A 144,179-nucleotide genomic window follows, 5' to 3' on the forward strand; every position below is an offset into this window, starting at 1 on the left:
ACACACACACACACAGGTTCTGCATGTTCTGAAAAGGGTTGATGGACAAAGTGCATTAGGCTTTGGACCAGAGCTATATAGAAATAATATAATTTAAATATAAAAAAGGCATCTGCCACTTGAATTAAGGTGACTTGACTTCAATTGACATCAAAATGGGCCTGTCAGCTCAAACCCACAATGCAATATCTTCTTTGTTTTCAAGAGTGTTGCGCACAAACCTCAGTAGAATTACAAAGTTATATACTAAAAAAACAACCAATTCCATTTTCACCCTTCTATTATAGGCTATGTAACATCAGCGCCACTATTCCAAAAGGTACAATTTTTAAAAACTATTTTCAGCAATGGGATAACAATTTGTTTAGTGGGTAGATATCGTTTAGCTAGGCATTTTGAAGGTAGCTTAAAGTAAAAAAAAAAGTGTGCACGCCCCTGCAATAAATCATCAATTAAAACATCCAGATGTTTTTACTGGCACTAATTCAATCTGACTGCCATGCAATTAAATGTGCCCCTGGCACTGGAAAACAACATTAATTTAGTTTTTGTAACATATCAGCAAAAGTTTCAAATAGCTAGCGCCCCTCCTGTCCCCTCCGGTCCCACACAATTACGTCTGTCCCTCAAATGAACAGTTTGGATCTGATTCTGGTCACCCTAGAAGGGCATCGAGGGCTTGAAAAAACAGCCAGGCCACTAGGAGGCAGGCCACCGGGAATAGTCCCGGACGGTCCTCCCGACGGCCAAACCGGGCCTGCTTGATAATAGAGCCTTAAAGGACAACTTTCGTTTTTTTTTCAACCAAGGTTCATGTTTTACCATCGCTGGTCACTGGTTTAAACAACATTAGGAGAAAAGTCCAAATAAGCACCGAAGGCGGGGTTGGCGAAAGGGCCTTTCTGTGTGGAGTTTGCATGTTCTCCCCGTGTCCCCTAGGGTAGGTAGGTACCCTCACAAAAAACATGCAGTAATCCTGGTCTCTAAACTGCCTCCCCCTGGCCAGCCGGGGCGCCTGATGGAGGGGAAAGGAACTGGTTGGAATAACGTGTTCCTTCCACGTGCTACGTCCAACCAGGGAAACTCCCCCCTGTCAGGTGTAAAGGAGCAACTTGGACAGTGGACACTCAAGCATGAAGGAAGCATGAGTTAAGTCCGTTGCTCTCCCCAGGTTGGCGGAGGGTGTGTAGAGCCCAGGATCACATTAGATGATTGACACAGGGGTGAAAAATGGGTTACAAAATCGTGGGATAAAAAATATATTTAAAAAAACAAATAAGCACTTTAGAAACAAGAAAAGCAAACCACAACTACCAATATTTACAAGCAACTTTACAGAAAAAGAAGCCCAGAGTCGCTTATAATAAACAGACATGGCAACACTGCTGAGCAGGGCAGAGATCGCTCTTGGTCAAATAAATCAAACATTGCTCTTTGCATTGAAGAGGTGGTCAGACCCAGGTGTAATCGGTATGCGCAGAGTGTTTTTAGGTCAAGGGGCTTAATAGCAAATTCCGCAAAGCGAATATAATTAACATATGGATACTCCCCCAATGCTAAAATATGCAGGAACGTGGTATGCCATTATGTGTGTGTTCAGCAAAAATCTATAATAGCCTATAGCCTACCGACCGCATGGGTTTCGGACGTTCAAAATCCCAGCCACAGTGTGGCTTTCCCACAGTAGGCTACCTTCACATTCAATAGATCCTATGATCTTCTGTTGCAAGATGTAATTTATTGGGGTCTAGTAGGACTATAGTAAATAATAAAAATAAATCGCTATATTATATTATATTATGTAAAAAAAAAAAAGATACATAATTAGCACCATGCTCAAATGCCCCCTGTCAAAAACAGCTAAAAAACAACTAACCAAAACAAGCCCGGAGTGGAACTCCAAATCAGGCCAGGAGTTATACGCCCTGGCAGGCCACACCGTGTGCGTGCCGAAATTTTGGGGGCCCTTGGGCTTGGGGGACATTTTGGGGGCCTTTACAGCAATTTCACAATGTACTAAATAAGTGTTGGAACAACCTTAAAGAGCATGCGTGTTTCTGTTCATGGAGTTAAGCTGTGGAACAGCTTGTCTGAGCCCATAAAGCAAAGCAACAACCTAAAACAATTTAAAAAGAGGCTCAAACAGGAATTATTGCATAGATATTGTAATGATCAACTCTATTCTACGTATTGGACCCTCGTCTGGTTCTGGTGTGTGACGACCCGGTTGGCATTTCCATGGTTCGGCGGCGGACAGACAGGCCGGCCCGGGAGAAGATTAACATGACACGAGACTTGGTCACATCAAAACGTTCACAAGGTTTATTACACTTACAGCAGCATATATAGCTTGGATACTTCATGTCCTAATGACGTCACAGACTAGACATCACAATCACTGCCTGCCAGCAGCGGCCTTCAGCGTGCTCTAACACAGCTCCACAGTATGTTACCATTCAGGCAGGCAGTACACCATACATATGAGTACATTGCACGTACAAGTACCAAGTATCAGTAGACAGCATGTTGTATATCACAACAGATATAACCTGGAATGAGTGGGGAGCTGAGCTATTTTTATGCCATGTAGTGTTGGACTAAAGTATAACACTGTAGCTGTGTCTGTTTTTGTCTTTTTGTCCCTCTTTGTTTTGTTGTTTCTCGTTGTTTTGTTTTTCTCGTTGTCTGTTTGTTTTTTTTTGTTTGCTTAATTTTCTACTCTTCTTTAAATGGCATCTGTTTGTTTTGTTTATAAGTTGATTGTTATGCATTTTTGTTGTTTGTTATGTTTCCGGTGATAAGATGGCCACCAACGTAATCAAAAAAGTCAATCAAAGAACAAGATTCCTCTACAGGATCTCCTCACTGGTCGACAAAAACACCTTGAAGACCTTAACAGGAGCCCTTGTACAAGGTTTCTTTGACTATGCATCCACCTCCTGGTACCACAGCACCTCAAAGGCCCTTAAAACAAGGCTCCAGACCTCCCAAAACAAACTGGTCAGGCTCCTACTTGGCCTCACCCCCCGAACCCACCTCACCCCTGCCCACTTTGACAGGCTGGGATGGCTTAGGGTCGACGACAGAGTACAGCATCTTGCAATGGGTCTGGTCCACAAGATTAGATACACCACCAAGATACCCATGTACCTGTCTAAATACTTCCTTAATGTAAACGAAGTCCACACCCACAACACCAGAGGGAGTGCAACAAACCATGTACAACCCAGATTCGGCACAAACAAGGGACTAAATTCTTTTCGCTCCTATGCGACCAAAATGTGGAACGCCCTACCAACAGTCATTAAGACATGTGAATCCCTTGGCTCCTTCAAAACTGCTCTCAAAGGGCACCTACGGATGGCTGCAATTCGAAACTGGCCTCTGTAAAAGCTGAATTTGTATCTGGATTGTACTATGTTTTTGTATGGACGTGGTGTTGGGTGCCTGCACATATGCACACATGGCATCAACGCATGGTGTTGTGTGCAGGCGCCCTACACTCTGTCTTTGTACTATGGATTGTACTATGTTTTTGTATGGACGTGGTGTTGGGTGCCTGCACATATGCACACATGGCATCAACGCATGGTGTTGTGTGCAGGCGCCCTACACTCTGTCTTTCGTTTTCTTTTCTTTTATCCCCCTGTTCCCCTCACTGTATATATACTTTTTTTCCCTTTTCGCTTCCTATATGATGAATTCCTGTTCTGTTCTTTAACTACATAGAAGTGTCTATTTGTTTGTCTCTAAATGTTTTGATGAATTGAACAATGTGGACCCTGTTGTAAACAAGTGTAAGGCTTAATTGGGTCGTCCACTCACAGTTAACAGTCTTTGTATTGAGTTTGTGCTTGAAATGTACTGTAATTCTGCAAACTGTTAATAAAGATTTCAATCAATCAATCAATCAATGCATATCTTCAACAGTATTTTGGAATACATTGAGATAAGGATAGGCACTAATAAGCTTTAAGCTTCTGCCTATGCCTTTTCGATCATGTTTTTTGTGTAATGCCTATCTGAAAGATCGAAATAAACTATTCATTCATTCATACTACAAAAGAAAACAGTCAGACAAAGGTGGGGGTTATGAAATCAGGGATCTGTGAGAGTGAGGATGTTCTGAACGCATACACTCAACCAACCATGAACACACATACGGGCTAAGTAATCACCAAAGCAATTGTTATTCCATTATAGATTGACACTCACACAACAACACTGTATTAAACACAACAACCATGACGATTGACAACGATCAAGTCCTCCATTCCAGTACTTTTCTGTTCTCTAATCTCTACCGTCACCATGTGTCCCGTTGTTCTCTAATCTCTACCGTCACCATGTGTCCCGTTGTCCTATATTGTATTTTACGCGATTAAACAACATAATTGTATTATTTTGTCAGCAAATCAATTAGATGTCACAGCAACTTCAACCTGTGTGATCTTATCTCAGTAACAATAGATATCGAAAAAGTAAACTTAATTTAGACAGATAACAGACAGACTATCCTACATGAAGAGGGGGTCTCAAACTTTTTCAGGCTGCCCTGCAACCCACCTGTGGAGGTATTTTTGGCCAGACCCACCAAATATTTTGTGCTATAAAATTAGCAATACATTCTGAGTCACCACCAGGCCTGGAATTTCATCCTTTTTGGGGCAAGGCCACTTAATGGCCTTTAGTGTGGTCAACTTTTTGAGGGCACAAGGCCGAGTGCCATGTTAAAACAATGATTTTAAGTCCCCGGTCATAATTATTTTAGCTTAAAGGTTAAGGCTTTTTTTTCAAGGCGAACATTGGTTCTGAACAGTGCTTCTTAAATAAATATTCACAGCTTTAAATAACAAAATATACGTAGCTAGTAGCTATAGCTACTGTTCGCCTAGGACCCTGTCACGCCTAGGCTAATTCATTTAATGTGGGGGTTCTTGAAATGTAAATGGCAGAGAATCACTGGATTAAACTGTGAGTTAATTCACAGAAACTACAATGACAGTAACTTTTGAATAAGGGCTTGGTTTAGAAAAGCCTATAGTTTGTGCTAAACTAATATATTGAATAACGTGGCATTGAGAGGTTATTGACAGATGAGATAATTTCTCCATTGTGGTGTGGGGCTGCAGGACTGAGGACTCAACGTGCAGCTTCAGATCAGTTTTTTTTGTTCTTACCTGGAGTGTGTGCTGTGCAGGGGAACAATTGTTTAATTATATCCATGGTATTTTTCTGTCGCTATCCATAATGCGACGCCAAAAGTACATTTATGTTTGTTGGCGGTAGAATGGGGTATAGAACATCTCTCCTCCTCCTCGTATATGGACTATGAACAGCCACGCTGTTTCGCGTTTAGACAAAAATAAATCAGCTAAACCATGTCCGACCAGCGACCAACGTTAATGCATGTGACGTAGGACCGCCACACTGTCGCAACGGTAGAAAACATTATTTTGTTTTGGGTGATATGTAGCCCTGAAACATGACTGCCATGATGATTATCAGAGTCATGAATCATGGCTAGGTGATATGTTGCAGTTTGGCCGGATAGCTTAGTAGCTACACTAGTAGTAGTAGGCACTAGGCAGCGTGTGGGCTAAATGCTCTCTGTTTACTCTGTCTGTGTGTGTGTGTGTGTGTGTGTGTGTGCGTGTGTGTGTGTGTGTGTGCGTGCGTGTGCGTGTGCGTGCGCGTGCGTGTGTCATGCGCTGCACTGTGCTGCAGCAACACTGCCTGAATTGAAATTGACTGTGGCTGGCCTGGCCTGATCTTTAGGAGAGATTTATTTTTTGCTGCGCAGCGCTGGTTGTGGCTGGCTGGCCTGTCCTGATGCAATTAAAAAAAATACAAAATACAAAGAAATATATATGCTATTGTGGAAGTGAGAGTCTTTTATAGGCTACTACAGTGTCTTACCCGAAGGAGACCACTGAATTGAGGCCAGGGTTGGACTGGATGTGAGAAGTCCTTAAAAATGTTGAAACCTTTCTGCTTGATGTGTATGTGGTATTATGTGACCGGTGTCAAAAACAGGATTCTCCTTTCTTATTTTTTTTGCATTAATACCCTGTATTATATATCCGTTCAGTGACTTATTCTTATTCTCTGTTGGCAGAGCTGCCATTACAGCACAGAAGGAATCTAGACAGCCTATGGGAGCATATAGTCAGATATAAGTCGAATAAATAAGACACATGTATAGGCAGCATCACATCATCCTCGTCAGCTTCATGTTGACACACAACAGATCTGACGAGGGGCGTTTATTTAGCCAATTTATTTTGTATTAATTGTGGAAGGGAGAAACTGGCCTTTGCCTTATGTGATTTCAGATCCATGATGTATTGAAGTGGACGTATTGTTCTGATTCAACGTATTGATGCTGGATTGCATGGAGGCTCTCTCTCTCTAGTCACAAACTGAACTATCTGACCCAACGCACTTTGCACACTTTTCTACTGACCACTTTTAAGGATTTATTATTTGTTTGTAATAGCTGATCGAACGACCATGCATTGTCTTGTGGTTTCCATCCACTCTCTCTCTCTCTCTCTGTGTCTGCGTGCTTGTGTCTGGTTGCAAAAGGGGTGAATTGTCCCTTTAAGACCATACTAGTTCACAAAGCAAGTTTCTTACTGGCATACTGGCTTTCAAGGCCTCTCAACATTGCCGAGTAGGGACATATTTAACACTTTAACAATAAAAGCTAGCTTTTTTAAACTATAATTTCATTTGGCTCATTACTTTGACTGCAGCGCCATCTGCTGATATCAAAAGGTAACAGCTTCAGTCATCTCACTGACAACTGACAGACTTGCTTAAGCCATCAGCTGTATGTGCCAAAGTCACCACCACCACCGTGGTGAGAAATAAAATGCCCCCACCTCACCTGGACTCTTTCAGTTTGCAAATCCCAACATTCAAGGTTAAATAACATGTTGCCAAAAAAGAAGTAGGCTACGGTATGTAGCCAATGATTTGGAATTTGTTTTGCTGTGCTCAGAGATGACGAGAATAACCACAGTGTGTATAATAAGTGTCCACAGATAATAAACATAACTTGAATAGGTCTACACAAGTATCCACATTACAATATCCCATGCTACTATGCCCTTAAGTGACAGATTGAAGTTCATGTGCTGCCTTAAAGGACCACTTCACCACTTTTCAACCTATCTTCATATAACAGGTCCTCACTAATAATCATGATAAAATGGTATGGTTTCTTTCTACTCAGTCTGTGTCTCATAGGAGGGCTGTGGGCAGTTTAGAAACAGTCTTCCAGTGACATCATCATTAGGCAGATTTGTTTTTAAACAATATTCTTTTTACAATAATGTTTATAATGTTAATAATAATGTTCCTTTAGAAGGAGACCAATGAATCAATAGAGGGTTGGCTGGATGGGAGAGTCCTTTAGAAGGAGACCACTGAATAGAGGGTTGGCTGGATGGGAGAGTCCTTTAGAAGGAGACCACTGAATAGAGGGTTGGCTGGATGGGAGAGTCCTTTAGAAGGAGACCACTGAATAGAGGGTTGGCTGGATGGGAGAGTCCTTTAGAAGGAGACCACTGAATAGAGGGTTGGCTGGATGGGAGAGTCCTTTAGAAGGAGACCACTGAATAGAGGGTTGGCTGGATGGGAGAGTCCTTTAGGAAGGAGACCACTGAATAGAGGGTTGGCTGGATGGGAGAGTCCTTTAGAAGGAGACCACTGAATAGAGGGTTGGCTGGATGGGAGAGTCCTTTAGGAAGGAGACCACTGAATAGAGGGTTGGCTGGATGGGAGAGTCATTTAGAAGGAGACCACTGAATAGAGAATTGGCTGGATGGGAGAGTCATTTAGAAGGAGACCACTGAATAGAGGGTTGGCTGGATGGGAGAGTCCTTTAGGAAGGAGACCACTGAATAGAGGGTTGGCTGGATGGGAGAGTCCTTTAGAAGGAGACCACTGAAGAGAGGGTTGGCTGGATGGGAGAGTCCTTTAGGAAGGAGACCACTGAATAGAGGGTTGGCTGGATGGGAGAGTCCTTTAGGAAGGAGACCACTGAATAGAGGGTTGGCTGGATGGGAGAGTCCTTTAGAAGGAGACCACTGAATAGAGGGTTGGCTGGATGGGAGAGTCCTTTAGAAGGAGACCACTGAAGAGAGGGTTGGCTGGATGGGAGAGTCCTTTAGGAAGGAGACCACTGAATAGAGGGTTGGCTGGATGGGAGAGTCCTTTAGAAGGAGACCACTGAATAGAGGGTTGGCTGGATGGGAGAGTCCTTTAGGAAGGAGACCACTGAATAGAGGGTTGGCTGGATGGGAGAGTCCTTTAGAAGGAGACCACTGAATAGAGGGTTGGCTGGATGGGAGAGTCCTTTAGGAAGGAGACCACTGAATAGAGGGTTGGCTGGATGGGAGAGTCCTTTAGAAGGAGACCACTGAATAGAGGGTTGGCTGGATGGGAGAGTCCTTTAGAAGGAGACCACTGAATAGAGGGTTGGCTGGATGGGAGAGTCCTTTAGGAAGGAGACCACTGAATAGAGGGTTGGCTGGATGGGAGAGTCCTTTAGAAGGAGACCACTGAATAGAGGGTTGGCTGGATGGGAGAGTCCTTTAGGAAGGAGACCACTGAATAGAGGGTTGGCTGGATGGGAGAGTCCTTTAGAAGGAGACCACTGAATAGAGGGTTGGCTGGATGGGAGAGTCCTTTAGGAAGGAGACCACTGAATAGAGGGTTGGCTGGATGGGAGAGTCCTTTAGAAGGAGACCACTGAATAGAGGGTTGGCTGGATGGGAGAGTCCTTTAGAAGGAGACCACTGAATAGAGGGTTGGCTGGATGGGAGAGTCCTTTAGGAAGGAGACCACTGAATAGAGGGTTGGCTGGATGGGAGAGTCCTTTAGAAGGAGACCACTGAATAGAGGGTTGGCTGGATGGGAGAGTCCTTTAGAAGGAGACCACTGAATAGAGGGTTGGCTGGATGGGAGAGTCCTTTAGAAGGAGACCACTGAATAGAGGGTTGGCTGGATGGGAGAGTCCTTTAGAAGGAGACCACTGAATAGAGGGTTGGCTGGATGGGAGTGTCCTTTAGAAGGAGACCACTGAATAGAGGGTTGGCTGGATGGGAGAGTCCTTTAGAAGGAGACCACTGAATAGAGGGTTGGCTGGATGGGAGAGTCCTTTAGGAAGGAGACCACTGAATAGAGGGTTGGCTGGATGGGAGAGTCCTTTAGAAGGAGACCACTGAATAGAGGGTTGGCTGGATGGGAGAGTCCTTTAGAAGGAGACCACTGAATAGAGGGTTGGCTGGATGGGAGAGTCCTTTAGGAAGGAGACCACTGAATAGAGGGTTGGCTGGATGGGAGAGTCCTTTAGAAGGAGACCACTGAATAGAGGGTTGGCTGGATGGGAGAGTCCTTTAGGAAGGAGACCACTGAATAGAGGGTTGGCTGGATGGGAGAGTCCTTTAGAAGGAGACCACTGAATAGAGGGTTGGCTGGATGGGAGAGTCCTTTAGGAAGGAGACCACTGAATAGAGGGTTGGCTGGATGGGAGAGTCCTTTAGAAGGAGACTACTGAATAGAGGGTTGGCTGGATGGGAGAGTCCTTTAGAAGGAGACCACTGAATAGAGGGTTGGCTGGATGGGAGAGTCCTTTAGAAGGAGACCACTGAATAGAGGGTTGGCTGGATGGGAGAGTCCTTTAGGAAGGAGACCACTGAATAGAGGGTTGGCTGGATGGGAGAGTCCTTTAGAAGGAGACCACTGAATAGAGGGTTGGCTGGATGGGAGAGTCCTTTAGGAAGGAGACCACTGAATAGAGGGTTGGCTGGATGGGAGAGTCCTTTAGAAGGAGACCACTGAATAGAGGGTTGGCTGGATGGGAGAGTCCTTTAGAAGGAGACCACTGAATAGAGGGTTGGCTGGATGGGAGAGTCATTTAGAAGGAGACCACTGAATAGAGGGTTGGCTGGATGGGAGAGTCATTTAGAAGGAGACCACTGAATAGAGGGTTGGCTGGATGGGAGAGTCCTTTAGAAGGAGACCACTGAATAGAGGGTTGGCTGGATGGGAGAGTCATTTAGAAGGAGACCACTGAATAGAGGGTTGGCTGGATGGGAGAGTCATTTAGAAGGAGACCACTGAATAGAGGGTTGGCTGGATGGGAGAGTCCTTTAGGAAGGAGACCACTGAATAGAGGGTTGGCTGGATGGGAGAGTCCTTTAGGAAGGAGACCACTGAATAGAGGGTTGGCTGGATGGGAGAGTCCTTTAGGAAGGAGACCACTGAATAGAGGGTTGGCTGGATGGGAGAGTCCTTTAGGAAGGAGACCACTGAAGAGGGTTGGCTGGATGGGAGCTGAAAGGAAATATTGAAACCTTTCTGCTTGATGTGGATGTGGTATAATCTGACGATGCAATCTCCTCTGCCCTCCATTTAGGTTCTGACGGCGTTGCAAACTCAGATCAACCATGGAATAATGTTGCGTGGTTTGTCTCATGCATGCTTCTAAATTCAACTCAATGCAGAACAAACTTCTCATTCAGAACAAGCATAAGATCCTGTTTAACAGTAGCCAAGAAAGCTTTGGTACATTTTTATGAAGAAAAAAACCGAAATCAAAACCAAAAAAGCATGGCATTGAAGGTCAAACAATTTGTGACCATTGCTGCATCAACTATAATAATAATAAAAAAAGAATATGGGTGCTTAGTGCAGAAAGGTTGGTTCCTATATGAGCTGCGTTCTAACAGTAACATTATTAATTTCTATAATGTCCAGAGTTTAATCATTACTATAAATGCATGTATCGTATTAGAATTGGGAGGGATGATTAATAGATTAGATATAGATATTTCGACAGAGTCCAAATGTATTCAGACTCTTTTTGACTGTGAACGGGTTCTTTTAATCATCATTGGATCTGTTGATGTATTGTTCAAAGTAGTCATCAGCGAAGCGCAGCATCTGGTTGACGGCGCTGAGGAGCAGGATGTCACTGTTCTGGTCCACCTCTATGTGATGGCTGTAGTTCTTCACAGGAACCACACAGTTCAGAGGAAGGCCCAGACGCTGGCTGGCCTCCTGGAGCTGCAGCAACACAGCACAACAGATGAACGTTAGCTTGGCTCAGTGGTTCCCAAACCGAGCGCCCCTACATTTATTTTGGGGGAGGGACACACTCAAGCTCAGTGAGGTAGTGTTGGTTTCCTATGGTTTGTCTTTGGTAGAACTCACCTTGGTCCTGATGTAGAGGCTGCGATAAACATTGGTCAGGTCATCTGCCACAGCGTAATCGGCTTCATCCACTTTAGTCAACAGGACCAACTGAGGGATCCCTGGAGAACAGCACCACAACAAACATGTTTAACAGCTGTAAAACATACCCAGACCCCAGGCTGTGCAATTGTGATACTTTTGTTTTGTAAACCAAGGACTTAAATGTTCCACTATTAGATAGTTGATTGCTATTCATGTCTCGTCTCCAAATCATATTGTGTCAATAAGGTAGAAATTGTGCCAATAATGGACATTAATGCTATTTCTATAAGAAATCGCGTCGACAACTCGCATGAAAATATTTCATCACATGTGATGACACTACGCTAACAGTATGTGATAAAATGTAACTGACATGATGTAATGTTGTTCTGTTGATCCTTGACTGACTTCCCTACACCACTTACGCCATGGTTTCTTGCTGAAAACAGCCGATCTACAAGCACACAATGTGTTGCTATTTTCAGGGCGTGCAGTGCTGCATAATGTGGGCCTTACAGTGATGCTGCGTTTGACCAACTGACCGGCTAGGTTGACCTTGCTTCGAATGGCGGTCAGTTTGTCCTCCAGCTGGGGGGTCATGATGGAGATCTTGCTGGCGTTGATGACGTAGACCACGCAGTGGATCCTGTTCTCCAGACCTGGACTCTTCTTGTAGTCCGGGTCCTCTGGTTGTAACGGAACTGCAGTGTTGAACTGTGAAGAGTATAGGGGAAACAAAAACACATTCATTTCACTCATGACTGACTGAATAATGTTGATTTAATGCAACACAAGTCAATGATGATTGAAATAAGATGATCCTCTTCAACAAAGCAATAACCACAATTTGTATTTTACTAAAACTCTATAAAAGGGTTTTCAGTTAGAAATGTGAGAAGATTCACCCGATATTTGTCTTTAATGTGACCTCTCAAAATGCTGTTTATGTCGTCCACACAAATCCCATCCCCCGTGGTCTCCTCCAATCCCATGGTGTCACACAAGATGATTGGCAGAGGTTTGCCCTCCCTTCCAGCTTTAACTTCGTAGGTGCGATACTGTGGGATGTACAATGGTCAAAGTTATCAGCTGTTTTTCACTCCAAGTTACAAAAAGCACACAAGCTTCAAAAGCAAAACACAATTGACCCTGCCAGGCAGATGACCAACCAGCCTCCACATACTTCACTACTAAAGGAACATATCTCAACATATATATAAACAGGACATTTAGAGGAATTCACTGAGGAACCAAAGGAACCAAAACACAAAGGAAAACAGTGACCTTCACCGTTGCATCAACAAACTTCCTCCCTCCCCACACTGATCCCAGTGGGACTACCATTTAATTATGCTTGTTAAATTGTATTGCCTGGCATTTATCTGTGCCCTCTTTGTCAACCAAGAACATTAGTTCACACTTGTTATGGTTGTGGGTCAGAGTTACGTAACAGTGGGCAGAGGGTCACCTGGCTGGTGAGGTTCATGCCAGAGCTGCCAGCCACGGCCTGGTTGGTGACACGTCCTTTGAAGACGGACTTGATGGAGTTGACAAGGCTGGACTTCCCCTCTCCAGTTGGTCCAATGAGCAGAACCCTGATCTGGGACAGAGAACCGACTCCGGTGGGCTTGTAGTTCTGTACTTCGTTCAGCAGCCATTCCCTATTCCTGTGGAGACCAGAGTCCAACAGATTCAACTTTTCAGCATGTTTCAGATACAGTATAATGTATGAGTAGTACAGTATGTGTAGTACTGTATAAACAAAGTCTGGTTAAACGTGTAGCGATCGGCTATCGCACACACACGCACCCACTCGCACCTATTCATGTCTGCCCAGTACACTCAAAGAGTATGAAGTCCCTGGAACTACATATTTTAAGATGGGGGTCGGCGGCCAAATGCAGATATTTCTGGGGGTCTTTGACACGAAATAGTTATAGCACCACTAAATAGAAGATTTAGAATAAATTTGTAGAATCGTCCACAGGTCGAAATGGGTTCAGGACCTACTCAAAAACTAGGATGCATCTCAAGGCCGTATAAATTTATCGAACCAATGAAAATAAATAATAACATTGGATCCAGTGGAACACAGGTATTTTTACATTTCTAGAAGAGTAACGCTTTTTCCACCCGACAGCTACAATAGTTCAGTATTGTGTTGTGTGGTATATGGTATACCTGTAAATAAACTAATCCAGGTCCATACTTACTCAGGAGTCCAGTCCACGTGCCTCCATGGCTTCTCAAGGAGTTTACTGGAGCCTGGCTTCTCAAGGAGTTCACTTTCTGCTGAAACATCTAGAAACATCTCCACGGTCAGACTCAGAGCAACATTAAAGACAGTACAAACAACTGAAACATCTTGTAGGCTATGTTTGTCTTTGTATTAATTGAACTCACCTCCTATTTTATAAACTTCACATTCAACCAGCTGCAGGTCGTTGCCATGCATTTCTGCAGCATTGAAATTGTAATAATCTTGACTAGGACTGTTGTACACTACAGCTCGGCCATTAACACAAAAACCTAAATTGTCTCCAAAATAAGGACCATGGCTGGCGTGCATGAACACAGCATAAGCGGGATTGGTGACCGGATATTTGAGAACATTTGCCCTTTTAAAGGTGAAAAGAAAAGCCTGGTCATCGTTTCCAAATTGACCACTTTGATTGAAAGATATACTGGTGTATCCCCCAAAGACGAAGCTAGAGTCATTGTAGCCCACGGACAGAGTGGGCCCCTGGTCGTCACATCTCTGGTGGAACGCTTCTGCAGTGTAACCATGGACTGAAGCCTGGTAGAGGAGCTTCATGGTCACGTTTCCTAGCTGGGAGCACAGCGCACTCTGCTGGGCCTTGGTCAGCCTGGGATCCATGGTGGAAGAATGGTCAAGTAGGTCTGGATTCTCTGATTGAACACAAAACGATAGCCATTGCAGTTAAATAACACTTATTTTTGAACAACACCAATACAAAGGCTGAGAAAGGGATTTGTTTTGCACAAGCCGTCTTTGTATTGGCGAGTAAAGGTAAAACATTCTTTACATTTTCACTACAGAGGAGGGGCTGGTCTGTGTTTCATGCGAGGCAGGAGAGAGAACGGTCCCATATAGCCTTAATGCAACGGCAGTAAAGTGCATTAGGCTTTGGACCAGAGCTATATAAAAATAATATAATTTAAATATAAAAAAGGCATCTATCTGCCACTTAAATTAAGGTGACTTGACTTCAATTGACATCAAAATGGGCCTGTCAGCTCAAACCCACAATGCAATATCTTCTTTGTTTTCAAGAGTGTTGCGCACAAACCTCAGTATAGAATTACAAAGTTATATACTAAAAAAAACCTTCTATTATAGGCTATGTAACATCAGCGCCACTATTCCAAAAGGTACAATTTTTTTAAACTATTTTCAGCAATGGGATAACAATTTGTTTAGTGGGTAGATATCGTTTAGCTGGGCATTTTGAAGGTAGCTTAAAGTAAAAAAGTGTGTGCGCCCCTGCTATTAAACCATCAATTAAAACATCCAAATGTTTTTACTGACACTAATTCAATCTGACTGCCATGCAATTAAATGTGCCCCTGGCACTGGAAAAACAACATCAATTTAGTTTTTGTAACATATCAGCAAAAGTTTCAAATAGCTAGCGCCCCTCCTGTCCCCCCCCGGGCCCACACAATTACGTCTGTCCGTCAAATGAACAGTTTGGATCTGATTCTGGTCACCCCAAAAGGGCATCGAGGGCTTACCTGTTGTTGTTCTGTAGCTGCTGTCTATGAAGTCTAGTAGCTCTGCAGTGAAGGGTGACAGGTTTGAACTGCATGGCCAAAATGGTGTCTCTTTATAGGCGGAGGTTGAAACAGAACCTGTAATTCTCAGTTGCGATTCTGGTTGGTTTACATTACTGGTCAGGTCAGTGGTCACTGACTGGTCCGGCTGCATTCAGGTGTTAAAATACCAACATAAGTGAATAAGTGAACCAAAGCCATGGAAGACATTTTTTTTTAAATGTCGATGTCAGGCCTAAATGGGTTAATATAGATTAGAGTATATGATGATCCTTCCACAGGAGCTTTTTGATGTTTACTTATTTATCACATGTTATTTTCACCTATAGGTGAATTGGACGACACATTTTAAGAAATTGTTATCACCATGAAACTTCCCCAGTTTTCTGAAATTGTACATTTAAATATGCAAATTAGGCATTAAGGAAAACATGCCAGTTTTAAATGCATAACTTTCCAGAATCAAAATGTTTGATAAATAGCCAGAGGCAACCTTCTTATTTAATGTTGTTTACATGTTAGACCCCACTGTCCCACACAAGTGATACTTCTGCCCCTCAAATGAACACTTTGGATCTAGTCACCCACCCACACACACACACACACACACACACACACACACACACACACACACACACACACACACACACACACACACACACACACACACACACACACACACACACACACACACACACACACACACACACACACACACACACACACACACACACACACACACACACACACACACACACACACACACACACACACACACACACACACACACACACACACACACACACACACACACACACACACACACACACACACACACACACACTCTGCATGTTCTGAAAAGGGTTGATGGACATAAGCTACAGTATGGAATCTCTATGGATTGAAGACAGAATATAGTGTATTCAGATTGGAATACAGACGTATTCTGAATGAATAATAAATAATGCAGGATATTTGAATGATTGCAAATGAAAGGAAAATAATAACATCATACAATGTTTGACTCTATTTTTTTTTTAAAAATTCACTATTGTGGTGTGGTATGTGTGTCTAATAGATCTAGAGAGAACACAAAGTAAGTTTCTGACTGGCATATTGGCTTTCAAGAAGAAGACAGGCTACACCTGTCAACATTGCTGAGAAGCATATAGGGAGACACTGACTGATATTTATTTTCTCATTACTTTGACTCTAGCGCCATCTCCTGATATCAAAAGATAATAGCTACAGCTTCAGTCATCTCACTGACAACTGAGTCTTCTTGTGCCCACATGCTTCAGTTCAGCCATCACCAACACAACACACCTGTGCCAAACAATCCTACCAGTCCACCAAGATTGAATATGAATATTAACAACAGTAACCACACAGTGGGTAATACTGCATATAAGAAGTGTCCATACACAGATCAATAAACATAACTTGATAATAGAGCTACGTAAAAGAGTGTGCTCATTACAATATAGCACTTACAGCCCTTAAGTGACAGATTAAAGTGCATACTGTGCATTAAAGGACAACTTTAGTTTTTATTTTTTTACAATCGCTGGTCACTGGTTTAAACAACATTAGGAGAAAAGCCCAAATAAGCACAAGAAAAGCAACCACAACTACCAATATTTACAAGCAACTTTACAGAAAAAGAAGCCCAAAGTCGCTTATAATAAATAGACTTGGCAACACTGCTGAGCAGGGCAGAGATCGCTCTTGTGTCAAATCAAACGTTGCTCTTTGCATTTAAGAGGTGGTCAGACCCAGGAGTAATCGGTATGCGTAGAGTGTTTTTAGGTCATGTCATGCAAATTACTGGCTTCCTGTCAAGTTCCGTATCAATTATAAACTCCTCCTTCTCACCTAGCAATGTCAAAAAGCCCTGGCTCCACAGTACCTCTCAGGCCTCCTCCATAAACCTCCTGTGACACGGAACCTGCGTTCCACAAACATGGACCTCCTCTCTGTCCCCAAGACAGTCAAGCGAACATTCGGGGACAGAGCGTTCAGTGTGGCAGCCCTCACCCTGTGGAACTCTCTCCCAATAGAGATTGGCCATGCTCCAACACTGGACTCTTTTAAGGCTGCCCTGAAAATACACTTATTCTCTCAGGCTTATGGCATATAGTTTTTGATTGTTGATGGTACATTTTGTAAAGCGTCCTTGGGTTCATGAAAGTGCAATTACAGAACATGTTTCAACTGACTAAATAAAATCACATGTGCCTTTGGTAAAGCACTTGGTTTGTTAGCTGCCATTTGCATAGCTTGAAACCAGGGTAACTGGACGCGACTGCAAAACATTGACAAGTCACCCGTCACTGGGTCATGTAGTGCACTGTTACGTTCTTAGTTTATACATGATTCATGATAACTACTTTTTATATTTGTGATGTATGCCAAGCTTTTGTTTTTGCTTAAATGTAAGTCGCTCTGGATCAAATGCCTAAATTGTAAATTGCACCTTCTCTAGTCGAAAATACAAAAAAGAATGTAATCTTATTTATGAACTGCATGTGCAGGGACTATATGCAGTACCTTCAACACTTGAAACCCCCAACATAGAAGATAACAGCAGATAACAGTTGATACTGGTTTTGGAATGCAGAATCACTCTGATCAGCAAAAGAATGAAACAAAATCAATGCATTGTACGTTGCACACAAACTGGAGGTAGTTAAAACAAGAAAAATCAAGAAGTCTTGAAAAGTGCTGGCTGGAGTCTCGATTGCTGCCGTCCAAGGCTTGAGACATTCATGCATTCCAAAAACCAGTTTCAACTGTGCTGATGGATGCTTTAAGAGCTTTTCAAAGTCTTCAAAATTCTTGAAGTGCCCTGGAAGACGGAGGGTCAGTTTGCATGTTTTGCATTTTTTTTGCAAACTGAAAGTATTCAAAGACATGACATGACAATCTAGTTGTCACAGATATTACATTTTAAATTAAGACAGTTCGATTAATCTCAGGATGAACAAATTAAGGGAGTATAGGGCAGGGTGGGGCGGCAGTGGCTCAGGGGTAGAGTGGCCAGATCAGGGGGGCAAGTCAGACAGATATTTTGTGAAGCCACTAAAGGAAATCGGGACATCCTGAAAGTTCATATAATGGCTGTCATTGGGCCCAAAAAACCCCCATATCCCCATAGAGGTCCATGTATTTGGGCCCAACTTCACCTAGACTGTATTACCTTAATAAACATGGTCATGAATACTTTCTGCTTCCAGTCACTATAAAAGTCTCATTTCTCATGTCATAATATTCTTTTTGGAAAATTATGGTCCCATTTATTAAAATAATGACCATAAAGTCACGTATGTTCTGAGGGGCGTGGCTACCGTTACAACAGTCTATGAACGGGAGCCACCCCCGTTCGAGTCAAAATAAAAACCAACTAAGAAGAAGGGGGGAAGTCCCGCCTCGTTGTCTGGGCCAGCCAATGGCCAGCTGGGCCAAAACGGATCTAGAAAGATGACGATTTACAATACAAGGACTGACTTTTTACAGTCTATGGGCCAGATGGGAACCGCAAGGTTGCCAGTTCGAACCCGGGCTCCCCAGAGTTAGTGTGAAGTGTCCTTTGAGCAAGACACTGAAACCCAAATTGCTCCTGATGTGCAGGTTGGTGCCTTGCATGGTTTCCCATCATCGGTGTTTGAAATGCACTATGTATGCATGTGAAGCGCCTTGGATAAAAGTACTAGATGAATACACCATTTTATCCCCCAGTACAAGTTCACAGTTAAAAGTATTTAGAATAGAGCACCAAAGTCTGACGTCACTTTCAGTAGAGGGCGCCAATACACAGGTTCATGTATTTTTTTAATTTGCATTGTAATCCCCATAGGGCGATTTTTAGGTCGCTTCATATAAGAACTGTGTTTGAAAACCACCCCGGCCTTTCTGTCAGGGGGAGTGGCTGTGCGCCGTTAATGATGTCCATTCATATTTGATACGGCCAGTTTCTGGAGAAAATGGAATTAATGTGGCCGCAAAAGCCTTGAAACTACATATGAAGGCAATGTCGCTGCTAATATACGTCACGCTGTCAACACATTGCGTTCCTGAGATTCCTCGTTGACGTAAACTCAGCTGGTGGTGACTCGACTCGTACTGACCACGAAACATTAAATATCAATAAAATAAAAATAAACATAATTAACATTCAGTTTATGTTGTGCGACGGGCAGATGCAGCCACCCCACCTACCCGGAAATGTAGTCTCTGGGTTGTTTGACTCGTTTCTAACGCTTATTTTGTTACTCTTTGGGTATATTTGTACATTTCCACCTCCAGTCGATGCTTCATATCCATACGAGTGAAAAGGCCTGGGTGATCGGTTTATTTTTCAAACACAGTTCTTATATGAGGCACGATTATAATGCAAATAAAAAGTACACAAACCTGTGGATTGACTCTACACTGACAGTGACGTCAGGACTTCGGTGCTCTATGGAGGCTGCTCAGTGCTACATCATGGTTTTCTACATGAGCTCAACGGCATGTACACAGTAGATGGAATAGTTTAGCTAAATAAAAGTGAGAGAACTATTATTTCAAACTACTGAGATACATGCTCAAGTTGTATGTGCCCATTCAGATCTGTCTCATCCACGGTATACCACCAGACTAATGGGTGCGTTTTCCCATGGTAACCAGCCAAACACCGGCCTCGCCGACGCAGAAGACAGCTAGGTCCGCCCAGGCGGTCGGTCTACTACCCCTACGCGGTCCTGCGCCAGCTGCGCCTAATTTGGCCGCCGCCTGCATTAGTAATCAGCGACAGCCGCGACCGCCGCGCCCTATTTAAAGGACACTTGAACTTAGCTGTGACACTGGCTGGTTGACCCAAGACGCTGACGGGCAGCGTGTCTTGCGTATTGGCTGGATGGCTTGTAGGAGTGGGGCTGAAAGCACACGCATGTGCCCCCCCCCCCCCCATAACCGGTGACGAGTGGAAACGCCTCGCACTTACCTGGAAACCCACGTGGCTGGGTTCGAGACGAGGAGGAGACGGCGGGAACCTCGTATCTCCAGGCAGTCCACCAGCATCTTAAGGTCGTAAGGAAAAACGTTCTCTTATTATCACACGTTTCGTTTAAAGAAGAGGCACGCACTCCCAGATGCTTGAGAAGCGAAGGATGAAAAGACTGTGAATGAAGAAACTCACCTTGTGAACGTCCCTCTTATTTGATGTTAATCGAAGAAAGGATGTTTAAGTTCTGTTCCACCTTAAACCTGTGAAGGAAGACAGGATCCTCCGTTTGTGTGAACCCCCGAATGACTTCAAGTTGACTAGAACCTGGAAAGAGAGAAGAAGAAAGTTAGACAGTGCTACAGTTGGTAGATAGCCCAGACGGGAGACTGAGGCCCCAACTAGACACTGACCTATGAACTCACGCCAACGTTCTCCTCTCGTACTCTGCAGTGGGAAACCTTCCTGAAGACACCAGACTACGTTCTCCTCTGGTCCTCTGCAGTGGGAAACCTTCCTGAAGACATCAGACTAACGGTCTCCTCTCGTCCTCTGCAGTGGGAAACCTTCCTGAAGACACCAGACTACGTTCTCCTCTTGTCCTCTGCAGTGGGAAACCTTCCTGAAGACACCAGACTACGTTCTCCTCTTGTCCTCTGCAGTGGGAAACCTTCCTGAAGACACCAGACTACGTTCTCCTCTCGTCCTCTGCAGTGGGAAACCTTCCTGAAGACACCAGACTACGTTCTCCTCTTGTCCTCTGCAGTGGGAAACCTTCCTGAAGACACCAGACTACGTTCTCCTCTCGTCCTCTGCAGTGGGAAACCTTCCTGAAGACACCAGACTACGTGAAAGAAAGTTGATGCATGAATAACTCTGATGTAAAGTGGCATTTATTATCCTTTGTGTGACATAAAACGAGGGGCGCCACCGTGTGTCAAATCCTTGATCCTGCATCTGACTCTTGACTCACATCAGACCTACCACGAGATAGAGATATATATAGTATATATATACACACACACACACACACACACACACACACACACACACACACACACACACACACACACACCTCAGACCTCAGTGTTCATCCCCCCTGTATTACCGTATTTATTATTCATTCAGAATACGTCTGTATTCCATTCTGAATACACTATATCCTGTCTTCAATCCATAGAGATTCCATACTGTAGCCTATGTCCATCAACCCTTTTCAGAACATGCAGAACCTGTGTGTGTGTGTGTGTGTGTGTGTGTGTGTGTGTGTGTGTGTGTGTGTGCGTGCGTGTGGGCATTAACGATATGAGATTTTTCCGACTTGTCAGACAGTAAAGTCGAAGTTGATGCATAGGTTTATTACGGTGGGCAGGGGGTGACTTTAACAGGGGCGGGTGGAGTGGAGGTGCGTGCGCTCAAATACAGAGCATGTCAAACAAAGCACTGCGCACACAGTGAAAGGCCTCTCCGATATGGCACAGTGTATATGCATAATGCATCATCTCTATAATGGCAAAGCGCTGATTATCAAAACATAAAACTGTAATAGTAAATACTAAACAGTGCAGGCACACACGCAAGTGTGCGTCGCACACTGGTACACAAGACCAGAAAAGAGAACACAACAGGAGAGGGGGCATAATTGGCACACAGCGCAGCAGCAGCCCGAGAACACAATACAAAATATAACATTATAACATACAACATTATTAACACTATAGTGGCAGTCAGCAGCCCGACCTTCAGAACTGTCAAAACACAATAGGCCTATAGAATAGAAGACATGGGTCTATATTAGCCCCGCAAGCAGAACCCGAATGTAGTAAAGTTTCTGATACTTTGTTTACTTTACCCCATTGGGTCCTGCTTCACGCTGGGCTGTCGCCAGTTACGCACAAACAAATACAATGTAAACACGCCATGAGACGGACTTCTGCGCGCTTTTACCATGTTTATTCATGTATTGACTTACGAATGTGCGAACTATAAGTACCTTACATACCATACCGACACATCTCCTGTGTCGCGGAAGCCGTTAAGTATTTTTAATCCATGATTGATTAAAAATGTCGCTTCTTCCTACCTTGTTTATTGACACCTCATTGTACCGCCTATCTGGCTAGCTAGTGGTGCTACAGCTATGACGGAGCAGATCAGAGGCAGGGACATAGCCCGCAAAGCCAACCGCACATCGAGAGGCGGTACAATAAACGGTAAATAAACAAGAAGAAATCAAAGCGACATTTTTAATCAAACATGGATTAAAAATACTTAACGGCTTCCGCGACACAGGAGATTTTATCAGAGGTATGTAAGGTACTTATAGTTCGCACATCCGTAAACAAACACAATAAAAAGCGTCGTAATACCGCGCCGATCGACTAAACGTATCGTTTGTGTATATCCGCGTTCCAACAATCGCATTGAAAAATCTTAGCATGACCAGGAACCCTACGTATAAAGTGCCCATCAAATTTCATAAAAGCTTTATGTAGGGTTCCGAGAGGGGCTAGGTCTATATATACATTAACATTACAGATACCCATGTACCCGTCTAAATACTTCCTTAATGTAAACGAAGTCCACACCCACAACACCAGAGGGAGTGCAACAAACCATGTACAACCCAGATTCGGCTCAAACAAGGGACTAAATTATTTTCGCTCCTATCTATGCCACCAAAATGTGGAACGCCCTACCAACAGTCATTAAGACATGTGAATCCCTTGACTCCTTCAAAACCGCTCTCAAAGGGCACCTATGGATGGCTGCAATTCGAAACTGGCCTCTGTAAAATCTGAATCCCCCCCCCCCACCCCTTTTCCCCTCACTGTATATGTATCTTTTCCCTTTTTGCTTCCTGATGAATTCCTGTTCTGTTCTTTAGCTACATAGAAGTGTCTATATTTGTATGTCTCTAAATGTTTTGATGAATTGAACAATGTGGATTGTGGACCCTGTTGTAAACAAGTGTAATGCTTAATTGGGTCGTACACTCACAGTTAACAGTCTCTGTATTGAGTTTGTGCTTGAAATGTACTGTAATTCTACAAACTGTTAATAAATATTTCAATCAATCAATCAATCAATACAGCATCAGTTTGGCACATAATCAGATCAGAATACAATCTGCATTACCTTCCAAGTTCCACGTTCAAGACGTGAACCTCCTCCTCCTCCTCCTCCTCCTCCAACAACTCGATAACGTTCTCATGTTAGTTTGTTACTAGTTTTCTGAGCCATGCAAATAAACAACAACCCGCACTGACCGGAGACGGAGAAATTCATGTAGCCTTCCGCCGGCGCCGCTCCCACGCGTAAAGCTAAACCAGAAGCAGGAGTGAGGACAGTCATTGCGTCTGCACGGATATGTAGCCTCGGAAACCCAGACGTTTTATTTCCAGCACGGAGGTTGGGGGTATTATATCGTTTGGGGATAAAGTGTGCGGGCTTAGCCTTCTACCTGTTACTTCTCTGAGTCTGACAGCACAGTTCAAATTCAGCCAGTCACACCGCTGAGAGCCACAGGCACATACACAGCTGCAGACAGTTAGGTTTTTAATTAAGGGCGAGTGCGCTCCGGTGCGTATATGCAAAGGGATGACACTAATCAATTATAGCCTACAGTTAGAATTGTGTACGCACGCACACAAAAAAATATGATAGCCTATGGGCTTACTTTAATCTGAATCGACTTGTGTTATAATAAATAATAATAAAACTTTATTTGTATAGCACCTTTCAAATGCAGCTCAAAGTGCTTTACAGAGCAATGGAGAAAAAAAAAGAAAAGCAAGGCAACGACATTTAAAAAAAAAACAAGCAGTAATGCAATACAGTGAGGACATGAATAACAAAAAACAAAAGATCAATTAAATGTAGGAATGGGTCTTGAGCTGTGCTTTCAAAATGTCTACAGAGGCTGCCTGCCTGGTACAGTGGGAGCTTGTTCCATGCTATAGCATGGCTATAGTATAGCCTATAGGCAGTATAGGGCATCGATTTTTTTAGTGAATGCCCCGCCTAGTTTGTTTGTGTGTGTGTGTGTGTGTGTGTGTGTGTGTGTGTGTGTGTGTGTGTGTGTGTGTGTGTGTGTGTTAGGGTGACTAGATCCTAAAGGCCCTTATTTATCAATGCGGTGTTGGGTGTTTGGGTGTACACCACACCGCACCGTGTAGACCGCATTGATAAATAAGGGCCAAAGTGTTCATTTGAATGTTGAACACTTTGGCATGTTTTCCTATATAATGCCTAATTTGCATATTTAAATGTGCAATTTCAGAAAACTGGGGAAGTTTCATGGTGATAACACTTTCTTAAAATGTGTCGTCCAATTCACCTATAGGTGAAAATAACATGTGATAAGTAAACATCAAAAACTCCTGTGGAAGGGTCATACGGAAGGGTCAGCACTGGACCAGGGCTATAGTGTTGCTGCAGGAGTGTGAATGAACCGTGTGGTCACTGGAACAAAGCCACTGTATTAGCATTTGAATACCTGTTCTGGCCCAAGCACCCCCACCCCCCGTAAAGGTGTGTGACTACGTGACAAAATGACCAGGGGGATCTTCAGCCTCAGTGGGTGCTGTTTGGCTTATTATTTTGCCAGTGGGTGCCTAAGCTCTGAGGCACTCCCGGAGTTGACGCCGTTGGGTCATACGGTACTTTACTTTAACAGTTTAATATTAACCCATTTAGGCCTGACGTCGAAATTAAAAAAAATGTCTTCTATCGCTTTGCCTATACTCATTTGGTAATCATTGTGGCGAAATCTTCTGCGGGAACTTCGATTTGGTCATCATCATAGGCATAGCCCACATTTGGAGTTCTGGCTCATGGTCACTTCCGACTTATGTTGCTATTTTAACACCTGAATGCAGCCTGAGTGACCAGTAATGTAAACCAACCAGAATCTCTGCTGAGAATACAGGTTCTGTTTGAAGCTCCGCCTATAAAGAGACACCATTTGGCCATGCAGTTCAAACCTGTCACCCTTCACTGCAGACTTCATAGACAGCAGCTACAGAACGACAACAGGTAAGCCCTCGATGCCCTTCTAGGGTGACCAGAATCAGATCCAAACTGTTCATTTGAGGGACAGACGTAATTGTGTGGGACCGGGGGGGACAGGAGGGGCGCTAGCTATTTGAAACTTTTGTTGATATGTTACAAAAACTAAATTGATGTTGTTTTCCAGTGCCAGGGGCACATTTCATTGCATGGCAGTCAGATTGAATTAGTGTCAGTAAAAAAATGTGGATGTTTTAATTGATGCCAAGCAGGGGAGCTCACACTTTTTTTTACTTTAGAGCTACCTTCAAAATGCCCAGCTAAACGATATCTACCCACTAAACAAATTGTTATCCCATTGCTGAAAATAGTTTAAAAAAAATGACCTTTGGAATAGTGGCGCTGATGTTACATAGCCTATAATAGAAGGGTGAAAATGGAATTGGTTGTTTTTTTAGTATATAACTTTGTAATGCTATACTGAGGTTTGTGCGCAACACTCTTGAAAACAAAGAAGATATTGCATTGTGGGTTTGAGCTGACAGGCCCATTTTGATGTCAATTGAAGTCAAGTCACTTTAATTCAAGTGGCAGATGCCTTTTTTATATTTAAATTATATTATTTCTATATAGCTCTGGTCCAAAGCCTAATGCACTTTACTGCCGTTGCATTAAGGCTATAATGGGACCGTTCTCTCTCCTGCCTCGCATGACACGCAGACCAGCCCCTCCTCTGTAGTGAAAATGTAAAGAATGTTTTACCTTTACTCACCAATACAAAGACGGTTTGTGCAAAACAAATCCCTTTCTGGCCAAAATCTAAGTGCATTTTATACGTGGGGTGGGGGGCTCAGAGTGCGTCCACTAAGTAAAGTAGGCTTTCTAATTACACAAACAGCCTTAATTGTATTGGTGTTGTTCAAAAATAAGTGTTATTTAGGTACTGCAATGTTTTGTGTTCAATCAGAGAATCCAGACCATGGACCATTCTTCAACCATGAATCCCAGGATCTCAGGGCGCCGCAGCACTTTTTTTTCTGGTAGGCCTACTTTATTTACAGTTTGCTAATAAACACAGTGGTGCGCTTTCAGTTCACAACGAACACATTTAATTGTTTCAGCATCTTGTTTCAACATTTCAGCATGAAACAGTAAATAATTACATTGTTTCAGTCATAAGCGGCGGGTGGACTTTACCTTTAGCTAGGCTATAGAACTGCGAGGGACGACGAGTCCACGACGCAGTATTTATTTAATTATTTCCCCCAGATGGTCTCTAACAATGTCATGATTTGGCCAACGTACGTATTACCAATCTCGTACTCCATTGGTCACGAAAACAAGATCCTTGACCCCAATTACAGCCACTGCATCGTACCTTTTAATTAACCCAGTCTGACCTGAGATCAGATTCATACGAGGTTTCCACTGGACACACACTGGTCTGATAAACCCATTCTGACCTGAGATCAGATTCATACGATGTTTCCACTGGACACACACTGGTCTGATAAACCCATTCTGACCTGAGATCAGATTCTAAAAATGATTTTTCAAAAGCTAAAGCATAACATGATGCTAACACCAATATGGGTTCCCGTTCAGAATGGGTTAAAGTAAAAGTAGTCTGAGGAAAAGGAACAGTTATGTTCCCTGGACATTGTTTGGGGATATTTTGGCTGAGATGGCCGGCTGCCCCATCCCCTCCCTCCCTCCCTCCAGGCTCATGGCTCTTCACAGACGGGCCGACGGACCGGTACACACACAGACACACAGCAGCCTCTCCGCTGTCCATGTCAGTGTGTAGTGTTGCTGCAGGAGTGTGAATTAACGTGCAGTCACTGGAACAAAGTCAACGTATTATAGCATCGGAACACCTGTTCTCTGAACATCGTAAAGGTGTGTGCCTATACCTGACAAAATGACCAGGGGGAGGGGAGCTTCAGCCGTCAGTCAGTGGGTAAAGTATAGCCGTGCCGAGCCATGAGGCTCATAGGGCAGGATCTCCTGTTTCTGTAGCGTGAGGCAGCTTGATGTACAAGTACACCCCCTGGACATGACTCTAGTATGGGGGGACTTGAGGGATTGAGGGACTTACCCCCAATCCAACCCTTGATGCTGAGTGTCAAGCAGGGAGGCACTGGGTCCCATTTTTAGAGTCTTTGGTATGACCCGGCCGGGGATTGAACGCCGACCTCCCAGTCTCAGGGCGGACACTTTAACCACAAGGCCACTGAGCTGGTATGTCAGTCAGTGGGTGCTATTTGGCTTGCTATTGTGTCAGTGGGTGCTCAAGCCCTCAAGCACTCCCGAAGTTGACGCCGTTGCCCAGCAGATGGAGCTGTGCTCCTAGCTATAGGAAACGTGACCATGAAGCTCCTCTACCAGGCTTCAGTCCATGGTTACAGTGCAGAAGCGTTCCACCAGAGATGTGACGACCAGGGGCCCACTCTGTCTGTGGGCTACAATGACTCTGGCCACGTCTTTGGGGGATACACCAGTATATCTTTTAATCAAAGTGGTCAATGGGGGAACGATGCCATGGCTTTTCTTTTCACCTTTAACAGGGCAAATGTTCCCAAATATCAGGTCACCAATCCCGCTTATGCTGCGTTAATGCACGGCAGCCATGGTCCTTATTTTGGAGACAATTTAGGTTTTTGTGTTAATGGCCGAGCTGTAGTGTACAACAGTCCTAGTCAAGATTATTACAATTTCAATGCTTCAGAAATGCATGGCAACGATGCATGGCAGCCTACAAGATGTTTCAGTTGTTTGTACTGTCTTTAATGTTGCTCTGAGTCTGACCGTGGAGATGTTTCTAGATGTTTCAGCAGAAAGTGAACTCCTTGAGAAGCCAGGCTCCAGTAAACTCCTTGAGAAGCCAGGCTCCAGTAAACTCCTTGAGAAGCCATGGAGGCACGTGGACTGGACTCCTGAGTAAGTATGGATCTGGATTAGTTTATTTACAGGTATACCAGGCATATACCACACAACACAATACTGAACTATTGTAGCTGTCAGGTGGAAAACTTGAATGCCCAAAAGCGTTACTCTTCTAGAAATGTAAAAACAATTATGTAAAATATGTAGTTCCAGGGACCCCCCCCCCCCCCCCCCCAGCATCAAAGATTTGAGATAAAATGTTCGCTCTGAAAGAATATATATTCAAAGCTTTGCACTACATTTTCACAATTTTTCAAAAATAGATCATAGATCTGCTATTTTTCAATAGCTAAAGTATAACAAAATGCTTAGAACACTAAAAGGGGTTCCCGCCCAAAATGGGTTAATCACTTCCACAACAGAAATGTTTCTATTGTGTTTGTTTATGGTTACATTTGTGTAAACTGAAAGAATGATGAAAGATCTATTGAAACCAGACATTTACAGAATTTCTCCACCTACTGTAGTTCTCAAAGTAGAACGACAAAATGTTAACAGTCGTACCGAGTGTCGGGGGCCTGTCGCTGAGCTGACGTTACTCTGTGAGTGTACTAGGCAGACATGAATAGTTGTTACTCTGTGAGTGTACTGGGCAGACATGAATAGTTGTTACTCTGTGAGTGTACTGGGCAGACATGAATAGTTGTTACTCTGTGAGTGTACTGGGCAGACATGAATAGTTGTTACTCTGTGAGTGTACTAGGCAGACATGAATAGTTGTTACTCTGTGAGTGTACTAGGCAGACATGAATAGTTGTTACTCTGTGAGTGTACTGGGCAGACATGAATAGTTGTTACTCTGTGAGTGTACTGGGCAGACATGAATAGTTGTTACTCTGTGAGTGTACTGGGCAGACATGAATAGTTGTTACTCTGTGAGTGTACTGGGCAGACATGAATAGTTGTTACTCTGTGAGTGTACTGGGCAGACATGAATAGTTGTTACTCTGTGAGTGTACTGGGCGGACATGAATAGTTGTTACTCTGTGAGTGTACTAGGCAGACATGAATAGTTGTTACTCTGTGAGTGTACTGGGCAGACATGAATAGTTGTTACTCTGTGAGTGTACTGGGCAGACATGAATAGTTGTTACTCTGTGAGTGTACTAGGCAGACATGAATAGTTGTTACTCTGTGAGTGTACTAGGCAGACATGAATAGTTGTTACTCTGTGAGTGTACTGGGCAGACATGAATAGGTGCGAGTGGGTGCGAGTGTGTGCGATAGCCGATCGCTACACGTTTAACCAGACTTTGTTTATACAGTACTACACATACTGTACTATTCATACATTATACTGTATCTGAAACATGCTGAAAAGTTGAATCTGTTGGACTCTGGTCTCCACAGGAATAGGGAATGGCTGCTGAACGAAATACAGAACTACGAGCCCACCGGAGTCGGTTCTCTGTCCCAGGTCAGGGTTCTGCTCATTGGACCAATTGCAGCAGGGAAGTCCAGCCTTGTCAACTCCATCAAGTCCGTCTTCAAAGGACGTGTCACCAACCAGGCCATGACTGGCAGCTCTGGCGTCAGCCTCACCACCCAGGTGACCCTCTGCCCACTGTTACGTAACTCTGACCCACAACCATAACAAGTGTGAACTAATGTTCTTGGTTGACAAAGAGGGCACAGATGAATGCCAGGCAATACAACTTAAATGGTAGTCCCACTGGGATCAGTGTGGGGAGGGAGGAAGTTTGTTGATGCAGTCAACGGTGAAGGTCACTGTTTTCCTTTGTGTTTTGGTTCCTCAGTGAATTCCTCTAAATGTCCTGTTTATATATATGTTGAGATATGTTGAGTTCCTTTAGTAGTGAAGTATGTGGAGGCTGGTTGGTCATCTGCCTGGCAGGGTCAATTGTGTTTTGCTTTTGAAGCTTGTGTGCTTTTTGGAGTGAAAAACAGCTGATAACTTTGACCATTGTACATCCCACAGTATCGCACCTACCAAGTTAATGTTGGAAAGGAGGGCAAACCTCTGCCAATCATCGTGTGTGACACCATGGGATTGGAGGAGACCACGGGGGAGGGGCTTCATGTGGATGACATAAGCAGCATTTTGAGAGGTCACATTAAAGACAGATATCAGGTGAATCTTCTCACATTTCTAACTGAAAACCCTTTTATAGAGTTTTAGTAAAATACTAATTGTGGTTCTTGCTTTGTTGAAGAGGATCATCTTATTTCAATCATCATTGACTTGTGTTGCATTAAATCAACATTATTCAGTCAGTCATACTCATGAGTGAAATTAATGTGGTTTTGTTTCCCCTATACTCTTCACAGTTCAACGCTGCAGTTGCGTTACAACCAGAGGACCCGGACTACAAGAAGAGTCCAGGTCTGGAGAACAGGATCCACTGCGTGGTCTACGCCATCGACGCCAACAAGATCTCCATCATGCCCTCCAAGCTGGAGGACAAACTGACCGCCGTTCGAAGCAAGGTCAACCTAGCCGGTCAGTTGGTCAAACGCAGCATCACTGTAAGGCCCACATTATGCAGCACTGCACGCCCCGAAAATAGAAACACATTGTGAGCTTGTAGATCGGCTATTGTAGGCACTCCATATGTAGTATAATTCAGGCATATCAATGTCAAGATCTCTCCCAGTGAAGCTTGCTTCCAAAATTAATAGTAAAGTTTAACTGTAAGGCGCTGTGGCTCGAAGAAAGTCTCAATGCCACGTGTTGTGTGCTTGTAGATCGGCTGTTTTCAGCAAGAAACCATGGCGTGAGTGGTGTAGGGAAGTCAGTCAAGGATCAACAGAACAACATTTATACATCATGTCAATTACATTTTATCACATACCGTTTTACAGCTGTTGAACATGTTTCTTGTGGTGCTGTTCTCCAGGGATCCCTCAGTTGGTCCTGTTGACTAAAGTGGATGAAGCCTGTTCCGCTGTGGCAGATGACGTGACCAATGTTTATCGCAGCCTCTACATCAGGACCAAGGTGAGTTCTACCAAAGACAAACGATAGGAAACCAACACTACCTCACTGAGCTTGAGTGTGTGTGTCCGTTCATCTGTTGTGCTGTGTTGCTGCAGCTCCAGGAGGCCGGCCAGCGTCTGGGCCTTCCTCTGAACTGTGTGGTTCCTGTGAAGAACTACAGCCATCACCTAGAGGTGGACCAGAACAGTGACATCCTGCTCCTCAGTGCCGTCAACCAGATGCTGCGCTCAGCTGATGACTACTTTGAACAATACATCAACAGATCCAATGATGATTAAAAGAACCCGTTCACAGTCAAAAAGAGTCTGAATACATTTGGACTCTCTGTCGAAATATCTATCTATCTAATATATTATTCATCCCTCCCAATTCTAATACGATACAGGCATTTATAGAAATGATTAAACTCTGGACATTATAGAAATGGATAATTACTGTTAGAACGCAGCTCAAAGGAACCAACCTTTCTGCACTAAGCACCAATATTATTGTTTTATTATTATAGTTGATGCAGCAATGGTCACAAATCGCTTGACCTTCAATGCCATGTTTTACAAAGTGAAAAGTTAACATCATGAACATAGTGAACATTTTAATCTATGCTTACCATGTACATAGTTGTATGTATACCGGTATGCTTTTTTGGTTTTGGTTTTGATTTCTTTTTTTTTTCCTTCATAAAAATGTACCAAAGCTTTCTTGGCTACTGTTAAACAGGATCTCATGCTTGTTCTGAATGAGAAGTTTGTTCTGCATTGAGTTGAATTAAGAAGCATGTATGAGACAAACCACACAACATTATTCCATGGTTGATCTGAGTTTGCAACGCCGTCAGAACCTAAATGGAGGGCAGAGGAGATTGCATCGTCACATTATACCAAAGACACAAGCAGAAATGTTTCAACATTTTAAAGGACTCTCCCATCCAGCCAACCCTCTATTCAGTGGTGTCCTTCTAAAGGACTCTCCCATCCAGCCAACCCTCTATTCAGTGGTCTCCTTCTAAACAAGGACTCTCCCATCCAGCCAACCCTCTATTCAGTGGTCTCCTTCTAAAGCACTCTCCCATCCAGCCAACCCTCTATTCAGTGGTCTCCTTCCTAAAGGACTCTCCCATCCAGCCAACCCTCTATTCAGTGGTCTCCTTCTAAAGGACTCTCCCATCCAGCCAACCCTCTATTCAGTGGTCTCCTTCCTAAAGGACTCTCCCATCCAGCCAACCCTCTATTCAGTGGTCTCCTTCTAAAGGACTCTCCCATCCAGCCAACCCTCTATTCAGTGGTCTCCTTCCTAAAGGACTCTCCCATCCAGCCAACCCTCTATTCAGTGGTCTCCTTCCTAAAGGACTCTCCCATCCAGCCAACCCTCTATTCAGTAGTCTCCTTCTAAAGGACTCTCCCATCCAGCCAACCCTCTATTCAGTGGTCTCCTTCGGGTATAAGACTCTGCAGTAGCATATTAAGACACTCACTTCCACAATAGGTTTTAGGCTACCTGGAGGAATCTGCATCCTAAATGCATCACCAATATGTATACAGTAAATTCAAATTGTAAACTACTTAAGGCAGCACATGAACTTAAATCTGTCACTTAAGGGAATAGCAATATGGGATATTGTAATGTGGACCCGATTTTGTAGACCTATTCAAGTTATGTTTATTATCTGTGGACACTTATTATACACACTGTGGTTATTCTTGTTATCTCTGAGCACAGCAAAACAAATTCCAAATCATTGGAAATTACCGTAGCCTACTTCGTTTTTGGCAACATGTTATTTAACCTTGAATGTTGGTGGACCGGTTGGTAGGATTTGCAAACTGAAAGAGTCCAGGTGAGGTGGATTTCTCACCACGGTGGTGGTGGTGACTTTGGCACATACAGCTGATGTGACAGCTGTCAGTTGTCAGTGAGATGACTGAAGCTGTCATGGGAAGCTATTACCTTTTGATATCAGCAGATGGCACTACAGTCAAAGTAATGAGCCAAATTAAATTATAGTTTAAAAGCTAGCTTTTATAGAGCACCAAAGTCCTGACGTCACTGTCTGTATAGAGGGCGTCAGTCCCCAGGTTCATGTGTTTTTTTAGTTGCATTGAAATCGCCATAGGTGGATTTTATTTTGCTTCATATAAGAACTGCGTTTGAAAAATAAACCGATCATCCCGGCCTTTACACACATATGGATATGAAGGTATCGACTGAAGGTGGAAATGTACAAATATACCCAAAGAGTAACAAAATAAGCGTTAGAAACGAGTCAAATAACCCAGAGACTACATTTCCGGGTAGGCGGGTGGCTGCATATATGCCTGTCCCACAACATAAACTGAATGTTAATTACGTATTTTATTGATATTTAATGTTTCGTGGATAGTACGAGTTGAGTCACCACCAGCTGAGCTTATGTCAACGAGGAACCTCAGGAACGCAATGTGTTGACTGCTGGGCGTGACGTATATTAGCAGCGACATTGCCTTCATATGTAGTTTCAAGGCTTTTGCGGCCACATTAATTCCATTTTCTCCAGAAACTGGCTGTATCAAATATGAATGAACATCATTAACGACACACAGCCACTCCCCTGACAGAAAGGCAGGATGATCGGTTTATTTTTCAAACGCAGTTCCTATATGAAGCGATCTAAAAATCCACCTATGGCTATTTCAATGCAACTAAAAAAATACATGAACCTGGGGACTGACGCCCTCTACTGAAAGTGACGTCAGACTTCGGTGCTCTATTGTTAAAGTGTTAAATATGTCCCAACTCGGCAATGTTGAAAGGCCTTGAAAGCCAGTATGCCAGTAAGAAACGTGCTTTGCTTTTTTAAATGTAAACTTGTGTCAACGTTGTGAAATCTCTCTCTCTCTCTCTCGGCTGCCACTAATTAAAGCAGGGGTGCGTTGTTACTGTACAATACTTTAAAACAGTTGGCATAGGCCGCTTCGCGGATACGGCCATCTTGAAAATAACGCGGTGCATTTTCCTTTTCTTCTTTTCGTTGTTATATAGGATGTGACGGGCTAATTTAAGAAAACAGGCCGAGAACAATCAGAGCTCCGTCCAAACGGGGGAATTGAAGTGATAATGATGAACAATAATAAAGATAATAATTATAATAGGATGAAGAAATAACACTAATACCATATGTCATATTAAACCATGTTTATTAAAACGTTTTTTTAGAATAACACAGATTTCTCCAGCACCTTCCTCTTTCCACTGCTGATCATGTCCAGCGCATGTAAGAATTAACTAGCAATATCGGCAAGTTAGCTGACGCGCGACGGGGTGTTTTAAAAATAATAATGTGTTTATGTTTGACACACGCTGCATGGACGCGTCACCATGGCAACCAATGTCGCCGGAGGCGGTTTGCTTAACGATTTTGACTGCGACGGCGTCAGAGCTGCCGTACTTCCGCATGGCATCGCCGTCCTGAAACAGTCGTTGCTTAAAGTCCCTATCATTGGAGGGGACTGCGTCCACCTCTTCAGCTTTATCCAATGGAAAACAGGCCAGATGTCTTTCTTTTTTTTCCACAGGAACTGTGAAAATAGAGGAAAGAAGTGAAGTATGCATCACGAGGACTGATCTATCAGAATGATAGAGCACGAGTCAGAGCTCCCAGACAATGACCATATAACCCAAACCCAGTGCCTTTATACCAAGGAATAGTACCAACGTACCAAAACCACTATATTGGTAAGAAAAGGAACATTCAATCTATGATTAGAATAAGATCGAAACCAAGGGATCATTAGAAAATAATAAAGAGAAGGCACTGGATAATCTCAACTATAAAAGCAATTTATACGAGTTTAATAGTTAAAGTCTAAATAACTTTTCACTTTGTAAAACGTGGCATTGAAGGTCAAACGATTTGTGACCATTGCTGCATCAATAAAATAAAAAAATTTGGTGCTTAGTGCAGAAAGGTTGGTTCCTTTGAGCTGCGTTCTAGCAGTAATTATATCCATTTCTATAATGTCCAGAGTTTAATTATTTCTATAAATGCATGTATCGTATTAGAATTGGGGGGGATGAATAATAGCTATTAGATAGATAGATATTTCGACAGAGAGTCCAAATGTATTCAGACTCTTTTTGACTGTGAACGGGTTCTTTTAATCTGAATCTTCAAGATCGCTGAATTTGTCGTCGACTTCATCAAAGTAGTCATCAGCTAAGCGCAGCATCTGGTTGACGGCGCTGAGGAGCAGGATGTCACAGCTCTGGTCCACCTCTATCTCCTGGCTGTAGTTCTTCACAGGAACCACACAGGACAGAGGAAGGCCCAGACGCTGGCTGGCCTCCTGGAGCTGCAGCAACACAGCGCAACAGATGGACGTTAGCTTAAAGGAGAATTCCATGCTACAAGGCTTTCTTACCTTTCTTTGTAGTCGTTACGTCCCCACCAAAGAGGTCCAGGTGCTATTTTGTGCAAAAGCTCCTTATTGGCTATTTCCCCTACCATAAGCCCTCAGTGAATTGCATTGAATTGAATGGGGTGTTGTGCTAATTTGCTTATTTCCATCGAAATAAGTAGTAAAGTGTGCCGCTTGGGATATTATTTACATTATGAAGAGACGATATATACAAAAAATGTGTTTATGAGCGATGGAAATAAGCGAATTAGCACAACACCCCATAGCCCCATTCAATTCAATGCAATTCACTGAGGGCTTATGGTAGGGGAAATAGCCAATAAGGAGCTTTTGCACAAAATAGCACCTGGACCTCTTTGGTGGGGACGTAACGACTACAAAGACAGGTAAGAAAGCCTTTTAGTATGGAATTCTCCTTTAACTCAATGGTTCCCAAACAGAGTGTCCCTACATTATTTTGGGGGACACATAACACTCAAGCTCAGTGAGGTAGTGTTGGTTTCCTATCGTTTGTCTTTGGTAGAACTCACCTTGGTCCTGATGTAGAGGCTGTGATAAACATTGGTCAGGTCATCTGCCACAGCGGAACAGGCTTCGTCCACTTTAGTCAACAGGACCAACTGAGGGATCCCTGGAGAACAGCACCACAACAAACATGTTCAACAGCTGTAAAACATACCCAGACCCCAGGCTGTGCAATTGTGATACTTTTGTTTTGTAAACCAAGGACTATATTAGTACAGTATGTGATAGAACATTGACATGATGTGATGTACACTGCAGTATGTGATACAATGTAATTGATGTGATGTGATGATGTTCTGTTGTTCCTTCACTACTGTATGTGTGACAGCATGTGCTTATGATGTCCCTCCACCACTGGTTTATACTTCATTGTACACCAGTATCTCTTGCTGAAAATAGCCGATCTACAAGCACACAACACATGGCATTGAGACTAATTTCTTCAAGTCACAACGCCTTACCATTTATTTTGGAAGGAAGCTTCACTGGGGGAGATCTTTACATTGATAAGCCTGAATTATACTACATATATGGAGTGCCTAAAATAGCCGATCTACAAGCTCACAATGTGTTGCGGTTGAAACGCATAATAAGCTTATTTTGGCTATTTTCAGGGCGTGCAGTGCTGCATAATGTGGGCCTTACAGTGATGCTGCGTTTGACCAACTGACCGGCTAGGTTGACCTTGCTTCGAACGGCGGTCAGTTTGTCCTCCAGCTTGGAGGGCATGATGGAGATCTTGTTGGCGTCGATGATGTAGGCCACGCAGTGGATCCTGTCCTGAAGACCTGGACTCTTCTTGTAGGCCTGGGCCTCTGGTTGCAACGGAACTGCAGCGTTGAACTGTGAAGAGTATAGGGGAAAGAAAACACATTAATTTCACTCATGACTGACTGAATGATGTTGATTTACTGCAGCTATCTCTCTAATGCCCTATTTAAATTAAAATCATTATGGGCATATACCTAACAATGGATGCCAAAAAAAATGGGCAAATTCTCATTTCTGTGTTTTTATATCAAAAGTCCATAAACATATATTTTTAATCACTTCCTGAAAACAAAAATGTGCTGCGTGATGACGTGTAGACATACACATCGATAAAAGCCCAAAATTAATTCCCATGCTTCCTGATTCTTCCTCCGAACCCACCTCACCCCTGCCCACTTTGACAGGCTGGGATGGCTTAGGGTCGACGACAGAGTACAGCATCTTGCAATGGGTCTGGTCCACAAGATTTGATACACCACCAAGATATGTACCTGTCTAAATACTTCCTTAATGTAAACGAAGTCCACACAGACAAAACCAGAGGGAGTGCAACAAATCATGTACATAGCCTGGAGGGATGTGACGCTCTGATTGGTTCAGAAACTTCAGAGCCAACGTACGTTTCAGGCTAAAACGTCAAAATAAAATGTCCATCATTTCCGTTTCCCTATACACCTTTAGTGAATGATGACTGAAATAAGATGATCCTCTTCAACAAAGTAAAGTAATAACCGCAATTAGTATTTAGCTAAAACTTGGAAATGTGAGAAGATTCACCTGATATCTGTCTGTAATGTGACCTCTCAAAATGCTGCTTATGTCGTCCACATTAAGCCCCGCCCCCGTGGTCTCCTCCAATCCCATGGTGTCACACAAGATGATTGGCAGAGGTTTGCCCTCCTTTCCAGCTTTAACGTGGTAGGTGCGAAACTGTGGGATGTACAATGGTCAAAGTTATCACGTTAAGCAGTTGACCAACCAGCCTCCACATACTTTACTCACTACTAAAGGAACTCAACATATCAAACATGACATTTAGAAGAATTGAAAGCTGAGGAACCAAAACAGAAAACACAAAAGGAAAACAGTGACCTTCACCGTTGACTGCATCAACCAACGCCATCACGACATTGATGGGAAATCCCAGTGGGACTACCAGTTCATATGCTTGGGCTGTTCTGTTCACGACTTCTCAGTAACGCTAATAAAAAAGAAGTTAATTAAGTCCTTGGCAGACATGCTATTTTCCTATCTTATCTGTGTGAATATGGGATGAACACATTTTATTGCCTGGCATTCATCTGTGCCCTCGTCAACCAAACCCACAACTACGGTTGTGGGTCAGAGTTACGTAACAGTGGGCAGAGGGTCACCTGGGTGGTGAGGCTGGTGCCAGAGCTGCCAGCCATGGCCTGGTTGGTGACGTGTCCTTTGAAGATGGACTTGATGGAGTTGAAAAAGCTGGACTTCCCTGCTCCCACTGGTCCAATGAGCAGAACTCTGATCTGGGACACAGAACTGATGATGGGCTTGTAGGTCTGTATTTGGACCAGCAGCTTTCTCCTATTCCTGTGGAGACCAGTGTTCAACAGGTTAAACATTTAATCATGTTTCAGATGCAATGTGTGCTGATTTCTTAACTGTTGGGGGCCTCGGCTGCTATTTTTAATGTGGTTGCGCACACACACACACACACACACACACACACACACACACACACACACACACACACACACACACACACACACACACACACACACACACACACACACACACACACACACACACACACACACACACACACACACACACACACACACACACACACACACACACACACTTAACAAAATGTGGTGTTGTTCTTGCAATGCTGTCAAGACCTTTTCTTTCTACTTTGGCGTCATGTATATGAACAATCAAAAAAGTTGGAAATATGTGGCGTCATCATAGGCTAATGGTACGACTATCTATGAAATGAAAACATGGCACTTCATACCCAGTAAAGTATTATATGAATAAACTACAGTATTACAGTAGGCCTATATGGTATGGTTCCATTTATATCAACAGAGACTAATCCAGAGTGACTTACTCAGAAGTCCAGTCTATGTTCCTCCAAGGCTTCTCCAGGGCTTTACATTCTGTTTAGAACAACCAGACAGTTAGACAGTAACCAAAACACAGAAACATCATTTCTTTACATGTTTGTATTGAACTCACCTTCGACTTGGTAAACTTCACATTCAACCAGCTGCAGGTCGTTGCCATGCATTTCTGCGGCGGTGAAAGGATTGTAATAATATCCAGGTTTGGAAATTATTACAGCTGTGTTATTGTTAGCAAGAACAAGATCTCCAAAATAAGGACCATATCTGCTGTGCATGTACACAGCACAAGTAGGATTAGTGACTTGATATTTCTTAACATTTCCCCCGTTAAAGGTGAAAAGAAAAGCCTTGGCATCGTTCCCCCATTGACCACTTTGATTAAAAGATACACTGGTGTATCCCCCAAAGACGTGGCCAGAGTTATTGTAGCCCACGGACAGAGTGGGCCCCTGGTTGTCACATCTCTGGTGGAATGCTGCTGCAGTGTAACCATGGACTGAAGCCTTGTAGAGGAGATTCAGGGTCACGTTTCCTAGCTGGGAGCACAGCGCACTCTGCTGGGCCTTGGTCAGCCTGGGATCCATGGTGGGAGAATGGTCCAGTAGGTTTGGATTCTCTGATTGAACACAAACAGATAGCCAATGCAGTTAAATAACACTTATTTTATCAACAACTTTATGATATCAGGAGTCAAAGTAATGAGCAAATTAGTTTGTTGTCGTTTGTTAAAAAGCCAGCTTTTATTGCTGTTAAGGTGCTACTCAGCAACATTGACAGGTGTAGCTTCTTGAAAGCCAATATGCCAGTCAGAAAGACCATGCGCACAGCTCACTGTTCCCTGGTGAAATGCTGACGAAACTGTGTTTCGTTTTACTGGGAAATGCGAGAATGCTGGCCCTACTGAGTTTCGTTTCACTTTCAACTTCCACCACTGGAGGGCAGTAAAAACCTGTTACAATACACTTCACCTTTTAAGTAACTTAATTAAATGACAGAATTATTAAACATTTACCAATCTGCCATTCCAAAGGCAGCACAAAGGTACTTTGTGTTACAACAATGTGCCAGAAGTGTACCTCCCAGCCCTGGCAGAGTAGTTCTGGAGTAGTTGATGTATATATGGAATACAATTCACATTAAATATAGCTTAAATAACTGTTCTAGGTTGTCTCTCAGTTGAGCATGTCATGACGTAGCAGGCTATAGGAATCTTAGAATAGCCAGTGGCCACTAACTAGTGACCCATAAACAAATGGTTGGGGGTTGTTTGTTTGCTGATAAGCAGCTGTTGTCAGGACATGTACCTAGTACTGTCTTCCTGTTGACCACTACCTTATTTGGACATGCATGGACCACTTCAGACTTCAGGGGGGTGGGGAACCTGAGTCCACCTTTACAGCTGTTGTATTTCATGTCTTTGTCTTGAGCTGTATAAAGAGCCTACTGTTAATGTCTATCTGTGAGTTAGGCCCAGTCAAGCCGTGAGGCTGGCTGGGAACATGCATGGAGCTTTTGCTCCATGGCTGTGAATGCTGTGTATTCTAGTCTCGACAATAAAATGGACTTGAGAACTTTCATTCTGCGTGCATCGTCGTCAATCTCTCTCCTAAGTTGTTGGTACGAAACATACTTCATAGTTCCAACGGATTGTGTGCCCCTGGTTTTTCCCTAGTGGGACTGATTGAGGGTAGCTACTGGAACGTAAGTCGGGACTTGATCACTCCCGGCTGGGTCGCCTGAGTGAGGGGTATGATGTTGAGAGACCCGAAACCCCGTTGACCTCAGGATACATCACTGAGGATACGTCCCAGGTGCATCCATGCGATGTTTTTTTTAGTTATATAATAATAATAAAATAATAATAATAATAATCCCTTTTACTCCAAAGTGATATGCTATATAAACCATCAATTAAAACATCCAGATGTTTGTACTGCCATTAATTAAATCCGACTGCCTGTCAATTAAATGTGTCCACATCAATTTAGTTTTTGTAACATATCAGCAAAAGTTTCAATTAGCCTAAAGCAACCTTCATTCTACATACAAAAAGCAAAGTAGATATTGTTATTGAGCAAGATGATTAAACTGCTTCTTTTCAGAATGTTTGGCTATTTTTGTTTCAGCTCTTCTCAATCTCATTGCACATCTTTGATCAATCTGGTCATTACATTTGGACATACCGACATATTGTAAGTTTTATATAGGCCTATATACACAGATAAGAACATGACTTATATTGCATTATGATTAGGCCTATTATGGGGCACAGCACCTTAAGAAACCTCCCCACCGCTCCCATTTTCAAGTTTCGTTTACAGTTCATTCTAAAAAAACGAAACTTAATGAGAAAACAATTAACAATCTTCGTCAAATATTATAGTACTATATACTACACCGTCGCATAATAACTCTCACCGTCTCTCAGTCACACAATTAATATAAAAAAAAAATCATAACAAAGGATATATGTAAATAGCGGCCTGGCTAATAAGCCAGACGCGAATCAGCCGTTGGCAAAAACAAAAAACAAGACAGTGTGATATTAGCCAGGCTATATAAAGGGTACCCAAGGCCTCCCTGCTCGGGTTTCAGCATCAAGTGCTGGATTGGGAGATGCTTCACACTACATAATGGTGCATAAGGCTTCTTACAAGTTCAGTTTAGTTTAAGTTGCACATAGACATTCCTGCAAGTATTTCACAGCAATACGAACGGAAGTGCATTTCACAAATTCATTCTGAAAATGAAATGCAAAAAATTCCAAAATGATGAATCCTAAAATCATTTATTTATGCCGTCAAATAAAATGAAAATACTAGCTTCAATGTATCACTGACACTCTAGCACCTGTCCAGCCCACTATATATTGCAGTTTTTACAATCGGTTATTGATATGTAAAGAAGACATTTACATTATTTACTTTTTACCAGCACACCGTTTAGAGAGCTCTGTCACTGTCTATCAGACCGAACATGTCGTTATAAAAACAACATAATCTAGCCATGCATTAAAGATGAAAAAACAATGTTAACATGTTAAAAAACGGGATATGACAAGAAAGTCTAAAACAGTTACCATACCAATAAATGTGAGATACTGCAGTAGTAAATGTTTGTGTCACAGAGGGCCAAACATTAAGTCAGGTAATGTCGGTTAAAAAAAATAAAAAATAAAGTGCAGGGAAATAATTCCAGTTGTTATACAAAGTTCCAGTTGAGGTGAAAAACAAAAAAACTATTTTAAAGAGTCCAGGGTGGTTCAGAAAGCAAAAAAAAAAGAGAAAACCTGTGTAAACCGTGTGTGTCGCAGAGCGGAAACAGCACATCTAAAACACACGACACGTCGCAGGCTAGTCAGGGGTAAGAGGGAGGCTGCACTGGAGTAACTCGAGAGAGAGGTTTATTTGCCTTAATCTTTTATTAAAGGTACAAAGTACAAAATAAATGACGGGTCCTGTATTTGCACGGTAATAAAAAGAAAAGGCAATAAACCTATATATCCAGAGTTGTTCCACTCAGAGGCCCCTTTTCCCACCAGGTTGCTTCCAAAATGGGAACCGGTTCAGTTCTTTTTGGTTCTTAGTCTCCATGAGCCAGAGCTCAAGAATTGGAACGTTAATTATGAATTGACTGTAGCAGAACCATACCTATATATTAGATTGTTGTCACCATGAAACTTCCCCGATTGAGTACTTATACACGAAGACAATGATTTATTGTATTACACATTTTACATTTTTATATATGCAAATGAGGCATTATGTAGGAAAATATGCGAACATCGAAAATATGAAAAGGCTACTACTGTGGAAGGGTTATCATGTATTAATTTACTTGTATTAATCCTATAAACAATTTAATATAGGTCTAGTTTCCCCCCCCCCCCCCCCATTTTGGAGCTCATTTGGAACCAAAAAAAGAACCGGTTCCGCCTTCTTAAGCGCTACACACACCGTCTGCAAACGCCGCGCGTCAAAACAGCCACCTACGTTATTTTCAATGAACCTATCGCACACCGGCGGCGTCCGACGCGCGTTCACGCCTCGCCTGACGCTCCGATACGTCACTGTTCTATTTTCCAGCCGCGTCTCTGCGCACCGGGTGTGTGTGTTGGGCTTTAGCTGTGCTAGCTTCGGCCTGCTCCTGTGACACCGTCACGCCATCCGGCCCCGTGCTGACGACATCGCCCTTTCTTCTAACTCGCAAGGAAACACGTTGCGTTGCAATGAGTTGTGAGCTTGTGGAGCGCGCTGCGATTGCGTCGTTATGTGTAGGGTTGGAATCTTTTTTTCTTTTTAGGATTAGCGGTCCGATTCCTTAACACGTCGAACTGTTCTCGTGGTCTGAGGACCGCACCCGCCCCCCTGGAAGTATTGAAAAGCGACGCGCGCAACTGGGACCACCCAGTGCAGTGACAACCACGCCGGGCACCAGGTGCACGGGCCGGCGCCGAGTAATTGTCAGGGAATGAGTTAACGGTTAACGGTCAAATTTGTACACTCTCAAGAGTTGTTATGGTGGTTTGAATGAGCCCATATAAATTAAAACCACTAGTATTGCAATTGTATCGCGCGACAGACATGAAGATCCACATAAACAGCTCTGACTTTAGTGTGATAAAAAAAACGGGTTTCTGGAAACGGTTCCGAAATGTGATTGAACCGATTCCTGGTTCCTCAATGTTGGATCCAGTTCAGTTCCTCCGGGTTTCGGGAATCCAAGACTATATAGCTGTGTGAGCTTGGGCTAAAATGTGGCGCACGACACTCGGGTACAACTAAAAATGTAACGCAGGTGGTTCCTTGTGGGGGTTCTAAATGGACCCGTCCTAGCCTAAGGGATTTAGACTCTTGTAGACGTATTTATCGACTCTGACGTCATCACAAGTCTAAGCGACCTTGCCCCCATGGGTAGCTGTCTGGAAAGCTGTGCCTCAGAGTAACTCTTAACTTGTACAAATGCGCAACAGAACCCTAGCGGTGGTCAGGGTTCTGTTGCGCATTTACACTGGAGGGAAATCCAAGATGCATGGATGCCAGATTCCGAGATAAAGTGGATTAAAATACTTAAAAAAAGAGAGAAAACTACGGGTTGTAATTGCTTAGCGTACGCTTAGTGTGCGGCAGCAGGGAAAGCATCTTAGATTTTAGCAAGTTAAGTAAAGTTTTGTACAAGTTAAGAGTTACTCTGAGGCACAGCTTTAAAGACAGCAAACCAAGGTCTCTTAGACCAGGGGTTCTCAACCCGTGGGTCGCGACCCCACGGGGGGGGGGGTCGCCAAATTATTTTGGGGGGACCGCAAAAAAATAAAAATAAATCTGAAAATGGAAATAAAGAGTTTACAGTGCAAACACCTTCCTTAATGATTATATCTGGTTTCAGTATTTATTTATGGTGTATTGTCTCTATTATTAAGGTTATTGTAGCAGTCAATATATATTGGGAGGGGGGGCGTGACGGGGGTCCCGTGACATTTGCCAAAGCATTTCCGGGGGTCCCCGGGCCAAAAACGTTGAGAACCACCTGTCTCAGAGACTCTCGTAGAGAGTGATGACGTCAGAATCGATAAATACGTATAGACTACGAGAGTCTAAATCTTAGGCTGTATCTCTGTATCTCTCAGAGATACAGACGTGGAAGGGACAGGACATCCCTTCCTTCCACATCTGTATCTCTGAGAGATACAGATGTGGAAGGAAGGGATGTCCTATCCCTTCCACATCTGTATCTCTGAGAGATGTGCAAATGGAAGCGAATGGACCTGTACTGTACTTGTACATTTCTCAGAGTTAAAGGAGTAGTTCACCCAAAAAAAAGGGGCTTCCCTGGGCCAATAATGTGATGACCGGTGGAGACTCCTATACCGGGGCGGCAGTGGATCAGGGGTAGAGTTGCCGGGTTTGGGACCCGGAAGGTTCCCGGTTCGGAACCCGCGGCTCCCCCAGAGTTAATAGTGTCGAAGTGTCCTTGAGCAAGACTCTATGCACGATCTATGTAAAGGTGTATACATGTGTGTGTGTGTGTGTGTGTGTGTGTGTGTGTGTGTGTGTGTGTGTGTGAATGGGTGAATGTAATGCACAATCTATGTAAAGGTGTGTGAATGGGTGAATGTAATGCACAATCTATATGTAAAGGTGTGTGAATGTAATGCACAATCTATGTAAAGGTGTATACATGTGTGTGTGTGTGTGTGTGTGTGTGTGTGTGTGTGTGAATGGGTGAATGTAATGCACAATCTATGTAAAGATGTGTGAATGTAATGCACAATATATGTAAAGGTGTGTGAATGGGTGAATGTAATGCACAATCTATATGTAAAGGTGTGTGAATGTGTGAATGTAATGCACAATCTATGTAAAGGTGTGTGAATGGGTGAATGTAATGCACAATCTATGTAAAGGTGTGTGAATGGGTGAATGTAATGCACAATCTATGTAAAGGTGTGTGAATGGGTGAATGTAATGCACAATCTATGTAAAGGTGTGTGAATGGGTGAATGTAATGCACAATCTATATGTAAAGGTGTGTGAATGTGTGAATGTAATGCACAATCTATGTAAAGGTGTGTGAATGGGTGAATGTAATGCACAATCTATATGTAAAGATGTGTGAATGTAATGCACAATCTATGTAAAGGTGTGTGAATGGGTGAATGTAATGCACAATCTATATGTAAAGGTGTGTGAATGTGTGAATGTAATGCACAATCTATGTAAAGGTGTGTGAATGGGTGAATGTAATGCACAATCTATATGTAAAGGTGTGTGAATGTGTGAATGTAATGCTCAATCTCTGTAAAGCGCCTTGGATAAAGGCTCTCTATAAATGCACCGTTTACCGTTTTTTGACAGCCGAGGTGACCCAACACCCGATTGTCAAATTATCGGTTCAGGAATGCGACCAAAACCAAAAACAGTCCCAATGAACCCAAGGCTTCACGGGATGTGTAATTGATAGAAAATAAAAAAATAAATTGCGTGAACTACTGCTTTTAAAATGAAAACCTTTCCGGTCCACAGGTGCGTGTCTAGTGTCCACAGTCGGGCGCCTGTGTCCGCGGCGGCGCGCACGTGACACGTCAGGACCTGAAGACGTGCACGGCGCGCACCACGTACTGCCGGCAGATGGGGCACTCGTTCATGCGCTTGCCGCAGCGGCTGCAGGTGACCATGTGACCGCACTCCAGCAGCACGCAGTCGATGGGCGAGTCCATGCAGATCCGACACAGGTTCTCCTCCAGACGCTTGGCCGTGGCGGAGTCTGGAAGCAGAAGAGCACGCGCGCACGCACGCGCGCACACACGCACGCGCACACACACACACAGAAAAAAACTTTAACTCCACGTGGTCCATTCGCAGTCAGGCTGGAAATGACATGTACGCTGTACGACTAAAACGTTGGGTTTATATTCAAATGCAACAACTTCTTTAAAACAGCATTGCTTGAATGCAATAAAATCAAACGCGTACCTTCAGTGCTTGGTGTTGTGGTCGACACTGGAAAGAAAGACAGAGAAATAATGAATCATCCAAATAGATAAAGAAATCATTCAATAGAAATGGTTGCAACTAAGGATTTCAAGCTGATGCCAGAAATATCTGTAGGTTTTGTGCCAGAACAAAATGACCAGTCAACTTTATACAGTAGGTCTCACATTTAACTTTGCGTTACTGTGCAGTGTGTGTGTGTGTGTGTGTGTGTGTGTGTGTGTGTGTGTGTGTGTGTGTGTGTGAGAGTGTAATGCACACTCTATGTAAAGGTGCGTGAATGGGTTTTTGCCAGCAAATTTCTATTTTAGTTTTAGTAATAGTCTCTTGAATGGTTTTCACTTAGTTTTAGTCACATTTTAGTCTCCTGGAATGTGTTATGTTACTAAATCTCATGAGATTTTAGTCGACTAAATCTACAGGTCGTTTGTGACCAGATTTGACATTGAGCACATTCCAGCTTTTCACCAGAGGAGAAACACTTTCTTTTCCTTTCTTCAAAATGAATTAATAGCACAGGCAGACTCTTCACATACTAGAGCATGTCTGGAATAAGTGTCAAAGCTGAAATTGACATTTAAATATGAAATAAATGCTTAAACATGTAGCTATAGGTGTAATGTTAGAGACCACAGAAGTGAACCTTTTCAAGCCTGTTTTCTCAACCCGCTGTTTTCTGCAAGACATTACTCTAGAAGCCATATCTCCAAAACTGGTGGGTCAAACTGAACAACCAATATGTCAATTTGAAGCTATGATTCCCTGCTTTGATATGAAATGAAAAAACAAAAATTCAAAAAAATCCAATGGCAGTCTCCCAGTCAAATTTGGTCACATTTAGTCGACTAAAATGTATTTTGGCGGGCATTACGCCGGCATCAAGGCAGTCGTAATGACTCATACTGGATCTCTTGTCCACTAGTCCCTTCCTAACATTTTAGTCTATAGTTTATATTGTTGACGAAATTGTCAATACATTCAGTCTTAGTTTTAGTCATCATAGCTTAGTTTTCACTTAGTTTCCATTTAGCTTTCGTCAGTGGAAAAAGGTAGTCGACGAACATTCTTCGTCTTAGATCTAGTCGACGAAAACAACACTAGCCGACAGTCACGTTCCTCTCTTGCTTCTGAAGAAGGCGGTCGCATCTTTTTCTCTCTCCCTCCCTCTCTCTACCTATTCCCTGCCTCCCCCCCCCCCCCCCCCCACCACCCCTATCTTTCTTATTTTTCTTTTTTTCTATGATGTAAAGAGAAGTTTGTGGCGGCGCGACCCGTGTTGCTGCGGCACTCAGCACACATGTTTTCTGCTGTTAGAGTTGTAAAGAATGACAAATAAAGTATATCTATCGATCTACCTTGTCCTTGTGTCTGGAGGTCTTTCTGGTCGTTGTAGAGGTGGGTGACTCTCTCCATCAGCTCCCACTTCTCACAGCAGCCCTTGAAGTTGACAAAGTTCTGGGCCAGGATCTCCTTGAGCTGGCGGACGGTCAGCCCCTCGATGTCCTCCACGCGGCTCAGGTCCGACAGGGAGGCCCTCCGGCCGGGCAGCAGGCTCTCGCCGTCGGAAGACTGCCCCCCAGAGGACGGACGGGAGGACAACCATTTATTTGATTTATTTGCACAATGAAAACGGTACAAACGTTAACATTATTAAAAAAAGACACTGAAATAAGTGCAGTATACAGTAGGGATGCATGGACCTGGGACCATTATGACAATCACAACATGTCACATTTGGCCAGGGGAGCATTTTACACATTTGCTCCAAGCCATTGTTCTTACATCAAATAACCCATTTAGATTCTAAAATAAATGGTGTAAAAAATCCTGACAGTTTTCTGAAAAGCCTATTTGTCTATGTCAGTAGTGGTGCTCAACCCTTTGCATGTCAAGGACCCCCAGAATTATCTGTATTCGGCCACGGACCCCCCATCTGAAAATATGTTGTTCCAGGCCCCCCGCCCCCAGAAGCACAGATTCGCTCTGAAAGAATATACTGTATATTCAAAGATTTGCGGCACATTATTTTATCTACAAGCTTGTAGATCTGCTATTTTTCAATAGCTAAAGCATAAGGGGTTCCCGTCCTGAATGGGTTCAAACCCGCTGTCATCCCTCATCCACCTAGAAATGTTGAATTCACAACGAGAGGCTCATTGAATACATGAAGAAATGAATGACCAAACAACCTGCCAACCAATTATATGTCCCTTTTCTTTGACTGTCCAACAGCCCTCCTCTCAGAGACACAGACCATAAGTAAACAAACATTTCATCGTTATTATATAATGACCATTAGTGAGCTGGACCACTTACAGGTTGAAAATGGGTCAAGAAACTCCCCCTGATGCGATTAAATGACCACTCGCAGAGAGTTGGACCGACCCATTTTCTACAAATAGAAGCCATGTTTTAAAACAGGCCAGGCGTTTAACAAAAAACAAACCTTCTCGTCGTCGTCCTCCTCGTCTTCCTCATCGTCGTCATCATCATCATCCTCCTCCTCCTCCTCCTCCTCTTCGCCCTCTTCCTCGTCTTCCTCAGAGACGTTCAGAGAGGCGTGCTGGGCGGCGGGCTCCTCACCCGCTTCATAGAGCTGTCAGAACCAAGGAGACATACACACACACTTCATAGAGCTGTCAGAACCAAGGAGACACACACACACACACTTCATAGAGCTGTCAGAACTAAGGAGACATACACACACACTTCATAGAGCTGTCAGAAGAACCAAGGAGACATACACACACACTTCATAGAGCTCTCAGAACCAAGGAGACATACACACACACTTCATAGAGCTCTCAGAACCAAGGAGACATACACACACACTTCATAGAGCTCTCAGAACCAAGGAGACATACACACACACTTCATAGAGCTGTCAGAACCAAGGAGACATACACACACACTTCATAGAGCTGTCAGAACCAAGGAGACATGCATGCACACTCCCTCAAGGACCCCTTTGGGGGTCCTTGAGGGAACCTATAACTGCTGTAAATATACACCTACCGGCTGATCGGCGTGTTCCGAGTCGGGGGAGTCGGAGGAGGAGGGGGGGCTGCCGGGGGGGCCCTCAGGGGCCGCCGCCACCACCAGGGGCAGGAGGAACTCCTCCGGGGGGGAGGAGGGGGTGGGGGGGCCGTTGCTATGACGACGACAACGACGGGGTTGGGGGGCGGTCTCCGTGCTGCTGCCACGCCCCCCACCGCCGCCGCCGCCGCTGCTGCTGCTGCTGCCGCTGGGGAGGTGCTGATCCAGGACCAGCTCCACCAGCTCCTCCTTCTCACGACACATCTGGGTGGGAACCTCGTGCAGGTGGAGGTAGTCCCGCAGCTCACGCACCTTGTTGTGCGCGCGCGTCCGTGCGTGTGTGTGAGTGTGTGTGTGTGTGAGTGTGTGTGTGTGTGTGTGTGTGTGTGTGTTGTGAGGTGGTTGGTGGGGGGGGGGGGTGAAAGGGAAAAGTAAAACGTTAATAATAATAACGCTCATGAATATAGTTACAATAAGATGTGTTTTCAAAACACACAACCCAAGACGATCCAGGTTCTCGCACTATAGATACGTGTATGTGCAAATATTTCGGCTATGCAGCCTTCATCAGAGCATGATGCGATGCTCTGATGAAGGCTGCATAGCCGAAACGCGTTAGCGTTCCTTTTTGGTGTGTGCCAATAAAAACAAATGGAAATGTGAGTACCTTGTCCCCCGCTTGTTTCATTTTTGGATGTGCTACCTTTTTGGAAAAAAAATTAATTCCTATTTTTTGATGTATACTTGATTTGGGTTTGGCACTCCACTGAAAGCCGCAACCTCTTTTTCTCATTTAGACACTTTATACTGTATACATGTATACTGCTGTGTACGTACAATATACTGGCCATTTCTTACCTTACTACTTGTCTGTGTTTTTATTTATTTATGTTGTTATTGTTGCTGCATGCATGCTGCTTCCAGGAATTGAAACACTTGAAATGACGCTGTCTGTACAAATTGGCATTAGTCTCACTGTCAGCCGTGTAAACACATGCACACTAACTAACTATAATGAATGCTCAAAGCGCTTTACAATGGTCCATAATCCATTCATTCATACATTGGGAGGTGAAGCGGCGAACAGTCGACGCCAGCGTCCTCACTTCCCACATTCACACACCAATGGTGGCGAGCTCACACCGACCGACTCATTGGAGGCGATGCAGGGTTCAGCGTCTTGCCCGAGGACACTTCGACATGGAGGAGCCGGGATTCAAACCGCCGATCATTGGACAACCTGCTCTACCTCCTGAGCCACAGCCGAACCGACAATAGAGGTATACCAATGAAGGGACAGCAGGTTGAAAGGGGATAAGAAAAGGCTCTACTAACCAATAGCCATGCTGTCCTATAGGCATATTATTTTTTGAGGGGCGCAAGCCCCTCAAGAAATGGCTTGCACAGCTTTTCGAAGATGACCTCATATGGCAGCCAAGTTTATGGGATTTGTAATGTTTGTTTAGAAACCCAGAAACCCGTCCATCAGTGACATCATTTATGGGGAATCCAAGCTAATAGAAACTGCAGGCTTTTATAGTCCTGGAAAGTTGCAATGCGAAAATGGAAGCCACCGTTCTCACGATAATACAAATTATCAAATTATTATAAATGCTAAAATGCCTAACGATGATGTCACTGGTGGACAGGTTTCTGAACTGCCCACACAGCCCTCCTGAGACTGAGTATAGGGGAAAAAATGGTGCCATTTTATCATGATTATTAGTGAGGACCTATTATATGAAGATAGGTTGAAAAGTGCTCCTTTAAGCCCTGCATCCATGTGATAATGAATGATGATCATATTCATATCACATTATTATTATTATTCTTCTGCCTGTAAATGGTCGCTTTCATAGTTTCTTTCATCTGCGGGAAAATCATCTCCTCAGATGTATTGCAAGTTACAGCAGGTCTGCTGTAACTTGCCTTGTTGCCTTGTTGTCTCGCATGCGAATACAGTAATATCTTACCTGAGTATAGAAAGTACATTACGTAGTAGTAGTACTCACTATTCTGCCAAGAATGAGAACGGTACATACAGCAAACTGTACAGGGAAATAGGGCATGATGACGTGTGAATGCCTCTCCTACTACCAGTGTCCCAGAGAATTGATTTTAAAAATGTATTACTTGTCTATAAATCTGTTTGTGGCTTTGGGCCCAGCTACATCTCAGACATGCTGAAGCCATATGAGCCCCTCCAGAACCCTTAGGTCATCTGAGGCTGGCCTACTGATAGTTCACCCCGATAGCTGGAACAAAACATGGTGAAGCAGCATTCCACCATTATGCACCACAAACCTGGAATAGCATTCCAGGTTACATTAGAAAATCCCCAACCAACCGTTTTTAAGTCAAATTTAAAAACGTTGCATATCCCAATTAACTGTGTTTCTATTAAAGGTGGGAGTATCTGTTGTAATGTAATGTAATTGTGTCTGTTATCTGTATTCATTTTAAAGTGCACTGTTGCACTCTGTGTTTGTTGTTATTCTGTAAAGCACTTTGAATTGCCTCGAGTATGAAAGGTGCTATATAAATATAATTGCCTTGCCTTGCCTTGCCTTGCCTTGCTGTCTATGGCAGCAGCTTTATGTCATTTAGTTTCGCCGCGAACATGTACCTATGCCTGACCCATTCTGGGGCGGGAACCCCTTTCGGTGTTTCAAACATTATGTTATGCTTTAGCTGTTGAAAAATAGCAGATCTACAAGCTCATAGCGCGGCACCGAGTGCCGCGCTATGAGCTTGTAGGTCTGCTATTTTTTGGAAAAATTGTTATTGTTATATAAGGAGGAAGAAGTTTTTCGTGAGTAGTTTTTATGTGGGCACCCCCACTAACCAGGTCATTAAGTATGCCTGGTTTGCCTGGTGGGTGGTGATGGGTGGTGATCCACCTGAACTGAAGCCGCACCCACAGCTGTAGTAGTTGTATAATAAAGGGGGAGGGGTTAGGGGAGGGGCTGATAGTGTGATGTCACTATATTACTGTTTTTTTTTCCATTGGCACGTTTGAGTGTCAAGGGTTTTAGCCTCCAGGAAGAAACCCTAAATACAAAGTGAATACACCACCATTGCACCAAAAATGTGGCACTCCATCTTTAAAGGGACACTTCACCCTTTTTGCAAAAAAATATATGTTAATGATGTTTAGAAGCTTTAGATCACTTTCCTGGGGGTATTTATGTGTGTAATATGTGGTTTTAGATATTTTAGATTGTAGCAGTGAGCCTGTTGTCTCTGATGTCATGGACACTGGTCTCACTACCTTCCTGGACTACAATTCCCATAATTCTTTGGTGCACTGCTCCTCCTTGTGGATAGGGGGGAGAGCTGTCTTACTGAGACAACATGTAGTCCAGGAAGGAAGTGAGCCCAGTGTCCATGACATCAGAGACAACAGGCTCACTGCTACAATCTAAAATATCTAAAACCACATATTACACACATAAAGACCCCAGGAAAGTGTTCTAAAGCTCCTAAACGTCATTAACATATATTCTTTTGCAAAAAGGGTGAAGTGTCCCTTTAAAGAATCGTCCTCAGGTCTAAAAGTAACACCGTACAGAAGCAAGAGAGCCGGAGCGAGCTCACCTTGAGCCTCATCAGCTGGGCGCGGTCAAAGAAGGTCCCGCGGAAGCGCTGGCACGTGTGACACAGTGGCGGGCGGAGAGGCTCCGCCCCCACCGAGCAGCGCCCGCAGAAGCTCTTCCTGCAGTCCACGCAAACATGCTGCACACAGGAGACACGTTACCGTTATTAAACATGTTATTAAACACGCTACCGTTATTAAACATGTTATTAAACACGCTACCGTTATTAAACATGCTGCACACAGGAGACACGTTACCGTTATTACAAACATGTTACAGTTATTAAACATGTTACAGTTATTAAACATGTTATTAAACACGCTACCGTTATTAAACATGCTGCACACAGGAGACACGTTACCGTTATTAAACATGTTACAGTTATTAAACATGTTACAGTTATTAAACATGTTACAGTTATTAAACATGTTATTAAACACGCTACCGTTATTACAAACATGCTGCACACAGGAGACACGTTACCGTTATTAAACATGTTATTAAACACGCTACCGTTATTAAACATGCTGCACACAGGAGACACGTTACCGTTATTACAAACATGTTACAGTTATTAAACATGTTACAGTTATTAAACATGTTATTAAACACGCTACCGTTATTACAAACATGCTGCACACAGGAGACACGTTACCGTTATTAAACATGTTATTAAACACGCTACCGTTATTAAACATGCTGCACACAGGAGACACGTTACCGTTATTACAAACATGTTATTAAACACGCTACCGTTATTAAACATGCTGCACACAGCAGACACGTTACCGTTATTAAACATGTTATTAAACACGCTACCGTTATTAAACATGCTGCACACAGGAGACACGTTACCGTTATTAAACATGTTACCGTTATTAAACATGTTACAGTTATTAAACATGTTACAGTTATTAAACATGTTATTAAACACGCTACCGTTATTAAACATGCTGCACACAGGAGACATGTTACCGTTATTAAACATGTTATTAAACACGCTACCGTTATTAAACATGCTGCACACAGGAGACACGTTACCGTTATTAAACATGTTACCGTTATTAAACATGTTAGTTATTAAACATGTTACAGTTATTAAACATGTTATTAAACACGCTACCGTTATTAAACATGCTGCACACAGGAGACACGTTACCGTTATTAAACATGTTACCGTTATTAAACATGTTACAGTTATTAAACATGTTACAGTTATTAAACATGTTATTAAACACGCTACCGTTATTAAACATGCTGCACACAGGAGACATGTTACCGTTATTAAACATGTTATTAAACACGCTACCGTTATTAAACATGCTGCACACAGGAGACATGTTACCGTTATTAAACATGTTATTAAACACGCTACCGTTATTAAACATGCTGCACACAGGAGACATGTTACCGTTATTAAACATGTTATTAAACACGCTACCGTTATTAAACATGCTGCACACAGGAGACATGTTACCGTTATTAAACATGCTGCACACAGGAGACATGTTACCGTTATTAAACATGTTACAGTTATTAAACATGTTACAGTTATTAAACATGCTGCACACAGGAGACACGTTACCGTTATTACAAACATGCTGCACACAGGAGACATGTTACCGTTATTAAACATGTTAGTTATTAAACATGTTACAGTTATTAAACATGTTACAGTTATTAAACATGTTATTGCTTGTGTGCTTGCGGTTATGCTTAGGTTAGGATTTGAGGTAGGTTTGTTGTTTGTCGGACCAATGACTAGTCTGCACTAAGTACCATGGGATAGAAGGTAGGCCGTCGGTCTAATAATGACTGTCGGACCAAAACACCTGTCGGAACTTAGGATCCAAAAGGAAGCATGCACATCTCCAGAAATTCTACAGGTGCTGGTCAAAAATATACGTAGGTCAGGTGTGATACCTGACGAAGACCCGCAAGGGTCGAAACGTTGTACCAAATACATTTAGCCTGGGAGCAGAGAAACAGTGTGCGGACAATCCGGACATCCCTTCCTTTTCATTAGGTGATAAGTAAGGTGACCACCGAAACGGTGGCTAGTCAAAACAGAGAGGTGTGTTTGGGGTGAGCGGTGAGTCTCTTACCACCGCGGCTCAGTGACGTCATGTTGTAGTTTTAGTCAAAACAGAGAGATGTGTTTGGGGTGAGCGGTGAGTCTCTTACCACCGCGGCTCAGTGACGTCATGTTGTAGTTTTAGTCAAAACAGAGAGATGTGTTTGGGTGAGCGGTGAGTCTCTTACCACCGCGGCTCAGTGACGTCATGTTGTAGTTTTAGTCAAAACAGAGAGCCTTAATGCACGTGTTTTGTTTGTTTTTTTAACGATTACTGTGATTTAAATCGTGTAAAGTGTTGTGTAAAGTTCCAGATGTAATTCCGCTACCGTCTCACCTTCCTCGCTGTGGTGTCAAAATGGCCTCCGCATGCCTTACACAGCTGTGTGTGTGAGGTGGTCTCGGAGGGGCTGATGACGCCCAGATGGGTGCAGGCCTGGCGCCATGAGCTGCCGTCTTCTTCCACCGTGGCGGTGGGCTTCACACCGGACTGAACCAGCTAGAGGAGGCCGCGTACATACCCCTGTCTGCACACGCGCACGCGCACACACACACACACACACACACACACACACACACACACACACACACACACACACAAAACAATTAAAAGAGGTAAAGACAGCCAAGCTTTTCACGTGCGTTTACGCACACAAGCGAGCCATGCATAAGCGCACTTAGAATAGAATAGACCAATAGCTATAGGTGGGTGATGTGCGCGTGTGTGCGTATAGTATACGCGTGCTGAAAAGCCTGGTGTAGCTCGGCCGAGAATCACAGTGTCATTTAGATTTTATACTTTGGCTATTAAAACAAAGGAAAGGTCCCGCACACACCGTCAAGACACTGTTGCTCTTTATAAGGTCGACGGTTCGGTCGATTGTCTGTCCTGATGAAGATCTAATCGACCAAAACGTCAACCTAATAAAGAGCAACATTTTTGCAAGTGTCTCGACTGTGTTTTCTTTGTTTTTCAAAGAACCTTTTCCCTTTTTAATATATGCTCCATTGCCCTATACGCACCTGTGACTATAGCCTTTTCTGAGGTGTGCATCGGCCTTTTGCTGAAATACTTTGGCTATTAAAAAATAGAAAGCTGACTTGGTTGGTGCCACACTACTGTGGCAGTGTCTCAGGGGTAGTAGTGGCCGGTATAGAGCAGCCAGATGGGAACCATGACGTTCCCCAGTCCGATCCCTGTGGGCTCCCCCAGAGTGAGTGTGTCCTTCAGCCAGACTCTGACTCTGTGGGCTCCCCCAGAGTGAGTGTGTCCTTCAGCCAGACTCTGACTCTGTGGGCTCCCCCAGAGGGAGTGTGTCCTTCAGCCAGACTCTGACTCTGTGGGCTCCCCCAGAGTGAGTGTGTCCTTCAGCCAGACTCTGACTCTGTGGGCTCCCCCAGAGTGAGTGTGTCCTTCAGCCAGACTCTGACTCTGTGGGCTCCCCCAGAGGGAGTGTGTCCTTCAGCCAGACTCTGACTCTGTGGGCTCCCCCAGAGTGAGTGTGTCCTTCAGCCAGACTCTAAAGTTAAGCCCAACACACACCGGGTGCGCAGCGACGCGACAACGACGCGGAAAATAGAACGGTGGCCTATCGGAGCGTCAGGCGAGGCGTGAACGCGCGTCGGACGCCGCCGGTGTGCGATAGGTTCATTGAAAATAACGGAGGCGGCTGTTTTGACGCGTGGCGTTCGCAGATGGTGTGTGAGGCCCTTGACTCTGCACCCCTAATTACTCCCGATGTGCACGCCGGTGCACCGTGCATTGCATGGTTGCATTCATGAATGTGTGTGTGTGTGTGTGAATGGGGGGGTGAATGTAATGCACAATCTACGTAAAGCGCTTTGGATAAAAGCGCTATATAAATGCGCCATTTCCACTTGTCTATGAGCTTGTAGATCTGCTATTTTTTGAAAGATCATGAAAATGCGTGCAAATCTTTGAATACCGGTACTGTATATATTTCATAGCAAATCTTTGCTTCTGGGGGTCACGGGAACATGCTATGTTCAGATAGAGGTCGGCAGCCAAACAATGGTGTTTGGTTGAGTTGAGAACCACTGATATGGAGTTTAAATATAAAATATAAATATAACGTTTGAGAAGTTGAGAACCACTGATATATCAACGTATAGGCCTATACGTTTTATATTCTGTCTTTTTTTTCTCTTTCATTTTTAGAATGTATAAATAAAGGTCTTCGGACCTCAACGGGTTAAATACAAGCAACATAACATTGCCCAATAGGAGACCTATTCCATGTTACGTTATGTACGTCAGGGTGTCGCATTTTGCATTTTCATCTATGGAAGGAGAAACATCACGATAATAAAAAAAGATCATCATTTTTTCACCCATTTCAAAACGTTGCATCACCACAAGTGATGCAATTGTCCTGCACCATCATTAACACACACACACCCACACACACGTGTGTGTGCGTGCGTGCGTGTGTGTGTGGGTGTGTGTGTTGGTGGTAGCAGCCCAGTGGGGGGCCCTTGAGGGACCCCCACTAGCTGTCACATCATCACACTGATCATGGTTGTCAGGGAGGAGCTATAATCCCTCATGGCAACACCCCTGGTGCCTGGATGGATGCATGGATGGATGGATGGATGGATGCTGATATAACAATGTGGACTGTGGATGGATGGATGGATGGATGGATAGATGGATGGATGCTGATACAACACTAGTCTAGATGGATGGATGAATGAATTAATGAATGGATGAAACATGGATGGATGGATGGGTGGGTGGATGATGATGGTGGTGATGGTGGTGATGGTGGTGGTTTATCATCCATCATTGAGCAACAGAGATATCAGACATGCAGGCATGCAGTCTCTGGTTGCTGGATCTCATGCTTATTATAGTGAATCGTCTGGCCAATTTTGTGCAACCTGCACCGAATCGAATGACAAGACATTAAAAAAAACACAACACAACAACATAGCATACCGGTCGTTTTGCGTCTCTCATGTGTGTGTGTGTGTGTGTGTGTGTGTGTGTGTGTGTGTCAGTCAGTCGGTGATGCTATATCAGACAGCCTCCTCCGACAATTACCTGTCTAACCAAACGCGTGTCCGTTCCGTGACAGCCATGGTGATCTGCTGGTCCGTCTCAGATGATCCATTTGCGGTCCAACGGTTTTGCAGACCACGCAACCCAGGCCTAAGCAGGGTTCCAGGGAAGGCTTTTATAGTCCCGGTGTGTGGATGCTGTGGATCTTCTGCGTGCGTGCGTGTAGCGGACGGTGCCTGGCTGTTTGGGCCATGAAGCCACAGTCGGCTAGCTACGATGTTTTTTTTGTTGTTTTTTTTAAACCAGCGTAGCACCCGAGTTTGTGACCTATCGAATAGCGTGACTCGATCCCGCAAGAAGAAAGATTGATTGATTGAAAATGGCACAGATTGCAGAATGGTATACAGTCCTTGGACTCCAAGGAAGATACAGATCAGGTGATGAATTGAAAACGGTGGACCCTCTAGTAAACAAGTGTAATGCTTAATATGGTGTCGTCCACTCACAGTTAACAGTTTAGTTAATTGTGCTTGAAATGTATACGTACTTCTGCAAACTGTTAATACTTCAATCAATCAATCAAAGTAAATACAAGACTATGATAAAACCAGAAAAAGCACTATTAAATAGCCTCAGGGTCCTTCATTTTCAATCCATCATGAATTATGATTTTTGGACTAGACTATGGCATTGTTATTGTATTTGGATTACATTTTGACTAGGCTATGAGGTGGGGGGAAATAATGTAATTATTTTGTTGCCTGGCCTTACCTTACCTACCTGGAAAAAAACGTGTTTATCTATTTTTCCCCACCATCAGATCAGAATGTGTGACCATGCAGTCTGATAGCCTGAATAACCTCAAACTACTCAAACGAAACAATTAAAGTAGGCTATTGTTCTTTTTGTACAACAGTAAAAAGCCCCGGCTCCGGCGAATAATGCACAACAGCGACCCCTCTCGTCACAAAATTCAATAGTCCATCAATTGCGACGTAGCGCATTGATCATCGACGCAGCGAAGCCAATATGGTCCTATTGCGCCTGCGCTGAAATACGTGTGAATGACACAGTTCTGTACAGCTTTAACGTCATCATAACTCATTGTAATTTTCATGCCAAACTGGACAATTAAATAGTGAGATATTCACAATAATTGTGTTCTATTTGCATATGCATCTATATATGCATGGCAGGCTATTTTAGTAGGCCTACACAGTTTGGTATAGGAGTCAAGAGAACAGGACATTATACATTGAGGACATGTATGAGAGACAGTGAATTAATGGGACTAAATTATGATCTGTAATATGAGAGACATTCTAACAACAAAAACAAACAAGTAAACAAACACACACAACAAGGGATAGTTTTGAATTAAGCTATAGGCTATAGTTTTGGGAGTTGTGGTTCAGTTGGTTAATTATTTGACGAGAATATATAGGAATGAGAGTCATATATTAATATTATTGCTACAGTATAAGTCCCCAGGGAAATGATTTAGCTGGGTATTTAGGTAATGTCTCTGTGAGTGTACACAGGGAAATGATTTAGCTGGGTATTTATAGGTAACGTCAAACTGGGGGTCCTTATAATTGGAATAAAATAAAAATAAAAAATAGAATCACTGCTTGTAATTATTTGTTCGGCCCAAAATGTTGTGTTTGTTGTCATGACTTGTCAAAACTCCAGTTGGCTTTGTCCGCGGCATAAACGTCTTTAAATAAATACTTTAAAAAAATGTCTATGAGGGAAAAATGCATTGGGAATTATTTCCTGGGCCTGGCGTCGTCATTGAACAAGCAGTAGTCTATACTATAATGTGTCGTTTTAACCTCTTCTTTTCTTTGTTTTGTCATAACAAAAACCAAAAACAATACAGTTGTTGAGCATACAGTAGGCCTACAACATAGTCAACAAAAGTGACTTATTTGGCCCAATTAAGCTTATATTACCCACCTTATTAAATAAATAAAATGTCACAGTACCATAATGTTTTCAATTGTTATTGAATGCTCATTGTTTCCCTCTGTGCCAGCTGTCTCGCTCCCATCTGTCAGTCTAGTAGAGAAAAATAATCTCAATTTCATACGCATCGTCATTTTAATGCACTTCACATTTGCGCTTAAAAGATTGCTCCTGTACAGTACTCCTATACTCCGATAATTCAAAAGTACTTAAGTAAAACATTAGCCTAATATTTCTCACCATGTAAAGGTATTAAATGACATAATTCAACAACTGCAGTAATTTAATTTCTCTGCCAATAGATGGCAGCATAATAACATCACCGGTAACAAAAAGAGTGACGGCCTGTCTAGAATGTAGATTATCCTGTGTTGCTGTTCCAGCAAAACTTGCTTGTAGAAAAGAGGTCAACTTTCAGTTTCAATAGAGATAGATAACTGAATATTGAATCTGCATTGTGATAGAACAGTATAAAAGAAGAACACTCAGGTATTGTGTGTGTCCATATCAGGTTGTGTCTCTGCATTCTCATAATCTGGATAATCTTCCTCTGGGAAGAGAGAGGGGAAAAAAAGTGCAGATTGTTAAGATTTAACCCATTCTGGGCGGGAACCCCTTTTGGTGTTTTAACTAAGCATTTATGTTATACTTTAGCTATTGAAAAATCGTGAAAATGCGGCACAAATCTTTGAATATATATTCTTTCAGGATACTTTTATTTTATTTCGACGTCAGGCCTAAATGGGTAGATGTGTGTCTCTCCTCCTCTCCTCCCCTAAAACCCCCTGAACCAACCAATACAAATACAAAATTTGTAATCTTTAAAATCAAGTTAAAAGAACACCTTATGTAAACCATACTGCTACTAAATGGAAACTATAAATGAAAACTACGCTATGATGACTAAAACTAAGACTAAATGTATTGACAATTTCGTCCAACAGATAAATACTAGACTAGTAAAATGTTAGGAAGGGACTAGTGGACAAGACATGTTACACTTGGTTGCATTCAGCAAGTGTAAAATCAGTCATTACGACGGCATCAAGGCCCGCCAAAATACATTTTAGTCGACTAAATCAAATGTAGATTTAGTCGACTAAAATCTTCTGACATTAGTAGACTAAAGGTCATTACACACTGGCGAATTAGCGACGCGATGCGAATAAGCGATCTGAAAATGCGAAATGTGGAGTGTTGCAGTTCGCCTGCGAATCTCGACACCAGAGCGAACAAATAAAGAGCGAAAACTGTCGCATTTTCGCACATTCGCCACTGATGTGGAAACTTGCATGGACTTCAATTGGTTTTTTAAAATGCGAATTATTCGCACGAATATATCGCGTCGCCAATTCGCCAGTGTGTAATGACCTTAACACTAAAACATTCCGGTGACTAAAATGTGACTCAAACGGAATAAAAACTAGTCAAAAGGAAAGGAAAGGTACTATGTTTACCCAGGGTAACTGGACTAAGGAAAGGAAAGGAAAGGAAAGGTACTATGTTTACCCAGGGTAACTGGACTAAGGAAAGGAAAGGTACTATGTTTACCTGTGGACTAAGCTCAAGAACTTGTTTACAGCCAGGCCCTGCTCATAGAACATTTCATGGTAGGGGTTCAATGCCTTGTCCAAGGGCACTTCAGCGGTGGTCAAGAGACTATATGACTAAAACTAAAACTTGCTGCCAAAAACAACACTGCACTTGAGTCAAAGTACTCGTCCCGTCAGGTCTCAACCATTTGGGTGTGGTTTGGGCTTTAGGAGGGTGGATGTTTCACCTATTCATGATGACACATCTTACCTTCTTTCTGCTTCTGATTCTGATTGGCCACTTGCTCCAGGAAGTCTGAGTTCTCGTAGTCATCGCCATCTACAATTACAATTTAGGCATTTAGCAGACGCTCTTAATCCAGAGCGATTTACATTAAGCAAGAACAAAAAAGCATGGGAATACATCACATAAAAAGCATTTATCATGAAACATGCGTAAGCTAAGAAAGTAACAGTGGAATATCTATATAATGAAACTATACATATAAACTATACATATAATACTATACTATGTTATATGTACTATGACGTGCTATGACTACATACAATGCAATTATAGTGCTGTCTACATAACATGCTATAAGTCTGTATCAAATGCTATCTAAGGTTTTCAGACTACGGCGGAAGATTGGGAGTGATGCTGCAGTTCAGTTGCATTCCATAGTTTTGGAGCCAGAAGGGAGAAGAGTTTGGGACGTGTGGAGCGTCTGTTTGGTGTTTGCAATTACAGCTTATTGAGTTCAATCAATCGTTTTTCAAAGTAGATTTTTCACTCCGGTACAGATGGTCTAATTCCAGTTAGTTTCTAATAAAGGTGATTGATATTACATATTCCTCCATTCAAATTAAGTGTTTATAATATAATAATATAATATTTTACCCCCCCCAAATTATTTAGATAAAGAAAATAAATAAATCCATAGATAGACTTGCCTTCACTGACTGGTAAAGAAGGTGGAAAGATGTTCTCATAATCGTACAGATTATTATCTTCTTCTAAAAGAACAAAAGAAAGAAAGCACAGAGAAGAGCTGCATTAGTTACCAAAACACACTCTGTCTGTCTGTCTGTCTGCCTATACCCTCTTAATATAGTAAGACAGAACATCAAGGTCCTGGAAATACTCAAGAAGAGATTCAATAATATTGTTCTCAGAAAGTGTTCACTGACTTCGGATCTGCTTTTCACTGAGACAAAGACATATATTATGTATTGGAAACTAATGCTATTTGAAAGGATATGATGTGACTGAATGGCTCCCCCGTCAGTTTCCTCTTCCATGCTGCACGTTAGTTTCAGTTGACATTATTCCACTGGTGTCTATACGACCATACGCATATCACCACCCATCACTCACATTATAGTCAGGCTTGAAACCTCATACTGTGTAATACATACACGTGATGTGAAAATACACATACCTGTATAGTATAAGATCTCCCATGCTATGCCTATGAGAGACTATAGTCACTGTACCCAGGTACAGTATAAGATCTCCCATGCTATGCCTATGAGAGACTAGTCACTGTACCCAGGTATAGTATAAGATCTCCCATGCTATGCCTATGAGAGACTAGTCACTGTACCCAGGTATAGTATAAGATCTCCCATGCTATGACTATGAGAGACTAGTCACTGTACCCAGGTATAGTATAAGATCTCCCATGCTATGCCTATGAGAGACTAGTCACTGTACCCAGGTATAGTGAGATCTCCCATGCTATGACTATGAGAGACTAGTCACTGTACCCAGGTACAGTATAAGATCTCCCATGCTATGCCTGAGAGACTAGTCACTGTACCCAGGTATAGTGAGATCTCCCATGCTATGACTATGAGAGACTAGTCACTGTACCCAGGTACAGTATAAGATCTCCCATGCTATGACTATGAGAGACTAGTCACTGTACAGTATATAAGCACTGAATATCAAATTCGTAATAGGCAGCCTGAAGGCACGAGGGAGAAATTAAATCTACATTATATAGCTAAAGTATAACATTTAACTTCACCGTGGCACATTTAACACTGAAACCCTATATATATATATATATATATATATATATATATATATATACATATATATATATATATATATATACACACACATGATTGTATGATGAATAGCAACAATATTGTAGCTTAAGAAGAGAACACAATGTATGGTAAAAAATACAGTGAGCATTTAAACTCCTCATACCAATTGACGACTTTGTGCTTATCTGTAAATATTGTTATTTGACATCATGTTTTAACTAGAGATGTTAATGAATGGGAAGTATAAGACGTACCGTTTTGTGAGTGTGCCGTCTCTGTGATCACGTCGACGTTTTGATACACATCTGATTCTGCGAGTGGATTTCTGCAGAAACATCATTGGAGACATCATGCCAAGCATTAGGTCTCTGGTGTTCAATATGTGTGCCTGTTGCTTTTGCACGCAAGCGAATAATATTCTTTTAAACCATATTTTAACCATATTTGTTGCAGTGGTGGAAACAGTACTCAGTTGTTTTACTTAAGTAAAAGTAAACACAAATAAAGACCCCCAGGAAAGTGTTCTAAATCTTCTAAACGTCATTGACATAATTATATCTATTTGCTAAAAGGGTGAAGTTTTCCTTTTAACACGACTGGACAGTCGACGATAATGATGTGACGATTTACGATTTCCAAGCCTTTCGGTGAGCAAACTGAATGACACAACATGCGTTTTTTATACTTACACATACATGGCCTCCATAGTGCTTCTTCTCTGAGCTACAAGGATACAACAATCAGACCAAAAGAGAGTTTTAGACCATGGGTACTCTTCCCCGTACAACATGCTGGGAGGAAACCTCATAACTCAAATTTTCAGGAAATCAAAAATATACAGTAACATTTTCAGGACCTGAGATCAGATTCTAAAAATGTCTTCTACATCCTGACAGTTTTCTGAAAAAGCTATGTTTCTATGTCAGTCGTTCTTTGATTTTTGAAAAATAGCAGACCTACAAGCTCGTAGCGCGCCACTCGGTGGCACGCTATGAGCTTGTAGATCTGCTATTTTTCAATAGCCAAAGCATAACATAATGCACCAAAAGGGGTTCCCTCCCAAAATGGGTTAAGTAAACCATATATTATAATTTTTAAACAAAGCAATACCGCCTCATCAAAGTTGGTGTTGTAACTTTATATATTGTCAATTACTTCCATGAGAGGGGGGGGAAGAGGTGGTGGAGTTAGTGTCTTTAGCGGACATTGTGAGGGTCCAATGGAGTTAAGAGGTTTTGTCCAAAGCACTTTTTACTACTTTCCATTGGTTCAAAAACCTACAAAATGGAGTTATGAAGTTTCCTCCCCCGACAGCAATGAATACTGTAATAACTACAGAGGTGAATATTAATAACCTTGTCAGTCGTACAGTACTCACCACGACGGGAGACATTAACATAATTAGGCTCCTCCTCCTCGGTATGTGTGACTGTAATCAACATGAAGAATATTTACTTTAAGTTAAATTGCATGTCATTAAATACATTGTTATGATGACTGTAATCGACATTGATGATCGATGATTTACATAAAAGACGTGCAATTATCTTCATCTCTATAATTGACATCGTCATTGTCTTAATTAAAGTGTGCCGTGATTTTTCCCCCATCCTAAAACATGATCATCAGGTACTACGATTATACTAGGAGGAAGATTTCTTAAAATAAAAAAAAAGTGTACAAAAAAAAAAGTGTTAAAATTATGTTTTTATGTGGCCACACCTACCAGTTCATTAAGTATGCCTGTTTTTCTCCCTAGCACCACCCACCTGAACTTAAGCCTCACCCACAGCTGTTGTTGTTGTATGATAATGGGGAGGGGTTAGGCTTATGATGTCACTAAAATGGTGTTTTTTCGATTGGGCCTTTATTTTTATTTTTTTATCCTACGATTTTGTAACCCATTTTTCACCCCTGTGTCAATCATCTAATGTGATACTGGGCTCTACACACCCTCCGCCAACCTAGTCCCCATATATGGGGGACAAGGGGAGAGCAACGGACTTGAACTCATGCTTCCTTCATGCCTGAGTGTCCAAGTTGCTCCTTTACACCTGACAGGGGGGAGTTTCCCTGGTTGGACGTAGCGCGTGGAAGGAACACGTTATTCCAACCAGTTCCTTTCCCCTCCATCAGGCGCCCCGGCTGGCCAGGGGGAGGCAGTTTAGAGACCAGGATTACTGCATGTTTTTTGTGAGGGTACCTATACCCTAGGGGACACGGGGAGAACATGCAAACTCCACACAGAAAGTCCCTTTCGCCAACCCCGCCTTCGGGTATGGGCACTGATGACGCGGCGGAGGAAACACGCCGCCAGCACCCACCTGGGGGTCTATTTGAATAATGTTAACTCCATAGACAGAAAAAGTGACATGTTCTGTGTGCGGCTGAAAACGTACGACAAACTAACGTCTCGTTTATCCTCCGTTGCACGACGGAGAGACACACTGTGACGCATCGGTGAGCTTGATCGGGTCCACCGTTCCAGGAGCATATATATATACAGTGTAGCATGAATCAATTAGGCATAACTGGGCTCACCTGGTGAGATCTGCACGGGTTCCACCGCTGGAGCGTCCCTGCAAAGGTTAAATTCAGAGTTTTGCCAAAAACAGGTCTGTTATAGACAGTGTTAACCCTGATCTAAACACATTCGCACCACAAAGACTCTTGAGAACATGCATTTTTAGTTGTAGGCGCCTGGTGTGTGTGTATAATAGATTTAAACACTCTTTTGTTCCCCTGCATGTCAATCAAAATGCTCAATCAGAGATTGCCGAATGCACTTTAATGACTCAGATATTCAAGGATTGCCAAAAGCACTTTTTTGACTAGTTGCACTTTATCAAAGGGAAATGTGTGCAATATCTCCGTTTTGTGTATATTGTGGGTGTTTCATGGTGTTTTTCCTTTTCGTATGTGAACGTGTCTGTTCTTTGTATGCAGCTGTGACTCTGTCTCCAAGACACATTTCTCCCGAGGGAGACAAATAAAGACAACCTTGAACCTAGATTGATGGATTCCTAAAGGCACGGAGCATTATACAGTAGTCAAGCTGCGAGGAAATGAAGGCATGGACAACTGTCTCTCTCTCTAGGTCAGAGGGAGGTAGATATATCAGGCCTTGATTTGAATTTCGAGCCACATATCAAAAAAAGTGGTTCAAACCCGTTTCTTTCAGCTAAGAAACATTGCCAAAATCAAGTCTCTTTTTTTAAACCCTTCGAGATCTGGAACAACTCATTCATGCTTTTACTTCCTCCCGGCTGGACTATTTATTGCAACTCATTATTCAGTTCACTATACCTCCAGTCGCTCTTCAATGCATCGCCTCCAGTCGGTGCAGAATGAATACAGCTGCCAGACTTTTAACGAACACTTTTAGAAGGTCTCGTATCACCCCTGTGCTTGCTGCTTTACACTGGCTTCCAATTGACTGCAGAATTGTTTTTAAAATTGTATTAATCACTTTTAAAGCTCTCCATGGGCTGTAAAATCTGAATCCTCCCCCACCCCACCCCCCCCCCCCCCTTTTCCCCTCACTGTATCTTTTCCCTTCTTGCTTATATATGATGAATTCCTGTTCTGTTCTTTAACTACATAGAAGTGTCTATTTGTATGTCTCTATATGTTTTGATGAATTGAACAATGTGGACCCTGTTGTAAACAAGTGTAATGCTTAATTGGGTCGTCCACTCACAGTTAACAGTCTCTGTATTGAGTTTGTGCTTGAAATGTAGGCCTACTGTAATTCTACAAACTGTTAATAAATATTTCAATCAATCAATGTCTCGTCACGTACATAAATTAACTTTTATTCCCCATAGCAAATGTGAGAACACTGAGGTCTTCAGGTAAAGACCTTCTTAAAGTTCCCGAAAACAAGACTAAGAACAAAAGGCGATAGAGCTTTTGCAGTTGTAGCCCCTTCCCTATGGAATGAATTACCTCGTTCCCTAAGGAGGGCAGAATCTGTCGAGACGTTTAAAAAGCTGCTAAAAACCTATTTGTTTCGTAGGCACTTTTGTTTGTAATATTGTCTATATGATACCTACTGTATGTTTATATATTTTATTACTACTCTGTCATAGAGCACCGAAGTCCTGACGTAACTCGCTCATCCCTTCGATTCCCCTGGTTCAATGCAACTAAACAAATACATGAACCTGGGGACTGACGCCCTCTACTGAAAGTGACGTCAGACTTCGGTGCTCTATTGTGTTGTTGTTTAATTGTTGATCTACTGTATGTGTCGCTCTTGTTTTATTTCATTTTATTTATTGTACAGCACGTTGTGACATTTGTTTTGAAAGGCGCTTTATAAATAAGTTTACCTTTACCTTATACCTTGATCTTGCGGCCAGCAGCCTTATAGTTGGAAAAAGCTATAGCTTTGACAACGGCACTAATCTGCTTATCAAATTTAAATTTGTCAAAGAGCACTCCTAGGTTTTAGACAACGGGGCGTTGGGGTGTTGGCACTGAGAGTGGGCCAAGGACAGTCAAGCGGTACGTGGGACAGCTTGGGGCATAATTATGATCAAAGACCAGCACCTCAGTCTTTCCCACGTTTAGTTGTTAAAAAGTTACAGGCTGTCAGTATTATACAGTATTGGCTACAGTTTTAGATTAGATTAGATTACATTTATTGTCACTGCACATAGTAGGCCTACACAAATACTTTGACAATGAAATGAAGAGTGGCGTCCAGCCAGAGTGCAATACAGTAATGCAGTAAATGAGAGAATAAATGCAGAAAATGTACAATATGTACAGTATAGACAGGCTGGTAGGCTATAGTATTATCATACTGTACTTACCCCGGGGCTGTGGGTAGCTGTCTTGTAATCTGATTGGGCTTGGTGACTGCATGGAACAACAGAACAACAGAACAATTTACCCTATTTTAGAGCCGAATAAAAGTGGGTTCGGCGCTGTAGAGCCTACAATGTGACATCATTTGAGGTTCGGGGGGGGGGGGGGGGGGGGGGGGGGGGCGGGTACCGTCCTAAAGTCGGCTCTTCGTTGCTACTGAAAATTTCTGACGAGACGAAATCATTTCGGCACTACAGCGCCGAAACAGCGGTGAAATAGGAGTATGAATCGGCCCTATATCTGTGATCGGCAATCTGGAAAACCAATCTTTTACATGCAGTTTATACGGCAGTGGTTCCCAAACCTTTTCATGTAAAGGACGCCCAAAACGATACTCATTAGCCTGAGGACCCCCATTTGAAAATACATGCCAAGGACCCCCATAAGAGAGGATCTATACGTCTCTAGGACCCCCGGTTTGACCTGAACTATAGGCTATGGGACCCTATTTATTGGCATTTCTATCTCTGGGACCCCATGCAGTGTATATTGTCAAATCAAAGCTAATTTAACTCTGAGAGTGTACAAATCCATTTGTACACTCTCAGAGTTACAGACCTAACTGTAATTTAGCTGGAACTCCCTCAAGGACTCCTGTCCCCTGGGGGTCCCCGGACCCCACCCCACTTTGGGAACCACTGTTTTACACCATTCTGACCTGAGATCAGATTCATACGAGGTTTCCACTGGACACAGACACTGGTCTGATTAACCCATTCTGACCTGAGATCAGATTCTAAAAAATGTCAGTCGTTCTTTGATTTTTCAAAAAATAGCAGACCTACAAGCTCGTAGCGCGCCACTCGGTGGCGCGCTATGAGCTTGTAGATCTGCTATTTTTCAATAGATAAAGCATGACATGATGCTAACACCAAAAGGGATATTATATTCAGAATGGGTTAAGTGGTATATATGGTATAATATAATTTTTCATCTTTGTGACAGGCCTACACATTCTCGGATTATCCCTAGTATTGATCTGATCGGAGCATCCCTAGTATTGATCTGGCTTCCTCACCTTTTTATTTCTATATTGATAACATGATCTCACATCAACATGTATAATCTCTGTAGTAATTGCATAATTATGTTATATTAAATAATGATAATTGTGTGTATACGTTTACCTGTTTTTGAGCGCATCACAGCGAACCTGCTCCCCTCGCGTTGGCTGTCAACATATAGTGCTTCAAGTCAGTTAAAAAAAATACACAATCTAATCTAATTCTAATAGGAAAAAAAAGTGAATCCCTTACACTGTAGTGGCAAGTATAGCATTTACGGGCAAATATGTTTAAAGGACAACTTCACCACTTTTCAACCTATCTTGATATATTAGGTCCTCTGATAAAATGGCACCATTCTTTTCTACTCAAGTCTGTGTCTCATAGGAGGAGGAGCAGTGGGCAGTTCAGAAACCCGTCCACCAGTGACATCATCGATGGGGAATCCAAGGCTTTCTAGTCCTGAAAAGTTGCAATCCGAAAATGGAAGCCACCGTTCTCACGATAATAAAAACAATTGTAAAAAAAAAAAAAAGTTTCTTCCTTCAGAAAACTGTCAAGATTTATAGAAGACATTTGTAGAACCGTTATCACGTCTAAATGGGTTAACGTAGGACTTGAGACGTTGTACTTATATACGTTCCACCAACTGGCTCAGAGCTGTTATATAAATATATACGTTGAGCTAGCTGTTATATACAGTACGTTCCACCAACTGGCTCAGCAGGTTGGATGAAATATCTATACTCACAATGTCTGCTGGTCATACAGGCGGTTCTCTTCATGTATGATCTCTGTAGAGGAGAGGAGAGGAGAGGAGAGGAGAGGAGAGGAGAGGAGAGGAGAGGAGAGGAGAGGAGAGGAGAGGAGGGGGGGAGGGGAGGGGAGGAGAGGAGAGGAGAGGATATAGTGGAGATGCGGTGCATGTGTAACGACATGGATTTCGAAACAAATTTGTGCAACGCAAAAAATGCCGTGTTCAAGTTCAGGAGACTTTGGAGAAAAAAAAACATTTCACATTTCACCCCCCCCCCCCAGAAGCAAAGATTTCCGTTAAAAACGTTCGCTCTGAAAGAATATATATTCAAAAAGCATAACATAATGCTTAAAACACCAAAAGGGGTTCCCCAAAATGGATTAAAATGATTTAGAAGGCGTTTCTAGAAACGGCCTCATAGACAGTCCTAAATGGGATAACCCATTTAGGCCTGACAAAATCCTGATAGTTTTCGGTCAGGATTTGCACCACATTTTCACGATTTTTCTAAAATAATAATAATAATAATCTTTATTGTACCGAAGGATATTTGTCTTCACAATCTGTTCAACAGTTCAACACCCACATCAAAAACAACACAGAGCACATTACACCAAGACAGTACAAAAAAACAAAACATGAGGTCCCCACAAGCTGTGTACAGAACCATCCTATCGGCGGGGCAGTTTGTTTAATGCCGCGATGGCTGAGGGGACAAAACTCCTACTAAAACGGTCCTTTTTCCATGGCAAGGTTCTGTATCTTTGTCCAGATGGCATGAGGTTAAAGAAACGATACAGAGGATGGTCAGTGTCATTTGATATCGAGAGTGCTAGTCGTGTGATGGCATTATTGTTCATATCAGAAAGTGTGGGTGTAGGAAGTCCGATGATTTTGGAAGCAATACGGGTGATACTGAAAAGTTTGTTCCTGTTAGGCATGGACAGTATGGTGTAGAAACATGCAGAACAGTACAACAGAACACAAAACAGCAGACCTACAAGCTCGTATGAGCTTGTAGATCTGCTATTTCTGCAAACTTACGGCTCTTCTTCCTGCATCGCAGACACAGGAACGTGAGCGCGCTGAGCGAGAACACCGACACCACCGTCAGGACGGCGGTCGCGGCGACGTCGCTGCCCGTCATACTGTCATGCCTGCAACGACACAAGAGGAAGTTGAGTCATTATGTACGGTTACAGAAGTACACATAGTTCATTACAAAAGCAGGAGGAAGAGATATATTACAGTCACTGGAGGGGGGGGGGGGTATCTGCACCCCCCGGAAATATACTTCTAATCAGTGTTTTCTTATTGGAAGAAATGTGGCTGAAAATGACGAGCTATGATAAAAAAGTTGTCAAAATGTCCCACCTATACCTCAAAACCCCCTTTTTGGTATATGGCTCTGGCGAAATTGCGTAAAGGCAAATATTAATTAATTAATTAATAGAGCGATAGATAATAATAATAAGCTTTATTTATATAGCACCTTTCATACAGGGTTGCAGTTCAAAGTGCTTCACAGGCAGGACATACATCAAGTGCTTTACAGTACGGTCATATAGGTTAAAAAAAACACAAGACAAGACAAGACAAGACCGTGAATGTGCATGGCATCAGACATTGAGATAAAAATAGGTCCAGCATTTAAGATATTTGTTAAGAGAAAAATATATATATAGAATAATATAGTAAACCTGCTGTTGAGGATCTTAGTGTTCTAGATAGATGGAGTGTATGATGGTAGGAAATCTGTTATGTTCTATATGCAGGGCCTTGGCTGTTGTAAACTATAAGTAGTATACCTTAAAATCTATTCTATGGGAGACTGGAAGCCAGTGGAGGGTGTTTAATACTGGTGTGATGTGTTCTCTTTTCTTTGTTTTCGTTAATAATCTAGCAGCAGAGTTTTGTATGAGTTGTAGTCTGTCTATGGCCAGTCCTGTGATTAGAGCGTTGCAGTAATCTAGGCGGCTAGTGACAAAAGCGTCGATGATTTTTTTTACATCTTGGTTATATTTCTGAGATGAAAAAATGCAATTTTGGTTATTTTGTTGATGTGGGATGTGAAGTTGAGGTCTGAATCTATTATTACTCTGAGGCTGGTTACTTGTGGTTTAACCCACGCGGCTAGATGTCCTAGAGAGTTCATCACATGATCTCTTTTTAACTTAGGGCCTATACCATGTAGCACCTCTGTTTTATTGTCGTTTATAGTTTTAATAGGTTTGCGCTCATCCAGTTGGTTATATCCCTGAGGCAGGCGGTGAGGTGGTTTACTGCATCTGTGTTGTGATGGTTCTATGGAAATGTATAATTGTGTGTGTGTCATCTGCGTATATGAGTGATAATTGACGTTGTGCTTTCTAATGATGTCTCCTAGAGGGAGCATGTAGAGAGAGAACAATAGGGGAGCACGGTCAGTTACTCCCTTGGGCGACACCAAAGGGGACAGCATGTTTGCCAGATATACACTGTCTCCCAGGCCAACACAGAATTGTCTCCCTGTGATGTAGGTTCGTATCCAGTTTAGGACTTTCCCATTTAGACCAACAATGTGTTGAAGACGGTGGAGTAACATATTATTGTGGTCTACCAGGTCAAATGCCGGGCTTAAATCCAGGAGGACGAGCACCGACAAACAAAACATTCTTTAGTTTCTGGTCTGAGAGGCTCATCAAAATGTGGTCCGTACGTGGCTCAAATTCCTGAATAAATAATGGGCCTTATAATATATGGGAAACTTTGACAGGAAAAGACTCGCTCACCGTATAAAAAAAGTAAAACTCCTTAGACTTGAGACTTAGAAAAATAAAAAATATTTTATTTTATGATGCTGTGCTCATGGTGCTCTGTGCTCATGGTGAAATTAAAAAGCAAACGTTTCAGTCCCTTGACCCTGTCCCTTGACTCCTTCAAAACCGCTCTCAAAGGGCACCTACGGATGGCTGCAATTCGAAACTGGCCCCTGTAAAATCTGAATCCCCCCCCCCCCCCCCCCTTTTCCCCTCACTGTATATGTATCTTTTCCCTTTTTGCTTCCTATATGATGAATTCCTGTTCTGTTTTTTAACTACATAGAAGTGTCTATTTGTATGTCTCTAAATGTTTTGATGAATTGAACAATGTGGACCCTGTTGTAAACAAGTGTAATGCTTAATTGGGTCGTCCACTCACAGTTAACAGTCTTTGTATTGAGTTTGTGCTTGAAATGTACTGTAATTCTACAAACTGTTCAATCAATCAAAAAAGGCTATATGGAACCAGAGCTACATCCCTACCGGCTTTCTATGCACCATTTAAGGCCGTTTCCAAATTAAAATGTAAAAGACCAATATTATTATTATGAAGAAAACAAGATGTTAAGGCCGCTAAAACAAATAAAGTTTACCTTCAGAAAAAGCGTTGTTTATATGGCTTCTGAATGTAGCTCTTTTAACATGTAATGTCTATATGGAGTGACTTCACGTCAACGCCACTAGGTCTGGAAAGGGGGCGGGGATTGGCTGTGAGACAGGCCTATTGTACACACAAACAGAAGGGAGAACCCCAGACTTTTATTAGTGGTACTACTTGTTTGTTTGTTTTGGTTTCATCACTTCCAATCTCACTTTTTTATCCCCCCTGAATATGAACCTATAAATATTATAAGCCCAAATATTGCTTTCGACACCACAATAGACACCCCCAGAATTAAAGCAATTATTACATCATTTTCAACTCTCCACCAAAAAGCACACAAGGAGAATGACGTTTTGACATGTGTGTGTGTGTGTGTGTGTGTGTGTGTGTGTGTGTGTGTGTGGTTTTTGTTTTTACCTCCAGTGAAGGCCCCTCTCCTCCCCTCAGCTCAGTCTCACAGTGTGACCAGTGAAGGCCCCTCTCCTCTCAGCTCAGTCTCACAGTGTGACCAGTGAAGGCCCCTCTCCTCTCAGCTCAGTCTCACAGTGTGACCAGTGAAGGCCCCTCTCCTCTCAGCTCAGTCTCACAGTGTGACCAGTGAAGGCCCCTCTCCTCTCAGCTCAGTCTCACAGTGTGACCAGTGAAGGCCCCTCTCCTCTCAGCTCAGTCTCACAGTGTGACCAGTGAAGGCCCCTCTCCTCTCAGCTCAGTCTCACAGTGTGACCAGTGAAGGCCCCTCTCCTCCTCTCCTCTCAGTCTCACAGTGTGACCAGTGAAGGCCCCTCTCCTCCTCTCCTCTCAGTCTCACAGTGTGACCAGTGAAGGCCCCTCTCCTCCTCTCCTCTCAGTCTCACAGTGTGACCAGTGAAGGCCCCTCTCCTCCTCTCCTCTCAGTCTCACAGTGTGACCAGTGAAGGCCCCTCTCCTCCTCTCCTCTCAGTCTCACAGTGTGACCAGTGAAGGCCCCTCTCCTCCTCTCCTCTCAGTCTCACAGTGTGACCAGTGAAGGCCCCTCTCCTCTCCTCCTCTCCTCTCAGCTCAGTCTCACAGTGTGACCAGTGAAGGCCCCTCTCCTCTCCTCCTCTCCTCTCAGCTCAGTCTCACAGTGTGACCAGTGAGACAATAGCGTTGTCGACAGTCGACACACAGAGCATTGTGCTGCAGACGGAAGAGGTTAACACGCTTCCTCTTTCAAACTGAAGCCCTCACCACATCCGCCCTCCTCCCCTCCTCCTCCTCCTCATCACCTCGCTCACAGGAAGAAGACCCTCGCTCACATCAGCATGGTGGGAAAAGTACACGCACATGAATACTGCATTGTAGAAAATACACCCGTTACAAAAGGTAAAAGCCTGGAATTCTAAATGTACTTGAGCAATAGTACATTTACAAGCAACCCAGGTCTATTATGAAAACAAGCCCGAAAGAAGTGACTATGGGCCACATGAGCACACGCACGCATGCATGCACGCACACACACACACACACACACACACGCACACACACACACACACACACACACACACACACACACACACACACACACACACACACACACACACACACACACACACACACACACACACACACACACACACACACACACACACACACACACACACACACACACACACACACACACACACACACACACACACACACACACACACACACACACACACACACACGTTGGTATAAGTATACCTTCTCAAGCACTGTACCTGTAAGTGCAGTTTGGAGACAAAGAAAATTGCAATATTAAATCCACTATATAATTTGACAGCTGTAGTTACTATACCGGTAGTTATTATGCAGATTTAGGTTTTTATAAAAACAAATCATTAAATATTATTTTGATGTATTATTATAGGCTAAGCTGCCAGCCTGCCAATACATTAATGCATTGCTAATTTAAATGCGGGTTGTAGCATGCTACTAGGACACAGGACAGAGACAGTGGGGGGGCTGTAGTGTAGCATGCTACTAGGACACAGGACAGAGACAGTGGGGGGGCTGTAGTGTAGCATGCTACTAGGACACAGGACAGACAGTGGGGGCTGTAGTGTAGCATGCTACTAGGACACAGGACAGAGACAGTGGGGGCTGTAGTGTAGCATGCCACTAGGACACAGGACAGAGACAGTGGGGCTGTAGTGTAGAATGCTACTAGGACACAGGACAGAGACAGTGGGGGCTGTAGTGTAGAATGCTACTAGGACACAGGACAGAGACAGTGGGGGGGCTGTAGTGTAGCATGCTACTAGGACACAGGACAGAGACAGTGGGGGGGCTGTAGTGTAGCATGCTACTAGGACACAGGACAGACAGTGGGGGCTGTAGTGTAGCATGCTACTAGGACACAGGACAGAGACAGTGGGGGCTGTAGTGTAGCATGCCACTAGGACACAGGACAGAGACAGTGGGGCTGTAGTGTAGAATGCTACTAGGACACAGGACAGAGACAGTGGGGGCTGTAGTGTAGAATGCTACTAGGACACAGGACAGAGACAGTGGGGGGGCTGTAGTATAGCATGCCACTAGGACACAGGACAGAGACAGTGGGGGCTGTAGTGTAGAATGCTACTAGGACACAGGACAGAGACAGTGGGGGCTGTAGTGTAGAATGCTACTAGGACACAGGACAGAGACAGTGGGGCTGTAGTGTAGCATGCCACTAGGACACAGGATAGAGACAGTGGGGGGGCTGTAGTGTAGCATGCTACTAGGACACAGGACAGACAGTGAGGGCTGTAGTGTAGCATGATGCTACTAGGACACAGGACAGAGACAGTGGGGGCTGTAGTGTAGCATGCTACTAGGACACAGGACAGAGACAGTGGGGGGGCTGTAGTGTAGCATGCTACTAGGACACAGGACAGAGACAGTGGGGGGGCTGTAGTGTAGCATGCTACTAGGACACAGGACAGACAGTGGGGGCTGTAGTGTAGCATGCTACTAGGACACAGGACAGACAGTGGGGGCTGTAGTGTAGCATGCCACTAGGACACAGGACAGACAGTGGGGGCTGTAGTGTAGAATGCCACTAGGACACAGGACAGACAGTGGGGGGGCTGTAGTGTAGCATGCCACTAGGACACAGGACAGAGACAGTGGGGGCTGTAGTGTAGCATGTCACTAGGACACACAGAGACAGTGGGGGCTGTAGTGTAGCATGCCACTAGGACACAGGACAGACAGTGGGGCTGTAGTGTAGCATGCCACTAGGACACAGGACAGACAGTGAGGACTGTAGTGTAGCATGCTACTAGGACACAGGACAGAGACAGTGGGGGCTGTAGTGTAGCATGCTACTAGGACACAGGACAGAGACAGTGGGGGCTGTAGTGTAGCATGCCACTAGGACACAGGACAGACAGTGAGGACTGTAGTGTAGCATGCTACTAGGACACAGGACAGACAGTGAGGACTGTAGTGTAGCATGATGCTACTAGGACACAGGACAGACAGTGAGGACTGTAGTGTAGCATGCCACTAGGACACAGGACAGAGACAGTGGGGGGGCTGTAGTGTAGCATGCAACTAGGACACAGGACAGAGACAGTGAGGGCTGTAGTGTAGCATGCTACTAGGACACAGGACAGAGACAGTGGAACAAATGATAAAGTGGAACAAACGATTAAAACAAAACTTTCTCTCCTCCTCAAGGTTCCTGCTGGGGGGTGATCGTCCATACGCACCGTAAGTCGAACGCCATACGACCTCCTCCCAGGGTCGGCGACCCCCGAACTCCTTCATTCATCCCTCCATTTCCTTACTGTCAATAAATCCTGAAACCTTCCCAATGGTGTGTTTTCTCCAACTAGTGAATTTGAGGTTAATTTAAAATCAGAGGGTGTGCAAATGGGTTCCATTTGTGTGGCAGTGGCTCAGGGGTAGAGTGGTCGGTATAGATAGACTGACCGGATCCGCAAGGTTGCCAGTTCGAACCCGGGCCAGTGTCGAAGTGTCCTTCGAGCAAGACTCTGGACCCCTAATTGCTCCCGATGTGCAGGTTTCCTCTGTCATCGTTGAATGAATGGGTGGTGAATCTAAAGTGCCTTGGATAAAGGCGCTATAAATAAATGCACCATTTACCATTTGTACCGTACACTCCCAGTTAAAGAAACACAGATTTTACCGTGTCATCATTATACTCTACGACATTGAACAACGTCCTAGTGCAGTGGCTGAGCAGCAAACGTTGACACCGAATCCCTCGACTCCTTCAAAACTGCTCTCAAAAGGGCACCTATACGGACGGCTGCAATTCGAAACTGGCCCCCGTAAAATCTGAATCCCCCGACACACCCCTTTTCAACCTCACTATACAATACATACAGTATGTTTTCCTTTTACCTCCTTTATGATGATTTCCAGTTTTTTGGCTATATAGAAGTGTATATTTGTACGTCTCTAAATGTTATGATGAATTGAACAATAAGGTGGACCCTCTTGTAAACAAGTGTAGTGCTTTATTGGGTCGTCCACTCACAGTTAACAGTTTTTGTATCGAGCTGTGCTTGAAATGTATACTATAATTCTGCAAACTGTTAATAAATACTTCAAATATCAAATCAATCAATCAATCAAACAACAACTGCAGGGTATGTCACTAGAATAGTCACAATAGTTCTGACCTAAAGCACAAACAAGTTCCTTCCCTATAAGACTGGAACATTAACAGTAAGACGGAACATACAGTAAGGCAACAACAGGCCACGGTAGTTCCGCACGCACATCACAAGATGTTCCAAGAGCTTCCTGTTGAGAAAGCATTAGTGTTGCTGTCGCGCAGCAGAGACCTACTGTATATCTACTGTATCTCCACATTTCAACTCTTCGTGTTTTTGTTTGTTTGTTTTGTTGTTTTTCATATACATTTAACACTAGCACGTCGGCGCAGTCTTTCTGACCCATTTTGAGATTTTTAAGTTGATTTTCTTTGCCCATGCAAGTCCTGAGAAAGTTCCCCTTGCATGAATTTGTCTAAATATTCGATTTAAATCATCTCTGTTTCCCCCCCCCCCCCCCATCTGAAACGTTTTGTAAATATGATTTTAGGCATACTTATTTATACCTACTAGGCCTGGCTTTTTCTGCACTATTTAAATCTGTATATATGTTGATTCTTCTATAGGCCATTGTGATGTATCCGTTATTTTGTTGCAATGCTATTTTTGTATTGAATAAATAATGGATCAGAATGGAAACACGTCTCTGGCTTTTAATTTTGCATCATCCATTTGTCCTTGACTGTATATACCTTTAACTCTTTCTTCCCCAGGTACGTATATATACAGACGTCGACGCTAGGTAGCGTCATATCCCAGGTCCGTATATATATATATATATATATATATATATACTAGAATTTCGCCCGGCTTCGCCGGGCTCATCCCAGTGTCGTTGCAGCGCAATATGGGAAGAAGGAATTTTCAGGAGTTGACAGAGTCCACTTCATGTTTCAGCTGTGTTTTTAAACTCAGTAGTGTGCCCTGCACATGTAGTAACGGATGGGTTATAAATTATTATAATAACAGAAAGTGTTTTTTATTTCTCATAAAAACGCAAACATGGTGAAACAGCCTATTTAATTTATACAAAAGGAGAAGAGAGAGAGCAATGTGTTTGTGGCTCAAACTTTGTCTAATATTGTTTTAGAGCAGTGGTTCTCAAACATTTCCATGCCAAGAGCAAAGGACCCCCAATATTTTTTCAATCTACAAAAATAATCCCCAAATCGCTTATAAATTAAATTAAATTACTTACTAATCGCTTATTTGGCAACACTGGCCAGAAATTACCAGTGTTGCTTCTTTTTGTCTTATTTTGTATAGACCTAGGTGGCTTGTTTCTGCCATAGAGTTATACTGGCAACACCTGGCTTCAGCTAGCTGGTGCTGCTGCTCTCTCGTCTCTGTGTGTACTGTCAGTCCCAGCTCCGTGACTGGGAGATGGGACTGTCGATAGTCTGGATAGAACTTTCTGTTACAGTTAAATCAATATAAAAGTACCACACAACTGAAAAGTATTGCGACTGTGACGGCGATCATGTTTGGACATCTATGGACAGCTATTTTTCGTGGCACATTATGTTTAATCACAACAACGTCACGTTTACTTTAGCTCCTCAATGTTTGGGTCGGGACATGTATGTGTCTACGTGCGCTCCAGTCTTAAGCATTAACATTTCAATGGCCGAGGATCGTTAAGAGTCTATTGTTCCGTGTTGTTGTTATTAGACGTGTGACAACGCAACAATAGGAAGCGATTACCACGGTCCATTCTGTTGCTGGCGCTCCGAGTAAAATGATCTGATTATAATCAGCTGTTTTATGTGCGTGCGTGCAGGCCAGGGTGTCACCCAGGAACCGATAGAGAGAACCGAAATGTAATTATTGTAATGGGTACCCGGTACTCGAGCATGTTCGGTTCGGTACCGGATTGGTCCCGAGGTTCGGGACCCACCCCTACCCCCCCCCTCTCTCTCTCTCTCTGACGTTCTCTCTCTCTCGCTCGCGCGCGTTACTCTAACACGTCTTTCTGTCTTTCTCTCTCTCTCTCTCTGTCAGAAAGCGTTGTCAGTTTACTCACAGCACCGTCACTCCTGTCAGTTATTTCGTCGTGTATTGGTAGCCTATATGAGCCCAATATTGGCGTTACGCATTTCACTTGAATAATGTTGTGTGCGCACGTGCGCACGCTGAGAAAGACAGTTATGTAATGAAACTGAAAATTATAAGTGCTGCACTGCTGTCTCGCTGGCGTATAGCCATTCCTGTGTGTGTGTGTGTGTGTGTGTGTGTGCAGGCGTGTGTAGTCGGCATTGGCTGGCAGGCGAAAATAGCAAAAGCTATACGTGTAACGTAAATATTTCGGCACAATCCAAGTAGTGACAATGAACAATGTTGATTTAACTAAGGGATTCGCTGAGTGTTTTATTTTGTAAATACAGGGATTTAGAAGTGATAAGCAAAATAGTGAGCCAATAATTTCTCCCCTTCCTTCTGTCTGTTATCCTGCGAGAGCCCTAAAAAGCAAGATGGCTGCCGATTGCGAGCTGAGAGACGGAGAAAATAGTGACGTGTGAGCCGGGGGCGGGCCTCTGACAACAGCATGAACACAGGGCAGTGTTGCCAGGTTTGCGAATTGTAAGCGAGTTGTAGTGTGTGTAAATAGCGTGGTTGTGGCCTTGTTTCTGCCCCTGTTCGGGCAACAGAACATGTCGACCAGTTTCTGTCAACCGCTTTTGGTCAGGTGACCAACTCCACAAATGTTAAATTATATATATATATATATATATATATATATATATATATATATATATATATATATATATACGTACCCCAACGACCTGGTTGAGGCCTGGCTACGGAAGCTTTTAACATTGATCCGGTTCCTATAGCAACGCCCCACCGTTCCAACTATGGGATTGCAAAATGATAATCACAGTGCAAACCAGTTGAAAGGAGGATTTTCAAATTGGGGGTTTATATGCTAACAGCTAGCCGCAATTATAGATTGAGGAGCGCTAATATATTAAAAAAAATATGGAGTCTGTGCAGACGTCATAATGATAGGCCAGCTCTATACTGGACACTGGGCAGGCAATAAGTACAGTATGTGATGTGACATCAGACCATAGCTGTGGCCAGCCTATATAAAATGTGATGGATATGTCACTCTGATATCTATGCCTCTACTATACAGTACTTTGGTCTACGTGAGGACACTCTGTGCCAGTCCGCGCGCTTAACAACCAAGGAGACTTTATTTCCACCGCATTTTGCAAAAACCCGTGCGATGTCGACCCTTTTCTGACTCGTCGACCTCGTCGGACATCGCGGCGGTTAACGCGACGGACAACACGAGCATGTTTCTGTCCACCGTGTCCCGGGCGCTGGACGAGATCCTGTCGGACAAGAAGGAGCTGGCAAAGAGCCAGCACAGCCAGCTGCACAAGGCCTGCCGGGAGGCGCGGGACGAGATGAAGGCGGAGGAGCTCGAGAAGAGAAAAGACGCCACCGCCGCGGCGGCCGGCGACAAATACGTGCCGGCCTTCATGCTGGCCTGCCGCTCCGAGTGCCCGCGGATCGTCAGCACGGCTCTGGACTGCCTGCAGAAGCAGATCGCGTACGGCCACCTGACGGGGAACTCCCCGGACGGGACGACGCCGCCCCCGGGAGGCAAGAGGCGGCGGCTGATCGACCGCCTGGTGGAGACCATCTGCGACTGCTTCCGGGGTCCCGAGACGGACGAGGGCGTCCAGCTGCAGGTCATCAAGGCCCTGCTGACGGTGGTCACCTCTCCCCACACGCGGGTCCACGAGGGCACCATGGTGCTGGCGGTCCGGACGTGCTACACCGTCTACGTGGCGAGCCGCAACCTCATCAACCAGACCACGGCCAGGGGCGCGCTCGCGCAGATGGTCAGCGTCGTCTTCGCGCGCATGGAGAGCCAGGCGGAGGCCCTGGAGGCCCCGGCACCAGGAGGCCAGAGGTCGTCTACCTCGGCCCGTTCTGACCAGACCCCAGACGCGGAGATCAACAGCTCGACTTCTCCTGCAGTCGCCGCCACTCCAGACCTCACAGACTCCACCACGACTACCACAGCTGACCACTCGCCGACACCTCCAGCATGGACCCTGCAGGACGCACCATGCATCAATGTGGAGATGGAGAGCGATAAGGCACGGGTTGACGGCGCGGATGGGGAAGATCAGACCGCGCCGACTTCAGACACAGCGTTTGAAATCGAAGGCGTGGTAGAGACAGCCACCGCCGCGACGTGGACGACGGCAGAAGAAGGATCGCGGAGTTCGGAGAGCGACGCAGCGGAACCGACAGATACCGAGGCAGAGCAGGCAGCAGAGACCTCACTGTCGTCACAGATACAGACTGGACCAGGAGATAACCACGCACCCCATCCCGTCCCCGAGCACACCCAGGTTATTCTCCCCCAGGGCCAGCAGATCGACGCCGGCGTCACAGAAGACTGTGCGTTTGTGTCCTCCGCGGACATGCCGGACACGGAGCCCCTGCACGGGGGCCTCTCGGACGCACATTTCTCCCACGTGCTCCAGAAGGACGCCTTCCTGTTGCTGCGCACCTTCTGCAAGCTCTCCATGACGCCGCTGTCAGACGTGCCCAATTCTCACGAGCTGCGCTCCAAGGTGGTGTCGATGGAGCTGCTGCTCTCCGTGCTCCAGGGGGCCGGCCCGGTCTTCCGCACCCACGACATGTTCGTCAGGGCCGTCCGGCAGTACCTGTGCGTTCCGCTGTCCAAGAACGGCGTCTCCTCGGTGCCCGAGGTGTTCCATCTCTCGCTCGCCATCTTCGTGGCGCTGCTGTCGCACTTCAACGTTCACCTCAAGATGCAGATCGAGGAGTTTTTCAGGGAGATCCTTCTGACCATCCTGGAGACGTCCTCCAGCACCTTTGAGCACAAGTGGACGGTCATTCAGACCCTCCGACACATCTGTGCAGATGTCCAATGTGTTGGGTATATTTACGTGAACTACGACTGTGACCCAAACGCCATGAACATCTTCGAGCGGCTGGTAAACAACCTCTCTAAGATCGCTCAGGGCAGGAGTGGACAGGAGCTGGGAATCAGTGCTCTACAGGAGCTGAGTTTGCGTAAGAAGGGCCTGGAGTGCCTGGTCTCAATCCTCACATGCATGGTAGAGTGGAGCAAGGACATGTACGTTGAACCCAGCCTGCAGCCTAACCTCGGCCAGGAGCATGCAGGGGATGCAGAGGAAACAGTGCTAGAGCCCCTTGAGAACCACAGGGACATTGCCAGCAGCACTTTGGACTCCACTGTGTCCACCAATATGTTGGACTCGCAGGATGAGCACCCAGAGCAGTCTGAAGTACAAGAGCAGGATATCATGGAGCGCGGTATTGAACTGTTCAACAAGAAGCCGACGAGAGGCCTCCATTACCTGCAGGGCCAGGGCATGCTGGGAAGAACAGCCGAGGACATCGCACAGTTCCTCCGCAAGGAGAAGAGACTGGATACAAGCCAGGTGGGTGAGTTCCTAGGGGAGAACGTCAAGCTAAACAAGGAGGTGATGCACTGCTATGTGAACCAGCTGGACTTCTGCGGTCAAGACTTTGTCTCTGCACTCAGAGCCTTCTTGGAGGGATTTGGGCTGCCCGGAGAGGCCCAGAAGATAGACAGGTTCATGGAGCGCTTTGCTGCTCGATACCTGGAGTGCAACCAGGGACAGACGCAGTTCGCAAGCGCAGATGCCGCTTATGTCCTGGCGTACTCCATTATCATGCTGACCACAGACCTGCACAGTCCTCAGGTGAAGAACAACATGACCAAGGAGCAGTACATAAAGATGAACCACGGCATCGATGACAGCAAGAACCTGCCGGAGGACTACCTGTCTTCTATATACGATGAGATTGCCGGCAAGAATGTCGCTGTGAAGGAGACCAAGGAGTACTCCATCACACCCAGGTTCTGTGTAGCCGGTGAGAAGCAACGTTGTCTGCTGTACAACCTGGAGATGGAACAGATGTCCAAGACGGCCAAGGCTCTGATGGAGGCCGTGAGCCAGGCACAGTCCCCCTTCAGTGCTACACACATGGAGCATGTCCGGAACATGTTTAAGCTGGCATGGACTCCCTTGCTGGCAGCGTTCAGTGTGGGCCTTCAAGACTGCGATGACCTAGAGGTGACATCCTTTTGTCTGGAAGGTATCCGCCGTGCCATCAGAATTGCTTGCATCTTGAGCATGCAGTTGGAGCGCGAAGCATACGTTCAGGCCCTGGCCAGGTTCAGCCTGCTGACGGCCAGCTCCAGCATCACGGAGATGAAACGGAAGAACATCGACACCATCAGGACCCTCCTTACCGTGGCCCACACGGACGGCAACTACCTGGGAAACTCCTGGCACGAGATCCTGAGGTGCATCAGCCAGTTGGAGCTTGCCCAGTTGATTGGCGCAAGGGTGAAGGCTCAGGGAGGATTGGAGGGCGGCGTTGATTTCATGCCCCTGGGTCTGGGACATGTGGCGGGAAGCCAGGACAGGAAACAACAGATTGCTCACATCCAGGAGTCTGTGGGCGAGACTAGCTCTCAGAGTATAGTCGTTGCAGTAGACAGGATCTTCACTGGCTCCACACGGCTAGATGGAAATACAATTGTCAACTTTGTGCGGCTCCTGTGCATGGTCTCCATGGATGAACTGGCATCGGCCCACCCATCCAGGACGTTCAGCATGCAGAAGATAGTAGAGATTTCCTACTACAACATGGACCGCATCAGACTGCAGTGGTCCAGGATCTGGCAGATCATAGGAGACCACTTTGGCAAGGTAGGCTGTAGCCCTAATGAGGACATAGCCATATTTGCGGTGGTCTCTCTTACACAACTGTCCATTAAGTTTCTGGAGAAAGGAGAGCTGGCCAACTTCCGTTTCCAGAAGGACTTCCTTAAGCCATTTGAACACATCATGAAGGAGAACACATCTCCCAAAACCAGGGATATGCTGATCAGGTGTGTTGGCCAGATCGTGAGTTCCCAGGCGGCCAACATCCGATCAGGCTGGAAGAACATCTTCTCGGTGTTACACCAGGCGGCATCTGACCATAACGAGGCCATAGTGGAGCTGGCCTTCCAGACCACGGGCCTCGTGGTCACCAACGCCTTCCAGCAGCACTTTGAGGCGGCCGCCAACTCGTTCCAGGACGCGGTGAAATGTCTGTCGGAGTTTGTGTGCAACGCTGCTTTCCCCGACTCCGCCAGCATGGAGGCTGTCAAGCTCATAGGCCACTGTGCTAAATGTCTCTCCGAGAGACCACAGGCTCTGGGGGAATACACGAGTGACGACATGACCGTGGCCCCCGGTGACCGGGTGTGGGTTCGAGGCTGGTTCCCCGTCCTGTTTGAGCTCTCCCACATCGTCAACGGCTGCAGGCTGGATGTCGGTACCGCCGGCCTGGCGGTCATGCACGAGGTCATGAAGAGCGATGGACACACGTTTGAGAAGCGGTGGTGGCGCGACCTCCTCCGCATCGTCTTCCGAATGCTCGACAACATGAATCTGTCCGAGCAGCAGGCGAAGACGATGGAGGAGCAGGTGCACGGCACCATCTGTGACGTGTTCACCCAGTTCTACGAGCCTCTCAGCGAGGTTCTCCTAAGCGACATCTGCACACAGCTACAGCGCTGTGTCAGGCAAGGCAACGAGCAGCTGGCGCGCTCAGTTACTAGCCTTCTGGGAAAGCTGGTGATTCTCAATGGGAAGAAGTTCAGCCCGGAGGTGTGGGACGTTGCCTGCTCCTGCATGCTGGAGATCGTCCAGTACACCAGCCCTCGTGTCCTGCCGACGCGGAGACCAGCCGGACAGGTAGAGGAATGTGACGAAGGCAACCATACAGACGTTGACCCGGACACTCGGGTGATGTCCAGCTGGAAGGGCAAGGCCATCGCAGACCAGAAGCTGTTTGCAGGTCTGCTGATAAAGTCTGTGGTACAGCGGGAGCTGATCCAGACCATAGACAACATTGTGTTCTTAGATACCGGCAAGAAGGAGGGTGCAGACAACGATCTAGAAGAGGCCGAGGTCGAGGGAGTGGTGGAGACAGGTTCCGACCGGGGCATGTACAGACACCTGTCCTCCCAGCACCTCTTCAAGCTGCTCGACTGTCTGACGGAGTCACACGACTTCGCCAAAGACTTGAGCTCCAACAGTGAGCACAGAGCCGCACTCGAACGAGAGTCCAAACCCAACCTCCTGCAGGAGCAGGAGACCGGCAGTCTGGACTGCAGTCTGAGGATCCTATTCCGCGTGTACTCCGACGCCCGGCATCAGGCTTCGTGGCCCGAGGCCGAGACGCGCCTGCTGCGGCTGTGCGGCGACGCTCTCGCCCACTTCGCGAGCCTGACCTCGGAAAGCCACAGGAAGGCCTGGAGCGGCCTGCTGATGCTGCTGCTCGCCGGGACACAGCGACTGCCCGACGGCAAGTTCAAGCCCCTCATGTCCCGCTGCTACGGCCGTCTGTGTCGCATCATGCACTTTGACCTGAGCCCGGAGCTGCGGGCCGCGCTGCAGCGTTTCTTCCTGCGCGTGGGCTCCGTCTTCCACATCAGCAGCGCTCCCGGTGGCTCTCACCCTGGAGCAACCGCAGAGGAGAAGGGTGTGAGCGCTCCCGGTGGCTCTCACCCTGGAGCAACCGCAGAGGAGAAGGGAGTGAGCGTCTGTGTGGAACGGATGGAGAAGAGTAGGGGAGACTCTGCCCTGGCCTGAACTGGAACCATTTCCCAGAAGGGGGAGAATGGAGGTCCAGACAGACCACCTGTAAAGTGTATAGTAGCACTGTCTCTCATCAGAGACTGTACCACTTTCACCTCTTTCTCTTGTCAATATGTTTAGATACGTTTAGATTTGTTGAGATTCTGAATTCTCAACTCCCCTGAACTTTGGTGCAGGGCTTAGCATGGATCGGATTTGTAAATACGGCATCTTTACCCCTTAAATTTAATTAATTATTTCAATCTAGAGTCTAGAGTTTTTTGATGGCACTTCCTGCCCTGGCCTTTGTGCCTTATATATATATATATAAAAAAAAAGAACACCACCAAAAAGCCAAGTGGCCTCAAGTGCACTTAAAATTAGGCATACTTTTTGTTCCTTTTTTGTTTTCAAGTACTTCTTGTTTCTTTGCCTCCCGTTCCCTCTCCGCTGGGAGAGGGAAAGAAATCGCCTTCATCTACGCACCCTGGATCATGACGATTTCCCCCCTCCCAATCAAACTCCCCTTTTTAACCCATTCTGGGCGGGAACCCCTTCTGGTGTTCTAAGCATTATGTTATACTTTAGCCATTGAAAAATAGCAGATCTACAAGCTCGTAGCACGGCACCAAGTGCCACAAGTGCTACAAGCTAGTAGGTCTGCTATTCTTTTTTAAATCGTGAAAATGTGCCGCAAATCTTTCAATGTATATTATTTCAGAGTGAACGTTTCTAACTCAAATCTTTGCTTCTGGGAGGTCCGTGGAACGACATATTTTCAGATGGGGGTCTGCAGCCAAATACATATAATATTTGGGGTTCCTTGACATGAAAAAGTTTGAGCACCAATGACATTCTTTTGAATCGGCTTCAGGTCCCTAATATAGGAACTGTATTACAAAAATAGATTAGGGCATACCATACTGTAAGCACTAAGCAGTGACACTTCGTTTTCTTTATGTAGGAGAGTAGCATTATAGTTCTCTAATTGTTTTATCAAATAACTCACTGACAACATGCGAGGATGTTATTTCTTTAAATAATGACACAATTTATTGCCGTGGTTCTCAAACTTCTTTCATGCCAAGGACCCCCGAAATTACACTTATTAGCCGACGATGAAATCTATATGTGTGCCCGTCGCGGAGCGCACACAAATACATGTTGGTAGCCAATACCACTGACATTTTACTAAGGCATATCTCGCTAATTTCTTTAAATTAAACTAGATTGTTAAAATTAAAAAAAAAAAATCACCATAATGCTTGGGAACTCTACTTTCAACTGGTGTCGTCAGCCAAGACTGTATTGTCTTCCAATCTAACGATATAGTCACATTACGCACAGAGGCTGCTGCATCTTCCTGCCGTCATTACAAGGAGCGAGCACGAGAGAGAGACACCATAGATTATATATAGGCTATATGGTAACAAGATGACTCGCCCCGTTTCTGTTTTCCTCCCAGAATTTTTTTATTTGAATTTCTCTAACTATAAACTTTCATGACAGCAGAACAGTGATGAAGGAGAATTACATGCTATAATGCTTTCTTATCTTTCTTACCTTTCTTTGTAGTCGTTACGTCCCCACCAAAGAGGTCCAGGTGTTTTTTTGTGCAAAAACTCCTTATTGGCTATTTCCCCTACCATAAGCCCTCAATGAATTGCATTGCATTGAATGGGAATTGAATAGGGCTATTTGGTGTTATGCTAATTCGCTTATTTCCATCAAAAGAAGTAGTAAAGTGTGCCGCTTGGGATATTATTTACATTATGAAGAGAGGATATATACAAAGAAATTATAATTTTGAGCGATGGAAATAAGCGAATTAGCACAACACCCCATAGCCCCATTCCATTCACATTCAATTCAATGCAATTCATTTAGGGCTTATGGTAGGGGAAATAGCCAATAAGGAGCTTTTGCACAAAATAACACCTGGACCTCTTTGGTGGGGACGTAACAACTACAAAGAAAGGTAAGAAAGATAAGAAAGCATTCTAGCATGGAATTCTCCTTTAATGGGTTGAAGCAGTGGTCCCTGGACAAAATCTTATCCCACGGCAACGACATACATGGACAAGAGAGGGAAAAAAACAGTAACGTCATTCTTTTTTTGTAAACATCACCTTGGTTTTTATTTCTATTATTACTATTGTCATTAGCACAGTGATTTGTGGACCTGATACAAGACAAGTGTATACTCCTGGCCAGTGCCCTTGACCAAGGGGGTACATACAAGTACATACTCCTGGCCAGTGCCCTTGACCAAGGGGGTACATACAAGTACATACTCCTGGCCAGTGCCCTTGACCAAGGGGGTACATACAAGTACATACTCCTAAACAGTGCCCTTGACCAAGGGGGTACATACAAGTACATACTCCTGGCCAGTGCCCTTGACCAAGGGGGTACATACAAGTACATACTCCTGGCCAGTGCCCTTGACCAAGGGGGTACATACAAGTACATACTCCTGGCCAGTGCCCTTGACCAAGGGGGTACATACAAGTACATACTCCTGGCCAGTGCCCTTGACCAAGGGGGTACATACAAGTACATACTCCTGGCCAGTGCCCTTGACCAAGGCGGGACATACGGCAATACAACTTTGGTAAGTCCCCAAGCACTCCAACATTAAAGTTGGAGTTTTTCCAGTTTTTCATGTGTCTATGAGGTGACAGTATACTTCATTAGACACCCTGGAGTCGTTTTTATGTGCAATGGTGTTTTAACACCTTAATTGTCCAGGGTTATTAATCCAGTAAATAAATGTGCCCAGCGATTTATAGCAGTGAAGCACTTTTACCGACGGAGCGGATGTTATAACCGGATGTGGGTGTAGCAGATAAATGTAGCCAAAACACTCTAACGGCGAGGTATGATTAAATCTACCGCTACTAGCGACTGGACAGCGGGGGGGGGGGGCGTCTAACACATGATTTTTTCTTGGAATTAGACGGGATGATTTAGATTGCGAGTTATTAAGATTAAAGGCTCATACATAGTCTGGATTTTCGGTGGTTAGGTGACCACCGAAATGACGTCACGAGCCGCGGTGAAGAGCAAACCACCGCCACCGCTCCAGCCCTTCTCTCTGTTTTTACTCACGTTATTTCGCGGTGGTCAGCGGTGGTAGCGGTGGTCAGCTCACCACCGCAAATCCAGACTATGAATAGGCCTTAAGATTTTCGGTCTCGTTGGCTAAACAGGGGGGGGGGGGGGGAGACATTTTCGATGACGTCCCACTGTCGTGTGACATCGAGGATTGCGCAACAGGCGCTCCCAGGCTGTGGAGCGATGCGTTCGGTTTTGATATCCTTAATCTCCGTCCTAAGCATCACTGTTAAACTGTTAAAAAACATCCATAATATCTTACATCCCAACCACCTCCCTCCTACTGTATATACCAAAATAATACCCGACCGTCCTACAGTGTGATCCTCCCTCCCCCAAGGGGAGCTAATCCACGGTGGAGCGTTTCTTTCCCTGGAAGAAGTGGATGCGCCGGTGCGTTTTCAGAGAGCCCAACTTACTGAAGGTCCTGTCGCAGTCCTCGCAGCGGTAGAGCCCCTCTCCGGCGTGGACGGCGCGGTGTCTCTTCAGCGAGGAGGCCGTGGTGAAGCTCTTCTCGCAGCTCTCGCAGCGGAAGGGGTCGGGGTTGTCGGCGCCCGTGTGGACGTACTGCTGGTGTCTCTTCAGCGTGGCCGACCAGGCGAAGCTCTCGTCGCAGTATTTGCAGTGGAAGGGTTTCTCCCCGGTGTGCACGCGCTGGTGGTCCTTTGGAAAAGGGGTGGGTCGATAATATAGATATATATAATATCAGGATATTTTTTTTAGGGATTATTGTTCAACTTACTTAACCGTTTCCCCGCCAGGATAAATATATGACATGCCAGGATATCATTTATACAACTGAATATACGTATTTTGGCAGCGTTGCTTCCAGACAAATAAGTTCTTTAGCGGGGGAAAACAGTAAAACAGTAAAACAACCTACAACGTAACAGAAACTAAAATAAAAAGAAGTAACAGAACATTAAATGAAACGAAACCATCGTTCTACAAAAGTATAAATTATAAACACTTCTTTTGCCGGTGAATCTTTCATAATAATGGAGCTAGAGTGCGAAAAGCCCCATCTTCCATTACCCCCCAAAACCGGGAGGCATAATCTTCCGTTCTTACCTCACGCTGTGCCATCTAAAGTCTTTCTAGAAGCCTTTATATTCCAAACGAGATGCTAGGTTAAGGGCCGATTCATACTCCTGTTTCGGCGCTGTAGTGCCGAAATGATTTCGGCTCGTCAGAAAATTTCAGTAGCACCGAAGAGACGACTTTAGGACGGTACCCGCCCCCCCGAACCTCAAATGACGTCAAATTGTAGGCTCTACAGCGCCGAACCGACTTTTATTCGGATCTAAAATAGGAGTATGAATCGACCCTAAGTCAGAAATTAAGACAGAACATTGCTGTCTTGCTGAAGAAGGAAAGGCCAAACGTTATAAGAATTTAATAACAGCAATGTCGTCTGATATATTTGAAAAGGACCTAACTCCCCACAGTTTGATTAGAAAAGACGTGTATACCTTAGTGATTTGCAGTTCTATACCTTAACAGTTAAGGTATAGAACTGCAAATCATAGAATGCGCATTCACTGTATCACTATATACAATATCTCTGAAAAGGTATATCGTGGAGAGTTTTTTTTCACAATACGATATTCATCACCATCACCTTGTCGCAGAGCGCACCCTACCTTCAGATGACTCAGCACGCTGAAGCCCTTGTCGCAGCGCTCGCAGCGGAACGGTTTCCTCTCTCCCGCCGTGTGGAAGCGCTGGCGGTGCGTCTTGAGCTGCGCCGCCTGACTGAAGCCCTTGTCGCAGCGCTCGCAGCGGAAGGGTTTCTCTCCGGTGTGGACGCGCTGGTGTCTCGTCAGGCTGTCCGACTTGCCGAAGCCCTTCTCGCAGAACTTGCAGACGTGGGGTTTCCTGCCGGGTAATGTTGTTGTTGTCGGCGGCGGCGGCGGTGGTGCTTCCCCCGGTTCGGCTGAAGCGTCGGTGGACTGTTCTCCGTGACCGGAGGATGATGTCGGTTGGTCTGTGTCTGCTTTTCGTTGCCGGCTGGTCACGGAGTCAATGATTTGCCCACTGGCGGCTGCCGAGGTGGTGATCTGCTGTCCGTTGCTCCTCAACATTTGGCAGTAGAGGTCGTTGTGGCTCCTCTTGATGTGTTTATATAAGAAGTCCTGAGACGTGAAGGAGTATGAACACTCGGAGCAGGAGAAGAACCGAGTCTGGGAGGACTGGGACATCACTCCTGAGACAGAGAGAGAGAGAGAGGGATAGAGAGGAGGGGGGGTTATAAACGGTCAGTATAGAGCGTCACGCAGTCCCGCCCCCTTTCATGACGACGCCAGGCCCAGGAAATGAATCCCAATGCATTTTTCACATAGACATTTCAAAACGTTTTCAGACCTTTTAAGCGTCGTACGAAGCCAACTCTTGTCGTGACAAATCATGCCAACACACACAATATATTGGACCAAACAAATAATTACAATGAAGAAAAACAACAAAAATTGTTGTAACCTGACGTTTTTTTCTACTTTCTAATTCTTTGTTGGGCCTGAACAATTTTGTTGTCATGATTTGTCACGAGTTGGCTTTGTCCGCGGCGTAAACGTCTTTAAATAAATACTTTCTGAAAAGTCTATGAGGAAAATTAACGGGATATCTTTTCCGGGTCTCTCAAGGGGGCGGGACTGCAACGCTCTATTGAAACAATTGAAAAGCCTCCATCATCTCCGTTAATCACTTTATTTAATTATTCATCTTTATATTCTCCCTCTAATTTAGTCATTATGCCAACTCACAGTTTTACCCACGCATGTAGTATTCGACGGGCGCTAGCTCCTTTAATGTCTGACTTTCAGAAATTACGTCATGTGGCAGCCAAGTCTATGGACTTTTAATGACGTAAAAAGAACAGACCCCCCCACGTGACGTCATGTGGCAGCCAAGAGTATGGACTTTTAATGTTTGTTTAGAGTACAAGTTTGTTTAAAGAAATGAGGTGCATAACACTCAGGCATGAAGGAGGCATGAGTTCAAGTCCGTTGCTCTCCCCTTGTCCCCCATACATGGGGACTAGGTTGGTGGAGGGTGTGTAGAGCCCAGGATCACATTAGATGATTGACACAGGGGTGAAAAATGGGTTACAAAATCGTGGGATAAAAAATATATAAAAAAAAAAAAAAAAAAAAAAAATGAGGTGCCCCTCACTTCACACGAGTGTGATTTTCAATGACTAACCTCCACTAGTCTCCTCCTCCCAATCATCACTGTCTTCAGTGACTTCAGTGTCAGATTCAAGTTTAACTTCGACTTCAGAAAAGTGTGAAGAGACATCTTCATCATCATCATCATGTTCACTTTTCACTAATGTCAAAATTGACCCATCGGGATCCTCTGGTCTTTGAAGTAGCTCCTCCTGTTCCTCTTTAATGTGTGGAGGCTCTGGTTCCTCCTGGAGCAGACTGGGGCTCCTCTCCCGTTCAATAGAATCCTCCTCTTTACACACAACCACGTGCAGGATGTCTAGGAGGCGAAGAATAACATGATTGCAATTGGTCCCGTTATTGCTGCTTGCAGCTATATTTATTTTGCCATTATTATTGTATAGTGAGAATAAGACATAGAGCACCGAAGTCTGACGTCACTTTCAGTAGAGGGCGCCAGTACACAGGTTCATGTATTTGTTTAGTTACATTGAAATCCCCATAGGGCGATTTTACATACAACAACTGTGTTTGAAAAATAAACATGTCACCCCGGCCGCTTCACTCATATGGATATGAAGAATCAACTGACTGAGAGAAAACGCTAATGTTACTGCTGCTGAATTAGTTAGATTTTCGCTAGAAGCAGACTGTATCATATGACTGACTGTTGCAGAGGATACAGAGACACCTCCCTGACAATAACGCAGAGACAGCTTGTTTATTTTTGGACCACAACGCTTATAGTAGCTTGTAGTAGACGATATTAAGATCACCCCATGTTATTCTCCATAGAGAAATTACTTCCGCGAACCACGGGAATCGTCGGGATGAGCGAGTTACGTCAGGACTTCGGTGCTCTATTGTGGCAGCCTTACAGAACAGAAAATATTAAAGAAAGGAAGCGCACATGAAACTTACTGAGGTGTGAGTGGTCTTCAGGTTCCTCCTGTTTAATAGAAATGTCTTCAGGTTCTCGTTTAATAGAATCGTCCCTGGCTGAGTCTGGAGAGTTCATCTTCACCATGCAGTCTGGACTCCACACACACCGCTCTGAAATGTAGTGAATAAGGACTTTAATAACTGGAGACATAGTTGTGTCAAGAATAACAATATAATACAAAATGGCCTTAGCACGACTCTCCAAAACGTGAATCCTGATATTATGCTAAAGAACTCATGCTTAACTTAAGTTAAGGAAAAATGTATGAAAAGTTTTGACTCCTGCTGTGCAAACAATTCTGTTAATCAATCTGAACATTTAAATTATATAGTCTACTATATTTAATAAATACCCTTTTTTTCCCTTTCAGTTTTCAAATATTTTTGACACAGCATCAAATGTTTATGGTCACACAGGGGTACACTAGTCAAGCACAAAATAATGGTCTGATAGAGACAAAATATAGATTTATTATGATTTTTGTTTTTCATTTGTATCCCTCGGTTTTTGTAACCCATTTTTTCCACCTAGTGTCAATTGTCTACGTCAGCGGTGCCCAAAAGGTAGATCGTGATCTACCAGTAGATCACAAAGGCTGTGCAGGTAGATCAAAAAATATATATAATTTAAATTTAAAATAGGCATCTGCCACTTGAAATAAGGCCACTTGACTCATCAAAAAGGGCCTCTCAGCTCAAACCTACAATGTAAGATGATCTATGTTTTCAAAAGTGTTGCGCACAAACCTCAGTAACATTACAAAGTTATATAGGCCTACTAAAAAAACAACCAATTCCATTTTCACCCTTCTATATATGTGAGATCAACGCCATGCCACTATTCCAAAGGTACATTTTTTTTAAACTATTTTCAGAAAGATTTTGGGTGGGTAGATCTCATTTAGCTGGGCATTTTGAAGGTAGCTCTCAAGTCAATAAAGTATGGGCGCCCCTGGTCTACGTAATCCTGGGCGGCACACTCCCTCTGCCAACTTGGGGAGAGCAACGGACTGATCTCATGCTTCCTTCAATGCATGAGGAGTGCAAACACCCACTTACCTACAGTACATATACATACATAGCTTATGAAGTCAGCCAGTACCATGTTTTCCCAATGCAATCTTACGGAAGCGGTAGTACTGCGCATATAGACAGGGGTTGACTGGCCACAGGCTGACATGCAATTTAAGCCCGATTTAAGCAGTTGATTCACCGCCGTCTAAAAATGTACGTGCCTCTCCTAAGTTTATCATCTGTAGCTCGCCGAAAATACCTTTACTTTTTGGAAACGTTACTGCAAAAAGGGTCTTCTCTATGGAGTCACATTACAGATTCGGAAACCTTTCAATTTCACGTAATTTCACTAATTTGACTCCATACTTCGCCACCGTTTTTGGACGGCTCAAGTTCTACCGATGGACACCTATCTATACGGAGCCTCTTCTCCGAGCTAAGAGCATAGTGAGGTTCCAAGCGGAGCTATAATGAGCACAGAATGTGTTTGATGCAAACCCCTTTGAAGTTCAAAGGGGAATACGAGTCAAATTGCATGACAGGGGTAGATTTTGGGTGGATCAGTAAGGCAAAGGCATGGAAATAAAGAACAAGCCAGAGCTAACTACTAACTCCAGTGTGGTAGGCAGCCTACTCAGTCCTGAACTTCTGTGAACAGAATATATCATATACAGCAGATCGGGCTACAAAGATCCTGAATCCGGGTGTGTGCACATGATCGGTTCAGCTGTGTATTAAGAAATATTAAGAAATATTAAGAACATAGTAACAGACCATTTTTTTCTGTACTATACACAACAGAGGTAGTCTGTCTTTCATTTTCCTAGTATTGCAGAGGATAGAGAAGGAAATAAAAATCACACTCATTGCAGGGAGCTCGCCTGGAGCTCTTAATTGATCCCTCTTAGAACTTCAAAGGCATACTGGCCTTACTGGGGTAGAAACAGAATCCGCTGCAGCTATCAAAGTGATGGCTGTCTTTGATGAGCACAGAACGCGTTTGACACTTAACCCCTTTGAGGTTACATTCAAAAGGGGGTTCGTCTGCGTCGAAGCCAAGAGGAAACACTGGGAGCTTGGAAGAGACACACACACACACACACACACACACACACACACACACAAGCCAATTGGCAATTTCCAAATGCTTGTGTCCGGAAGGTGAGCGCCGCAGAGCGGGCAGTAGCCGGCTGCCTCTCGCTTGCCGTGCGGTCTGGCTGCAGTGTTGTTGTATAAGACTAAAGGCTCATTCATAGTCTGGATTTTCGGTGGTTATAGGTGATCACCGAACTACAACATGACGTCACTGAGCCGCGGTGAAGAGCAAACCACCGCCACCACCGCTCCAGCCCTTCTCTCTGTTTTTACTCACCACCGCTCAACGTTATTTCGCGGTGGTCAGCGGTGGACTCAGCGGTGGTCAGCTCACCACCGAAAATCCAGACTATGAATAGGCCTTTAAGGCCTCACTCACACCTAAGACACAATTTGTGTCCTGCGTGTTCTGTGTGTCATGGCCGCCTCGATGCCTTACCAATGGGAGTCACATGGTTTGGCTGTCTTCTGCCCTCCCCATGCAACAAGGTTGTGTCTTCAATAAAATATAAAATACTAAAATAATTACAAACTTATGCTAGGCTATACACAAACCCTTTCACTTAAACACAATCAGACCCTGTACTGTACGTGTGCTGGACTGTACAAGGCAAGCCCTCCCCCCTGGCCTGTGTGTGTGTGTGTTAGGCTGCGCAACAGTGACACATGGTGGTCAACAAACGCTATTTCCGTACTCGGACGGACAGACACAGGGACAGACATAGCTATCTATAGGAGTGTCTAGCGACTCTAGCACCTCTCAAAAACACAAGATACCTCTGTTCCCCACAACGCATCACGTTATTAACAACAGGCCGCATTTGAAACCATGCACACACTGACACAACCTGTCTGTGTAACTGAGTATACCACATGACACCACAACAGACAAGACAACACAACAAACACACCAGTGAAACCACACAACAGACAAGGCAATTAACACAACACAGACAACACACCACAACAGACAAGACAACACACCACAACAGATAACACAACACACCACACCACTCTACAACGCCACACTGTGTACAGCACAGCACAGCTGGCTGGAGGACACACCTCCACACAGCGAGGGCCAGTCAGATGTGTATCCGCTGCGCGCAGCTTGATTCCCGGACACTTTCATGTCAAGGACCGCCAATATTTACAAGCTTTGGCCGTGGAGGGAGACAGTACGAGTACGACTACGACTCGAGTACGACTATGAATCGACTACGGTTCGGGGACTCTTCCCGAACAGACTTTTTGTCGGCACTAAAAAATAAAGGAGTGAATGAATGATCCGACCCTGAATCTACAGCAATACGATCAGACCAAAGATTTAGACTCTCGTAGCGTTTTCTTTTCGATTTTGACGAGTGATATCGTCAGAATCGGGGAGGAAAAAACCCACTACGAGTCTCTAAATCGTGGGATAAAGATGTTAGATGTTTGTATAAAACACAACATGAATCAGTTCATCTTACCTACATGCCGTGTTTAAGGTTGGTTGGGCAGGGCTGCTAACTGTCCTCAACAACAGTGTTTATAATTTCATTGTATTGCAAAGTAACATCAGTCAGTCAGTCGGAGCTCACACACCATAATATGATGATTTTCATTTATCTTTCTCTCATAATAATAACGCCGTCGCCTCTTCTTCTGGTTCCGGCAGGCTGTACACACTGCGAAGTGTAAAATGCTGCCCTCCACTGGCAAGGGACCGTACGTACGTTTCATATATTTGAAATTGAATATAGGCCTAGTACAAACAAAACAAAAAGGCGCTTTCTGCTTATTTGTTAATTAAGAACAGTACTTAAATAAATATGTACTTTATAGTATTATTATATTATCTATTATTATTATATGGGGTAGGTAGGCAACCTTTGGCACCAGTGCCAACATTGAACACAAAAGACTGTGATATGGAGCACCAGACAGTGGGACTCCCCCCATATGAGAATGTAAAGGGAATTGAGCCATTCATTACAATTATATTGTTTGGGTTCCACAGATAAATAGTGAAAATAGCCGATCTAAAAGCTCAACAATGCCAATTGTCACATTGAGCTTGTAGAGTGGCCATGTTCACAAATGTTGCCTCTTAAATTACCTTTGAAAATGATACCAGTTTGTATAGTAGTGTGTTGCAGTATAGGCCTATAGTGGTACAAATTGGAGAGTTAACTTACAACATCGCTGTTCACTTCATGGGACCAGTCCAATGGCGGCTCCGTGCGACAGCATGCACTGGACTCAGGGAACAGCCCAGCTGTAATGATCTTAAATCCCTTTATTTTAGATAAGTCTTTTTAGTAATACAACATAAACATTACAGACTTTAGTTGTTACTGTACAATACTTTAAAATAGTTGGCATGTTTGTTGCACACATGCCTAAAATTGCAGATTTTTGCGCAGCACTCATTGAAAAGAAACCCCCCAATGTATTTAAAACAGCAGAGCGTGTGCAGGCGCTCACACACACACACTAAAGCAGTGGTTCTTTAGGGTATTTCTGTGTGGAGTTTGCATGTTCTCCCCGTGTCCCCTAGGGTAGGTACCCTCACAAAAAACATGCAGTAATCCTGGTCTCTAAACTGCCTCCCCCTGGCCAGCCGGGGCGCCTGATGGAGGGGAAAGGAACTGGCTGGAATAACGTGTTCCTTCCAAGCGCTACGTCCAACCAGGGAAACTCCCCCCTGTCAAGTGTAAATCACTCTGGATTAAGTCTGCTAAATGCCTAAATTTTAAATTGTGTAAAGGAGCAACTTGGACACTCAGTCATGAAGGAAGCATGAGTTAAGTCCGTTGCTAAACATGGCGCCTAATACCGAGCACAGCAAAAACTGTTTCCAGTGTATTCCATCTCCACAACGCTAAAGCTGCCAGAGAACTAGACGTCTACCTGAGCGGACTCAAACTGAAGCATGCACCCTATCCAACCTACCTCGGTGTGACCCTCGACAGAACTCTGTCCTTCAAGGAACACCTAAAAGGGACGGCAGCTAAGGTGAAGTCCAGAAACAACCTGCTCTGCAAACTTGCTGGTGCAAAATGGGGGGCGGCAGCCTCCACACTGCGCACCTCAGCACTGGCCCTGTCATACTCTGCAGCAGAATATTGTGCCCCTGTCTGGTCTAGGTCATCACACACACACACACCAAGTGGACACCCAGCTCAATACCACCATGAGAACCATAACCGGGACTATTCGCTCCACACCACTCCCCTGGCTCGCGGCACTCGTAGATCTATTTTTGAAAAAACATGAAAATGTGGCACAAATCTGAATATATTCTTTCACAGCAAATGTTTTTAACTCAAATATTTGCTTCCGAGGTGGGTCCCTGGAACTGCATGTGTTGAGATTGGGGTCCGCAGCCAATTTGCATATAATTCTTCACATGAAAAAGGTTAACATGTCAAATTGTGGATCCAGTCCGGGTGTTAGTCATAATTCCTTCAAAATACATGCAAGGTTCCCCACCTCTGTCAGCTGTGATTTAATGAGTACAATGAATTAATAGTGCCTCCCATTTACAACATAAGCATTTAGCAGACCCTCTTAATCCAGAGCGATTTACAGTAAGCAAGAACAGAAACATGGGGTAATACATCAAATACATGAAAATTAGTCTTCATAGACATAGATCATAATGTAAGCTAAGAACCTAACAGTGGAATATCTATAGAATTAAATGCGTGTACACTATAAAGTGGTACTGTACATGTCTACATAAAATGCTATCTAAGTTGAAATATGCATACGCCTGTAAAGTTGCCGAGGCTAGGGCAAAGCCATTGGCATGTAATAAAACACAGAAAAGGTTACATACGTTCACATTCCATTAGATGATTGAAACATGAATTGATTCATTTCAAATCGGTAAAATTCTAGGAAATAAATATACATAAATAAAAACAGTTCTACTGTATACATGAATAGCACCAGAATATTTTACAATAGAGATGACTGCAATGACATCCTCTAGCTAAAATAATAGTCAAGATTGATGGATTGTTAACCCATTCTGACCTGAGATCAGATTCATACGAGGTTTCCCACTGGACACACACTGGTCTGATGAACCCATTCTGACCTGAGATCAGATTCTAAAAAATGTCAGTCGTTCTTTGATTTTTCAAAAATAGCAGACCTACAAGCTCGTAGCGCGCCACTCGGTGGCGCGCTATGAGCTTGTAGATCTGCTATTTTCAATAGCTAAAGCATAACATGATGCTAGCACCAAAATGGGTTCCCGTTCAGAATGGGTTAAGGTTAACACTGAAAGAAAAATTGGTGTCAGGATTTGAAAGAAGAAAAAAAAAAGATGGAGAATGGAGGCTTCGGACTATTGACACGAATTGACGCAGAATTTTCGATTACTGCTGAGTGTTAACTGTATTTGACTAATTTCTCAACGGCGATTAATTGATTAACTATTAACATCGCCAGTGTCTACTGTCTGATCATGTGACCCGAGTTATTGGTACTTTTGTCCCACACGTTTACAGTGGACATTTCTTTGTCCTCTGAGAACTGTGGACACGAAGGTGTGCCTTCAGATTACTTGAAACATTGAAACTCTTGTCACAGTGTTCACAGTGGAAAGGCTTTTCCCCAGTGTGGATACGCTGGTGTGTTTTCAGAGAGGATTCTGCAGTAAAACTCTTGTCACAATGATCACAGTAGAAACACGGTTCGTCTCCGACGTGCACGCGCTGGTGTTTCTTCAGAGAGGACGAATGGGTGAAACTCTTGCTGCACTGTTCACACTGGAAAGGTTTTTCTCCAGTGTGGACGCGCTGGTGCGTGTCCAGAGAACCCGGCTCTCGGAAACTCTTGTCGCAGTGTTCACAGTGGAAGCGAGGTTCGTCGCCGACGACGTGTAGGCGTTGGTGTTTTTTAAGAGAGGACGAATAGGTGAAACTCTTGCTGCACTGCGTACACTGGAAAGGCTTCTCTCCCGTGTGGACGCGCTGGTGTTTATTCAGGGAACCCGACTCTCGGAAACTCTTGTCGCAGTGCTTACACTTGAAGGGTTTCTCTCCGGTGTGGACACGCTGGTGTTTCTTCAGGTCGGACGCCTGGCTGAAACTCTTGTCACACTGTTCACACTGGAAGCGTTTCTCCCCCGTGTGAACACGCTGGTGCGTCTTCAGGTGATCGTTCTGCTTGAAGCTCTTGTGACAGTGTTCGCAGTGGAAAGGTTTCTCTCCGGTGTGGACACGCTGGTGCTTCTTCAGGTCAGACGACCTGTAGAAACACTTGTCACAGTGTTCACAGAAGTGCGTTTTGTTGGCTGTGAACATCAGCTGGCGATGTGTCGTCTGGGCTTCTTCTGGTTCAGTTAAAGTGTCGGCAAACTGTGGATGGCGGTACGGTCTCGGTGGTTCGTCGGCGTCTCCTCGTTTCTGGCTGGTTACGGAGGTCAATGAGGTGATCTGTCCGTTCCTCAGCATTTGGCAGTAGTGGTCGTTGTGTCTAGCCCTGACGTGTCTATGGAGGAAGACGTGAGACGTGAAGGAGTATGAACACTCGGAACAGGAGAAGAACTGAGTCTGGGACGACTGGGACGTCACTCCTGAGAGCCAGAGAGAGAGAGAGTGAGAGATGGGGTGACAACGGGTGAGAGAGGGTGAGCGAAGGGGAGCGGCAGGATAAAAATGGTGTGAGTACAGGCATTTTCGGAAAGCATCCATCATCAAGGCCTGTGTTTGGGTTAAAGGTTAAACGTTTGGAGACATACATTTTTGTTTTCCGACCTTCAATTTCACGCAAAAACTTTGAACTTTTACTTTATTTTATTTGTTTATTTTGAGAGGACAATGCATTACAAATAAATGCAACATTCAATGGATTTTCTGTGGTCTGTGGCTTTCTGAATAATTAGGCTAAAAACAATGCTGTGTTTTGTCTATGTTTCTACGTGAGTGGTTCTCACGCATTTTCATGTCAAGTACCCTCAGAAATATATGTAATTGGCCGCCGACACACATCTGAAAATAATAGTTCCAGGGTCCCCCCAGATGCACAGATTTGCACACGTTCACTCTGAAAGAATATATATTCAAAGATTTGCACCACATTTTCAAGTTATGAGCTTGTAGATCTGCTATTTTTCAATAGCTAAAGTATAACATATTGCCATAAACACCAAAAGGGATTCGCGCCCAATGGGTTAAAACACAAATGTGCGAGTCAGCAGGTTAAAAATGTGCCCCTGACTTGACCTGGCAATCAACAGCACTATTAATGGCAGCTGTGTAACGGCTTGTCTTTTGTCCGTGTCTTTTTGTGCGTACTGTAGTTCTCTTAAGTTTCAGGCCCGTTGAGATCTACACTATCCTTCCTATGTAGACATGCAGGGACTCAACCTAAAGTCACTTCTACGTTCCACTTTTCATAAAAAGGACAACTTATAATAATAATAATATTGTAATTGCATTTTGGCTATGCACAATAAAGCGTTATTCATAGTCTGAATTTTCGGTGGTGAGGTGACCACCAAACATGACGTCACGAGCCGCTTGTGAAGAGCAAACCACCGCCACCGCTCCAGCCCTTCTCTCTGTTTTTACTCACCACCGTTCAACGTCATTTCTGCTCCGGTGGTCAGCTCACCTTCGGAGCGGTGGTCACCTCACCACCGGAGCGGTGGTCACCTCACCACCGGAGCGGTGGTCACCTCACCACCGGAGCGGTGGTCACCTCACCACCGGAGCGATGTTCATCTCACCACCGGAGCGATGGTCACCTCACCACCGGAGCGGTGGTCACCTCACCACCGAAAAACCAGACTATGAAAAGGCCTTAACTGCAACTGCAAACAAATTTTGGTTGATAGTCTCTTTTTTTTTGTCGTTTTGTCAACACCCAGTTTCCCACTACACATGCAGTTCCTGTGACTGTTTTTAACCCCCAGGTGACTGACCTCCACTGGTCTCCCCCCAATCATCACTGTCTTCAGTCACTTCAGAGTCGGACTCAAGTTCAACTTCAACTTCAGAGCAGTGGGAAGAGACGTCTTCCTCTTTGATGTGTGGCGGAGGCTCTGGTTCCTCCCGGAGCGGACTGGGGCTCCTCTCCCGGCCTGGAGAATGCTCCTCTTTGCACACCACCACGTGCAGGATGTCTAGGAGCAGGAGAAATATCATCATTGTCAACACTGGATTCCTAAAATGTAAATCCATCCGTTTTTCTTCCATGTAATAATAAATAATAATAGGGCCAGGACTAATTGCGATTAATTTAGATTAATTAACTACAGAAAAATTAATCGCGATTAACTACAGATAAATTAATCGCACCTTTTTTTTCACCGCAGAACGTTTCTCACCGCTTTTCTATAGTACTGAAAACTGGAAATAATAAAAAGTCACCCCATTTTGTGTTGCCTAGAACTGGAGGTCTGACAAAAAACAGTAACGATATGAAGTAAGTACAGCTTTGTGATGTCACTGAGATGTACTTGTTACTGTTCCTAATATTTTTTTTCAGACCTCCAGTTCTAGGCAACACAGAATGGGGTGACTTTTTATTATTATTTCCACAACAGGTATATTAATGACAGTAAAATGTTGAAAATTAGTGGTATCCTGTAGTCACTATTCATTGATTCACTGGGATACCAAAAAGCATATGCAAAAAATATGCGATTAAAATGCGATTAATCTAGATTAATTAACTACAAAGCCTCTGATTAATTAGATTTTTTTTTAATCTAGTCCCAGCTCTAAATAATAATAATAAAACTTTATTTGTATAGCACCTTTCATGACATGAAATGCAGCTCAAAGTGCTTTACAGAGCAATGGAGGGGGAAAAAAAGAAAAGCAAGACAACGACATTAAAAAAAACAAGCCGTAATGCAATTCAGTGAGGACATGAATAACAAAAAATAAAAGATCAATTAAAAGCAATGTTGTAGAAGTGAGTCTTGAGCTGTGCTTTAAAAATGTCTACAGAGGCTGCCTGACGAAGGTACAGTGGGAGCTTGTTCCATGCTGACGGCCCGTAGAAGCAAAAAGCTGCTTCCCCCGTATTTTTTAGTTGCCATTTTTTTGGCAAAGCGAGCAGGCCGGCAGTGGAAGACCTTAGAGGGCGGTTTGGGACATATTTAGGCAGGCAGTCATGTAGGTAGGAAGGTGCGAGACCATTGAGAGCTTTATACACAAGTAAAATAATTTTAAAATCAATCCTAAAAACAACCGGAAGCCAGTGCAGTGATAATATTACAATGTAATGTGCTTAACTACCAAGATATGATTGACTAAAGTTACTAACTACAGGTTATTACAGTTCTGAATGATTTAGCAAGATTTATGTTAGATAATCTGAAATTATATATTATTTACTTTACCCCAAAATGAGTTATGGACATATACTTCACACCTGAGCTCTGATTTGGGAGTATATAAACCCATTTAGACCCAAGTTCGATTCTACAAAAATGTATTCAAAATCCTGACAGTTTTCTGAAAAACATGTTTCATGTCAGTCGTTCTCAAACATTATCATGTCAAGGACCCCCAAAAATATCTGTATTTGCCCACAGACCCCCATCTGAAAATATGTCATTCCAGGGACCCCCCCAGAAGCAAAGATTTGAGTTAAAAACGTGTGCACGCTGCCAGTCGGCCAAGCAAGTACTCTTTTCATAGAAATGTGTCACACATAATAGTAATGTTTTGTAAACTACTACGACTAAGAAAGTGCAGACTGTAAATACTCTTTTGTGTTTTGAAAACGCCCTCTAAATGCTGACTACGTTTTATGAAAAACAATCAAATATTTAAAAATAACCCCTGTGTGAAGTGAGGGGCGCTGTTATCATCGTACCATCACCATCATTTGCTCAGACACATCTGACGTAAATTCTCCATTCATTGCCAATGGCATTTAATGTTTGTGTTAGGACAACATTCTACACAATAGCTGAATATAGGAGGGGCTAGCGGCACTCAAATATTACAAAAAATATTATGCTATATACTAGTACTGTACATGGCAACAAGAACCCACTATACACTATATGTTGTGGCTGATAATAATTTACCAATAAATTACTCATGCCGGCAGGCTAAGCCTGGGAGCTAAAAACAAACTGTAATGACGCGGGACAAAACAATGATAAAATGATTCATATCCAAACAAGCTCAAAGTTTAAAATGTTTATATAGCTCAGTGCACAAAATATTACAATACAATAAATAAATATATATAATATGTGAGAATCCAATAAATAACAATCAAAACAGTGGGGAAACAAAACGTGAATGAATCAAACTATAACAAAGTATATTGTGCGGTCAACAAAGTGTATCCTCCCAGCTCACCCTGCCTCCAAGTTCAAACAGCCTTAGGCGTGAGCTGGTTCAGACACCCATATTTGTCGACTACCAAGGGCCACCCACAGTCAGAGACGCTCCCACCAATAACGGAACGTCAATGCGGTGCCCACACCCATCACCAACCAAGTGACAACCACTATAGCTAAGCACTCTTTGGCTCCTACACTATACTAAACCCACTATACTTACAAAGATCTGTGTTATCTCACAGAGCCATTCCTAGACACCTCGTCTCGTCTCCTACAGAGACACACCATAAAAGTCTGTGTTGTGCAAAATACAATGTTGCTTTTGGATATGTAATAAGAAAATAAACATTAAATCATAATCATGATTTTTTGACCACGGTCGAGATCATGGATTTCACAATGCCACGCCAGACTTTCCTGGTCCTTCATTGGCATCCCCAGTTCCTGCTTACTGATGCATGTGTCCCTATACTAGCGATGACATCAGGGGAACGACAGTTTTCTACCTCTGGTCTGCTTTTTGAGGCAGGACTCCAGAGAAGAAGGGAAGATATAACCTCATTGTCAGCTCTGTAGCAGTGGCCGGCAAACAGTGTTCTTCTGGATCGGACCAGTGAAGAAACACGGGGAAGGTTGCCGTATATTAGATTAGTCGATGGGTGGCTCTTCCAAGTCAGATTTTGCGCTCTCATTAGAAGGTGGGTGTAAGTGCCATCCAACCGTTTCTCTAATTTATTTTAAAGTGTCCATGTCTCAGAGCCATAAAGTAGAATCCAGTCGTCCTAAATATTTTTACTTACACATCTTACTAAGCTGGGATGACCAGATCTTATGCATGTCATTGCAGGCTGACCAGGCCATACCCTTCCTAGTTTGAAAGTCCTAAACATTAAATATAATATCTTTCAAAATGAAATGTGAGAGATATTCCAATGGTTTTTCAAATCGGGATATTATAGGTGTCATGATATATTTTACCATTGTTGTTGCATAGTGAAAACAAGACATTGAGACCCTACAGAACAGAAAATATCAAAGAAAGGAAGAGCACATGAAACTTACTGAGGTGTGAGTGGTCTTCAGGTTCCTCCTGTTTAATAGAAATGTCTTCAGGTTCCTGTTTAATAGAAACGTCCCTGGCTGAGTCTGCAGTGTTCATCTTCACCTGCAGTCTGGACTCGACACACTGATCTGAAATGAAGTGAATAAGGAAGGACTTTAATAACTGGAGACCTAGTGGTGTTATAGCACAACTCTCCAACATGTGAATCTGGAGATTAGCCTACGGGATTCATGTATTAGGGAAATAAATCATGCTTAACTTAAACTAAATAAAGTATAACTATTTTAATTCAGGATTCCAACAAATGTGTTTAAAACGTATATTTTGAAACATTCCATTTGACAATGATGCTCTTTATTGTTTTGTCTTGTGCTTTGTTATAAACACTGACTGATCTTTTGTTCAGAATCTAGCCAAGATGAAGGATAGAGAAGCTCAACAAGAAAACTACAACCAATTAATCTATTTGGAAACACTTTGGTTTCAAGAGTCATAAAACAATACAGGCTGGCTAACAAACAGGCTACTGCGGAGTGCAGCGAATCAGGCTGGAACCCAGGCTAACACCACAATACTGTGTAAGATTTGTTACAACGGTGTTACAACAATATGACCAAGTCATCACACACCCACACACACACACACACACACACACACACACACACACACACACACACACACACACCCACCCCAAAACCCCTGGCTCTGAAGTCTGAACATGTAAAAATGCAAAATCTATTATGGTGCTTTTACCCTGCTGCCCCACTTGTCCGTTTAGAACCCGTAGGTCCGTAGTTTACAATAAAAAAAAATGTTTCAACCCAATGTCTCGGAATCTGTCCTCCATCTTGGATCTTTCATCGTCTCTCCAAAGGAGTGCAACTGGCTACGCAACCTTGACCGCCAGGGGCACTGTTGCGCAGTTGCAATAGACTCTATTGCAGAGGAAAGATCCAAGATGGATGACAGAGTCCGCGACAGAATGGATTTAAACACTTTTTTGTTGAAAACTACGGACCTCCGGGTTTTAAATGCTAGGCGCATATAAACCGAACAAGTTGGGCAGCAGTATTGCACCTTAGATTTTGCATATGTACATGTTCAGAGCCATTCAAGGGCAGGGGGTTTGGACGAAAGACGAGTTCGCTTAGACTCTCGTAGATGGAAAATACATTTATGATCGAAGGTCTACATTTAGGCAAACAGCACCGTAGCCTACACAATAATAACTACTGGTTGTTTATGAACACATTTATAACAAGCAGGCAGAATCAGATATAACACAAACTCGATTCGTGTTTCATCTTAGAAGATGAGTCAAAAAGGACAAGGGGATGAAACAACGTGAATCTGTTCATCTTACCTGCTGTGTTTCAGTGGTTGAGCTGCTAACAAACGTCCTGCTGCTGCTTAACCACACTGTTTTGAAACGACACGTTTTACTTTTCTTTGTATGTTGAAACCACACGTATTATTTGTCGTTGTATGTTAAAGTGTCAACAGTCAAGTCAACACAACGCCATGTTGTTTTCACAACTGCATTGTGGGTAACTGTGTTCTTCTCCTGAGTCCTGACCAGTTTGAGTCACTGTCTGAGAGCTAGCAGATTTAAGACATCCGGTTGCCTTCAGAATAAAATAAGGTTATTTAATTCGTTAATTAAATAATTTTTACATTACATTATTAGTATTATTATTACATTACAGGTATTGTAAAGACACACATTATGTTTCTGTGTAAAAATAAGTAATTAAATAACGCTAATAATAAATGCTATTCACTGGAGTGCATGGACTTTATAAAGTGGACACTGGACAAAAGACGGCTCCGCGAGGCAACTATCTGGACATACCCACGCATTCAGGGAGATGTCCTCTACCACACCCCACTCTCCGCTAAGCGGGAGAGGTGTAAAATTCACAGCAGCAGTCAGCAGAGCTTCTACTGGGGTCAATGCTCAAAACAGTACCGTTTCCAGGACCCAGAATGGACACTGGACAAAAGACGGCTCCGCGAGGCAACTATCTGGACATACCCACGCGTTCGGGGAGATGTCCTCTACCACACCCCACTCTCCGCTAAGCGGGAGAGGTGTAAAATTCACAGCAGCAGAGCTTCTACTGGGGTCAATGCTCAAAAATGTACCGTTTCCGGACCCAGAATGGACACTGGACAAAGAGGCCTCCGCGAGGCAACTATCTGGACATACCCACGTGTTCAGGGAGATGACGTCTACCACACCCCACTCTCCGCTAAGCGGGAGAGGTGTAAAATTCACAGCAGCAGAGCTTCTACTGGGGTCAATGCTCAAAACAGTACCGTTTCCGGACCCAGAATGGACACTGGACAAAAGACGGCTCCGCGAGGCAACTATCTGGACATACCCACGCGTTAGGGGAGATGTCCTCTACCACATATTTATTTTAAGCCTGGAAACCAAGGCACCCACCCAGGCTCCTGGTGAATCATGACAAAAACAATTGATTGTCTCAAAAAATAAAAATACAAATAAATTGATTCATTATTATTATTACTATATTTAATAAATATTTTTTGTTTTGTTTTTAGTTTTCAAAATAATAATAATGCAGAATCAAATATCTAATGATCATAAATGATTATTTTTCCTTTCCTTTTATGTGGCACCCAAAACGGCCGCCACTGCTATCCTATTAGTGGATGTGTTCAGATCTTTACATTCCATTCGTCTTCTCAGTGTTATGATGTTGTTGAATAAGAGTATGTTTTCTTATTCGCAGGCAGGCAGGCGTACAAGCCATAATAACTGAAGCCGTCTTTAAACCTACTACAACCCTGACCTGGGAAGACTTTAAGTTTTCTTTTGCATGATATGCAGGTGTGCACAATCAATTTGTTCATAACTATAATCCGAGAAATTGCGTCCTCAGAATGCGCCTGCGCCTGCGCACTGCGAGTGGCCGGAAAGTGTGCCATTCCACGCTGCGATTGGCTGGAAGGTGTGCCATTCTGCACTGCGATTAGCTAACCTCGCCACCTGCAGGCTCTCCACAACCTCGGAGGAAAGCCTGGTCTCCGTTTCATTTCGGTATATGATCCGCTCAGGAGCAGATGATATCGTTACGTCATGTTGTAGTGTTGTTTTGTAGTCGACAGGCAGGAACAACAGGCAGCGACTTTATTGAGGGAAAAGGAAGGTTCCTTCCTTTTTTCTCAATAAAAGCTACAGGCTACGAGAGATTTTATTGAGGGAAAAGGAAGGAATATATAAGGAACGATACCATCCCCCCCGCCCGGATCATAATATACCGAAATGGTGCCCAGGCTAGCGATCAGCTGGAAAGTCATTCACCTGAAAGGTGCCTAATAGTTGCTGCTGCTACTTTGGTTCAGCAATACAAATGCAATGCATGTGCAATTGTGCATGGACGCAGGGGTATGGAGTATAGTAATAATAAACCCAGGAACCAGCAGGATGTTTCCCACTTCAGAGCATGCAGTCTCCAGCATATGCATGGCAGTCTATGACATATGGCATAGGCTCAAACATGACAGAGCAAACAAATAAAATAAATATAAATGAACAGCTGCCAAAAAAAAGACAAGAAAAGAAAAAAGTCCCCAGTTTTCGCACACAAACATCCGTTTCAATAATGGATTTCAATAATGTTAGTACCATTTCAATGAAATGTTGAGCTGGGAGTGGGTGTGCTCAAGCCAACGGTAACAAAAACAATAGTCCTGAAGTCCTCTTCCATAACGGCTCCTTCGGCCAAAGCATTCATTCCTCTTTCCGGTACGGGTAGCAGTCATAGGTATAGACAGACGGAGCTCTCCCATTTGGACCACAAGGTCGTGGGTTCGATCCCGGGCACCGCCAATGCAGCGTACGACTAGCGCGGCTTGGGTATAGCACATCGTGCGGGAAGTAGACCAGGGTCTTCTAGTGCATCGTAACAGGGACAGACTCCCATGCGTTACCGGCTGACACCGACAACAAGCCACTCCCGACGTTACTTAACTGGGCGTAGCAGTTCCTATTCTTAATAGATCTCCTATCCAGCCATGTCTGCCCCAGTGGTGCAGTCCAGGTGTTGGTAGAGTAGAGTTGCTTCTCTATGATGCGCTTATAGAGCACATTCCGGTGCTTCCGCTTTCTTTCCCATCTGCATGAAGGGAGTCATTTCTTTTTTTGTATGTAAGGGTGGTAATCTCCTCGTCTTTCTCTTTCTCCCGTTCCATTTCCTGGAACTTGATCTCTGCCATTCACAGCAGGGAAGGTTAAAAAAAATGTTACTTGTACAAGCCAGAAAAATGCATCCACTTTTGGAGTTCCCATGCAGGCTGTGCTGATAAGCACATCCCCTGCATCTGTGGGAAGGAAGCCAGGCCGGGGATCTTTTGTCACGGCACCAGGCGACTCCTATAAGACGCGCGGTGCCTGTCGGTGGGGTGTTGAACGGTGATGGAGGGGCATCCTCCACGGGGGAATACCTCACGGCCAGGTGAGCTGAAAAGGAGTCGGCAGTGTGGGTGAGAAGAAGGGGAGGGATTCAAATCCGGTTTCGAATTGGGCTGTCTGAAACCATGTCCAAATATGGTAAGTCATACATCATAGATATAGATATGTCATATATGACTGGCGTCATAGACCGGCCACATGAAGCCACTCCTTTATTGGGCCCTGTGGCTTGTTTCTTGAGACTTGACCCGTTAGCTTGCATTAGAGAGGCTGCCTGCCGCCTGGCAGTGCCTGCTGAGGATGTTGTACTCATTTAATTGATGTAACTTATATGTCTCTCCCCGAACTGTCGCATCCACTGGTCCTGCGTGAACTTCACGAAGGTGTCGTACTGTTCGGCCAACTTGGCCGACAGAGTCTCCTCGTACTCCTCACGCACCTTCTCCTCCCTTTCCTTCAGGAGGCGCTCGCAGATCATCCGGACCTGTCGGAGCGTCAGCAGAGGCTGCTCCCTCCTCGTCGGGGAGACGGCGCCGCTCCCACAGGACGTCCCTCCTCCTCCCGGCATGCTGCTGAAAGCGCTCGCGACGGCGGACAGCAGCTGCGACGGCGACCCCGGGGGCGACGAACAGCAGCCCTGCTCCGCCGGCCCAGACGGGCCTCCGTCTGGGCGTCTCACCTTGTGGATGCGTCTGCATTCCTGCCTGAGGATGTTGTTCAGGAGCTGCTCCGCGCTGAGGCCGCCGGGAGACGGCGACTGGGCGAACGGCGACGGCTCCATGCACAGGTACTTCCTGGGGGCCGATGGCTGCGCCGACGACTCCGACGCAGACGCCGGGGACACGCACCGTCGCCGTTTGTAATGAGACTGTGACGGCGCGTCCTTTCGGCGTCTCTTGGAAGAAATCGGACTCATCACCAGCGGATCGAAATCATGCATGCTCCTCTTCAGGGTGGCTGCGCACGCCATGGTGTGACACTAGAGGGTGTTCAAGGGTCCTTCTTTGCGGGTTAAAATTACTTTGTGAAAAGGACTTGTTCACCGACGATGCCCGAGCTTATCCGGGAATGGTTATTGTCTTAACCACGAATATTACGTTCGGACGAGTCTCTTGGTACAGATCTCCTGTGGGCGATGAGGCTTGCCTAGTGGGTATATCTCTTCACGCTCCAGTGAGACCTCTGCTTATAAGCCCAGTTCGTGACGTCAGTCTTACCCAAATATGGAGTTCCAACGTGACATCGACTGGCCTCTAATTTTGCCGATTTGGAAATGATTATATCTAACCCCTTGTGGTGACCTTGATCACGGTATAGCTGACCTTTGTACTGTATATAGTTGCACCATGACCTTTCTTTAACCATAACTTACTTAATATCTCCTTTTAATTATTTGACTTTGACATATAGATATATTGAATTTATACACACTATCGTCACCCAAGAGGAAACGCACAAAAAAAGGAATCAATTAATGCTCAAGTATTTTATTGATTGATAGGGATTTGATTGTTGAATATTATATAGAAAAGATGTTATAGGTCTAGGTAAGACCACAGAAATCAGTATAAATGTTGACAAAACAATGTCAAATCTTAGTAATATATTTGGGACTCCAGTCCTTGCATCGATGAAGTCCGCCCCACAGTTTACCCTGAAGATTCGGGGGACAAAATAGAATAAAAGATGGTTAATATTTCCAGTGAAAAAAATATACTTATGGTAATTTTATCGTCACCTCAGGCTTATGTGAACACCCCAGACAGTGTTTAAGTTGCCTGATTCAGTATTTAGATATTTGATATAATTTTAACTGCCCCTTTTGCACACTCCCCTTCCTATACAAACCCATTATAACTTCAAACCATGTTAGATTCATCGAAAACAGTGTATTTTTTTAATTTATTTAAAGAAAAATGTTTTGAAAAATGTGGCAGACTGCTGCACGGCGGAGGAGACTAAAGAACAACAATACATGTTAAGAATGGCAACCCGGAAATTATTTTAATGTATAGGCTATTTTAAATAACCCCATGATTTTGCAACCCATTCGTTTCACCCATGAGTCAATTATCTAATGCAGGGTTTGCCAAGCTGTGGTGAGTGAACCTCCTGAGGTGCGCCATCGAGTGCTTTCTAGGGGGTGCGTGACATGAAAAGGGTAATGATGGTACTATGGTTTTAAATATATGGACATATTGTGCCAATATATGGCAAGTATATGCAGAATATATGCCATATTCAGGTTCATATACTGTATGTGGATATATGCACATATGTGGATATAGGAAATACTGTATAGGCTATGTCTCTATATAGCTTACCGGTATGCGGCATATGCAGGCGGCCAATTTCTAATAGATGTTCGAATACAAAGATATACATTATACAGTATATGTTCATATATTTAATTTCCATGTGTGGGGTGTGTCGGCTAGGTCGGACTCGGGAGGTAACAGCCGGGGTTTGCACGGCCAAAATAGTTTGGGACTGCTGATCTACAACGGATTGACCTCATGCTTCCTTCTGTGCATGAGGAGTCCAAGCCAAGGGAATGTCTATAGGGAACATTATTGTGTTTAATTTGAAACACAAAGGTATACCGCATCCATTGAAATGTCCAACTAATAATACAAATAATACTATGAATGGCTTTGAAACAAATCCTTAAAACATGTGCAAATTCAGCTTCAGTGACGGCAACCCACATTCTATACTAACATTTCCGTCCATAATGCTACATAATGCTATAGTCATATTATATTATTTACCTGTACAAACAACGCCAGCGTCTTTACTGTGAGGACACTCCGGGCCTCGAAACCTTCCACGGGGGCACTCTGAGAGCCGTGATTCTCCGCCTGTACATTGGATGTTAACGTACAGGACTTCCCCAGAACCTTCTCCGTTGAGGGCCCCGTAAGTCCCCACGATTGCCCTTCCGCAGTTTAACTCTTTACACGCTACGTTGGCGTCAACTTTATCCCAACCGCGGTCACACACCGTCCCCCACGCGCCCTCATGGAAGACCTCCACCGTGCCAATACAGGGCAATACATCTGCAGCGCTGCCCACCAGCCTTATCGGTGGATTGGGGATATCAGCTGAAAATAAGAGCATAAACACATATTTAACCCATTTTGGGCGGGAACCCCTTTTGGTGTTATTATGTTGTGCTTTATAGCTATTGAAAAATAGCAGATCTACAAGCTCATAGCGCACCACCGAGTGGCGCGCTACGAGAAAAATCGAAGAACGACTGACATAGAAACATAGCTTTTTCAGAAAACTGTCAGGATGTAGAAGACATTTTTAGAATCTGATCCCAGGTCAGAATGGGTTAAAAGTTTAATAATAATAATAATATTAATAATAATAATTAATATAGCTGCAAGCAGCGATAAGATGGGGCCAAGCAATAAGAAAATTCACACCCGTGTGAACTGAGCGGTGCAGGCTGCTCAACAACACAGCTGGCTGAGCGCTGAGCCGGGCATAAGGCCACGCCTACAGTTTCTTAAAGGACCAGCGCCTTATATGATATGATGGCATAAGGCCACGCCTACAGTTTCTTAAAGGACCAGCGCCCTATATGATGAGTTTTGTCCGCCATTAACACCTTAACGGTGGTTAATATATACACATCAACTGAATTTCAGTAAATAAATAAAATAAAACGGCCAGTGCGGAACTACTGGAAATAAAGAATCTATCTCTAACCAGGTGGATCGGCAGTGAAGGAAGGCTGTATGAAGAAGCCGCTGAAGGTGTTCAGTAAAGCCTCATCCTTAATGCGCAAGTCTTCTTTCAGGACCACTTTCACCAGGTCACCCTTGGCCAGGTCCACGGTCACCGCGTTGCCGGCGAAGTCGCCGTAGTCGGCCCCGGCGGTCTTCTGGAGGCTCTTGACCTTCTGACCGTCGTTGACGCGAAGCTCGAGGTTAGCGGTGCCGAGCGTGTGAAAGAAGAACGTGAAGTAGTACAAGCCTGGTGTGTCCACCGTGAAGATGCCTGTTGACGAGGATGGAACACATTGTTAAGGCCTAATCATACTCTGTTTTAGGTGATAAGGTGACCACTTAAAGCTACAACATGGCGTCACTGAGCCGCGGTGGCAAGTGACTCACCCTCACCCAAACACATCTCTCTGTTTTTACTAACCACCGTTTTGGTGGTCACCTTATCACCTAATCACCTAAAACTGCAGTATGAATTTTGACACGTAAACGTATGTTTTCTCATGCCAATAATGCTCCTTTGAATTGAGTTGAAAACACATGCCATTCAAACTACAATCTCACAGCCTTTATTACCAAATCAGCTAAATGTTTGGGAATCGCATATCTGTCCCTATGTCACATGGCAGATAGGCATATCTGACTAAATATATATGCAGACATATCTGTCCCACATACTGTATGGCAGATAGGTGTAAGTGACATCATATATGCAGACTTTTGAGGTTATATGGAAATATGAGAGGGAGGGGATTTATTTCATTTACCTTTTTCTTCTGTGTGTGTGTGTGTGTGTGTGTGTGTGTGTGTGTGTGTGTGTGTGTGTGAGAGAGAGTGAAGGGGGGGGGCCCGGGGGGGTTATTATGCATGTATTTAGCAATTTTGAGAAGAATAAATTAAAAGAGGCATCAAATTACTTTTCCATTCCATATTGCTACACTTTCCTATGTGTATTCGCTGTGTTTATATATATATATATATATATATATATATATATATATATATATATATATATATATATATATATGTATATAAATATAAAGGGGGGTCCTCAGTTCAAATATGATAATTTTGGGGGATCATGGCATGAAAGGTTTGGGAATCCTTGCTGTAGGCACAAGTAATTCAAATAAACTCTTGTCGTTGTTCCCTTCAGCTTTGTTTTAATGGCTGGCAAAAACATATTAAATGACTTCATGGTGAAACATAACGGACAGATTAATTGGCAACGGAATGACCTGTAGCTGTATCGTAGTCAGCGCCAACGTTGGTGAGAACCGTTCCATACTTGAGCACGACATCAACGTCACCGTCTACGGTAGGCGTCGGGTCGGTTACACTGAATGCAACTGTTGAGAAAGAAAACCTTCATGTCAGGCTGCTTTGACCCATTTTCATTTTCAATCAAGACATAAATCTAATCATCCATGCTGGCACAAACATGTCGGTCTAAAAGTGTCTAAAAACAGCACTGTCAGGGTAAACAAAAGTACGCTTTTAACACATATATAGTTACTTTATTATTATATATTGGTAAATATTAAATTGGTCTGTTAGAAAAGTACTTGAAGTATTTGAAGGCCCTAGTAAAAGATACTGTTCTGTTCAGAATGTATTGTCTCCCGTTTTTTCCACAAAATAATAAAAATGCTTGATAGTGGGCTCGATAAGAACCTGGTTAGACAAGCCTGATCGGTAAGCTGCTCATTATCAATAAAGATGTACGGCATCCCTAAACATCATATCTCCAAAACTGTTACTTTTCAGGATTCAAATAAAAAAAATAGCAAAAGTAGCACATCGACAAGCTTGGAACACCGTCAGCAAATATCAGCAAATATTTATGCTTTTGTTTGAGACGCCTTAGTTTGATCAAGTAGGGCATTAATTATGCAGCAAAGAATATGGGTCAAAGTCTGTCAGCAGTGACACAAACATGTGAAAACAAATGTGAACAGAAAACGTTTTTCTCTACAAGGAATTGTACACGTTTCTGACTCAATAAAGTATTAATAAAAAGTAGGGTGTTATCGATTATCGATTATTAGTTATCGATTTACAGGGATATGGAGATTTCAGAGATTTCAGCCTGAAAGCAACAAAGAACATCTTGTTTCAAGCAACACCTCACCTCGCGTCATCGTCAACTTCTCCACCAGTTTTTCCAGAGCTTGCGTTCTTTCAATCTGTTTGAAAAGTGCTTCCAGCAAATCGTCGAGCGACAGCTTCCACACGGCGTTCCTGTCCAGTATTTGTTGTTTGCTTAACTCTGTTTGGTCTTCTTCATCAGGCGGTAGGCCTACACCACCGGGTTGCACCAAAGTTAGTCCACAAGACAGCAGCACGATGAGATAGAATGAAGGACTCATCTTGCAATTTGGATTGCAAGATGATTTGATCACTTTCTGGGATCCGTACAAGCTCTCTGGCTCTTTAATATCCAGTGAGTTGACATTTAGATTGTTGTTGACTTTCCCTGAATTTGCCTCTGAGGATCAATACTGGCTTATCTTATCAATCATGTGATGTACGTGTCATTCTGGCACTGATATCAGGACAAACCATGGTGTGGGATTGTGGTCGACAAAGGTTTCAATCAGCTTGATTAGAAAAACAAAGCAGAAGAAAAATTAACTTTTTTCACATAATGTGGTTCGAACTGACAAACAAGCAGCCGTGGTGAAAAGTGCTTACATAACATTAGGTAGGCCTACTTTTACTTTACATTGTGCAAACTTTTTTACTGATGAAAACTACATGGAAACGAAATAAAAACTAAGCTATGATGACTAAAACTAAGACTACATATATTGACCATTTCGTCAACAACTAAAAACGAGTGGACAAGAGATCCAGTATAAGTCATTTTACACTTGGTTGCATGCTGAAAATAGCAGATCGTTGTGACGCGCTGTGAGCTTGTAGATCGGCGATTTTCAGCAAATGTAAATTCAGTCATTACGACGGCATCCAGGCCCGCCAAAATAAATTTTAGTCGACTAAATCACCTGTAGATTTAGTCGACTAAAATCTTGTGCTATTTAGTCCACTAAAACTATAGACTAACACTAAAACTATTCATTCAAGAGACTGACTAAAACAAATCTGAATTTGCTACCAAAAACAGCACACGTGTGTGTGTGTGTGAGAGAGAGAGAGAGAGAGAGAGAGAGAGAGAGAGAGAGAGAGATAGTGTGTGTGTGTGTGTGTGTGTGTGTGTGTGTGTGTGTGTGTGTGTGTGATGGAGAGAGACTGACATAATGTCTCCGCTGTTCTTTCACTAGTCGTCATACAACACACCATATATGGACACGAGTATGGATCGATTTGACTTTCAACATAACGGTCGCTTTGACCTGGCAGCGTCTGAGCTTACCTTGGCATGTTGCACATATAACAGGAGAGGGAGAGTTGCAATGTCACTGTGTGTTCGTGCGTGCGTGCGTGCGTGTGTGTGTGTGTGTGTGTGTGTGTGTGTGTGTGTGTGTGAAGCCACTATAAGGAAATCGGGACTTTCTGAAAGTTCATATAATGGCCTGTTGTGGCGCTGTCATTGACATCGACTGCATGGCCTCTAATTTTGCCGATTTGGAAATGATTATATCTAACCCATTGTGGTGACCTTGATCACGGTATAGCTGACCTTTGTACTGTATAGTTGCACCATGACCTTTCTATAACCATAACTTACTTAATATCTCCTTTTAATTATTTGACTTTGACATATAGATATTGAATTTATACACACTATCGTCACCCAAGAGGAAACACACAAAAAAAGGAATCATTTAATGCTCAAGTATTTTATTGATTGATAGGGATTTGATTGTTGAATATTATATAGAAAAGATGTTATAGGTCTAGGTAAGACCACAGAAATCAGTATAAATGTTGACAAAACAATGTCAAATCTTAGTAATATATTTGGGACTCCAGTCCTTGCATCGATGAAGTCCGCCCCACAGTTTACCCTGAAGATTCGGGGGACAAAATAGAATAAAAAATGGTTAATATTTCCAGTGAGAAAAATATACTTATGGTAATTTTATCGTCACCTCAGGCTTGTGTGAACACCCCAGACAGTGTTTAAGTTTCCTGATTCAGTATTTAGATATTTGATATAATTTTAACTGCCCCTTTTGCACACTCCCCTTCCTATACAAAGCCATTATAACTCCAAACCATGTTAGATTCATCGAAAACAGCTGTACTGCTTTTTCTGGTGACTGTTTTAATTTATTTAAAGAAAAATGTTTTGAAAAATGTGTGCAGACTGCTGCACGACGGAGGAGACTAAAGAATAACAATACATGTTAAGAATGGCAACCCGGGAAATTATTTTAATGTATAGGCTATTTTAAATAACCCCATGATTTTGCAACCCATTCGTTTCACCCATGAGTCAATTATCTAATGCAGGGTTTGCCAAGCTGTGGTGAGTGAACCTCCTGAGGTGCGATCGAGTGCTTTCTAGGGGGTGTGTGACATGAAAAGGGTAATGATGGTACTATGGTTTTAAATATATGGACATATTGTGCCAATATATGGCAAGTATATGCAGAATATATGCCATATTGAGGTTCATATACTGTATGTGGATATATGCACATATGTGGATATAGGAAATACCGTATAGGCTATGTCTCTATATAGCTTATGCGACATATGCAGGCGGCCAATTTCTAATAGATATTCGAATACAAAGATATACATTATACAGTATATGTTCATATATTTAATTTCCATGTGTGGGGTGTGTCGGCTAGGTCGGACTCGGGAGGTAACAGGGGTTTTGCACGGCCAAAATAGTTTGGGACTGCTGATCTACAACGGATTGACCTCATGCTTCCTTCTGTGCATGAGGAGTCCAAGCCAAGGGAATGTCTATAGGGAACATTATTGTGTTTAATTTGAAACACAAAGGTATACCGCATCCATTGAAATGTCCAACGAATAATACAAATAATACTATGAATGGCTTTGAAACAAATCCTTAACACATGTGCAAATTCAGCTTCAGTGACGGCAACCCAGATTCTATACTAACATTTCCGTCCATAATGCTACATAATGCAAGTCATATTATATTATTTACCTGTACAAACAACGCCAGCGTCTTTACTGTGAGGACACTCCGGGCCTCGAAACCTTCCACGGGGGCACTCTGAGAGCCGTGATTCTCCGCCTGTACATTGGATGTTAACGTACAGGACTTCCCCAGAACCTTCTCCGTTGAGGGCCCCGTAAGTCCCCACGACTGACCTTCCGCAGTTTAACTCTTTACACGCTACGTTGGCATCAACGATATCCCAACCGCGGTCACACACCGTCCCCCACGCGCCCTCATGGAAGACCTCCACCGTGCCAACACAGGGAGCAGCGCTGCCCACCAGCCTTATCGGTGGATTGGGGATATCAGCTGAAAATAAGAGCATAAACACATATTTAAAAGTTTAATAATAACCCATTCTGAACGGGAACCCATTTTGGTGTTTGCATCATGTTATGCTTTAGCTATTGAAAAATAGCAGATCTACAAGCTCATAGCGCGCCCGCGGCGCCACCGAGTGGCGCGCTACGAGCTTGTAGGTCTGCTATTTTTGAAAAATCGAAGAACGACTGACATTTATAGAATCTGATCTCGGGTCAGAATGGGTTAATCAGACCAGTGTGTGTCCCAGTGGAAACCTCGTATGAATCTGATCTCAGGTCAGAATGGGATAATAATAATAAATATAGCTGCAAGCAGCGATAAGATGGGGCCAAGCAATATGAAAATTCACACCCGTGTGAACTGAGCGGTGCAGGCTGCTCAACAACACCGCTGGCTGAGCGCTGAGCCGGGCATAAGGCCACGCCTACAGTTTCTTAAAGGGCCAGCGCCCTATATGATAGTTTTGTCCGCCATTAACACCTTAACGGTGGTTAATATATACACATCAACTGAATTTCAGTAAATAAATAAAATAAAACGGCTAGTGCGGAACTACTGGAAATAAAGAATCTATCTCTAACCAGGTGGATCGGCAGTGAAGGAAGGCTGTATGAAGAAGCCGCTGAAGGTGTTCAGTAAAGCCTCGTCCTTAATGCGCAGGTCTTCTTTCAGGACCACTTTCACCAGGTCACCCTTGGCCAGGTCCACGATCACCGCGTTGCCGGCGAAGTCGCCGTAGTCGGCCCCGGCGGTCTTCTGGAGGCTCTTGACCTTCTGACCGTCGTTGACGCGAAGCTCGAGGTTAGCGGTGCCGAGCGTGTGAAAGAAGAACGTGAAGTAGTACAAGCCTGGTGTGTCCACCGTGAAGATGCCTGTTGATGAGGATGGAACACATTGTTAAGGCCTAATCATACTCTGTTTTAGGTGATAAGGTGACCACTTAAAGTTACAACATGGCGTCACTGAGCCGCGGTGGCAAGTGACTCACCCTCACCCAAACACATCTCTCTGTTTTTACTAACCACCGTTTTGGTGCAGGTCACCTTATCACCTAAAACTGCAGTATGAATTTTGACGCTTGCTTTGGCAATGTAAACGTATGTCTTCTCATGCCAATAATGCTCCTTTGAACTGAGTTGAAAACACATGCCATTCAAACTACAATCTCACAGCCTTTATTACCAAATCAGCTAAATGTTTGGGAATCGCATATCTGTCCCTATGTCACATGGCAGATAGGCATATCTGACTAAATATATATGCAGACATATCTGTCCCACATACTGTATGGCAGATAGGTGTAAGTGACATCATATATGCAGACTTTTGAGGTTATATGGAAATATGAGAAGGAGGGGATTTATTTCATTTACATTTTTCTTCTCGTGTGTGTGTGTCTGTGTGTGTGTGTGTGTGAGTGAAGGGGGGGGGGGGGTTATTATGCATGTATTTAGCAATTTTGAGAAGAATAAATTAAAAGAGGCATCCAATTACTTTTCCATTCCATATCGCTACACTTTCCTATGTGTATTCGCTGTGTTCATATATATATATATATATATATATATATATATTTATGGGGTGTCCTCAGTTCAAATATGATAATTTTGGGGGATCATGGCATGAAAGGTTTGGGAATCCTTGCTGTAGGCACAAGTAATTAAAATAAACTCTTGTCGTTGTTCCCTTCAGCTTTGTTTTAATGGCTGGGAAAAACATATTAAATGACTTCATGGTGAAACATAATGGACAGATTAATTGGCAACGGAATGACCTGTAGCTGTATCGTAGTCAGCGCCAACGTTGGTGAGAACCGTTCCATACTTGAGCACGACATCAACGTCACCGTCTACGGTAGGCGTCGGGTCGCTTACACTGAATGCAACTGTTGAGAAAGAAAACCTTCATGTCAGGCTGCTTTGACCCATTTTCATTTTCAATCAAGACATAAATCTAATCATCCATGCTGGCACAAACATGTCGGTCTAAAAGTGTCTAAAAACAGCACTGTCAGGGTAAACAAAAGTACGCTTTTAACACATATATATAGTTACTTTATTATTATATATTGGTAAATATTAAATTGGTCTGTTAGAAAAGTACTTGAAGTATTTGAAGGCCCTAGTAAAAGATACTGTTCTGTTCAGAATGTATTGTCTCCCGTTTTTTCCACAAAATAATCAAAATGCTTGATAGTGGGCTCGATAAGAACCTGGTTAGACAAGCCTGATCGGTACGCTGCTCCTTATCAATAAAAATGTACGGCATCCTAAACATCATATCTCCAAAACTGTTACTTTTCAGGATTCAAATAAAAAAGAATAGCAAAAGTAGCACATCGACAAGCTTGGAACACCGTCAGCAAATATCAGCAAATATTTATGCTTTTGTTTGAGACGCCTTAGTTTGATCAAGTAGGGCATTAATTATGCAGCAAAGAATATGGGTCAAAGTCTGTCAGCAGTGACATAAACATGTGAAAACAAATGTGAACAGAAAACGTTTTTCTCTACAAGGAATTGTACATGTTTCTGACTCAATAAAGTATTAATAAAAAAGTAGGGTGTTATCGATTATCGATTATTAGTTATCGATTTACAGGGATATGGAGATTTCAGAGATTTCAGCCTGATCAAGCAACAAAGAACATCTTGTTTCAAGCAACACCTCACCTCGCGTCATCGTCAACTTCTCCACCAGTTTTTCCAGAGCTTGCGTTCTTTCAATCTGTTTGAAAAGTGCTTCCAGCAAATCGTCGAGCGACAGCTTCCACACGGCGTTCCTGTCCAGTATTTGTTGTTTGGTTAACTCTGTTTGGTCTTCTTCATCAGGCGGTACGGGTTGCACCAAAGTTAGTCCACAAGACAGCAGCACGATGAGATAGAATGAAGGACTCATCTTGCAATTTGGATTGCAAGATGATTTGATCGCTTTCTGGGATCCGTACAAGCTCTCTCGCTCTTTAATATCCAGTGAGTTGACATTTAGATTGTTGTTGACTTTCCCTGAATTTGCCTCTGAGGATCAATACTGGCTTATCTTATCAATCACGTGATGTGTCATTCTGGCACTGATATCAGGACAAACCATGGTGTGGGATTGTGGTCGACAAAGGTTTCAATCAGCTCGATTAGAAAAACAAAGCAGAAGAAAAATTAACTTTTTTCACATAATGTGGTTCGAACTGACAAACAAGCAGCAGTGGTGAAAAGTGCTTACATAAAATTAGGTAGGCCTACTTTTACTTTACTGATGAAAACTACATGGAAACGAAATAAAAACTAAGCTATGATGACTAAAACTAAGACTAAATATATTGACCATTTCGTCAACAACTAAAAACTAGTGGACAAGAGATCCAGTATAAGTCATTTTACACTTGGTTGCATGCTGAAAATAGCAGATCGTTGTGACGCGTTGTGAGCTTGTAGATCGGCGATTTTCAGCAAATGTAAATTCAGTCATTACGACGGCATCAAGGCCCGCCAAAATAGATTTTAGTCGACTAAATCACCTGTAGATTTAGTCGACTAAATCTTATGCTATTTAGTCCACTAAAACTATAGACTAACACTAAAACTATTCATTCAAGAGACTGACTAAAACAAATCTGAATTTGCTACCAAAAACAGCACACGTGTGTGTGTGTGTGAGAGAGAGAGAGAGAGAGAGAGAGAGATAGAGTGTGTGTGTGTGTATATATATGTGTGTGTGTGTGTGTGTGAGAGAGACTGACATAATGTCTCCGCTGTTTTTTCACTAGTCGTCATACAACACACCATATATGGACACGAGTATGGATCGATTTGACTTTCAACATAACGGTCGCTTTGACCTGGCAGCGTCTGAGCTTACCTTGGCATGTTGCACATATAACAGGAGAGGGAGAGTAGCAATGTCACTGTGCGTGCGTGCGTGTGCGTGCGCGTGTGTGTGTGTGTGTGTGTGTGTGTGTGTGTGTGTGTGTGTGTGTGTGTGTGTGTGTGTGTGTGTGTGTGTGTGTGTGTGTGTGTGAAGCCACTATAAGGAAATCGGGACTTTCTGAAAGTTCATATAATGGCCTGTTGTGGCGTTGTCATTGGGCATACATACATATCCCCATAGAAGTCCATGTATTTTGGCCCAACTTCACCTAGACTGTATTACCTTAATAAACATGGTCATCAATACTTTCTGCTTCCAGTCACTATAGTTTAAAGTCTCATTTCTCATGTCATAATATTATTTTTGGAAAATTATGGTCCCATTTATTAAAAAAATGACCATAAAGTCGCGTATGTTCTGAGGGGCGTGTCTACCGTTACAGTCTATGAACGGGAGCACCCCCCGTTCGAGTCAAAATAAAAACCAACTAAACAGACTAACAAATAAACAAACAGACTAACAAATAAACAAACAGACTAACAAATAAACAGACTAACAAATAAACAGACAAACAAACAGACTAACAAACAGACTAACAAATAAACAGACAAATAAACAGACAAACAAACAAACAGACTAACAAACAGACTAACAAATAAACAGACAAATAAACAGACAAACAAACAAACAGACTAACAAACAGACTAACAAATAAACAGACAAATAAACAGACAAACAAACAGACTAACAAACAAAGATGAACAGATATAATAAGGGGGGTCATTTTTGGGGGGGGTATTATTAAAAAAATAAATGTGAACTTTTCCTTTGGTCCATCGTCATAAGGACATGTGAGAATGGTCCAGTGATCATTTCACAAGTTTATACACATTTATAAAATGTATCAAAATAGCAGATCTACAGCTCCCAATGTGTCGTATCGCGATGCATTGCAAGCTTGAACTGTACAGTAGAGACCTACAGTAGGGCTGAAGTGGGTAATGGCATGTTTTGTAATAGTAATCAACTATTAACTAAAGTTTTCAAATAATTGTAGTGGAGTAAAAGTTCAATATTGCCTCCGAGATGTAGTGGAGTAGCAGTAAAGTACAGAATATTGGAAATACTCCAGTGAAGTAAATAAAATACCTCCAAATTGCCAGCTGGGCCAAAACGGATCTATAGAAAGATGGCGACTTACAATACAAGGACTGACAGGCTTCATTTTACGTTCATGTTAGACCCGGAGAACGCTTTGTCCATATTTTTTTACAGTCTATATGGTCCTGGCACTGTCCAAAGCTAACTTAAATGTCCAAAATGGAACCCGGTCAATGTTGTGTAGTGGTAAGTCTCCTCTTTACACGATTACGCAAAGTCCGTCCTCGATCGAAATCCAATCTCCAGGAATGGGAAGAAGGTCTCTTAATCCAAAGGTACAATCCAAATGGCTGTATGGCAAGACTTGGGAAATATTCCTCTTGCCTCCTCAGTAGACTGCATAGTCTGTCTCTCTACACCTCCACTCTGGACTGACAGAGTCAAATCTCTCCAGGTGGCTCAAACAATGTGATTGCCCCTCACTCCATCAGCCAGGTGAGCTGTGGGCGGGGCTCGAGGGCGACAGAGCCTCACCACACCAACTGTGTCTTGCACTGTCCCATTCCCCCTGTGATCGTGGCTATAGAGAAAGTCCAGACCCACCTGTGTCGTGTTTGATTTGCATCAGAAATATCACTATATATATATATATATATATATATATATATATATATATACACACACACATTCAACCAATTCTGTAGATTTAGATCCATAACGTTTGCAAAATTGAGTATTCATTCAAAAGTATTCATTTTATTCAAGCACTTTTCACCACTGCTGGTTGTTTGTCAGTTCAAACCACAAAAAAAATCTTCTGCTTTTTTCCCCTAATCAAGCTGATTGAAACCTTTGTCCACCACAATCCCACACCATCTTTTCCTTCTCTGAAAATCTGTTAAAAAAATAAATAAAAGGTTTGTCCTGATATAGTGCCAGAATGACACATCACATTGATAAGATAAGCCAGTATTGATCCTCCCAGGCAAATTCAGGGAAAGTCAACAACAATCTGCAGGGCTGCCTAAATGTCAACTCACTGGATATTAAAGAGCGAGAGAGCTTGTACGGATCCCAGAAAGTGATCAAATCATCTTGCAATCCAAATTGCAAGATGAGTCCTTCATTCTATCTCATCGTGCTGCTGTCTTGTGGACTAACTTTGGTGCAACCCGTACCGCCTGATGAAGAAGACCAAACTGAGTTAACCAAACAACAAATACTGGACAGGAACGCCGTGTGGAAGCTGTCGCTCGACGATTTGCTGGAAGCACTTTTCAAACAGATTGAAAGAACGCAAGCTCTGGAAAAACTGGTGGAGAAGTTGACGATGACGCGAGGTGAGGTGTTTCTTGAAACAAGATGTTCTTTGTTGCTTTCAGGCTGAAATCTCTGAAATCTCCATATCCCTGTAAATCGATAACTAATAATCGATAATCGATAACACCCTACTTTTTTACTATTACTTTGAGTCAGAAACGTGTGCAATTCCTTGTAGAGAAAAACGTTTTCTGTTCACATTTGTTTTCACATGTTTATGTCACTGCTGACAGACTTTGACCCATATGTTTTGCTGCATAATTAATGCCCTACTTGATCAAACTAAGGCGTCTCAAACAAAAGCATAAATATTTGCTGATATTTGCTGACGGTGTTCCAAGCTTGTCGATGTGCTACTTTTGCTATTTTTTTTATTTTAATCCTGAAAAGTAACAGTTTTGGAGATATGATGTTTAGGGATGCCGTAAATTTTTATTGATAAGGAGCAGCGTACCGATCAGGCTTGTCTAACCAGGTTCTTATCGAGCCCACTATCGAGCATTTTGATTATTTTGTGGAAAAAACGGGAGACAATACATTCTGAACAGAACAGTATCTTTTACTAGGGCCTTCAAATACAGTACTTTTCTAACAGACCAATTTAATATTTACCAATATATAATAATAAAGTAACTATATATGTGTTAAAAGCGTAATTTTGTTTACCCTGACAGTGCTGTTTTTAGACACTTTTAGACCGACATGTTTGTGCCAGCATGGATGATTAGATTTATGTCTTGATTGAAAATGAAAATGGGTCAAAGCAGCCTGACATGAAGGTTTTCTTTCTCAACAGTTGCATTCAGTGTAAGCGACCCGACGCCTACCGTAGACGGTGACGTTGATGTCGTGCTCAAGTATGGAACGGTTCTCACCAACGTTGGCGCTGACTACGATACAGCTACAGGTCATTCCGTTGCCAATTAATCTGTCCATTATGTTTCACCATGAAGTCATTTAATATGTTTTTCCCAGCCATTAAAACAAAGCTGAAGGGAACAACGACAAAGAGTTTATTTGAATTACTTGTGCCTACAGCAAGGATTCCCAAACCTTTCATGCCATGATCCCCCAAAATTATCATATTTGAACTGAGGACCCCCCTTTATATTTATATATATATTTATATATATATATATATATATATATCACTCATTCTTGAGATGAGGGACAAAAGTGGAAAAAACATGTCCCACACATAAGAGCCTTATTTTATGTAAAAAATAAATTAATTCATAAAAATAAAAGCACTTGCAAAGTTAAGTGTAATACAGTTGTGTATTATTATGCCCTTAATTTCATTATAATTGTTTTCATATTCCATCTGAATTAGTTAAAAGCAGGCCCTGTACCCAAAAAGGCCTGTATTTAGCCTGTCCCCAGCAAGTGGCCACAATTTCAAACTGCCAAAAAAGTGTCTAATACTGTCACAATCACATAAATATACATACTAAATTAAAGTAGATTGTCAACAACATAGCAAATAATATACACAGTTAATTTTAATTCATATTTTCTATTAAATATCTCATATCAAATGTTCGTCCCACGTCTCCGTCAACTCCGTCAGGTTTTTTTAAAAGTCTTAAAGGTGATATAGGCAAGTTTTCAGTGTTTGTACACAGAATTGATCGAGTGTTTCCAAACAAATTAAAATCTAGCTCCACCCCCCTCCCCCCGTCATTCTATTGGCTGAGCCAGGTCACTTCAGGCTATGGGGTTGTTGTTGCTGCTGGGAGGGACGCTATGGATATTGCGCTCGTATGGCTAAATATGACATTAAAAAATTATGAATTTCTATCGATATCATAGTTACAACAATGACATTGAGTTGACATGTTTTTTTAAGGGTAACTGTAGCGTAATCACAATATCACAAGACTGACACGACGAGTCCCGCAAATGAGGAAGTAGGAAGTAGTGGAGCAGACTCACTGGCTCTCAATTCAATTATCTTTCATTTGTAATCGTGCATATAAAACATATTGCCCCTCAAATGCCCCAGCCACTACAGCATCGTTCATGTGAACTACTTTGTCCACGGTTATTCATCGCTATGATGATCAGCGACGGCTTGTCACCGTTGGCAAGCACGGGTTGAATGCAAGCTTCAAGCCGGCCGGACCACCAAACCATGCGCTATACATAGCGATTCTCATAATTTCAACAGGCTTACATATTACATCATAAACATACTATTTCACATGAACAATGGTGAAACTAAGATATGGGGATAATATTATACTTGCAAATTGCAAGTATAATATTATCCCCATATCTTAGTTTCACCAATGCGATTTCATTGCAAGTTGCAATGAAATCGCATTGCGTTTTCATTATAATACTGCTGGGTCGAACACACATGCAGTCACAGCCTCGCGCTGCAATTGGCTAAGACTCCGCGTCACCCCCCACACAGACCCTCCTCCCAACACGACGCTTCCGTCCCGCGACATAAACAACAGTGGATATAAACAGATACAAACACATAGAGGGAGACAAAGGGAGAGTGTATGTCTACAGGGCAGCAGCTCAGCATCAAAATATAGGGGAAGATAGAGGGAATAAGGCCACAAATATAGATAGATAAATATGTTGATTTTTGGCTGAAAACTTGCCTATATCACCTTTAAATTAATCAGAAAATATTGTCGACAGATTTAGCCTGAAGACTCCTTTTCCAAGTCCCATTTATATTTGTTGCAACAGTGGAGTACCTGGTCTGACAAGCATTCAATTGTTTGATATTTTAAACAAACAATGTTGATAACAATGTGGTCACAGCTTTTACATGTCAACTCCGTCAGGACATTATTATGATCTTTGTTAAGAATTCAAAAATAATGTTTATTATTTTAGTTTAGGGGTTAGGTTTAGCTAACAAAATTAAGCAAAAACAAAATGGCTACATTGTACTAAAGAGGGTTAAGATGAAAACAAATGCCATTTTGTCAACTCCGTCAGACGTCAACTCCGTCAGATTTTGTGTCTGACGGAGTTGACGTGTATCTGACGGAGTTGACAAAAGTGTTCCTAAAACAATAAAATTATTGTTTTTGAATAATGGGCAGTATTCTAATTTGGCACACAGTTAGAGCATGCCTTAAGGAACATTTTTGGCTATGGGGCCATCACAGATTTGTCTCGTGGTGACCATGGCAGCCATATTACAAAAGAGCCGCCACCTGATGTTATTTTACAATAACTCAAGTTCTACACCACCTAGGATCTTGATTCTGGTGACTAAGACCTCATTTTCAAGGATGAGGGATACAGTGGTACAATTTAGACTTTCCCTGTGACCATGGCAGCCATTATTCAAAATGGCCGCCACCTGCTGTTATTTTACAATAACTCAAATTCTACACCACCTAGGATCTTGATTCTGGTGACTAATCATACATTTTAAAAGATGAGAAATACAGTGGTACTATTTAGATTTGTCCTGTGACCATGGCAGCCATTGTTTTTCAAAATGACCACCAACCTGCTGTTATTTTACCAATAACTCAAGTTTTAGACCACCAAGGATCTTGATTCTGGCGACTAATCATTACATTTTCAAGGATGATCTTTCTCTGGGAGAGGTAAGGGCTTATTTCAGGTGCAGGTTGAGTTTCTACTGACAGGACATTAAAAGGAGGTGGGCTTTCTGGCCTTTGACTTGCCCCTTTCAGGTACAGATGCACAGTTTGACTTCACTGGCCACTGCAGGGAACTGTGGGGGAGAAACTTTGGTCTCTTGACACCCCGATTAGGTTCAGGGTTTTTTTTGGTGGAGACTTGCCTTTCATGACATCTTTGCTGCAGCAGTTGATCTCCTTATTGCCAGTGGTGGCACACTCTGGGTCTCTGGGGCATTGTATCTTGGTGGCCTCCTGCCAGTGTTTCTCCATCCTTCTCCTGAGCTCTGTGTTCTGGGGCTCTGTTATAGTCAACTTACATTGTCTTGGCTGGAGATTGCTTTCCTGCAGGGTCCAGCCCAGTCTTGTGCAGATGGCTGCTGGCCCACCTGGAGGCCCCAACCTCACTTGTTCGGTTGGTGTGATTAGGTGGGGTGGTCTTCCCCAATCAGGATGAGGGGTTTGACCCTTTCAAACGGCAGTCTGGCCAAGTGTCTGTATTTAGTTGTGAGTTTAGATACAGGATACGATTGCTCACACAGCCCCAGGTGACATGAGGTGAAGGCTCCTTTGATTTGGTAACATTGCTTTGGTTGACATGCTGGGGACACAGAGAAAGACACTGATGCCTTCAGTGTCTGCACATCCTGCCTGATGGTCCTGAAGCCAAATCTTCTGTCTTCAGTCTTTCGCTCACTGTTCACTGCTCACTGTTCACCTCACCGAATTTAGCCCAAGGAGTTTGACCCCTAGTTTGGCCATAGACCCCCTAGTTTGGCCATAGCCACTTGCCCAAATGTGCCGACATGTGCTGACCTCATCACATCTGTGATGATGGCTATGGCCGTTTTTAGCCAACGTAGTGTTTTTTGTGCAAAACTAATGCTTGGAATGGATCCAGAATCATGAAAAGCCCCTAGTTTGACATGCCACATGCTACTTAAAGCATAATGAAATTTAAAACATTTAGCCTTATATTGTTTGTTGATGGTACCCAACTTTCAGCAGCTGTCAAACATGCCCCTAGGGTGGTCAAATAGAAACCAATGTGGGATATGTTAGTAGACACCTTTACAAACATTGGTGAAGAAAATTCTTGGTAAGAAATGTATTCACAGATTTTATATTATTCTGATAATATTCCCTGAGTAAATTGGTAAAATAATAGCAGGTCCACCATTTTTTTAAATGTCTACCATCCATGGTCACAGGATAAATCTAAATAGTACAACTGTATTCCTCACCCTTGAAAATGTATGATTAGTCACCAGAATCAAGATCCTAGGTGGTGTAGAACTTGAGTTATTGGGAAATAACAGAAAGTTGGCGGCCATTTTGAAAAATGTCTACCATGGTCACAGGACAAATCTAAATAGTACCAATGTATCCCACATCCTTGAAAATGTATGATTAGTCACCAGAATCAAGATCCTAGGTGGTGTAGAACTTGAGTTATTGGGAAATAACAGAAAGTTGGCGGCCATTTTGAAAAATGGCTGCCATGTTCACAGGGCAAATCTAAATAGTACCACTGTATTCCTCATCCTTGAAAATGTGGGATTAGTCACCAGAATCAAGATCCTAGGTGGTCTAGAACCTAAATCAGTTAAACTTGTCAACTCCGTCAGATGTTCGTCAACTCCGTCAGACGTTCGTCCCGTGATGTTTTTGTTAATTTCCAAAGAAATAGAAAATTAGCTGTCAAATCTTTTGTGCTTATGTATTGAAACACCAACTGAAATGATACGTAATGATGATTTTTTTTTTTTTTTTACATGGTTTTCATGTTATAATATTGAAAATAAAGGTTGAAATGACGGTTTTGAGAAATTGGATATTTCATAATAGTGTGATATTGGAACAAAATAATATTAAAAGATTTGTATTACTTAACTTGATTACTGAAAGCCATTATAAGATAACTGAGGACTTTATATTATTGTTGAAATGATAAAATTAAATTAAAAGGGATTTTAGTGTGTCTGACGGAGTTGACATGAATCAGGTATTAAGTGCATAAATGTCCCATTTTAGAAAGAAATGTTATGCGAAAAACCTGTTCCTTCTCAAGATTGGTAGTTGAGACCTGTGTCTACAAATACATCTATTTGATTTGAATGTATCTTAAAAAAAAAAAAAATCCAGTTTGAAAAAAGTTTTGTCCCTTATCTCAAGAATGGGTGATATATATATATATATATATATATATAAACACAGCGAATACACATAGGAAAGTGTAGTGATATGGAATGGAAAAGTAATTGGACGCCTCTTTTAATTTATTCTTCTCAAAATTGCTAAATACATGCAAATATACAGTCAAATATGCCTATCTGCCATGCGACATGGGACAGATATGCGATTCCCAAACATTTAGCTGATTTGGTAATAAAGGCAGTGAGATTGTAGTTTGAATGGCATGTGTTTTCAACTCAATTCAAAGGAGCATTATTGGCATGAGAAGACATACGTTTACATTGCCAAAGCAAGTGTCAAAATTCATACTGCAGTTTTAGGTGATAAGGTGACCACCAAAACGGTGGTTAATAAAAACAGAGAGATGTGTTTGGGTGAGGGTGAGTCACTTGCCACCGCGGCTCAGTGACGCCATGTTGCAGCTTTAAGTGGTCACCTTATCACCTAAAACAGAGTATGATTAAGGCCTTAACAATGTGTTCGATCCTCATCAACAGGCATCTTCACGGTGGACACACCAGGCTTGTACTACTTCACCTTCTTCTTTCACACGCTCGGCACCGCTAACCTCGAGCTTCACGTCAACTTCGATCAGAAGGTCAAGAGCCTCCAGAAGACCGCCGGGGCCGACTACGGCGACTTCGCCGGCAACGCGGTGACCGTGGACCTGGTCAAGGGTGACCTGGTGAAAGTGGTCCTGAAAGAAGACTTGCGCATTAAGGATGAGGCTTTACTGAACACCTTCAGCGGCTTCTTATTACAGCCTTCCTTCACTGCCGATCCACCTGGTTAGAGATAGATTCTTTACTTCCAATGTTGGGCAGTAGCTAAGTATAGCAACGCTTAAAGGAGAGTTCCGCACTAGCCGTTTTATTTGAGTTTTTACTGAAATTCTATATCATCATATATATGTATTACAGACTATTCCGGAGTAATCTAACTTCCGCTCCGATTGGCCGAGCTTTGCATAACGTGTGTAGTAGCTAATTGGCTATTCCGGAGTAATCCAACTTCCGCTGTGATTGGCCGGGCTTTGCATAACGTTTGCAGTAGCCAATTGGCTGTTGTTGGTTACGTAACCAATCTATGTTTTACAATGGTTTATAAAGACATGAGTTCCTTTTGAAGGGGCAGAAGACCAAACTATTCAAGCGTTATGTAAGCCACTGCGGCAACCACACTTAGCAACAAAAACAAATATATACTTTTCTATAGTTATTATTTAACTTTTAACCTTAACTTTCTGACCGGGAACCCATTTTGGTGTTTAGCATCATGTTATGCTTTAGCTATTGCAAAATAGCAGACCTACAAGCTCATAGCGCGCCACCGAGTGGCGCGCTACGAGCTTGTAGGTCTGCTATTTTTGAAAAATCGAAGAACGACTGACATTTTTAGAATCTGATCTCGGGTCAGAATGGGTTAATCAAGACCAGTGTGTGTCCAGTGGAAACCTCGTATGAATCTGATCTCAGGTCAGAATGGCTTAATCAAGACCAGTGTGTGTCCAGTGGAAACCTCTCATGAATCTGATCTCAGGTCAGAATGGGTTAAATATGTTAAATATGTGTGTTTATGCTCTCATTTTCACTCATAGCTCCAGTGATAAGGCTGGTGGGCTCCGACTACCCCTGTGGAGGCAGAATCGAGGTCTTCCATGACGGCGCGTGGGGGACGGTGTGCGACGAGGGTTGGGATCTGAACGACGCCCACGTGGTGTGCAGAGAGTTACGCTGTGGGAGCGGGGCCATGTTGGGGCTGACGTCGGCGGCGTTCGGCGGCGGCGCTGGGCTCGTCCTGTACAGCGACTCCAGGTGTTCGGGCAGCGAATCACGGCTCTCCGAGTGCAGCCGCGGAGAGATCGGAGGACACACCTGTGATCACAGTCGAGATGCTGGCGTTGCTTGTTTAGGTAAGTAGCCTATATATAATATGACAATGGACACTGTACATGATGTAGCATTATGGACGGAAATGTTGAAGAAGCAATACTCTGTACAATCTACTGTACAAGTAAAAGTCCTGTATTCAAATATTCACTTGAGTAAAAGCACAAAATCATTGAGGAAGTTTATAGTCATTAAGTCAGTGAAGGCAAGTGTTTCAACGAGGCACGGTACCTTTCCGTTTCAAATCAAACACAATAATATTCCATAGACATAACAATACAACGGGGGTATCCTTACTCACTTTGTATTTTGTGAGGGTACAAAAAACAAAAAACATGCCGTAATCCTGGTCTCTCTATACTGCCTCCCCCTGTGCCTGATGGAGGGGGAAGGAACTGGTTGGAATAACGTGTTCCTCCACGCGCTACATCCAACCAGGGAAACCCCCCCCCCCCCCCCCGTCAGGTGAAGCATGAGGTCAGTCCATAAAATAAATAAATACATTTAAATGAGTTCCGGGTTGCAGCTTCAAGTATATTTATCTCACTGGGAATATTGACCATTTCCCTTTGTATTCTTTTTTGTCCCTTTTAGCACACTATCCTGATCCCGAGTAAAATGTGGCGGGATTCCTCAACGATGCAGAGACTTCCGTGGAATCTGTGATTCATTATGAAAACTCAACATTTATACAAATGTTGTTCTGATTCCTATACGGTCTTCTCACCTATAACATCTTTTCTATGTCATATTCGACTATCAAATCCCAATCCATCAATAAAATACTGGAGCATAAATTGAGGCCTTTTTGTGTTTCCTCTTAGGTTATATACGATAGTGTGTATAAATGCAATATATCTGTATGTCAAAGTCAAATAATTAAAAGGAGATATTAAATAAGTTATGGCGAAACAAAGGTCATGGTGCAACTATACAGTACAAACAAAGGTCAGCTACTATTATCAATCTTGAAGCGCTGCATGCGCCTCTGATTGGCCTACACCGTTCTTCCATTTTGCTTCCCTTTCCACTACACATATTGTAATAATTATGTGTTATACACATACATACATCTATAAGTGCTTACTGGAAAAATGTACCAATAAATCATGATCAATTAGGATACTTGTTCATTATTGTTTTACCATCTCCTTGAGTACAATGTATTGTTGAGACTTTTTTTTAGAACATAATATACACAATATTACTGCATACATAACAAAACATAGGTGCATAGCCTACATTAGGGATAATGCAACTGAATGAAGCCAGTATAAAGTAAAATAAATAAATCGGTATAGATTATATACTCACGCAGGCACAGAAAAGGGACTAAGTCCAAATTTCATTCTGACCCCTCCACGAAAAGGCCTCGCCCTGAACCCTTATCTATCATTTATACATTATGGATCAATAGTGTGGACTAAGGGCCGATTCATACTCCTATTTTACAGCTGTTTCGGCGCTGTAGTGCCGAAATGATTTCGGCTTGTCAGAAATTTTCAGTAGCACCGAAGAGGCGACTTTAGGACTTTACCCGTCCTAAGGTACCACATATTACACACAAAAAGAGCCCCAGGAAAGTGTTCTAAATCTTCTAAACAAAGTTTCCCTTTTACTCCTGGTTGCAGGAACAGAGATGTGCCACTAGATGGAGACATTATCTAATATCTACCACTGTGTTCACAACACAGGTGACTGGTAACTGTTCTATTGTCAAGACAAATTGTGAGCTTGTCTACAAAGTAACTAGTAAATAAAGTTTTAAAATAATTGTAGTGGAGTAAACGTAGAATATGTGGAGCCGAGAGATGCAGTGGAGTAGAAAAAATAATTGGAGGTCAGGTCACTCTTCCCAGGCCGTAATGGGGAAAACGCACGAGGACAACTACCGTATATGTGAACCAAAATAAACCCGGAACCAGTATTCTTGTTGTGAAGTCAGTCAAGGACTATAAAGAAAAGGAAGGGATGTCGGGACGCACACTGAATTGTAGCTCACAGGAAAAGTATTTATTAGGAACAACGTTTCGACCTCTGTGGGTCTTCGTCAGGTATCATACCTGATGAAGACCCACAGAGGTCGAAACGTTGTTCCACACAAAATGTCTAAGAGACAAAGTCATATTTTACAAAACCACAGCAAAAGCATGCAGAGAATAAATGAGCCAGAACCAACACTGCAGGCTGTTGTGGATGAAAACAAAGAGGACATGGGGTTCAAGTGAGGACAGTGACTCGCACCGAAATGTCACCACTAACACCCTCAGCCCCGGTTGTTTTGGATGAAAACAAACGGGACACACATGGGGTGTGACTCCGACTCGCTGCCAGAAGAACATGATGTGGAAAAAGGGATCCAAAACTCTGAACTCTGGTTCTGACAGACAGGTAGTGTGTGCCGGCTGAGTGGTGTGTGGTTCTGACAGACAGGTAGTGTGTGCCGGCTGAGTGGTGTGTGGTTCTGACAGACAGGTAGTGTGTGCCGGCTGAGTGGTGTGTGGTTCTGACAGACAGGTAGTGTGTGCCGGCTGAGTGGTGTGTGGTTCTGACAGACAGGTAGTGTGTGCCGGCTGGGTGGTGTGTGGTTCTGACAGACAGGTAGTGTGTGCAGGCTGGGTGGTGTGTGGTTCTGACAGACAGGTAGTGTGTGCCGGCTGGGTGGTGTGTGGTTCTGACAGACGGGTAGTGTGTGCAGGCTGGGTGGTGTGTGGTTCTGACAGACAGGTAGTGTGTGCCGGCTGGGTGGTGTGTGGTTCTGACAGACAGGTAGTGTGTGCCGGGCTGCCGGCTGGGTGGTGTGTGGTTCTGACAGACAGGTAGTGTGTGCCGGCTGGGTGGTGTGTGGTTCTGACAGACAGGTAGTGTGTGTGCCAGCTGGGTGGTGTGTGGTTCTGACAGACAGGTAGTGTGTGCCGGCTGGGTGGTGTGTGGTTCTGACAGACAGGTAGTGTGTGTGCCGGCTGGGTGGTGTGTGGTTCTGACAGACAGGTAGTGTGTGGTTCTGGGTGGTGTGTGGTTCTGACAGACAGGTAGTGTGTGTGCCGGCTGGGTGGTGTGTGGTTCTGACAGACAGGTAGTGTGTGGTTCTGGGTGGTGTGTGGTTCTGACAGACAGGTAGTGTGTGGTTCTGGGTGGTGTGTGACGATCCGGTTGAAGTATACCTTTGGTACGACGACAGCGGCGACGGGCCCGGGAGAACAATAACGCGACACGAGACAGTATCACGCTAAAGGTTCACAAAGATTATTACACATACAGGAACATTTATAGAGCTGGATCCCAATGACGTGACCACAAGACATCAGACATAATAACGTATACCTACTACAGCAAGGCTGACCTTGCTGTCACCGAGATGTCTCTCTTAGCCTAACTATTAAAGTTCAGTCAGTACACAATACATAACAAGTACACTGTGCTCTCACGTACAAGTACACAGCCATGAGCGATCAGATTACAACACTAAGTATAGTGGTGACAACCAGTGGGCCTTGAGGAGGGGGTTCCAGGTGGTCCCCAGCTAAATGATGGAGAGTTGCCTAACCAAATTAACCCTTATATGGATGTTTAACTCTTGAGAGAGTAAGTTAAATGAAACCAAATCCAATCAAATCCAAGCCACTGTATTTATAAAGCACACTTTACAACTCAAGGTTTACAAAATGCTGTACAGAAAAATATTAACGAAATACACTGTAGCTATAAAACACAGAAAACAGCAGCTGGACCCTTGCGGTTCCATTTGGTTTAATTGTACGCTCTCAAGAGTTAAAGTATTGTTTTTATTCTAAAAAAACATTATCCCACGGTTTTCTAGCCCATTTTTACAGTCCGTGTCAATTGTCACACTCCCTCTGCCAACCTGGGGAGAGCAACGGCCCTTTTGCAAACCCCACTTATAGGGTATGGGCACTGATGACACGGAGGAGAGAACACACCCACAGCGTCCCCAGCGGGAATCAAACCCAGGACCTTCTAGCTGTGAGCTGTGAGGCAACAGCACTGCCGACTGCACCACCATGCCCTCAAGGAATTGTTATTTTGATTGTTTGCCTGTTATCTTTCCTATACAGCATGTATTATTGTGGACACAATCTTAAATATTCTTTAGTTTTGGGTCTGAGAGGCTACGGGCTCTATTTTCGTCCATGCTATACCCCTTCCCTAAACTACTTTGCCTTTTTTACTATTTTGAAAAACATTTTGCCTGGCACAGTAATACCCAGACAGCAGAGAGCTCTACAGGGACTCAGAGCAGCAGTCGTACCCAGACAGTAGAGAGCTCTAGGACTCAGAGCAGCAGTCGTACCCAGACAGAGAGCTACAGGGACTCAGAGCAGCAGTCGTACCCAGACAACAGAGAGCTCTACAGGGACTCAGAGCAGCAGTCGTACCCAGACAACAGAGAGCTCTAGTACTCAGAGCAGTCGTGCAATGCCGCACAAGTAGGCCTACTTGTGCCCGGGTCCGCGTCAATATGCCGACGGTCCATTGGTCCGATCGACAACCTACCTCAAACCCTCACCCTAACCCTAACCTCCCCCGGGGCAGACACCTAAACCTAACCACCCACCCTCTCCCGACCCCCAGCGCACCTCGGACCAATGCTCCTTCGGAGCAATGGTCCGTCGGATCATAGGGTGCTTCCCCTTGTGCCCAAGGAAAAGTTGGCACCTTGCAATGCATTTCTAGTAATAGCAATGATATTATTATAAACATGGTTGTGATGATGCCTGCATGGCAGTCTACAGTACGGTCACGGGACATCGATATCGATTCTGATATGAACCTGCGGGCCAGATTAAGTGAAGGTTACACTGACCCATTTGATGACGTGGCACATGCATATAAAAACACTGACAGGGGACGATTACTCAAACACAAGTCACTCCAGGTAAGAGAGGCGTTTGCATTGGTTGGATTGAATTGATGTGTTGAGGAGGATTTAGCTGCTTTCCATCACGGCATGGTTTAATGAATTGCCTTTTTATAGCGCTTTTCCAAGTGCTCAAAGCGCTTTACAACGGTTCATTCATTCACACATTGGGAGGTGAAGCGGCGAACAGTCGACGCCAGCGTCCTCACTTAATTCCCACATTCACACACACCGACGGTGGCGAGCTCACACCGACCGACTCATTGGAGGCAATGTAGGCCTTGTAGGGTTCAGTGTCTTTGCCCAAGGACACTTCGACATGTGGACAGGAGGAGGAGCCGGGATTTCGAACGGCCGACCAAGGGATCATTGGACGACCTGCTCTATACCTCCTGAGCCACAGCCGCCCTTTAAGATGCTATTATCTTGAATGTGTGCAATTTGACATTTTGCACACATATTGCTCTGTTTGCATCTAAGGCTACTGTACATATCCAATTGTATATATATATATGCATCGCTGTAGTCTGTCTATAGATGTTGTTTTTCTTCCCCTCTGATCTCCAGGATGGGGATCATGGTGACCGTGTCCGGTGTCCTGCTAGTCCTGTTCATACAGACTGCTACTGCCAGCCCAGGTAAGCTGCCGAAGCTGATTTACGCTATAATTATTCAAAAAAGGTATGGGTATAAGGTTTTAAAAAAAACCTGTGCAAACCAACCCTAGTGGTCTGTTTGCAGTGACTCCAATATTAGATGGGTAAAGGTGGTTGAAAACCAAAATAACTGATGGGATATATTTTTCAATGGATTCTGTTACCATTGGGTGTGCTAAATAACATACACAATATGTAGGACAAATTGAATTGGGGTCGAGCCCAACTCGTTTGTGATGGTTTTTGAAAACCTTATGCCCATATAAACACCATGCCAAAAATCTAAAACTATAGTGCAACATTTTCATGATTCTTTTACATACTCCCTCCATCGCTTAAAACACCTATAAAACTGGGACATCAATAATTATGTAAAAAATCATCATGTGTAAACTTGGCAGAAATACACTATATATATTCTTCGACTACGCTGCGCCACCTTGGGAATTCAACCCAAGCACATCAATTAATGTGTAATCATAGGAGCAGAGACGTGCTTCTCAAGATAATCACTTTCAATTTATTGTAACGAAAATATTAGTTTAGTTTAATTCGATCAATTCATTGTACTGTAAGTTATACAGTACAATTTAAAGGAGAATTCCATGCTAGAAGACTTTCTTACCTTTCTTTGTAGTTGTTACGTCCCCACCAAAGAGGTCCATGGTGTTTTTTGTGCAAAAACTCCTTAATGGCTATTTCCCCTACCATAAGCCCTCAATGAATTGAATGGGAATTGAATGGGGCTATGGGGTGTTGTGCTAATTCACTTATTTCCATCGAAATAAGTAGTAAAGTGTGCCGCTTGGGATATTATTTACATTATGAAGAGAGGATATATACAAAATAATTATAGTTTTTGAGCGATGGAAATAAGCGAATTAGCACAACACCCCATAGCCCCATTCAATTCAATGCAATTAGCCAATAAGGAGCTTTTGCACAAAAAAACACCTGGACCTCTTTGGTGGGGACGTAAAAACTACAAAATAAAGGTATGAAAGCCTTCTAGCATGGAATTCCCCTTTAATATTAAAGGGGTAAGCAGGGGTCAACAATCGACTAGTATAGGGGGAGAAGAGGTAGAAGTTAGTGGGGGGAGGGTTCTTCAATCCACAGCAAATACACTACAAAATCACTTACAAACACTGCTGGGTTAGGCACACACACACATGGCAGGGGACTCATGGAAGACATGGCAGGGGACTCATGGAAGACATGGCAGGGGACTCATGGAAGACATGGCAGGGGACTCATGGAAGACATGGCAGGGGACTCATGGAAGACATGGCAGGGGACTCATGGAAGGAGCATGTAGCTGTAGGCTACACAAAGAGCCTGGTACACCAGCCTATAAGCCTATACCGCAAGTGCAAAAATGAACAACCCGAATGAGTACAAAAATGAATAAAACCCACAATATAAAGTCATATACAAACATTACTTTGAAAGTGGCTGATCGACAAGCTCCTGCACAGGAACATATACCTCCAGAGAAGTGCGGTTTTGGCCCCAATTGGTTACATACAAACAGCCTCTCTGTGCTCAACACTGAGGCCTATGAGGAGGGCACCAGGGGAACATTATATATAGGCCCATTAAAATAAACACAATGATCTGAACAGTGGTTTAACATAAAAACAACCCAATGCCTACCTGTTATGTCTCACTGACAGCTGTTTGATGGTGCTGCGCTCATTGCATATATTATTCCTGTGTTGTTGCCTTGTGATGATTGGGGGGGATAATCTGGGATCTAGTACTTCAGTCTGATATACAACATGACTGTGTGATATTTCTGCTTCTCCCGTTGTTATTATATTTACTCTGAGTTTGAAAGTAAAGAAGAGTCGTGTTAAGCTGTGTCATATGGTCCACTGATTTACAAACACAATACTACCTTGCTCATGCACAAGTCAGTGCATACCGATAGCCAAGCAGGAATGACTGACTGAGAACCTGGCTTTATAGGGGAGGGGATATAATCAGTGACCACTTCCAGCTGAGCAATTAGGGCGTGGACACAGAACTCTGTGTAGAGACAGTTCTCCCTGTTACATATGTGTTGTGTTTTCCTTATTACTGTGTGAGAGTGCAATAATCCAATCCAATAAGCAACTCAAAGCAAGGGTGTGAATACCAAACATTTGCCCTTTTGCCATTTGCACTTTTATGTTCGTCTGTCTCCCATTATACGCTAGATAGCTGGGACCGGACCCTATGGGAAGTAAAGTTATCCAAATGTCAGAAACTTTACGTACCATTGGGTTCTGGCTCGCCGGGCTAGATGTAAAGGTGACTATAATCAACAATAAAAACAATAGAAAATACAATACTATAAGGTATTATTAAATGGGAGAAATAACAGACCAATTTAAGTTTCTGAACCTTTTGTGCTGAGTTTATTTTTGAATGGCAGAACATCAAATAGGCACCTCCGTCTCTTTGATGGGTCACAGTGATAAATTGTTCCTCATGAGGAGACATATTATAATTATGTGCAATGAGGTTTCAGGTCAAATGGAAAAAGAGTTATGCCTGTTCATAAGTTATTGTTAAGTAAAGGTATATTCTGCTGCTTGCTACCTATCTGGCTAATGGATATGTCATCCACTCTCTTGAAAACAGATATGTCCATTTAGTTTAGAGAAATGTGTTTTGAATATAATGACATTGTTCAAACTCATTCATTAATCTGAAAAACTATTATTCTTGTTTTCTTTCTCTTTTTTCTCCATGAATACAGACCAAACACGTTGTGAGCCAGAGAAATATGCGATGGATAAAGACCGAACCAACTGGGACCCGCCAGGTCCCATCAGGTCTCCCCGGGGTTTATTCAACTGGGACCCGCCAGGTCCCATCAGGTCTCCCCGGGGTTTATTCAACTGGGACCCGCCAGGTCCCATCAGGTCTCCCCAGGGTTTATTCAACTGGGACCCGCCAGGTCCTATCAGGTCTCCCCGGGGTTTATTCAACTGGGACCCGCCAGGTCCCATCAGGTCTCCCCGGGGTTTATTCAACTGGGACCCGCCAGGTCCTATCAGGTCTCCCCGGGGTTTATTCAACTGGGACCCGCCAGGTCCCATCAGGTCTCCCCGGGGTTTATTCAACTGGGACCCGCCAGGTCCCATCAGGTCTCCCCGGGGTTTATTCAACTGGGACCCGCCAGGTCCCATCAGGTCTCCCCGGGGTTTATTCAACTGGGACCCGCCAGGTCCCATCAGGTCTCCCCGGGGTTTATTCAACTGGGACCCGCCAGGTCCCATCAGGTCTCCCCGGGGTTTATTCAACTGGGACCCGCCAGGTCCCATCAGGTCTCCCCGGGGTTTATTCAACTGGGACCCGCCAGGTCCCATCAGGTCTCCCCAGGGTTTATTCAACTGGGACCCGCCAGGTCCCATCAGGTCTCCTCAGGGTTTATTCGAAGATGTTTCAGACGCATTCGGCGATGCACTGGATCCAGCAGGGCATGGCGGGTGAAGGGGGAAGGGTGTTCCAAACAACAAAAAGGTCTTTAGCTGTAAGCATCAGAGACACAGGCTATGTGGAATGCCCTACCAACAGTCATTGAGACATGTGAATCCCTTGACTCCTTCAAAACCGCTCTCAAAGGGCACTATACGGACGGCTGCAATTCGAAACTGTCCTCACAGAGCTGATCAACAACATGGAGAATGGTGTAAAGATAATGTTGTTGTTCTGTGGTGTTTTCGTGACTTCTGTCCACTCTGTGAAATGGACCGATGTACCTGTGGTACTGGGACAAGACTCCATCCTCAACTGTTCTGTGGATAGATCAGCAGTCATCTGGAACATGAAAAGCTACTGGGAGGAGATCCTGTTCAGATCCTGTGGGAGCACGCGAGTGGCGCGCTACGAGCTTGTAGGTCTGCTATTTTTGTGCCTCAAAGATTTCAGAAAATTGTCATGATTTAGAAAACATTTTTTTTAATTTCGACGTCAGGCCTAAATGGGTTAACTTCCTGTTTGTGGCAGTGAACAGCTCCGTGGAAGGGATACCACACACGTCTCAGACAGGATGTTAAAATGTCTCAAACAGGATGTTAAAACCTAGAAAGATCTTTCAAATTCCATAGCCTACAGTTTGTTTTGTGGTTATTGAGAAGGACCTTCCTTCAGTGGAGGCTGGACTGACTGACGTCAAACAGCTTTTAAAGAGGAAGATGTTTATTCACCGACATACCTCAGATGTAGGTTATTTAGACAGTAGGGCAGCTGAGAGACAGACAGTGTAGTACAGACAGACAGACAGACAGACAGACAGACAGACAGACAGACAGACAGACAGACAGACAGACAGACAGACAGACAGACAGACAGACATGGAGAATGGTGTAAATATGCTGTTGTTGTTCTGTGGTGTTTTCGTGACCTCTGTCCACTCTGTGAAATGGACCGATGTGGCTGTGGAACTGGGACAAGACTCCATCCTCAACTGTTCTGTGGATAGATCAGAAGTCATCTGGAACATGAAGCTACTGGGAGGAGATCCTGTT

At 43.6% G+C, this 144,179-nt stretch overlaps 9 protein-coding genes and 2 long non-coding RNA genes across 15 annotated transcripts; 4 read left to right on the forward strand and 7 right to left on the reverse strand.

The window, feature by feature from the left end:
• Positions 1-10,868: 10,868 nt before the first annotated feature.
• On the reverse strand, positions 10,869-14,154 carry LOC308327069 (interferon-induced protein 44-like). The gene is made up of 7 exons (XM_080780208.1): positions 13,654-14,154; positions 13,464-13,551; positions 12,719-12,917; positions 12,156-12,308; positions 11,793-11,964; positions 11,227-11,327; positions 10,869-11,079 (listed from the first exon to the last, which is right to left on the reverse strand). The coding sequence occupies exons 1-7, from the start codon at positions 14,126-14,128 to the stop codon at positions 10,897-10,899; spliced, it is 1,371 nt and encodes a 456-aa protein (XP_080636334.1). The 5' UTR covers positions 14,129-14,154; the 3' UTR covers positions 10,869-10,896.
• A 14,985-nt stretch (positions 14,155-29,139) lies between these two features.
• Positions 29,140-31,505, forward strand: LOC308326760 (interferon-induced protein 44-like). Its single transcript, XM_080779778.1, has 5 exons — positions 29,140-29,534; positions 29,925-30,077; positions 30,275-30,446; positions 30,844-30,944; positions 31,040-31,505. Exons 1-5 carry the CDS (start codon positions 29,499-29,501, stop codon positions 31,220-31,222), a joined length of 645 nt encoding a protein of 214 aa, XP_080635904.1. The 5' UTR covers positions 29,140-29,498; the 3' UTR covers positions 31,223-31,505.
• A 2,600-nt stretch (positions 31,506-34,105) lies between these two features.
• LOC308326759 (interferon-induced protein 44-like) lies at positions 34,106-39,349 on the reverse strand. Its single transcript, XM_080779777.1, has 7 exons — positions 38,852-39,349; positions 38,724-38,772; positions 38,005-38,200; positions 37,409-37,561; positions 36,532-36,703; positions 35,866-35,966; positions 34,106-35,269 (listed from the first exon to the last, which is right to left on the reverse strand). Exons 1-7 carry the CDS (start codon positions 39,321-39,323, stop codon positions 35,075-35,077), a joined length of 1,338 nt encoding a protein of 445 aa, XP_080635903.1. The 5' UTR covers positions 39,324-39,349; the 3' UTR covers positions 34,106-35,074.
• Positions 39,350-44,471: 5,122 nt separating this feature from the next.
• Positions 44,472-45,572, forward strand: LOC308326592. 2 transcript variants are annotated; one of them, XR_013965107.1, is made up of 3 exons: positions 44,472-44,754; positions 44,835-44,930; positions 44,989-45,572. It is a non-coding gene; the product is annotated as an uncharacterized lncRNA (long non-coding RNA). The 2 variants fall into 2 exon arrangements; XR_013965108.1 differs by having other exon boundaries at positions 44,835-44,876; positions 45,021-45,572.
• Positions 45,573-45,751: 179 nt separating this feature from the next.
• On the reverse strand, positions 45,752-55,604 carry LOC308327686 (E3 ubiquitin-protein ligase rififylin-like; the record flags this gene model as incomplete). Its single annotated transcript, XM_080781211.1, has 8 exons — positions 45,752-46,002; positions 46,212-46,238; positions 47,585-47,798; positions 48,676-48,825; positions 49,245-49,577; positions 52,863-53,000; positions 55,273-55,434; positions 55,590-55,604. The coding sequence occupies 8 exons, from the start codon at positions 55,602-55,604 to the stop codon at positions 45,821-45,823; spliced, it is 1,221 nt and encodes a 406-aa protein (XP_080637337.1). The 3' UTR covers positions 45,752-45,820.
• Positions 55,605-60,012: 4,408 nt separating this feature from the next.
• Positions 60,013-74,614, reverse strand: LOC308326650 (uncharacterized protein). Of its 3 annotated transcripts, XM_080779621.1 has the most exons (13): positions 74,568-74,614; positions 73,974-73,992; positions 71,196-71,308; positions 70,146-70,188; positions 69,518-69,561; positions 68,336-68,381; positions 66,057-66,094; positions 64,894-64,944; positions 64,205-64,238; positions 63,770-63,840; positions 62,412-62,474; positions 61,729-61,797; positions 60,013-60,475 (listed from the first exon to the last, which is right to left on the reverse strand). In XM_080779621.1, exons 3-13 carry the CDS (start codon positions 71,296-71,298, stop codon positions 60,411-60,413), a joined length of 627 nt encoding a protein of 208 aa, XP_080635747.1. In that variant the 5' UTR covers positions 71,299-71,308; positions 73,974-73,992; positions 74,568-74,614; the 3' UTR covers positions 60,013-60,410. The 3 variants fall into 3 exon arrangements, with proteins under 3 accessions (XP_080635747.1, XP_080635748.1, XP_080635749.1); XM_080779622.1 differs by lacking the exon at positions 73,974-73,992 and having other exon boundaries at positions 71,196-71,310; positions 74,556-74,592; XM_080779623.1 differs by lacking the exon at positions 74,568-74,614 and having other exon boundaries at positions 69,518-69,577.
• Positions 74,615-81,429: 6,815 nt separating this feature from the next.
• On the forward strand, positions 81,430-86,823 carry LOC308327687 (brefeldin A-inhibited guanine nucleotide-exchange protein 2-like; the record flags this gene model as incomplete). The annotated part of the gene is made up of 1 exon (XM_080781212.1): positions 81,430-86,823. One exon carries the CDS (start codon positions 81,430-81,432, stop codon positions 86,821-86,823), a length of 5,394 nt encoding a protein of 1,797 aa, XP_080637338.1.
• A 3,366-nt stretch (positions 86,824-90,189) lies between these two features.
• Positions 90,190-97,726, reverse strand: LOC308326872 (uncharacterized protein). 2 transcript variants are annotated; one of them, XM_080779922.1, is made up of 5 exons: positions 97,620-97,726; positions 94,014-94,145; positions 93,127-93,411; positions 91,569-92,131; positions 90,190-90,588 (listed from the first exon to the last, which is right to left on the reverse strand). In XM_080779922.1, exons 2-5 carry the CDS (start codon positions 94,117-94,119, stop codon positions 90,271-90,273), a joined length of 1,272 nt encoding a protein of 423 aa, XP_080636048.1. In that variant the 5' UTR covers positions 94,120-94,145; positions 97,620-97,726; the 3' UTR covers positions 90,190-90,270. The 2 variants fall into 2 exon arrangements, with proteins under 2 accessions (XP_080636048.1, XP_080636049.1); XM_080779923.1 differs by having other exon boundaries at positions 97,616-97,658.
• An 815-nt stretch (positions 97,727-98,541) lies between these two features.
• LOC308326648 (uncharacterized protein) lies at positions 98,542-108,035 on the reverse strand. Its single transcript, XM_080779618.1, has 5 exons — positions 107,883-108,035; positions 106,519-106,647; positions 103,069-103,269; positions 100,418-101,718; positions 98,542-100,164 (listed from the first exon to the last, which is right to left on the reverse strand). The coding sequence occupies exons 2-4, from the start codon at positions 106,613-106,615 to the stop codon at positions 100,643-100,645; spliced, it is 1,374 nt and encodes a 457-aa protein (XP_080635744.1). The 5' UTR covers positions 106,616-106,647; positions 107,883-108,035; the 3' UTR covers positions 98,542-100,164; positions 100,418-100,642.
• Positions 108,036-111,273: 3,238 nt separating this feature from the next.
• LOC308327688 (akirin-2-like) lies at positions 111,274-111,930 on the reverse strand (the record flags this gene model as incomplete). Its single annotated transcript, XM_080781213.1, has 1 exon — positions 111,274-111,930. The coding sequence occupies one exon, from the start codon at positions 111,928-111,930 to the stop codon at positions 111,274-111,276; it is 657 nt and encodes a 218-aa protein (XP_080637339.1).
• A 27,418-nt stretch (positions 111,931-139,348) lies between these two features.
• Positions 139,349-142,499, forward strand: LOC308327467. The gene is made up of 3 exons (XR_013965200.1): positions 139,349-139,435; positions 139,571-139,641; positions 142,406-142,499. It is a non-coding gene; the product is annotated as an uncharacterized lncRNA (long non-coding RNA).
• Positions 142,500-144,179: the final 1,680 nt, after the last annotated feature.

The sequence above is a fragment of the Protomyctophum bolini genome (genome assembly GCF_963924005.1).
Source record: "Protomyctophum bolini genome assembly, chromosome: 13".
Classification (NCBI taxonomy): domain Eukaryota; kingdom Metazoa; phylum Chordata; class Actinopteri; order Myctophiformes; family Myctophidae; genus Protomyctophum; species Protomyctophum bolini.

Bases quoted from the DNA above. Each gene is read 5' to 3' on its own strand.
- LOC308327069 (XM_080780208.1), bottom strand. From the start codon at position 14,128: ATGGATCCCAGGCTGACCAAGGCCCAGCAGAGTGCGCTGTGCTCCCAG. The intron at 11,965-12,155 runs GTGAATCTTCTC...TACTCTTCACAG, and splicing joins ACATTAAAGACAAATATCGG to TTCAACACTGCAGTTCCGTT. The intron at 11,080-11,226 runs GTGAGTTCTACC...GTGTTGCTGCAG, and splicing joins GCCTCTACATCAGGACCAAG to CTCCAGGAGGCCAGCCAGCG.
- LOC308326760 (XM_080779778.1), top strand. From the start codon at position 29,499: ATGACTGGCAGCTCTGGCGTCAGCCTCACCACCCAG. The intron at 30,447-30,843 runs GTCAGTTGGTCA...GCTGTTCTCCAG, and splicing joins AAGCAAGGTCAACCTAGCCG to GGATCCCTCAGTTGGTCCTG. The intron at 30,945-31,039 runs GTGAGTTCTACC...GTGTTGCTGCAG, and splicing joins GCCTCTACATCAGGACCAAG to CTCCAGGAGGCCGGCCAGCG.
- LOC308326759 (XM_080779777.1), bottom strand. From the start codon at position 39,323: ATGGATCCCAGGCTGACCAAGGCCCAGCAGAGTGCGCTGTGCTCCCAG. The intron at 36,704-37,408 runs GTGAATCTTCTC...TACTCTTCACAG, and splicing joins ACATTACAGACAGATATCAG to TTCAACGCTGCAGTTCCGTT. The intron at 35,270-35,865 runs GTGAGTTCTACC...GTGTTGCTGCAG, and splicing joins GCCTCTACATCAGGACCAAG to CTCCAGGAGGCCAGCCAGCG.
- LOC308326650 (XM_080779621.1), bottom strand. From the start codon at position 71,298: ATGACGGGCAGCGACGTCGCCGCGACCGCCGTCCTGACGGTGGTGTCG. The intron at 68,382-69,517 runs GTAAACGTATAC...TGTTCCATGCAG, and splicing joins TGTGATGCGCTCAAAAACAG to TCACCAAGCCCAATCAGATT. The intron at 64,945-66,056 runs GTGAGCCCAGTT...TGTTGATTACAG, and splicing joins ACCCGTGCAGATCTCACCAG to TCACACATACCGAGGAGGAG.
- LOC308326872 (XM_080779922.1), bottom strand. From the start codon at position 94,119: ATGGTGAAGATGAACTCTCCAGACTCAGCCAGGGACGATTCTATTAAA. The intron at 93,412-94,013 runs GTAAGTTTCATG...TTCGCCTCCTAG, and splicing joins TGAAGACCACTCACACCTCA to ACATCCTGCACGTGGTTGTG. The intron at 90,589-91,568 runs GTAGGGTGCGCT...CCTTTTCCAAAG, and splicing joins GCGTGCTGAGTCATCTGAAG to GACCACCAGCGCGTGCACAC.
- LOC308326648 (XM_080779618.1), bottom strand. From the start codon at position 106,615: ATGAACACTGCAGACTCAGCCAGGGACGTTTCTATTAAACAGGAACCT. The intron at 103,270-106,518 runs GTAAGTTTCATG...TCCTGCTCCTAG, and splicing joins TGAAGACCACTCACACCTCA to ACATCCTGCACGTGGTGGTG. The intron at 101,719-103,068 runs GTCAGTCACCTG...TCTGGCTCTCAG, and splicing joins TTGGGGGGAGACCAGTGGAG to GAGTGACGTCCCAGTCGTCC.